This window comes from Medicago sativa, chromosome 7 (genome assembly GCF_051527215.1).
Source record: "Medicago sativa cultivar Bolivia chromosome 7, Bolivia_mono, whole genome shotgun sequence".
Lineage (NCBI taxonomy): Eukaryota > Viridiplantae > Streptophyta > Magnoliopsida > Fabales > Fabaceae > Medicago > Medicago sativa.
In genome coordinates, this window is record NC_140755.1 from 93,740,206 (window position 1) to 93,883,150 (window position 142,945).

The window sequence follows — 142,945 nt, forward strand, 5'->3', positions numbered from 1 at the left end:
GAGACTGGGGGACATAAAACCTAACCCAGGTAAAACCCAAAAAGGGGATACAACGTTATAAATCAGACCAAGCAAAACAGTCCTAAAATATCCTAACAAAAATTCACCGATCATGAGCATAACCCAGCGAACCCGTGTACGGGGACGAAACCTGATTACAAAAAAATATGAAGAGTGAACATTCGTCAAAAACAATTAGGATTTAAGTTTAGCAAATGGATTGACCGCCAACACGGTAACAAATCCAAGTGCCAACAACTCCCTGCACAAGCAGCAAGCATAAAACTCTTTCGAGCTCGACGAACCAGAGTGTAAGCGAACAAGTTGCCTTGAAACCTGCAGATCTCAACAGATCTGGAATCATCAGAGAGTCAAGCAAACATTCCACCAAACACAACAAGTTACGATTCGACGCGTTAGAACTCAGATCGAGGGATGAGTCCAATACGTTAGTAACCAAACAGACCCTTTTGGGTTTAACGGAACCGGACCCTTTCGGGTTATTGAAACCAAACCAAAAAAAGGCAAGATCTGATGCCACCACCCAATCTCGTACCAGAAGCACACAAAACCACAAAACAAACAACAACGTACAACAACACAAAACGAAAAACAATCAAACAACAACAAAGCAGCAAGAAAACGGCGAAAGCCGAGCCCGGACAGATCTGAAAGGCAAGATGCACCAAGAAACAGTGAACCAACCCATAAAGAATCTGAAGCGAGCAAGAACAGCCACCGGCCAACAAACCCCAAACCCACTACTCGGCTCTGAACCTTTAACCACCAACCAAAATCAGAAGCTTTCCAACAACAACCTTCAAACGACGGCGAAAAACGACGGCGGAGGAGCAAGCTGGATCGCCGGATCTTGAAGGAGGAGACATGGAACGGAGTAACGGATAGTAAAACCCGCTGTCCGAAAAGTAGATCTGGGGGAAAGATGGTGCGGAGGGTCGACCACCACTCCTCGCACCACCAAAAGAGAAAGGTTACATGGTAGGAGGCCGCAAGCGGCAGATTTGGAAAAAGGGAGAGAAAATGGCGGTTTGGGAAAAGTTAGTGAGAGGTCAGAGAAGTAGTATATATTGTATTGGGAATGATAAAAGTAGTATTATTTAGTGTTATATTGTATTGGGAATGATGAAAGTTGTATTGAAAATTGAAATGGGTCAGTTATTTTGGGACACTTTTTTTTAGAAAATGGGTCAGTTATTCCGGGACAGAGGGAGTAATTTTTTTCCCGAAAATTATATAATTCAAACCAAGTTAGATTTGTGTTTGGATTATATAATCCGACATGTTTTTTTCTTCTGAATTTTAGTTAATTGTGTATAAATGTCATTTTGCATGTTTCAAATATAGACCGTGTAGACCACATTAGAAGTGAAATAGCTAACGTGAGCGGATGTCATTGGCTATAACGAAAGGCATGGTAGGCCCAGGGCCAGGGGTCGTAGTACGATGGATCTGGACCATCTTTGGTGCACGAGACTGAGCCCGAGCCCCAACAATAACATGTTGAGGTTGAGGATAATTAGGACAATTTTGAAGAAGAGACGATTGTCAACGATGATGATCATATACGAAAGACTATGGGAGGGATGACTCTCGGGGTGGCCATGCTACCCAATATAATTATAGGAATGGTTTTTCTATCATGTGCAAATTTACACATGTTAAGAAATTTAAAATGACAAGTTAGTTTTGGAACGTGTGCGTTTTATATTAAATATATATAAAAAATTAAGAAATTAGATATATAATTTTTTAATAAATAATTGATGTCAGACGAATCTTTTTTATAAATATACATTCACACTGTTAGCCTGAAATTTCGACAGACTCATTTAATGCGGTCAATATTGGTTGACTTTTATCTATGCAGAAATCAAAGTCTTTTCTCTTCAAAGCGAGGATTTCAACAAGATTTGAACTTCGCGTATGAAAGGGGTTAAAAGCTCTGAAGTTCGACAGAACATAAGCGAAGAACGCAAGTTCGTCGAAGCCGAGCAATTACTGACAAGGCTGGAAAAATTTGAATCCTAATAGCAACGGTTTCCTCGATGGAAACGTGGGAGACAAGCGGTTCCTTAACGAAAGAAGTGCTGATCGTGGAGTTAGGCTTTTTTCCAGTTATTTTATTATGTATAAATAGTAGTTTTCCATAAGGAAAATGGGTCGCAACTCACTTATAGAAATTCTAAAACACTCAAAGTACCGGCACAAGATAAAAGAGCTATACATGATGTATGTAATACAATTTGTCGAACCACTTTTACTTTAATGCAATGCAATTTACCTTTTCTTTAAGTTTATGTGTTTTAAACTGTTAGTCTTTTACTTGCATTTACTGTGTTTCTTCTTGTTTTATACTTTTTTTTTTCTGTCGAAAAACACCACACAAATTCATCTCGTTCATAAAACAACCTATGAATTTGATGAACGCTCACTCTTTTTCTGAAAAAACTTTGCATAACATATCCTAGAATTTCTGGTTTGTTCCTGCTTGTAATAACCAAAACCAACCTTTCTTGTTTACCAAAAACAACGGTAAAATAAACTCACACAAATATTTAAGTTAAAGAAGTGAAAATGTATGACTTTTCTTCTTCTTGGTCCTTTTTGTTGTTAATTACTTTTTTCCTTTTTTTGTTTTTGGTTTGACCCCCTTTTATCTTATTTTTTATTTTTTTAATATTATATTATGAGTATGCGATTTACTTCTTCTTGGTCCCTTTTGTCGTTAATTACTTTTTTCCTTTTTTTTTTACCCCTCTTGTATCTTATTTTTTATTTTTTTTTAATATTATATTATGAGTATGCGATTTATGATGAAAATATTTGTCATTTAGACTCACCGAATAAATTTGTTTTCAATTAAGACTATAAGGGCAAAATTAATATAAACGACGATAAACTATTAAGACTTACTTCATCTGATCACATTTATAAACAAAAAACTACTCTTTAGATTCATTGAATACCTATTACATTTGATATGTATTAATACATAATGTATTTGGTATATAATACGTATCAAATACATTAGGTACCCAATAAATCTAAAAAATAATTTTTTTACTTATAAATATAATCGAAAGTACTTTTAAAAAAATACAATAAACTAATAAAAATAAATTATAAACTCGTAACAAAATGACTATTTCCAAATGAGTTTTTTGTAGTCAAATAATTTTTTTTTAGAGCTAGTCAAATAAATTTAAAAGATGGTTAATTTTTCACAACAAATTACAAAGACAGCTATAAACTCAAAAAACTCCTCTCAAAAAAAAAAAAAAACTATAAACTTAAAACTACGTCGTAATGAATAAATCTTTAGCATTTTCCAATGAGCACATGCAAGCGAATTATTACATACTACCATCTATTCGCCAAGTCACATTTTTTCTTTCCAATATATTTTTTCAAACTTTTAACGTACCTTTTGTTTGTCTTTGAAATCCCACTAGCCGCTACTCCTAAGTTCAAATTTCTGAAACAGAAAACGCTCTCCCTTCTTCACATCACTTTCGCCGGCGATGATTTCCGACTCCGACGCTTCTCCGATAAACAACGATGTCAAAGATCGACGTCTCAGCATCATCGACTTTCTCTCTGCCGATGATTCTCTTCTCGATCCCGTTTCTTCCAATTACCACCAAAATTCAGGTTCACATTTTTTCCTAATTTTTCATTTCTTTTTTTCAAATCGCATCCAATTGAATCTGAATGAAACTTTCATTTTCAGAAAACGAAGCTTGGTACACTCCGAATTCAAAAAAATTTGAAGATGCTGCTACAAAAATTGAACAGTGGGAAAACGAACCTCAGACATCTGAATCAAAGAAGAAAAACCCTACGTTCAATTTGCGAAAGAGTTTAGCTTGGGACACTGCTTTTTTCACTAATGCTGGTACTTTTATTTAATTTTAATTTTTTTTCTTAAAAATAGGACTTTGAGTTTTAATTTGTTTTTGATTTATTTATTTATTTTCTATTGGTGTTAATGTTTAGGGGTTTTGGATGCTGAGGAGTTAACTAGTATAATTGAAGGTGTTGAGAAGGAAACATTACCAAGGATTGAAGAGGATGTATACAAATCATGTGAATCCATTTCGACCTTAGGGAGCGATAGTTTAACCTTTGAAACTGAAAGTGTTGATTTGGAGGGTGATTTGTTTGAGGATGTTCGAGCTTCCATTCAGAAATCCAGCAACAAGTCCAAAATTGCTAATGCAGCTACCAGAATGTCGTCTAGCTCTGGGATTCAGGGGTTGCCAACTAGAGACTGTGAGTTTTTGTATTCATAATGCTTATTCAAAACTGAGGGTGTGTTGATTTATGCTTAATTAGTTCAATTGATGATTCCTTGACTCTCTTTTTTCAGCTGCTAGAAAGGTTGGCGTGGTTCCTCGCAACAAGGTAACTTACATTGATGATAGTGACTAGAATATTTTTGTTGCTCTCACATGATTGTGACTAGAATTTTTTTAGTTTTTTTTTTTTTTTTAAAAAGGCCAAAACTATAGTATTTTTGTTGCTCTCACATGTACATACATATCCTTTTTATTGCGACAACATGATTATTTCTTACCGAGTGAGATTGGTTACATAGATCAAATTGTGACGTAATACCTTATGATCCTACTGTTAAGTGTTAACCCTGTCTCTTCTCAAGATTACTTGAAGAAAAATGCTAGATGTGCCACCCCAATGGGCTGGTTCAACTGGGGATGGCTGTTTCCCCTTTCAAAACTTGGGATGTAATTCCACCTTTGGAACTTTGACCTGAATGTATATCAATGTCCACAAAGTAACCCCATCACAGAAGTGCAATATCAATTCTAGGATAGGTGCCATGTTGTCCTGTCTAAAGCTGAAATTGTGTAACTGTATCCTAATTGCTTTCCATTTTGATAAACGATAAAAATAATGTGTGCAATAACTTTCAATTGATTTTAGATGAAGGCATCACCTGCTTCAAGGAATCTACCAGCTGTTGCGAGAGTAATCGGGAAGACGACAAACAAGAATAATCCTACTTTTACACAAATACCACAGGTATGCAACTAATTTAAACTGCTGAAATGCCTTTCCTAGTTATACTAACTTACGATTAGCAGAAGACAGAAGCACTCATAAATCGTAAATGAAATTTTAAGTGGCTATGTCTAATTGTCTACACACACACTTGACTGATTTTCTTATTTTGAAAAAGCCCGTCGCTACAAGGAGGGAGTCATCTATTTCAAAGCCGTCGAAGGTGCCAACAAAGCCTAGTGCAAATTCCACAATTTCATCCAAAAGAGCATCGCTTAGTGTTCCACATATCATAAGCGAAAAGGACAAGGCAAAACACATAAATGGTGGTTAGTACTTGCATTGGCATGATTTACTTCTTTTTTTAATCCTCATTTTTGCATAAGGAATGCCTTTCTGAGTTGTAGTAAATTTTAATTCTTCAGATAGAGTCAGTTTAGTGTCAAGAGCATCTGTTATTGGAGGTTCAAGGGGTACGGAGCCTAAGTCCACAATATTATCCAAATTAACTCCTGGCCAGTCAATATCAACCAAGACAAAATCAGCAACTTCCAAATCTTCCGGTAGCAACTTATCTGATAATATTGGTAAATCTCCATTTAATTCCGCAAGAAGAAACGTTATTGCTGGAACTTCAAAGCCTCCCTCATCTCGCCCTCCCGCCAGAACACCATCGGGCTTCGCTTCAAGAAACAAAACTGAATCTGGGAATTCTAGTCTCTCAAGCTTGATTTCTGCTAACAAACTTTCTTCTAGTATTTCCCCCGCTAGTTCTGTTAGTGACTGGTCTTCAGAGGCATCTGTATCAACTTCTATGCCTAAACACATGTGTGATAGTTCAAGGTCCAGCATTGATAGTAACTCTAGCAGAAAGGTTTTATCAGACACTAATGCAGATCAAGGTATAAATTCTCAGATTTCTCGGAGTGATTTTAACTTAGAAGGGCAGGAGGCTCAGCAAAATGGAATTATCAGTCAAAGTGTAAGGACTGCTTCTGTGGCAGCAGTTAATCCCCCAGCTCCTGCAAAACCTTCAGGCCTGCGACTGCCTTCGCCAAAGATTGGTTTCTTTGATGGGGTGAGTTTTTCCGCCTTCTTTATGTTTGACATAGTCATAAAATAGTTTGAGAGTGCATTTTCTGAAGAAATTTGTATCATTATGACCTTGGTGACACACCTGAAAGCCATAGCCACGTATTGGTTTTTCCACGTGTAATATGTGATTCTATTAACTATGGCTTTTTCATTTTTCCAATTTAATCTTCATCTCTTTATGCAGGCGAAATCCTCAGTGCGCACTCCACGTGGTGGAGCGCAACCACACTCTTCTGTGTCTCACGGCTTGCTAAAACATGGAGCAGGAAGTTCAAGTGAAGGCCAAATCAAAGCAAAGCTGCAAGCAGTGAGATGTATCAAGCCAATTGCAAACAAAAAACTAGATAACCAGCAAAACCCACATCCAAATCATATTGATGAATCATTAGATGTTGCAAATAAGACATCTAGTGCAGAGCAGAACGTCAAAAGCTCTTCTGAAATGCTGAAGTGTGCTGTTAAAAATGTTGAATATACATCACTGTCGCATGAAATGGAGAGAACTAATTATGATTTGCGTCCACTGACCCGTGTCGATCACCAGGACAGTGTCTATCATGATAATCAAGTTGATTGTTTGATCGAACAAGTTGGACTTATGAACATAAATTCCAAGACTCAGGAAAAGATCAACGGTGATTCTCTTTCTTTTTGTAAGACTGATATCAGCTTCCAAGATAAATCCAATGGTATGGAGTTATCGAATCACAAGGAGCTTTTTGATTATCCTAAAAACCAAGAATTAAGCAAAGGTTTGTCTACCCCGTATCAATGTGTCACCCCTACCAGCATTGATATGGCAACTTCAGCAAGGATACCCTTTGCAGCAAAAGATTCATTTTGCAACATGGATTGTACTGTTTTGACAGAACCAGCAACTTCAGAGATAAAATCAACCAACTTACCTGTGCTGGAAAGCATTACAAAAGAAAACAACTGAGATGATATGATAAGTTGAACTGCTTTTTTTTTTAGCTTGCTGCTTTGTGCTAAAAGTGCAACTGTAGAAGTCTTGATCTTTCAGATTACGAATGCCAAGTCTTTAAGTACTTGTTCTACTGTTATTTATTTATTTGAGCAGTCTCTTTTTTCCTTGGGTTCATTGCCATGAATCCTTTTAGCATCGGATATTTTGAACAAGAAGAAAATGAACTTGGTGTTGTTGTAATCTTATTTCATTTTCTTAACAATTGAAGATTTAAATCCATGTAATGGTATTTATTTGCCGTTTTGTTTAATAATTTTTTATGTAGTGTATTTGAATGGTGCATCATATAAATGCTTTATAAATTTAAATTTTCAGTTTCTTTGTTTTTAAATAGGTTTCATTCCCCTCTTAAGGAAAAAAAGGGTTAATTCCATTTTTGGTTTTTATGGTTTGGAAAAGCTGTGTGGTTTTAGTTTTACATTTAAGTTTTCATAAGGAGCTATTTAAAATATTCCCACTTAGATCACAATTTTTGATATGATAGGTGTATCAGAAGACATGGGATTACAATTTTTTCATTTGGATTATAATTATTACAATTACAACAATTGGGGCAAATAATATCTGCTTCATTTGAGTACTGTTTTATCAAATAACATGTAATATTGACATTGGCACTAAATTTGCTTGGTTGAAAAAATCTGGGGACAATTAAACTTAATCAAATGAACATACAAGGACCAAAACCATGCCACTAAAAATGCAGAACCAAAATTTTAAATTTATAATAAACTCTTATTATGCGTTGAATGAAGTGTAATAAATATAAATTTTATTTTTAAATTTAAAAATTAAATAACTCAAGTTGAGAGAAACGAACCTCTTTAAAAGCTTTGTAATATGTTTGGGAATTTTTTTTTTTTAAGGTATTCAAAATGCGGTGTATATGAAATTTTTTTTTTAAAAATAACATGAAATAAATAAATGCTCCCTCAAAAAAAAAAAAATAAATAAATGTATATAGTAATAAGCCATAACTTATCCTAAAAAAAAAAGCCATAACTTGTAAATATCGTAAAGACTATTGAAACTCACACACACCGTAAGGTCTTGGATGAAGACGTCTAATCTAACAATTTTAACATTGTCAGTTGAGCTAGGCTTTACGTGTAAAATTTAATTTTTAAATATAATAACAAATAACTTAAGTTGAGATAAATAAAGCTCTTTAAAAGCTTTGTAGTATGTTTGAGTATATTTTAATCGTATTCCTTAAAATTTCACTGGAAGCTTCTAATTACCAATTTATTTTTACATAAACTAGTTCATACAAGTTAAATCTTAATTTACTCAATCAAATATTTTCTTTTAAAATGTTGTTCGTCATTATATATCGTGATTTAGGGGCGTCTCTGAGTGGGTGTAAACAACTCTATGATAAAGCATATTATATAAAAAAAGTTGACAACATGTTTGGCACCGTATAAAAATACATTATTCATTACTATTGATTGGATTCAAGGAAAGAAGGAAAAAAAAAATGTAGTATCTATACTGACAACAAAATATGTCCAAATAAAATTTCTCTTCTAGGATAGAACCATTCACAATCCTTGCGAGTGTCTACTAGGTTAAAGCCATTCTCGAGCCAAACCATTCACGATCCTTGCAAGTGTCTACTAGGTTAAAGCCATTCTCGAGCCAAGGATGACATGGCAGTGATCGCATGCTAGGAGTGTCCAAATATGTATCAAGGCCATATGGACGAGGTGCCTTACTTAGGGAATCTAGAATGATGCCTGCTTAAACTCATTTTTAATTTAGTGAACAGGATAAGCAAGATGTTGTTAACTAGATATTAGCTTAGATGATTGTTGAAGGCTAATTCATGAGCAAATCCAGACAGACAAGTCATGTATGTCCTTTACCCAGCATCCATCATACACCACCTTAAACCTCATATAGCACTGCCAGCTTAAACATGGTTTGCCCGTCAGTATCTGACAGCAGTATCGAGTTTATTTGATACGGGATCTAGTGTTGATATCAAATACAGCTCCAACCAAATGTAGCAGAAGGATAGATATTATCAAATGTGAATCAGATAGTCCGGAAAGATTACTATTCTGATACTAAATTGTCCATAGAATTCATCTGGTATTCGTAAGCAAAAATATAACAAATTTAAGGTGAAACTAAAGAATATCGAGTTTATTTGATACGGGATCTAGTGTTGATATCAAATACAGCTCCAACCAAATGTAGCAGAAGGATAGATATTATCAAATGTGAATCAGATAGTCCGGAAAGATTACTATTCTGATACTAAATTGTCCATAGAATTCATCTGGTATTCGTAAGCAAAAATATAACAAATTTAAGGTGAAACTAAAGAAAACAGGAGACCCATCCCTCAACTTTAAGACCCAGACTTCTCCCTCGTCTCTTCGAAAAAGCCAGGAGAGATACACCAGAAACCTTCACCACCTTATGCTTGCAAACATTTCTAGGCCGGTTCGGTGTTAGATTAAAACTAGAATAGAAAAATCACCAGACAAAATTGGGTGTAGATAAAAGAAATGATTGACGCAAATGGGTAACATGAAGTTGGAGGAAACAAAAACAGTGAAAAACAATTACGTAGATTTTTAGGAATAAAGCATGACTCAAGGGTAGTCCCATTCGATTCAGTTCTAGAATTCATTAGCGTCAAACTTAAATGCTACTTCCCACTTCAAACACCTCAACTAGCTCTTATCCAGATTTCTACCATTAAGGTGGGGAAAACACACTACCCTTGTCTATCATTTTCTCTATCATCATAAGATAGAGTAACTGTAAGACTAGATTGAATCTACTAAACCAGCTTAAGCTACGTTTTCTCTCATACCACATGCCAGCATTATTGGGACATTGCTTCTTCATATGACCATTAGCTGCATGCATAATCTTAAACCACCTCTAATAGGTTTTTTTACACACATAACAGCGGCACTTTGGTATCTAAGGAGGATAACAGACATCAGAATAGCTGATATCGTCACAAACAAAAGTACATATCTACAAACTCTAACCCTTGGCATGAATCTGCATTTGATTACTCAAACTAGAGACTGCTCTTGCAAGATAATTGAATAATCAAGTGGTACAGTTTATTCACCGGAAAGATTGAGGGGGGGCACAACAAAAGAGAAGATAGGATAATAATATAAAACATTTTATCATATTAATCAAACAAAATTCAGAAAGATTACTAGTACTAAAACGGATACAAAATTGTCCATAAAACTCATTAAGTTTGAGGATGCATAATTCATAACAACTTTTAAATTAAACTAAAGAAAAAAGAGGATAGCCATCCCACAACTTCAAGACCTGGGCTTCTCCTTCTTCTCCTTGAAAAGAGCAAGGAGAGAGACACCAGAAACCTTCACGACCTTGAACCTGACTCCAGGAATATCACCAACAGCATGACCTTTACGCCCAAATCCAGCGATCAAGACTTCATCCTACAAACCATCATCAACAACCATATTACTGGAGGATATACATTGTAGTTTACATAGTATTAAAGGTGCAATTAACATAACAGACTCAAAGGATGCAACACATAAAAACAGCAAATAACATGATCATCATCACTTACATTCTCCTCAATGTAATTCAAGCAACCATCATTTGGGACAAAGGCAGCAATCTTCTTCCCATTTTTGATTAATTGAACCCTAGCACACTTACGAATGGCAGAGTTGGGCTGCTTAGCCTCAATACCACTACACATAAAAGACCATACAAATCCTTAACATCATATGCGTAATAACTAAGACAATATTCAATTAAAAAGATATATTTAGTAGTAAGAGGTTAAATAAATCTTACATCTTTTCAAGAACAATTCCCTTAGCATGGGATGAACCAGAAAAGGGTTTCTTCCATTCATTCCCAAGATGAGATTTCTTAAATTGCTTATCAGCCCACCTTTGCTTGATACGGAGTCTCCTCAGCTTGCGAGCAGCTCCCATTCCTCTTGTCTTCCTGCAGACAAAAGATAAACAAAAAAATCTTTAACACTAATATTCTTAAGCATATAAGCAAAATCAAACAATACCATGCCTAAAATTAACTAAATTTTTTCATCTTAAGCAAAAAAAAAAAAAAAAAAAAAAAAAGTGTTACACTAATCTTAAAGTTGATAATAATTTTCAATCAAATTGCTGAACAAATTCAACAATAAAGTTCAACCATGATTTCAAATGAAGCGAATCACGAATCAGAAACCTAATACTAGAAATATACAAATTTCATACTCAACGAAGCAGTGAGAACATTCAGTACACAGATCCATACTAAGTAGCAAAAAATTCAATAAGAATATGACAAATCAATTACGCTAATGACCTATTTCATGTTTTTGTGTTCCCAATTCTCAGAAAGCAAACAGAATCAGATGAAACAATAAAAATCCAAATTCAGAGTCAAATTCAAATACGAAAATTAGAATGGCGTAACAACATTAACACAAGCAAATACGTATGAGAATAATGAAATTAAAGAATGTGAAGTTGTATTACCCCATGGTGATCGAGAATTAGTTCTGCTTGGAGGAAATCGGAGAAGAAGAGTATGCTAAAGCGGCAGTGTAGAATTGTAAACCCTAGTTTTCGATGGAGTTCTGTGGTTATATAAAGGAATCACTGTTGAACCAAAACCTCTATTTTGGGCTGGGCCTCAGCTGATTTGAGTTTTAAATCTAATAGCACCTATTAGCACCCATCTTTTTGCTATTAAACCTACATTTTTAGTATACCTAAAAATATACGAGTTCTTCTTTTTTTATTTACTAACTTTTATTTCCGATAAAATGTAAATTTATTAATTTCTGAATATTATTTATCCTTCGTTTCTTTTTTTAAATTGGCAATGTGAACAATCGGGATGAATCTAACAGTAACTTATATGCTACCATTTAATTTTATATATTAGTAGAAAAATATAGTTAAGTGTGTTAAGTGAATGACACAAATAGTCAAACTATGTCGCTTAATATGAGACGGATGAAGTATATCTTAACTTTTAGATGCGAATTTTATTTTTGAATGATTTTAGATGCTAACTGAACCTTTGTAAATATGTAGCATTGCTTTTGACACAAACAGTCGTGCCTTCCGTGCATATCCGCTGTGACTTTGGGTCCAAGTCGATGGTTCTATGTGACTTTGCATGAGTGTGCCCCCTAATCTAAATTATCTTCCTTCATAAAAAACATTTGTAAATGTTTTATTTCAAATTCCTCATGCCAAAGCTATTGACACAGTTGAGTTAAGAAATTTTCACCAAACAATATTAAAGGGTCATGAATTTTTCATGGATTTAAGCTAAAATAAAAAATCATCACGCTCCTTTCAATTTGTTCATTTTAAAATGTGTTTATTTATTTATATTTAAAAACTCACTATGTTTCGAGTCAAAAAATATGGATTTTCTTTTGGTCGATGTCTTTTAAAAAGTTGCAACTGGCAAACTCAAACCACTGTTATAGGACTTAGAGATTTGAATTAAAATAATGCTGACATTGGTCTCAGAACAATTTCCAAACACATTTTCATCCATAATTTTGATACTACTTGCTAAGGATTTGATGACAATAAAACAGGATCTACTTGTAGAAACAAAATACAGTAGGGTCCTATAACAGTTGAACAGCTTGATTCAAGAAAGTTGGTACCAGACACTAGTAATACCTAACAATAATAACAACATCCAGTAAGAATAAAAAGAGTACAATGAAACAACATACAATTAAAATCTACTTAATGATGATTCTTCCTCCACAACACTCCAATCTTCTTCAGCATGTTTTTGTTTTTCTTCTTTGGAGACTCATCATCTGTGTCTTCTAAATAAGGTGAATTCATTGTCTTGCTTGAAATAGAGTTGAAACTACTGTCAAGTGCGCCGTTTTTCCCTACACATTTTCCATTGTTTCCGGTGGTAGAAAGTATAGATGCAGCTGCCTCCGCTGCTTTTCTCCACTGATCAGACTGAACTTTCAATCTCCTTAATTCGGCTTCCAACTCTGAATTTGCAGCCTGAGCAGCATCTAGCTGTTCGGTTACACGAGCCACTCTTCTGTTACTTTTATCCGCTTCTTCCATTACATAGCTAAGTTTTGTCAAAGCTTCTTTCTCTGCAGCCCTTGCTGTTTCAACCGACTCAACAGCCTCTTCAGTGATTTTATTCTGCTCCAACTCCTTTATCTCCATCTTGAGGATACTGTTTTCTTCAGTTACTTTTTTCAACTCGGACTCTCTATCTAATAATTTTGCTTTCCACTCTGCAACATCAGTATCCATTTTTTTGAGTTCTGCAGCAAGTTCAGATTCCCTTTCAGTAGATCGCTTTTCATTGATACTGGAATTGCACCCCTCATTCTCCGCCGACAAACTCAGCAATTGAGATTCCTTTTCCATCAGGCTTGCTTTTAGCTCTTCAATACCAGCTATAGCTTTCCTCAATTCCTCGTATAATTCAGCCTCTCTCTCACTGGATTCTGATTTTGTACGTTCCAGTTGTTCGTAAGCACTTCTAATCTGCAATGTGCTCTGGATGTATTCCTCTTGGTATCTTATCTCGGCAACATCCAATGCAGATTTCAACTGCTCTACTTCAGATTTGGCAGAGATAAGCGCGGCTTTGAGCCCATTTATCTCCTCATTTTCCTGAGAAAGTCCCTTTCCATTGGTTGAATCAGTGTCAAGTTTCCTCACAAGTTCCTCCAAGGATTTTGCTTGAGATTTTGATTGTTCCAACTCAAAAGCTAAGGACTTGTAAGCTTCAGTTGCTTTTATACCATCCGATCGGAGTGTCTCCACTGTCTTATTTACTGTTTCCAATTGCATTTGCATTTTGCCAATTACTTCTAAAGCTCGTGATTCGGATTCTTTGCAATTACTTGCCTCATTTCTTAGTTTTTCCATAACAGAGATAGCTTCACTAAGATCCATCCTCAAGTCCTGAATCTGAGCATGATCAGACTCTGCGTTGTTAGTCTGAGAAAATTCGGACTCGCTTGCTCTTTCAAGCTGACTTTTCAATTTATGTATTTCATTCATGGCAGACACCAGAGCAGATGAATCCATTGAGTGCTGCTTTTGGACAGCCTCAAGTTCAGATTGCCATGCACGATCTCGATCCTGAGATATTTTACTGAGTTCTTGAAGTCGTGCTTCTTCGGAAGCGGAAAGGTCCGAAAACTGTTGACGGGATTCTTCCAGCTCTTTTGACAGGGACAGTATCTGCTTCTTTGCTTCTTCAGCCTCCTCTTGAACTTTTGTCTTCCATGACTCCGATGAGTTAAGTTGATCCTTAGCACTCTTCAGATCTTCTTGAAGCTTAGCAATCTGTGATTCCAATTCCTGAACCTTGCTAGTCCGCTTCTTCTAAAGCCAGAAAAAGAGACACATTATAAAGTGAATAATAAAATAAAATTATGATGAATATTAAAAATATTTTGGATTTTGTATATAGATATATAGATATAGAACACAGATATTAGATTAAGAACTTCCATAAAAAAAAATTTACGAACTTGAAAATTTGAATGCAAGAGCCACTAAACAATAAGTATCTATCAATATCATCAAGGAGATTGTCATTAGCCGCGATAGCTCCATAAGGCAAGTCTAACTAACCCATCCACATTATTAGCAAAAGAGTGCCTAAATTTGTTGGACTCAAATATCATTGTTGGACTCAAATATCAAATATAAGCAAATGTCAAGTAATCTTTTTTTTTTAAGAAACTAAATAGCCCACCCAAATTGGCACCGGAGAGAATCGAACCTGAGACCTTGCGGAGGAGCACACTCCCAAGACCCAAGCCAATACCACCAGGCCAACCCAAGTGGGTTAAATGTCAAGTAATCTATCCACATTTAATGTTATTATTCCAAAAATACTCATAAATTAATCAATTAAGTTGGGAAGAGATAATTATTATAACGAGGGGCATATTGGTAAATGTATTTCCGTTTTTACATGAATTCAAGATAATTAAATGTCATAATAAGTGAGAAATTATGCATTGTTACTTATAATAATTGAGTTCAGAGGGAGTAGTTTCAAATACCTCAGATATTGGACTGTGTGATAACCTGCGTTCGTTTACTTTCGGACTCATGTCTTTTGGTATCTTTCTTATGGGGTTTGGTGAGGAGGAGGCCGAGTTAGAACCAGAGTTTGGTGTCTTCAACTGGCGAGCAGTTCGAGGAGTTGTAGCAGGTGATTTCCTTTGGGACATTTCTGGAGCACTGGATCTGCCAGCCATAAGCCAATTAGCATAAATAAACAAATGTATAATAAATGTAAATCCAAACCATAACACACTGAAGTGATCGAGTTAGGAGAATCAATCATCCGGAGGAAGTTATGCAACGCTATTTTCAAACACCGTTTACAGCGCCATTCATATACATTATACAAGTTAAATAACATCACATTTTCCAACTTAAGTAAATTAAACAAAAACATTGGACCACACAAGCATACTTGATCTTGGAATGTAATAAACAGAGATAGTAGATTGCTTCAAGCCCAATAAGAACTAAGAGAAGTTTATTTAAAGGAATTCAATCTTCACTAAACAACATAGAAAAATCCCTTCACAAATTTGTTTTGACAAACATACACAATGCAATAGAATCAGAGTACTAATCAAATAATTTTGTCCACAGTTAACTTTTCAATTTCAAATATATTTTTCGAAATAAAACAATCTGAAAGAAGTACATCAAAATCAGATTCATAAAAGAGACTCATTCATGCTGATTTTAGTCATGAGATGGCACAAAGAGAATGGTATGCATAAAAAATGTTAAAATTAAAATACTACAATCTTTACCTTGCTTTTGGTGTCTGCATAATTTAATGTCTCAAGAGATAGAAATGCAATGGAAAATACTTCTTCAAATCCCCTGACCTACTATTCCTGCAATAAGAATCTAAGATTAAGTAAGAAATAAAAAGAAAAAGGAATTTGATTTATACTTTATATAGTACTAGAAAAAGCAATTGTTCGCAGCTTATGTGACCCCATTGAATCAGCATTCAACAAAAAAGGGCAACAAACAAAATGTATATAATCCCTTCAAGGAAACTCCAAGTAAACAAACTCCACTACCACCAACCAAAATCCAAAACACACATAAATAGCTAAAATAAATAAACACAACCCTCACACCAAAATCCTTAAATAACTATCATCATTAAATGAATTTAACAAAAAAAACAATCTTCAACTTTTCTAACTTTCGTTTTGACCTTCACTCTTTACCCATTTAGAGCTATGAAAATGGAAGAAAATACACAAGTTTGAAAGGTTCCATTATTTTGACTAACTTTGACCAGATCTACAAGTACTTTGAAAACAAAACAACTGAACAGAACGAATAATAAAAATGTATAAAGGAAAAAAACATAGATTCGGCTCCAACAACATTAAAAGCAAGCTACTATACTTCTAAGAAAGAAACCCAAAAAAATAGGAAAATTTGTCTGCATGTTGTGTTGACTAGAGAAAGCACCAAGCAACTTTAAACAAAAAAAAAAAAAACAACTAAAAAACAAAATAAATAAACTCAAAATTGTTGTCTTTAATCTTTAATAATAAAATAATAAATAGCAAAAACAAAATCCAGATTTTGAAACAAAGATAATGTATCATTGTTCATGTCATAACAACACAAACAAGGCTTATAAAAAGGTGATGGAAAAAAAAAAACATCACTATATACTAGTAAGAAAGAAAGCATTTAACAAACTGGTCAACCATAACAATAAATAACACAAGTGTACTAAGTACAGAAACTTGAATAATGCAGAACATTAAACTAAACTACCCAAAAGAAAAGGAAAATGTGAAGAGGGTAGACTTACAAGAGTGTTGAAATGTGAAGAGAGGAAACCCTAGCTGAAGAGAGAGTGTGGGTTGGTGAAGAAGTTGTAAGATGGGTTTTGGATTATTGTGATGTATGTGGTTGCTCACTTCCCGAGTTACTCTCACTGTGTCAGAAGAGCATAGCATAGCATAGCATGGCAACCAACACAGCAAAAACACTTTGGAACTCTGCTTTCGTTAATTACACGCTCCTTCTCTTCTTCACGCGCTTCCTCACGCTCCTCTTTTTATTATAGGACCAACAAACAAGGACTACACTCACAAACTTTGTTTACTTCCATTTGCGAGCCTCCGAACCTGGCTTCTCTCTTGGTTACGGGTCGGGATATTTTCTCTTACCAGCTATGTATTATGGGGTATCACTTAGGTGACATTGTATTTGATGATATTGATGACATTGTTTCTATCTCTTTTTTAATTAATCATTGTCTTTCATCGGAGCGGTTGCAAATCGAAATTGTTTACGATCCTGTGTTTTAATAAAACCAAAAGTTAGACAACAAGGTGCTTGAACCCTAAACCCTTATTTCCTGTGTGTGCCTCACTTTGCTATCACTTTAACTGGCTATCTCGTTCTTTTCTTTGGAACTACTCGATCGGTTCCTTAACTTGGGGTTTTGTGTTGTCGCAATTTTTGAGATATCGTAAGCACTGTTATTCAACAAATTATTAATTTTGACGGGATGATTGATCGTTGAGAAGACATACCCTATGCAAGTTTTATCGTCCTGTCACCATTGAAATTCATTCGCCCACCTCTATTAATATCAAGTAAGGATGCCCTCAACCTGCTTGATGAATTGCTTATGAAGAATGTTTTTTTGGTATTCCCTTTCAATAAGGAGTATTGTTTTTTCCCTTTTAATAAGGATTGTTTTTTCCCTTTTAATGAGTATTTTTTCCCTTTCAATAAGGGGTTTTTGCTTGTGTTTTATCCGAGACAATGAGTTGCATAGCTTGGAATTGTCGTGGACTTGGTAATCTACGAACGATTAGTGCGTTCAAAAAGCTCTTGCGAGATAAAAACCCCACATGTGTATTTCTCTCATAAACTAAGAAAAAAGATTTTGAGATGAACAAGTTTCGGAATGTTCAAGGTTTATCTGATGTTGTCGCCGTTAGTTGTTCAGGAGAAGGCAATAGACGTGTTGGCGGTCTTGCTATGTTTTGGAAGGAATGAGTTGAAGTGGAGGTATTATCTCTTTCCTCTAACCATATTGATGTCTTAATTTCTATTGAGAATGGAGATGAGAAATGGAGGCTTACTGGGGTATATGGTTTTCCGGAGTCTCAAATGAAGCATAAAACTTGTGAGTTAATTGACCAGTTATCGAGGGTGGAAAGTACTAATAAGTGGCTTCTCATGGGGGACTTTAATCTGATTCTTTCACAGGATGAGAAGGAAGGTGGGAATTTCTCTCATATGATTTCGATGTTTCGAGACACTCTTCAAAATCACAATCTCTCTGACTTAGGTTTTGATGGTGATAAATTTACATGGCAAAATAGACAAGATGGTGAGTCTAATATCAAGGCACGCCTTGACAGGATGGTAGCAACGCCAGCCTGGTCATCATTCTATCCTTCAGCTTCAGCGGTGCATTTAACGAGATATGCTTCAGATTATTTACCTCTTTGGTTGCGGCTTGCTTCTAGGAAGTCAAAGAAAAAACAAAATGTTCTTAAATTACAACGTTTTGAAGAATGTTGGTTGCATGATAGTGGAATTTTGGAAGCAGTGAAAGGTTCTTGGGAGCTAGCAGGGGATTCTATGTCTGACAAAATTCATCGATGTGTGAATGATCTTTCAAACTGGAGTAAGGATCGTTTTGGTGACGTTCCCAATCAGATAAAAAATGTTCAAAAGAAATTGGATGAGCTTAATAAGCAAACTCAACATGAAGGGGTAATGTCAGAAATTAGACGAGTTGAGGCTATATTGAATGACTTGGTGAAGAGTGAAGAAATTTGGTGGGCTCAGAGGTCTCGTGCTCTGTGGTTAAAACATGGAGATAAAAATACAAAAAAAAAAAAAATTCATCAAAAAGCTTCCCAGAGAAAATCTGGAAATTGGGTGGAATCTATATGTGACGATCATGGGAAAAAATTTGATGATGAGGAAGACATAGCCAGAGTTTTTAATAATTTCTTTCAAGATCTTTTCTCTACAAGTCACCCAGAAAGAATTACTGAAGTTGTGCAAGTGGTCAAAGATAGATTGTCGGATGCTATGCGTAACATATTGGAAGCTGAATTCACAGAAAACGAGGTTGTCTTTGCCGCTAAAAACTTAAAGCATCATGCTGCCCCGGGACCGGACGAAATGCCTGCTTTATTTTATCAACGATTTTGGAGTATAGTTGGCAAGGATGTGACTTCATTTGCTTTGAAGATTCTCAATGGTGGTGGAAATCCGAGCAACATTAATTATACATATATTTGTCTCATTCCAAAAAAGAAGAAGCCGAAAGTGCCAGGTGATTTTCGACCTATTTCTCTTTGCAATGTCATTTTTAAAATAATTACAAAAACAATTGCAAATAGGTTGAAATTGATTCTTCCGGATATCATTGGAAAATTTCAAAGTGCTTTTGTGTCGGGACGTTTAATTACTGATAATGCATTACTAGCTTTTGAATCTTTTCATTGTATGAGGAAAAAAAAGAAAAGGCAAGAAGGGGTGTGTGGCTTTAAAGTTAGATATGTCAAAAGCATATGATCGTATCGAGTGTAATTTTTTGATTGAGGTGCTTTAGTCTATGGGTTTTTCTCAGAAATGGCACAACTTGATTTTCAATTGTATTTCCACTGTTTCTTTCTCTGTTTTGTTGAATGGAAGTCCTTGTCAGAAGTTTTATCCTCAACGAGGCCTCCGTCAAGGGGACCCTTTATCTCCTTACCTATTTATCTTATGTGCTGAGGTTTTTTCTGGGCTTCTAAATAAGGCATAAGAAGAAAAGGGCCTCCATGGAATTCAAATTGCTAGAGGAACTCCAGAAATTAATCATTTATTTTTCGCAGATGATAACCTCCTTTTATGTAGAGATTCTTTTCAAGACTATCAAACCATTCAAGAAATTCTTAATACTTACCAATCTGCTTCTGGTCAACATATTAATTTGGATAAATCTGAAATCTCTTTTAGCCGAAATGTACTTGATGATCGTAAAATCTTGTTCCAAGGTTGGATGCAAATTAAGGCTGTTGAGTGTCATTCAAAGTATCTGGGGCTGCTTGCTTTTGTTAGTAGGTCTAAGAAACAAGTTTTCAATTTTGTCCAAGATAGGGTGTGGAAGAAGCTGAAAGGTTGGAAAGAAAAGTTTTTATCAACTGCTGGGAGAGAAGTTCTGATTAAATCAGTGGTTCAAGCTATTCCTACATATGTAATAGGTTGTTTTCTACTTCCGATGGGTTTATGTGAGCATATTGAAAGTATGATTAGTAAGTTCTGGTGGGGTAGCAAACAAGGTGAGCGTAAAATTCATTGGATTAAATGGGAGACATTATGTAAGGAAAAAAAGAAAGGTGGAATAGGATTTCGAACATTTCATGAGTTTAACCTTGCAGTGTTATCTAAACAAGGTTGGCGTATTATGCACAACGATGACTTATTGATCTCACAATGTTTGAAAGCAAGGTATTTTCCTAGAAGCAATTTCTTGAAAGCTTCAACTGGTTACTGCCCAAGTTATACATGGAGAAGTATTTTGCAAGCACGGGTGGATGTTATTGAGAAAGCTGGTATTTGGAGAGTAGGAGACGGTCGTCTAATTAATGTATGGGAGGATAATTGGCTTCCTTATCAAAATGGGCACAAGATTTGGTCTCCTAAACCCCCTAATTGTGATATTATGTTTGTCTCAGATCTCATTCATCATGATATTCGATGTTGGAATGCTCCTTTAATTAATGAAATTTTTTTCCCTTTTGAGGCTCAACAAATTCTTCAATTGCCGATTTCTTTCTCTCAATTGCAAGATGAATTTGTGTGGGGTGCTTCACGGTCAGCTATTTTTTCTGTAAAAAGTTCATACCATTTCTTAAAGGCAAGGCGTGAAGCAGATGGTTCACATAGCTCAACGCAGGACTATAATCACCACGTGTGGAAAAAATTATGGAAAATAAAAAGTATTCCAAAACACATCCACTTTTCTTGGAGGATTCTACATGAAAAACTACCAGTAAAAAATGATCTTTTTAAAAAAGGAACAAGTAGCGATCCATTATGTGTTCTTTGTGGGGAACATAATGAGACAATTTCACATCTCTTTATGGAGTGTCATTGGTCAAAGCAGATATGGTTTGCTTCCTCATTAGGCGTGGTATTTAATTCGCATGATCCCAGGTACATTCGTTTTAATAAGTGGTTGGAGGAAAATATTATTGATGTCGATGAGGATATTATAGTCCATGCTTTGGCCTTGTGTTATGAGATATGGTGTGCTAGAAATAAGAAATGTTTTGAGGGGATTGATGTTGATGTGGTTGCCACTATTCAAAAGGCACAAAGATCTATTGTGAATTTTAAGAGTGCTGGTACAATGTTGGTGGAGACTGATAAATATCTGGCAAGTGTACCAAAAATATATCGAAGTAATAAAATTTATAAGTTCGTATCCACAGGGACTGTTTCAATTTCTACTCGGCAAAGACGTTAAAATTTAGGATGTATTAAATTTATAAGGTTGCCCTAGGCAGTTGGATTGATTGCGTAAAAATAATAAATTGCAAGTAAATAAACTGGTTGGAAGATTATATGGAAAACAGATGATTAAGCTTTCGAGTCCTCTATTGGTCTCTGTGGTAGCTAAATTCTCTAAGTTCTCAATGTAAATTCAGCCTTCACGACAAATTAACTAAGTGGTTTTGATCAATCTCTTGACTCAAAACCCTTTCCTAAGTTATAACCCTATTAACCTCTTAACCAGATTGAATAACCGTGGAAGCAAAGTCAGAACGTCAATTTATATGTCATAACTCTCAATTTCCTATCTCTAGGTTCCTAGTGTTGAGTTAAAAAGAATTATTATTTCAGGATTAAAAGCTAGGGCTAGTAGTCATTCAATTCCTAAGATCAATTCATGTAATTGCAAGAAGCTAGGGTTAGTAGTCATACAAAACAATAACATGAAAGCAATAAACACAAGTAATTCTGAATAAAAACTGAATTATATTGATAACAATAGAGTCAAAAGCTACATGGGTTCACAGATACAATAGATTCATCTTGGCTTAATCAAAGGAAATTAGCTAGTCATGTTCATAGAAATAAACAACATAAAAAGAAAACAAAACCGAGAGTTTCGTAGTTGCCGACGTTGCTCTTGAATTTCTTCTTAATTGATGTTGTTGTTGTGCATACCGTAGCTGCTCCCTTCAATCGCACATACTGTTTGTGCGTGATGCCTTGTCCTCCAAACCGTGATCCACACCAAAACGTGAATAATATGTTGTGCGGCTCCTTTCTCTTATATAGCAAGCATAACCTAGTTCCTTTTCTTTCCTTCCAAGTTATGTCACGTTTTCTACTTTTCTTTTGCTGAAGCCCATTTACTTGCTAATCTTTGTTTCATACCTTCTATTCACACCACCCAAAAACACTTGTTCATGTGTCAATCATAATTAATTCATACGTGGCAGCAAATCCAATCAACAATCGTGGCACGTTTCGTGGTTCATCGTGCCACGAAACTTTCAGAACGTATCAGTGAATTCCACATCCTTTCAACGTGCCACGATTAGAGCAAACGTGGCACGATTCTTCACATTTTTTCCTCTTTTTCTCAATTTCTTCCTTTGGGTTCTTGTTCCTATTTTAATCTGATTTCACCATGAATTACAAGCAGTTGACTCTCTAAACATTACAAAAAGGACACAAATATGACTAAAAAACTAGTAATGACGTACTGTCATCAGAGACACTAAGTGGAGGTCCAATTTTGCCAGTATCTGACGTTCATTGGACACCTCCTTTTAGTGATTTCTATAAGTTAAATGTTGATGCAGCAGGTCCGATAGAGGGTGATAAGTCGGGTATTGGTGTTGTGGTGAGAGATAATGAAGGTGTTGTCGTTGGTGCTGGTTCCTGACAAATCTTTTCATTACCAGATTCAGAGGTTGCAGAAGCTTTAGCTATGCGAAAGGGTTTGAAATTTGCAAAAGACATGTGTTTTCTGAATCTTATAGCATAATCAGATGCTTCTAATGTGGTGGCCAAATTCAAGATTGTATTAGCATTAAGGGTAGCTTTCGTAGTTTAAATTTTTTGCATGTTAGGCGTGAAGCCAACCAAGCTGCTCATTATTTAGCTAAATATGCTCTTAAGAATTTAGATTGCATATGGATTGAAGAAACTCGGCCTTGTATTTCTACAGTCTTGGCATTTGATTTATTGTTAGACTATCGTTAATGAAATTGTCTTTAATGTCAAAAAAAAAATCATTGTCTTACATCTAGATAATTTATTTTATATCATTTATCTATCATTCTTTTTCATCTAAAATGCACTAATGTCACCAATGGCACCCAAAAACTATGTCACCCAAATGCTACCTGTACTATGGAACGGTAGATAATTATATTCTTTACTTTGGCCATCACAATGTATCTTCAAACATTCTCGAGCAATTTCAAACTCATCGATCATCTCTTTCAATCATATGGCTTCGTTGATCCCTTCAATAAGGGCAAAACACTCCTCTCAAGTGGTAGATTCACCACCACGAATTATTGTTTTGCCTGCCAATTAATCGTCGTGTCAAATAACGTATACACAAAACTTGACAGGGATTTACTAGTGTCCACGTAGCCTGCATACACATACCCCTTCAAAGCATCTTTCTCTCGAGCTGTTCTTGGGTGTTTTAAATCGCCTTTCAATTACCGTTCAAATACCTTAAAACACACTTCAAAGCTAACGGTCTTAGAATCACCCATCCTGAATTTATCCACCATTTTCTTCAAGGACATTTCACCTTTTATATAGTTTCTCACGATATTCATTCCAAGAATCAAGTTTCCACTCTAAGATCCTTCATCTCAGATACACTATTTAGTATCTCTTTGAGCTTTTTGATCCATTCCATGCCATAACTTGCCATCGAGATATCGTCCACATATAGAAGTGGGTAGAGAATGACTCTTTCACCCCTCTTTAATTATCAAGAAGAGTCGCCTTAAATAATTTATTTCTAACAATAATATTCAAGCCTCTATCAACCAAGGTAGGACTTAAAGAGTGAACTTAGTCAATTTTTCACCACGGATGGCTAGGTTTCATTGCCCTAGACTCATAAATTTAGAATAGTCAAGACAATGTATATTTCTTTATTTTTTTAATGTATAAAGACTTTATTTTATTTTTGAAAGTATAAATATGACCGCTTATGTGGTTTTTTCATATTCTACAAATATTCAACAATTTTATCATTTCAATTTAAACAAAAATGTCACCCTCTCTCTCTATATAAGTAAGGAATATGTGTTTTTTTTAAGGAAGTAAGAAAAATTTTAACAAGTGCATTTTTGACACTTGTCAAGGAAGCAAATATATTATAGTAGTTATATTTTGGAGTATGAAAACTTAAAAAAAAAATGCCCTTTTCAATACTAAATTTCCTTTTCTTACATTTTTAACAGGTGCCCTAAAAACATTTTTTTTTTAAAAAAAATCTCGGTATCCGGTCCAACAACCGACTAATCCAAGGGGACCAATCTCACCGTCCACTTGCGGGGGTCCCATTTAAAGTCAAAGCAAAGCTCTGTATGGACTTGTCCATCGAAATTGACACCAGAGGGAATCACATCTGAGACCTTGAGAGAAGCAAACTCCAAGATGCCTAAAAACATTTGTTACCTCTCAATTGATTTTGCATCGCATTCTTTGCAATACTAGAGATAACTTCAACGAAAAATATATCAATGTCTCGACTAATTTTACAAAAAGAACACTCACTTATAAGTTATAATTAAATAATTTTAGATGTTAAGAAAATATTAATCAATTAATCACAATATCTCCATCATATGGATTGTATATAGTATATAATGTATGTTACAAGTATATATAAAACAAAAAACAAAGTGAGGGCCAAGCCCACACACCTCTTAAGGTGGGGCTGTCCATACAATCATACATATGTTATTGAGTGTTGTTGTTCTCACATCTGTAATATCTTAAAAACACATATAAATGATCAAAAAACCCAGCGGTAGTCAATTACTGTCGGTTTTCTGCTTTGAAGACAGTAGTAGTTAACTATTCTGAGGATTTTTTGATCATTTCCATGTGGTTCTAAGAAACTATGATGTGAGAACAACAACTTTCTATGTTAATTTTTTTTTTGACAAAAACTTTCTATGTTATTTATCATTTTTTTCGTGTAAAATATAATATTTATTGAATGATAAATAAATAAACCTAAGGTGGATTCTAGGGTGAGGGTTCATTTAAGTCCCTCACCGGTGAACCATGTAAAATACACCGTTAGATTAAAACAATGATTCAGATTTAATGAAAATAAAAGGTGATCATATACTTATTTTTACACACAATATTCTCCCTCTCTCTTCTCCATCTGTCTTTCTTCTCCAAGGCTACGATGGTGGAATTTCGCAAGTTTCAGATTTTTCACTACCGTTCAATTGATTCAAATTTAATGGCAAACCTTTAATTTCAATGTAGCCATGGCAAAACAAAAGGGAAGAACAAACAATAAAATTCTCATTACTTCAACCAAACAAGTGACAGTTCTCAACTTGTTACTAATATTAAAATTAAAAAAACCTAAGTTATGAGGAGAAGTAAAGGTGCAGTAATTAGAAAGTAAAAGAGTGCAACTATGAATAGTTGAAAGAAAAAAAAAGTTTGAGATAGAGAGGATGAAGCGGTTACACACTGAGAAAGAGATAGTATTGTATGTGACGAAACATGATGTTCTTTAAAAAATTTCATCAAATCTGAAACATTGATTTAATCTAATGATATATTTTATATGTTCCACCGGTGAGGGACATAACTGATCCTTCACCCTAGAATCCACTTAAACCTAAAACAATTTAATTACAAGTCCTAATTTTGCAAGATTTGTGGGCTTGGAGAATTAGGTGTGGGGGTGTGATGTATTTTTTCTCGTTAACGGTAACAACTAAAAGTGTCACATGGGCAAACTAAGGCCCAAAGAGCAATCAAGCACAAGTTTTAGACCCAAAATGGGCCACTTTCAGAATCATGCTCTTCTCCTAACAAGTTTTGCTCATTTCCAACCATACTTTCAAAAATATCCCTGCGTGAGTTAACTCACGCTGAAAACACATACTGAAACCCAACGTGAGTTAACTCACACTGGTTTCTTTCACCCATATTCCAATTTTTTCTTTCCTCCATAATGATTTCTTCCACGTACATGCTTCCAATAATGGTTTCTTTCAACACATTCACACACATACGCATGCTTCCATTGCATCTTTCTTCCATGTATCAATCACACACATACGCATGCTTCCATTGCATCTTTCTTCCATGTATCAATCCATGCATTTTTCCTCTTTCCCATTTTCACTACCCATATATATATATATATATATATATATATATATATATATATATATATAATAACAAGAAATTAAACTCCTCAATAGAAATAGCAATGCAAGAACAAGAGGTTAAAGAAGAGGAAAGAAAAAAATTGGAATATGGGTGAAAGAAACCAGCGTGAGTTAACTCACACTGTATTTTTGAAAGTTTGGTTGGTAGCAAGCAAAACGTGTTGGGGAAGAGCAAAATTCTCACTTTCACGAACTTGAATTTAGGTGAAGTCCACGTGGTTTTGGCAAAATTGAATGAATCCACCATTGTTGTCACTAGGGCGAGTTCAGTCAGGTTCAAGTCCAAAATGGTTCACTCGAAAAAAATTGAAAGTGTAAATCTTTGGCCTATTTTCGATCTTTTCAATCTTCGGTTTCGTTGGGCTATGCTGTTCAGATGAGTCTAATCTAGTTAGCATGGGAGTAGAAAAAAGACATGGAGAAGGGGAAAAATCCTTCCAAGCACGTGTTTGGTTCTCCGACGAGGATACTCGATTTTGATAGAAATGATTATGTAAAATGAATTTTGGTTAAAAGTAATTATTATGAATAAAAGTAAATTGTCTTTGAAGTTTGAATGCATTTAGATAAAAACGAGTTTTAATATAAATTTGTGTGAATATACTTATGTTCGATAGGTTCAAATATTCTTCGTCACCTCTGGTTGTCACACATGCAGCAAGAGCAACCAATAAAATCGATTTATTATTTTAACTTGATAAAACAAGGAAATATCCCAAAGGAGTACTCCCTCCATCTCTAAATAATAGTCGTTTAAGGTTTATGTACGATTATTAAGGAAATGATTAATTGTGTTGATTTTGATGGTAAAATTAGTGTCATTTTCTAAAACACCCTTATTAATTGTAGGTAGTGGAGTAGTTAAGTTGGATGAAATTTAATAAATAAGGGTATAATAATGAAAAAAAATAATAAATGCTGCATTGGTAAGTGACAATTATTTTAATAAAAAGAAAAATGGGTAAAGAGACAATTATTGTGAGACGGGGGAGTATATACCGTCCCTCCCTCCCAACACAAGGTGTGAAGGCACATGCAATGCAGCCTCACCACTGACACTGCAACCGACAACGGCACGCAAACAATTCTTTACTCAATTGCCCAACCAGACACGCGCCGACTAAATCGTACGCCAGCCCCTTGCTTTGCTTTGTCATGGCATCTTCTCTCTCACGTGGCCATATTATCCACTACATATATTCATTCAAATTAAATTATAGTAACATATATGACGTTAGTTTTCACAAATTTCTTCTGTGAAAGAAATTCCACAAGTATGTATGCGAAATTTAATGCACATATAATAAGGTGTTACATTTTATACACAAAAGAGGGCAAAGCCCAATAAAAAAGAAACTAAATACATAAACATTTTGAGGCAACAAGCGTTAGAAATGTCATAAAAACAAAGAGATCTTGAAGCTTTATAAAAAGCGTCTCAATAATATGTAAATTAAAATAGTTCAAAGACTATAATTAGCTAGCCAACATGTCTATCCGTTTCCTTCATGTCATGTATGGTTGATATCAATTTGTAGACCACAAATGTGCCAAATCAATATATGAACATTCTCATTAATGTTACAATTCTCCGTTTAAATATTTACTAAAACTTTTGCGTCTTCTCCACTTGGAGCCGTAGGTGTGCGATTTCATGGCTCCAAGCCAGATCCATAACAATATACATACACTACATCTCCGCATGAAGCACATCAAAGTGGAATTTAACCCAACCCTCTCAAAGTCGCTTTCAACCAATGAAAATAGTGTCATTGTGACGAAATCATTCAGTTACGTGTGTAATTAGTTAATATTCATCACACTCGTAATTAGGTACGCTTGAACATGTAATGTTAACCATTGATTTATTTAACTTCTAAAAAACATTAATTTATTTTTTCAATAATTATTGTTCATTTTACACTTTAAAATGAGCTGATCCCTTTAGAAAAGGCAAAATCTCGTTGAAAACGGTTGGTATTTCATGAGTCTGCACAAACAAAATATGAAATTCTCCTTCCTATCCAGTATCCACACAATATGAAAAAAAAAATCAAGGAATCACACTAGAACGGTGCCGTGGTTGTTTGAGCTTTAAAACAAGACACGAGGACTTCGTTAGCGATATTATTTAAAAAATAATGGACGACCTAATTATTTTTTATAGAAAACTAATTGCGATATTGAGCAAGTGAATACTGTGGTGGGTGACATAACCTGATGCTTATTTACAATTTTCAATCACTGTCTCAAAACAAGCTACGAATTATATTGGCGGAACAGAAGAAACTATAATAGTTAAATTGCAATGCATAAAAAAAGTGTATCACCACCAATAAATACATAGATAGATCCAAAGTGAATCCCATGTTAAATGCCACCTAAAAAAGAAGTTAAATAAATACTCATATGGCAACAAGGATTCTTCTAAGACATGGTGTAAATGACAATGCAGTTAACAACTATCAATAAGAAAATACTAAATCAAAACTGATGACGAATAATAAGTGAAATTGATGACGAATAATTAAAATATAAAAACCAAAACCTTCTCTATCAAAACATATATTGGAGTACTCCAACAACGATAGACCATAAACAAATCAAAACTGATAGGCCAGAAATTGGTCACCTTTTAGGTTTACAAAAAGCATCATGCATCGCCACTTACCACAGTGGCAACAATAATAAGGCGAAGAAACAATGATATATGAATAATTCTAAAACAGGGAGTATGTATCCCTAATAACAAAAAAATTCTGATTGATGTTCTGCATCCAATTAAGAATGAAAAATGTATGATAAGACTCCTTTCCCACCATCAAAAATTGCTAAAAGCAGCTGAAGAACTCCTTTTAATGGGAGATCATTTCACAGTCAAGATTTTGATGACTGATGCGACACCCACGCGATGCAGAGCCACCACAGAATCCCCGTTATTGCAGAGACCCTTTGTTTTCGCATACTGAATGGCAAAGTCTAGTGCCTCTTCTGTTGTTTCTGTGTGAGAAGCTCTAGCAGAACCTGCGCTCAGCACTGGAATCAATCCTCGGAATATCAAGCTATGTCTGGCAGGGGCCTCATCACTGCAGGACCAATCAAAGGTGTCAGTCTTAATCTCAGGAACGACAACAGAAAGAATTGGCATGCCTGCCCTGTATTTAGCCACTAATTTTGCAGTACTCCCTCCTCTAGTTAAAACCAATATAAGTGCTGCTTTAGCTGAGTTGGCCATTTTAACTGCAGAAGAAGCTAGACTCTCCAATGGGCTCATGGGTACTGGTGAGTGCTCCATTATCCTTTTAAATACATCTCCATAGTTAATGGTACTCTCAGCTTCAACACAAATTTTAGCCATAGTTTGAACAGCAAGTTCTGGATAAGCTCCAGCAGCAGTTTCACCGCTAAGCATGACACAGTCTGTGCCATCCAGAACTGCATTGGCGACATCAGTAGCTTCAGCTCTGGTTGGCCTGGGAGATTTGATCATTGACTCCAACATCTGGGTTGCAGTAACAACAGGCTTTCCTTGGATATTGCACTTATAAATCATCACTTTCTGCGCTAGAAATATTTTCTCAATTGGAATTTCCATTCCAAGGTCACCACGTGCCACCATAAATGCATCTGAATTTGCAAGGATATCATCAAAGTTTGCAACCCCTTCTTGGTTTTCAACCTGTCACATACATTTGCAAGTTGCAGAGGAAAAGCAACTAGAAATAAGTAATTGAACATAACACATGCAAGCGATAGAAAAAAAGGAAAAAACTTAGTGCATTTCCTTAGGTGTTTTTTGTATAGTTCTTAACTAAACTATCTATGATTTCCTCGAATCCATAATTTTTCAAAGTTTGCCTACAAAAAACACCTAAAGAAATGTGCCTAAATTTTGTCCTAGAAAAAATCAGTAGCAACTCAACATATTTTCTTTGAAGAGCATCTCAAATTTTGTTAGATGATGTCCAATATAACACACATTAATAGGAATGCAGCAAACATCTCTATGATATCATGTCTGATTAGAACTCTTGACACATTGTTAAACAAGCTAAAAAATCACCTATTTTCCATGGAAAAAAAAAATCAGAAATTCATAATATAGCATACCTTTGACATGAGAAGAATGTTGTTAGCATGGTGTCCTAGCAGTTTCCGAACTTGCACCAGATCAGAACCTTTTCGAACAAAAGATAGCGCAATCATGTCAATTTTATTGGGAACACCCCAAACCATAATATCTTCCCTGTCTTTCTCAGTCAAAGTGGGAAGATCCACTACAACTCCAGGCAGGTTAACATTCTTTCTCTCGCCTAGAACAGCAGAATTCTCACAGCGGACTCGAACCAAACCCAATTCTTTGTCACATGATAAAACTGTAAATGATATGGTTCCATCTGCGCAAAGTATGACACTCCCGGGCTTCACATCCTCAGCCAACTTTTTGTAGCTCATGCAGATCGTATTCTCATCACCCTTTAGGCTATAGTCGGTTGAAATAGTTATTTCATTACCTTGTTTCAGTTGGATAGGTTTGCCATCCTTGAGAAATCCAGTACGAATCTCAGGCCCCTGCATCAATTTGCAATGTAAGTAGGTGCATAAAATGAAAGATATGAAATGAAGGAACTTGAAAATGCTGGTTTCACTTTATTAAGTTCATGAATAATAATGCCTTGAACTCGCATCTCGCACCAATTCAGCATGCAGTGAAAGATAGGAAATGTAATATGCCTAAATGATTAAGCCATTCATGTTCTTGACTTATGAAAACATTAAAAGAACTAAAGAAAGTCTGTTTGGATAAACAACTTAATTTGCAGTTTATAGCATAATCACCTATCATGACAAGCGCTCATTTATAAGTTATTTCTATAACAAAAGATAAAATAAAGTTTAACTAACTCATGAACATATCACAAATTATTTTCACAACTTCTCTCAAACAGTCTCAGAAGTGTTTATGGTAGTGAATAAGGTCAAATAAGTCGATCCAAACAGCCTTTACGACAAATAACAGATTCTTATGATCCATAGTAGACATAAGATTATATAAGGTCAAAATCAACCTGATACATCTCACACATCAATAACAAACACAAATTACATACATACACTATCAATTCAAATCAAAAGCATTAACAAAGAAAACTTAAGATGCATAATAAATAAATAAAGGGTTTTATACCTTAGTATCGAGCATGACGGCGCAAAGAATACCAGTATTCTCCATGGCAGCTCTAAGATTATCAAGAGTTTCCTGATGATACTCATGAGAACCATGAGAGAAGTTGAATCTGGCAACGTTCATACCTGCTCGTAAAAGCTTCTCGACCATGGGAATAGACCTAGATGCGGGTCCCAGGGTGCAAACGATCTTAGTTTTCGGTTTCTTCTCTGCTACCATCGTCGACATCTTTAGATTAGATCGATCAGTGGTGGTGGCCTTGGTCGTCGTCTTCTCCTTCTTCAGTCTCTGTATTCTCAAGCAGGCAAGTTTCACGCGGACCAAAGATATTCAACAAAATATTTAACGGAGTAATTTCTTGACCAATAATCAACCAAAAATATTATAATTATAAAAAAATATAAAATATCATATTATTAAGTGTATATATATGTATGCGTTATTATACATTTCTTATATTGTTTTTTATTTTTTTACAATAAAATAAGCTTCATTAAAATGCTAAAATAACGAGAATACAATCAAATTGGCTATGAGTTGAGACATGCTTAAAGTCGAGTCATGCACATAAAAATTTAATGAGCCAAAAGTGAACTAACAAACCAAACATGTTGACAAGTCATTAACAAGGTTGAGAGGATGTGAGGAAGCACAATAAACTTCTTACTCAAAATAAGTCTCTTACTCAATATAAGCAGGCGACAAATTGAGTCACTCTGATGTATTTCAACAGACACATAAAACACAAACTTGAGGCAACGTTAAAAACAACAATACAACATAGGCAAAACAAGAGAATCATAAAAATTTCAACACAAAGTTATCTGCATCCATCTTTACTTTTATATAAAACTATCTGCATCATTGTTAAGATATTCTTTATAAGTTTTTTTTAGGGGTTTATAAGTTACTCCCTCCGTTTCAAAATGAGTGTCGTTTTAGCCAAAAAAATTTGTTTCAAAATGAATGTCACTTTCAGTTTCCAATGCAATAATAACTTTTTCTTTTCAATTGTACCCTCCAATTAATACGTTGCAAACTACTTCCAAAGTATTACTTTTAAAACTAACCAATAGTTAATAAGGATAATTTGGTAAAATAATCATTCTCTTTCTTTTAATCATTGCATTTCTTAATATGTGTGTAAACACCTGAAACGACACTCATTTTAAAACGGATGGAGTATAACTTATAACACACCGATAATGATAGATTAGTAAAATTATTGGACTATGAAGCCATTTGTATTTTTATCAATTTTTAATCTTTCTAAAATATGAAAATTAGTGCTGTTGTAAAAATATTACAAGGTTGGTCATCTCTTGCAACTATTTTTTAATACACAAGGTTCAATGCTATAATAAAAATCGTGTTCGTAACAGATTTTGTGGGATGAATGCCACAAACCATCACTAATTCTAATAAAAAGGGTTTGGCGTGATCACTTTACTGATTATCCACTTGGTTACTTGTTTGTACACCATCCTCTCCATTTGGAGAAGGGGCTTATAAGAAAAGGAGCATATAAGAAGACAAAGCATGCTACCGATTGTAAAAGATCAAACTATCAATGTGAAGAATATGCCCTTGGTCTATTTTCTTCTTCTAGAATTTGTTTTCAATCAGTTGAGGGTCTTATCTATGTGTTCCTCTGATTCGTGGATTGTATTAATAAATGCCTAAACTCTAGCAAAATCACCAAGTATGTCTTTGGTTCAACTTTGGATAGAATTGATTATGACAAATTGTTTCTGATAGAACAAGTAATGCAGAAGATGAAGAATAAGTCACATGTAAAGAGAGAAAGCAAAGATAGACCAAAGAAGGGAAAAAGTGTCATATTTGAAAAGAATGCCTCTGGTACGTGGTTCCTCTCAATTGTCATATTTGAATGGGAAAAAAATGTCTATTTTAATTTTTAATAAAATATAAATTATTTTTTCTAATTGTACCATATAATTAATATTATGCAAATCACTCATAATTTAAACAACGTCTTTTACAATAAATTTATGGTAATAATAAAGCCGGTCCAATCCCCGTGAGCTTAGCTCAGCTGGTAGGGATATTGCTTTTTATATGCAGGGACCGGGATTCGAACCCCGAACACCCCACTTCTCCACAATTAAATTGTGTGAGCTCAGCGGCGAAGCTCGCGAAAAATTTAAGCATGGGCCAACTATAAAGAATAATTTTTTTGAAAACATACGTATTAAATTTAAGGATAAAATATATTTTTAGTCCCATGAATTATAATTTTTTAGGTTTAGTCCTTAAAAAAAATATTCAATTTTTTCTCAGTTTTTTAAAATTTTACAAAAAAAGTGTTTTTAGTCTTGAATTTAATCTCTAACAAAAAATTAAGGACTAAAATTAACAAATCTTAGAAACTTAACATAAAAATCGCTATTTTAAAACGTTGGACAAAATGCATTTGAAGAACCCAATTCCATCAACTGCCTGTTTAACAATAGATTAATAACGTCTTTTCAAATATAAATAAATAAGTTATTTGCAAGAAACTAATTGTCCATTTAATTTGTCTATGACTATTGTCTTGATAATTTTTATTGTTGAAAAGGGTTTCTCTATTGTTGTTATTGAGATCGAAAGTATCAAACCAATACAAATAAATCTATCAATTTTGTAGTAGTTTTTTTTACTTTATTATTTATGCTAACTTTTGCAACTAAACTTGTTTGGGGTAGCTCAATATTTATTATTTGGGGTAGCCGGATATAAATACATACTTAATTCAAGAATAATATTTTTTTTGGGGCAGCCAAGGCTACCCCTCCCATATGAAGAGCTACGCCCCTGTGTGAGCTCTAACCACTATGGTACTTGACTAAAAACAACAAAAACAAAGGCGGTCCAACTGACAAATGAGGCAGCCACCTTGGACCTCACATTTCTTTAGGCTTCAAATTTACAATTTTAATGCATATTAATTATTTATGTCGTAAAACATACTCCCTCCGTCTCACAATAATTGTCACTTTACCATTTTTTTCTTTTTCTCAAAATAATTGTCACTTTAGAATACGAATGCAGCATTTCTTATTTTTTCCATTAATATACCCTTATTTATTGAATTTCATCCAATTTAACTACTCCACTAACTACAATTAATAAGGGTGTTTTAGTAAATGACACTGATTTTTTTTTTGAAGAAGCTAAAATGAAATTTATTTAAAACACATAATCATAGCAAGCACAAGGAATGCTAAGCTATGAGACTTAAAGAGCAACATACAAAGGAAAAGTGTCTGTATATATGCGGAACACCCAAACAAACACCATGTATCAAATACAAACTTCTACAAGCAAACCAAAAACACCCTCCACAAAGGTCCTCGAAACCAATAAAAACCAAACACCAAACCAAGAAGTCATCTCCAAAAACTAAAAGTCTAAACGCATGCGCAATAGCATAAACAACCATCAAACCTCGCCAAACCTACCATCAAACCTCCCAAAAAACCCATGTAACCGCACCTTAAACAAGCCACACCACCTAACATGCGTGTGTTTGAAAACCCCATCAACAACAAACTCATAAGAAAACCCACAAAAAGCATAACCACCACAAGCATCACCACCACCACCAAAACTATCATTAACCATCAAAAAACCACCATTAACCATCAAAAAACCACCATTAATGCTCACCAAAAACCAGCACCAGCCACCACGAAAAACAATAAACCCCACTGACCCTCCCATCAGCCACCACCACACACCCCTAGCCACCACACAACCACCACGAAAACAACAACGAAAATTTCTGCGACGTTTTCGATGCTCTCTATCACCACTTCATCACCACCACCACACCGCAGATCCGTAACCACAAATCCTAGACCCCCCACCACAACACCACAAGGCAGACTCTTCTCTCCATCGATCCACCAAAATAGCATCGTCGCCACCACTGCAAAACCACCACGTCATCACCACCTTCACCTCATATCACTACCAAAACCGTGCCTTACTCCACCACAACACCAACAGAAAATAAAACATGCAACAATTCAAAACGAAAAAAGACATCGTCGTTCCGAAAAGAAACAAAAACAACCAAAACACCGTTGTTTCGAAAAGAAACAAAAACGACCAAAACACACAAGACCATCGGAGAACAGGAACCTTAACGCCGGCACCGACAGCTCTGGCGTTTAGAGGTGATGCGGAGGACTGGTGTCACTCGTCGCACCACCACCCTGACTGGCTACATCTTGTAAATTGAGGGTTTGGATTGGGGTGGAAGAAGGTGCTTGAGACTATAGATGGATGAGATTGGGAAGGAAAATATGACTAAATGACACTAATTTTACTATCAAAATCAACACAACTGATCATTTCCTTAATAGCCGTGCACAAACCTTAAACGACTATAATTTAGAGACGGAGGGAGTACATTTTACACATTAATTTTAGTTAGATATATTTGGTCTCTCTAAATTTGGCTCATTTTCACAGCCACCTAACGCCTTAAGTGGTTCTAGACATTTTTTTAAAAGACAAAAAATGTTGGAAGGATGTTTTTTAAAAAACAAAAATTGCAAAATCAATCAAAAACCAAAATGAGACCATATTTGCAAAAACCAAAAGTTTAATGGTGGTTGGTTGACGATCCAAAATAAATACTACCTCCGTTCCTAATTATAAGAGCCTTTTGAGATTTTTTTTTACCAACATACCCTTATTTATTTTGCATCTTTTTATTCAATCAACAATAAATATTATGTTGAAAACATAAATTAACTCTCTCTCTTAAGGATAAAATTGTAAAAACAATAGTAATTATATACAAATTTAATACTACAACAAACTTTCTTAATCTCCGTAATTTTATCAAAATGCTCCTATATTTAAGGAGACGGAGGTAGTATTTTAGTGTTTTTTTTTGAGGAGACGGAGGTAGTATTTAAGTGTTTTTTTTTTTGTCAGGTAGCCTAATAGCTAGATTCACACATTTTGAGGAGACGGAGGTAGTATTTAAGTGTTTTTTTTTTGTCAGGTAGCCTAATAGCTAGATTCACACACATTGAGGAGACGGAGGTAGTATTTAAGTGTTTTTTTTTTTGTCAGGTAGCCTAATAGCTAGATTCACACACATTATGTGTGGAGAAGTGGGAAATCCGGGGTTCGAACCCTGACCCCTGCACATAATATCTCTGATAACTATCAACTGAACTACACTTACGAGACAATCTTTTTTTATTAATATACATAATACATGCGGAAGAAACTTATTCTTCCAAAACTTATTTAATGGTCATTTTTATTTTTTCAAAACTTATTTAGGAAGAGAAACTCCAATTTTTCTCTAAACTTTTTTTTCTCTCTTCGTTCGTCAAGTATGTCATTTTTGACCTAAAATCACCCATCTACATCTTTTTTCTCTTTTCTTTCAATTTAAACAAATGCTTTTCACATATATAAGTTTTTCCTTTTGTGTTTTTGTGATTTCGTCATTTAATTGCGACGTTGTGTTGTTAGTCTTCTTGTGCGGCGTTTGATTCCGCGTTTTGTTTTGTAGTTCATATTGAAAGATCGACATAGTAAATTTACAAGTTCAATCAATGATTTGTGCATCAACATGGAATTCCAGTGTGACTTAGATTTTATCATATTATTTATAGGTATTTTGTCATTATATACTATTAACTTGGATGCTGTGAATTTGTTCGCAGATTCATGTTTATGTTTTTAGCGATGTTTGTATCTCATATGATATAATGTACTTTATCAATTTAAATGAAAGAATATTGTTTTGTTTTTTAAAAAAAATAAAAAAATATATGCGGAAGATTACGACGACAATGATGCAGAATCGGTGCTTAGTTGGAATCCATTTTCACTGTAACCGTCCTATTACCGTCTAGAGAGACACTTTTTGTTTCTTTTATTTTATTTTGTCTCCCTAAAAACCTTTTTCCAATGAATCATCATCATCTATCCATTTAAAAACATAGCTTCGCGATTACGCATATAAAAAAATAGAAAAAAAAGACAGTAGCAGTTGTGTTGATTCCACACATGCTTTGCAATGGCGGAAGCAAGAGGAACCACGTGGTGGAGCGAGGAACTAGCAAGTCTAATGGAAAATCCATTACCAGAATCTTCAACAGCGACGTCGTTTCAGGATGTCAGAAAATCAGCATCATCATCGGAGGAAGTAGAAGTAGGAGAGAGTTTGAAGGAACATGCGGTTGGGTTTTTGATGGCTTGGTGTGAGATACTTATGGAGTTAGGTAGAGGCTGTAGAGATATTCTTCAACAGAATTTCTTCAATGAAGATTCTTATCTTGTTCAAAAGTTACGAGGACCTTGTTCTAAGCTTTCTAAGAGATTAAGCTTTTTCAATGATTTTTTGCCTGAAGATCGTGATCCTCTTCTTTCTTGGTCTATCGTCTTTACCGTTTTTCTTCTTGCCTTCGCAGGTTTCTTAATTCAACTCCTTTTGTTTATTTATTTGGTACTAGTAGTTGTTTTAGTTTACTTTACTTGTTCCACAGTTGCAATCAATCTTAATTTTAATTCAATGAACTTGTTGTGTTGAATTCAACTATTTGTTGTTTTCTTGCTATTTTTGTGGATTGGTTTGACTGGGTCTTCAATTTGACAAAAACGCAGGATTGGTTTGGTTTGGTTTGATTTGATGTTGTTAATGTTAAGTTCCAATTTCAATTCTTATCATGTGAACCATATTAATTAATTTGGGTTATTATTGGCAAGTCTTTTAATGTTTCTATGTGTTTACAGAGGAGATTATTACAATATTAATGTATCACTCACTCTGTTTACAAATATAAGTAAACAAAAATCAAACAAAGTAGATGTATATGATTCAAATTGTGAACCGGATACATCTACTTTATTTGTTTGACTTTTTGCTCTTTTGCTTATATTTGAGATCGGATTCGAACGAACGGATAATTAACTACTTAATTTCTATAAATGCAAGTCAAATATTCTCAGTCCATTTCTTTATGGCATAAATGAACCTTCATATTTTCCTCCTTGTTGATTTTCTGTCTCTGTACTAACTCAGTCAAGTGGGATTTATATTCTTATGGATTTTGAGGGAAAAAAGCTATTTAGTTGCTTACAGATGATCTTTGCCATGGTTAAGCAATCTGGACCTGGCATAAGTTTTGCTGACTTTTAATGAATTATTTGCAGCTATAAGTGTAGACTCCAATCACCAAACCTTAACCAAGGCGGCAATGGTTCGCATGCATCCTCCTATTGCTAGCCGGATATTGCTTCCAGATGGTAGGTACATGGCTTATCATGATCAAGGTGTTCCGCCAGGAAGAGCTAGATTTTCACTTGTTGCTCCACATTCGTTTCTTTCATCCCGGCTGGCAGGTAAAATATAATTGAAGTTTTTGATAATAAAAACCAGATTTAATAAAAATTACATACTTATCTTTAATAAGGATTCAAAAACTTATCCCCTGCAAAATTTTAGTTCTTGTCTTCTGATATTTTCTACTTCCTTCTGTTATCCTTCTAATGCTAGGTATTCCTGGAGTGAAAGCATCGTTGCTCGAAGACTATGGTGTTCGCTTGGTCACTTATGATCTTCCTGGTTTTGGGGAGAGTGATCCACATCCCAGCCGAAATTTCAATTCATCGGCTATGGATATGTTGCATTTAGTTGATGCTGTCAATGTAACTGATAAGTTCTGGGTACTATGCCACTCAAGTGGATGCATTCATGCTTGGGCTTCGCTCAAATATATTCCAGATAGAATTGCAGGTTGCCCCCTATTCAAAATTCTAATGTCTCGATATCTTTGATCAATGTGTTGTTCATCTTAAACTCTTGACATATTAATAATGTTAACATTTTGTGAAACGTTCAAAATCTAAAATAACTCTTTCATTGTGATTTGTGACTCTGTCTCCATTCATGTAAATTTTTGGGAAAGAAACTGAAAAAAAAAATAATGTCAATTGTGGCTATGGTTATACCGATGTACTAATTTCTAGTCGCCTACCTCTGTCAAGCAAGTTTAACTCCCTTTTCTACCTGCTAAGCATAGAAAAGAGACACATGAATTCTGATATGTTGTAATATACTAATATTACCTGAAATTGCAGGTGCAGCAATGTTAGCCCCTATGGTTAGCCCATACGAGTCACACATGACTAAAGACGAGATGAAAAGAACTTGGGAGAAGTGGCTGCCAAGGAGAAAATATATGTATTCCTTGGCTTATAGATTTCCAAAACTTCTCTCGTTTTTCTATCGGAAAAGCTTCTTGCCTGAAAAGCATGAGCGGATTGACAAGCAATTTTCACTTTCTCTAGGAAAGAAGGTGAGTCGCGATAACCTTGAATTATGTTGAAAGGGATAAACCCTGTCTGAGTGTTTTTCTTTTTTACTTTTTTTATTTAATCAATAGATATGAAAACTTACTTTTCTTTATTGCCAATAGCTAAGTGAATTCATGGTAGCTGAAAAACTTACGGTGTTGTTCGGCATTCAGTTTGAACTTTGAATTGACTGTCCATTCACCAGTTGGTGGATATTGAGTTTGAACCTATAGACTCGTCCAATATACATGTCTGTTTTGAAATTTACTTTTTCTTAGACACTGAAGCTACTTTGAAATTTACTTTTTCTTAGACACTGAAGCTACTTCAGTTAAATGAAAGATACTAAAGCCACATAGCCATATCACTATTGATTTTAGTCTTGTGTATAGCTGTCTCATTAACATTTGACCGAAAAATATTTACTGTTATAATTTTAAACTTTGGTCTGTGTTAAAATGCTTTCCTCTCTTAACTGCCTCCTTTGGTGGAACTAACATTTGAATGTAAAAGCGAAGCTAAATTTTGAATATAAATTTAAATAAAACTACTAGGGGAAGTTACTTTTGTATACACTTCCTCAATTAAATAAAGTTTCTGTAGGTGTCCGTGACTGTGGAAGAACATTTAGGCCTGTTATAATCTGTTGACAAATCAAATTCACATATATTTAGGATGAAATTCTCATCGATGAACCAGCATTCGAAGAGTTTTGGCAGAGGGATCTGGAGGAGTCGGTTCGGCAGGGAAACCTGAAGCCGTTTATAGAGGAAGCTGTTCTGCAGGTATCGAGATGGGATTTCAACATAGAAGAACTTCATGTGCATAAGGAGTGTCGAACAGGAGGATTACTTCTTTGGTTGAAATCCATGTACGGTCAGGCAGAATGTGAATTAGCAGGATATCTTGGCCGTATACACATATGGCAGGTTTGAACAGATTCTTCTTTGAGTATTGCTTTTATGATTATTCAGTATTTTCTTTCATCATTTCTATTTTATTGTGCACTATGAAGTAAAACAGTGTTCAACTTATTCTTTGTTTTGGAGTTTAGCTTGTTATAATGTACTATGATTCTCTTACATTTCCCTTTTTTGATTCGCAAACAGGGATTAGACGATAGGGTGGTCCCACCATCAATGACAGAATACATAGAAAGGGTGTTGCCAGAGGCAGTAATCCATAAGCTTCCAAACGAGGGTCACTTCTCCTATTTCTTTTTCTGTGATGAATGCCATAAGAAAATATTTTCCACTCTTTTTGGAACTCCTCAAGGTCCCTTTGAACGACAAGAGGAAACTGTGCTCGAGAAAAACACGGAAGATGCTTTACAAGTATCTGTTTCTGATATTGAATGATCGGAAACAACTGGTACACACGAGTTAACTTTGGATGTAAATAACACAGGCGGCTCCTATGCACAGCAAAGCTTCAAAGGATACAACATTCCCAAGGATTCATAAATTTTGAACCACGAGAGCTTTTGGAGATATATAGGTCAAGTGTCACCTTACATTGTTTCTACTAACCTTCCACTGTTCCGAAGCAAACTGTATCTTAACTGCCTTCTCGGATTTAGAGTGTTTATTCGATTGACCGTTAACTCAGCGGCAAAATCATGGCTGTTACTTTTTTTTTTGAAAGAGATCATGCCTGTTACTTGGTTCCACTTTTTATTTTCATCTCTCTGTTTTTTTTTTTAATCATTTTCTCATGTCTTCAGTTTAGATTTTGCATTTGGGGTTTGATGGCTTATTCAAAATGGAGTTCATTGCTTCAGCTATCACCTCTTAATTGAAAAGAGAAGAAGGGAGTTTAGCGACATACAATTGAAAAAAAATGAAGAGTTTCATTACTGTAGTTTAGTGTGCATAAAGGTGAGCATCTCTAAAATTTAGTGACATAATTAAGTCTTCAACTTTATGCCAAAAATTATACTCCCTCCGTTCCTTTTTAAGTGTCACTTTTGGAGAATTTTTTTGTTCCTATTTAAGTGTCACTTTACATAGTTCAATGCAACATTAAATGTTATCTTACTAATATTACCCTTATTTATTATTGTGGAGAGAGAAATATATGTAATGAGATAATTAAATAAATAAGGTTATTATAGTAAAAATAGAAATTATTGTATCAAAAGCAGCAACATTTATTGATTGTCTTGGTTTATGTAAAATGTCAAAATGTGACAGTTAAAAAGGAACGGAGGTAGTAGTAATGAAGTTTTATATTTTTTTTAAGAATTGTAGAGAATCTCCACCTGTTTATGAGATCAAGTAGTCTTTGAGTGAGTTGTACCACAACTTGAATTATTTTGATGGTTTATTTTCTTTTAAAATAAATTGAAGTTACATGCAACCAAACAGGAAGCAAGTCAGCATTCAGCAACCAACAATTCTTGGAGATTTGAAAGGGTTTTTGGGAAATGTTAAGCTTAAGCATATTATAATTATAATTACAGGTTATTCGTATGAATTTCCAACTTTTTCTTCCTTCAACTGGAATCCTTGTGCTTTAAAAAAAAAGTAAAGTTCAGTGTTAGGTATGAAGTTTGCTTAAACGTCAAGCTAAGCAGTAAAAAGAAGCCTGAGGGAAAGCTAAATGTGAATGAATACATGTAAAGACTAAAGTAGAAACCAACATTAGTGGTTTGTTCGTGTCTTTTTCACTGTCTTTGACCAAGTGATTAGTGTCCTGACAAACATTGTTATGAGATTAACCCGACATGGTTGCAACTACTATGAGACTTTCTAAACTCTAAAATCTGAACTTTGATTTCTCTTTGATAGCATGTCCCACTTACCATCGAACAACTTAGTACTACTGTTACGGGTATTTTACTCCATCCGTTTCAAAATGAATGTCGTTTCAGGTGTTTACACACATAGTATTAAGAAGTTTCAGGTGTTTACACACATAGTATTAAGAAATGCAATGATTAAAAGAAAGAGAATGGTTATTTTACCAAATTATCCTTATTAACTATTGGTTAGTTTTAAAAGTAATACTTTGGAAGTGGTGTGCAGAGTATTAATTGGATGGTACAATTGAAGAAAAAAAGTTTTTATTGCATTGGAAAGTGACAGTGACATTCATTTTGAAACGGAGGGAGTAATTTTTTTTTAAACTCATTAAACAAAATTATTTTATAAATTTTCATTTATTAAAAAATAATTTATATAATAATCAAAGCATAAAATTCTCAAGTTTTCATTGAGGCAACAAACAAAATGTGCCAACTGTTTAAGCAGTCGCATACAATACAAAGTTACAAACATAAGGTACATTTGGTCCACTGTCAGAGAATGAGTAATGCAAGCTCATTTAGGGTGTGTTTGGGATCACGGCAAAAACACCTTTTGCGCGTTACGAGGCATTTTCCACCGTGATTCCAAGAAGCTCCAAAAGGTAGCTTCTTCTCAAACGTGGTTTTTTGCCGCTGAATTGATTTTCCCACCGCTTGCACAAACACATACTTAGTTCTATAGAGAATGAGTAATGCAAGCTCATTTAGTTCTGTTATTGTTAATATTAATTTAAGATGAAATTATGTAATCTAGCAATCAGACAAGGGATTTTATTTTTACCAACATGCATACTTTTAAGACAACTGAGATTTCTAATTTAGTTGATAAAAATGGGCCAATCACCTTGCAGAATGATAGAGAGGGATCACGCATAGTACCACTGTGTGCTGTAAGACCCCACTTCAACCACCAATTGTTGATAAATAATAAGTATGTATCCCCAAAATCCCCACCATCAAGAGAAAGAAACCGGGAAAAACCAGTAATAACAGATGGATAGATAAAATAAATGTGCATGTTAGCATTGGTCCCTTCTCTGAGGAGCTGCAGATGCATAAGTTAAATAATAAGCTCTAAAATGGCAGCAAATCACCTTGACAATTTCTTAATTCTTTAAACCTTGTTTTATACTATTTAACTAGCATATACACTCATGACTAAGCATAAGTTTTCTTATAGATGGATAAATAGATTGATAGATCCATTTAGGGCTGGGCATGGTTCGGTTATCCATATTAACCGAACTGACCCAATTGGTGAAATGGTTCGGAATAACCGAACCGAACCGAACCGTTTAAGTTTTGGAAGTAACCGAACCGAACCAAAGTTATGGTTCGGTTAACCGTTTTCTTGCCTATTAACCGAACCGAACCAAACCATTAAGCATATCTATTTAAAACCAGCTTATTTTAAAAAAACAACTTATTTTAAAATAACTTATTTTATGCAAAACAACTTACTTTAAAATCAACTTATTCAAAACAGCTTATTTATGCAAAACAGCTTATTAGGATCTCATTTTTCAAAATAACTTATTCGAAACAACTTATTTATGTAAAACAGTTTATTAGGATCTTTTTCCAAGAAACAACTTATTCAAAACAACTTGTTTATACGAAACAGCTTATTAGGATCTCTTTTTAAAAAACAACTTATTCAAAACAACTTATTTATACAAAACGGCTTATCAAGATCTCTTTTTTCAAAACTACTTATTCAAAACAACTTATTTATGCAAAACAGCTTATTTTGGTCTCTTTTTTCAAAATAACTTATTCAAAATAGCTTATTTATGTAAAACAGCTTATTAGGATCTATTTTTTCAAAACTACTTATTCAAAACAACTTATTTATGCAAAACAGCTTATTAGGATCTATTTTTTCAAAACTACTTATTCAAAACAGCATATTTATGCAAAATAGCTTATTAGGATCTATTTTTTCAAAATAACTTATTCAAAACAACTTATTTATGCAAAAAAATATTAAGATCTCTTTGTTTATATTCGAAACAACTTATTTATGCAAAACAACTTATTAGGATTTCGTTTTTCAAAATAACTTATTTGAAACAGCTTATTTATGCAAAACAGCTTATTAAGATCTCTTTTTTCAAAATAACGTATTCAAAACAACTTATTTGAATATAGTAGAAGATAAATTAAAATAATAATTAGCACTGGCATAGTGAAATATAATATTTGAATCCCTCCATGATTAAAATATCTTTTATAACCACTTGTCTGACCATGTCTGCTCTCACCTAATGCCAATTTCAATTCTACAAACCACCGCCAGTACATAACAACTCAAGGGCTTTAGTTATTTTTGAGAAATAATTCCCTTCAAGTTAAGAGAGATATAAAGAACTAAGATTCATACTTGTCAAGATTTCATGCACAATTGTCTCGGAAATGAGTGCAAACTGCAAAGTCTAAATGCCTTGAATAAATTGTTTCCGTGAGTTCCAAGGCAAAATAGGACAATATACGATGTGTAGCAGCATATGATATAAGAGATTCTAACAAGCTGTTTTACATAAATAAGTTGTTTAGCATAAATAACTTATTCGAAACAACTTGTTTTGAATAAGTTGTTTTTTAAAAAAGAGATCCTAATAAGCTGTTTTACATAAATAAGCTGTTTTGAATAAGTTATTTTGAAAAAACAGATCCTAATAAGCTGTTTTACATAAATAAATAAGTTATTTTGAAAAAAGAGATCCTAATAAGCTGTTTTACATAAATAAGCTATTTTAAATAAGTTATTTTGAAAAAAGAGATCCTAATAAGCTGTTTTGCATAAATAAGTTGTTTTGAATAAGTAGTTTTGAAAAAAGAGATCTTGATAAGCCGTTTTGTATAAATAAGCTGTTTTGAATAAGTTATTTTGAAAAAAGAGATCCTAATAAGCTGTTTGACATAAATAAGCTATTTTGAATAAGTTATTTTGAATAAGCTGTTTTGAATAAGTTGATTTTAAAATAAGTTGTTTTGCATAAAATAAGTTATTTTAAAATAAGTTGTTTTTTTTTAAATAAGTTGGTTTTAAATAGATATGCTTAATGGTTCGGTTCGGTTCGGTTTGGATAACTGTGGTTATTAATGGTTCGGTTCGGTTAATTAACTGTTATCAAAATAATGGTAAAGTTCATAAATTTGTGAAATGGTTCAGTTAATTTTAATATGGTTCGGTTCGGTTAACCGGTTCGGTTCGGTTAACCGTTAATTTTGCCCAGCCCTGGATCCATTGCATGGATGAGAACTGAGAAGTTACAAAGAAAATTATGCCAGTATAATAGCAATGTAAGCTATCTTTAGTTATAATAGTAATTTTTACAGCAAAACATAGTAGCATCAAAGAAATAAAACAAAGAAATCAAATTTGCACTTATATACCACATTTAGAATCAAGAGTTTCAAACTTCAGTTTATGAAAAAAAGAGAAAAAGGAGCTTCAAGCAGAATCATATTCCTCCTTGTTGATGAAACACAGAATGGATTCTGACAGCAGATTCATCCTCCCGTCACAAGATCAACATGAACCAAATTTCTTCCCCTCAAGGTCAATGGTAAAGAATGTAAATGAAAATACAAATTGATTAATATGGTAAGTAAAACAAATTTCACCCCAAATCAAAAGTATTAATGAAATGTTTGGATACACATAAAAATAGGACAAGTAAATAAATAAAAAAGAACACTCAATGTAAATGAACTTTTGTTTTTATTTCTTCAGTGATGTCTTCAATCCTACTTTAATGATTTCTGTCCTTTCACTCTGATTATTATATAATCAACTGGCCACACCATTGCTCACAGGTAACTCTGCATTTATGGCGGTTTCTACCTTCGGTGGACCTGAATGACGCCTTGGCCTCGCAGGCGAAGCCGGGTAAGAAAGGCGCTTTTTCGCAGTTCCAAAGGACCCCTTTTCTTGTTTGCCATTTTCTTTTGCTAATGGACTTTGACTTTGTGTTCTCAACCTAGCTTTCGCAGATTGAGTCGGCACCATATAACTTGGAACTGATGGAGAGCTAGCAAGACTCTCATCATCTCTAACTGATGACCCGGCAATAGAGTGCCTGCGGAACCGATCTGACTGTACACTTGCCATGCTTTTGGAGTCATCATCCATAACCCAACTTCCCTTTGGACTCGCCTTCTTCAGTTTCCTAGCAACTGAAGCAGAACCCGGCTTAGTAGGAGTTGAATTGGACTGAAAGCTGGGTGAGCCAGGATTTTGGCTCGCTACTGGAGAATGTATTTCAGAGTTGAGCTGGAAACGGGCAAATGATTTGCTGATTTCTCCACCTATAATGCTGCGGCTCGAACTTTTAACAGATGAATGATCATTCAGTTCTTTATCAACAACGCCACGGCTCTCCCAAGGTCGGGCAGCCATCCATCGTTCTATCCAGCTCCACCCCCAAGTAGGATTGGTGGGATCCACAAACATTGGATTCATAGATCTAGACGAGTTCTTCGAGTTTTGCTGTCACAATATTACACTTGCAGTATTAAGCAAAAAATCATAGCAAGACACTTCAATTCATTCAAATTATAATAGGACATCACATAATATGCGGTGTTATTCCACTATCCAAATATCTCTATTGGCAAAAATTGAAGAAGACATTATACTGCAACTGAATTAAGCATATTATTGGATTATTTTATTATGCAAAAAAATCAACGTGGCAGTGGGAAAGGAGGTTGCAGAGGTTTAAGCAGAGGAAATGGTTATGAAGATAGTGACTACATGAAAGGATTCTTGCATTTATCAAGCCTAAGTTATTTTCAGTTGTCATTTCATGATTTTAATTATAATTACAAAAGGACATTATTTTCATTAATTGCTTTTAAACATTTGTTATAGAAAGGGTGATTTCACCCCCTCTTGTTTTCATCCTCTTCTATATAGATCTTCAAAAATAGGAAACAAAAGTGAAGAAAGGTGACAATTTTGGTACTATTCGTAAAAAGCAATTTTAAAAATATTTTCAAACTAAATTGGTTATAAGTTTTAGGCAAAAAGAGCAACAACTTCAAGTAGGATAAGGAAATAACAAATAAAGTAAGTGATTTGACTCATCAACAAGCTTTCACTAGAAATAGTAGACATCTCAACTGCTGATGAGAAAATCACGGGCAAACATTTTAACATTTCTATGATTTGCTATTTGTTATGCATCTCTATGCAATATCAACAATTTTTATTTTCCGATCAATGGTCGTTGACATATCTTACATTATTCTCTAAAGTGAATTATTCACTTCAGAAAAGCTCCAGAACATAACATGAAAGCTTGGATTCTCATTTTTTTAATTCTTCAAATTATGTGAAAAAATTTCATGTGTCTTCCAATTCATCTAAAAAAAATTCAACTATTTTCCTCGCATATCTAAGTTAACAAGAGAAATAGAAAACCTGATGAGTGAATGCATAAGCCAGTGCTCTTTCTCTTCGCATAGTAGCCTCATACTTGCTCAGTAATTTGGCTTCAATTTGTTCTTTAGATTGTAGGCTATCGTCCCATTCCTCCCCAATCTATAATGAAAATTCGGGACAAGTAAAAAACCATTACAAACGAAGTCAAATAAGCGTTGGTCCAATGTTGAGAGATTAGCATTTTAAAAAAATGTTAAAGGAAAGAAACCCATACCCGCATGGTTTCAAGCTCCCTTGCGTGCTTCTGTAAGAGCTGTCTCTGTAAAGCCTGATTCTCCTCTAACATTCTGACCCTCCTAGAACGAATCTGAGATTGCACACGAGCTAACGTCTGCATTGAGCGGAGGGTACTCATGGCTTGGCGTTTTACAATCGGCCCTTCCATCAATGTTTTCAATCTCACCAGCCCTCTTAAAGCCCGCAATGCTCTTCTTGCCTAAATGATTTTAAAAGACAGTTTAGTCCGAAAGGTATTTCAAAATGATAAATTTTGTTTTGCAGCGATTATTGACTGCCTCTTAAAGCCTCATTATTCTGCATATATAGAATACATTCAATGAGTAAAAGTTTAACGATATACTGTTAAAGTAAACATTTGAAATCAAAAGAACTCATCGAATGTTGCAGCGAACAAATTTGAAAATGAGGGAGAGATTGCAACACATACCAAGTATCCCCGAAAAGCTGTTTGAATCTTGATTGCTGCCACTTCATCCTTTGGTTTACCAGCAAAATGAGAAACTGCAGCAGCTTGAGTCTTAACAACTGCTGTCTGAACAGAACGAACAGGTTCCTCGACATCCACCACAGTTGTAATTTCAGCAACATGATGGTGATTGTTTTGATTTTCAATATCAGTTAATTTAATATCTTCTGGCGGAGGAAGAGGCGGTGCTGTATCGATTTCTACAGAGGGGTCTGAAGTCTGCAATTTTTGCTTCCCAAACCATTTCTTTTTTGATTTACTTGATTTCTGAAACAACAAAAAATGTAAAATTATAAGAAATATCACATAAAATTGAGCTAAATTTAATATATTATTATTTTTTTATTTTCATACCTTTGAGTCAGGGCTGAGAGCTTTCTTCACTGTAGAAAACCAATTTCCCTTCTTCCCCATTATCTTCTTGGCATTCCTTAATTTGATCCTTTATATCACAAAAAGAAGGAAAAAAATTGAAGATCTGAAAAAATATCTTTATTAAAATTGAAAAAAGCAGTGAAATTAGCTTATAAATCATTAAAAGCCATTGATATTAGCATGTTTTAATCTGTGTGGAAAAATGCAAATATAATCAATTTTTTCAATGGAAAAGAATAGTCAAATACAAACTTTTATGCTAACAAGTAACAATCCATTCAAACTCCTAATCCTTCCCTATTAGTAGTAGTATGTATTAATTAATTCAATCTAAATCAAAGTTGGGAAAATCAATTAATTGACATTCTCTTTATAAAATTGAATCAAAAACAATAGAAATGCTAAATTTATCTCTCTTGAAGAAGGTGCAATGGGAATAATACCTGAATGAATGAAGTGAAAGATCTGAAATGAGCCAATTAAAACTTGAAGAAGATCAAAGTTGAACCAACCAAACCACACCTTTAATACATGTTCCTGTAAAGAGGGAAAAATCAGATCTTGACAAATGACAAAGAGAAGAAGAGAGTTTATTTAGTTTGAATTATAACAACAGCTGTTTCTTCTACTAATATTGGGACATTGTTCACTTGTGTTTGTTGGTCCCACTAGGCCCCACTACTTGTTCATGTATGATCTTGTGCTTAATTGCAATGTATTTGGATCTTATCAAATATAAAGTCAACAAATTAAGAGATGTTTACTTAAAAAAAATAAAATTAAGAGATGTTATTTTTAATGGATTATGGAGTAATATTTAATTTAGTTTTTGACTAGGTTACTATTTAATTTATTAATCAACAATTGATAATATTTATCTTGGTGAGCCTATCTAAATTGATAGAGATAATATTTTTTTTAGCCTGAGGTTAATTGGAAAAAAAATATCGATAATATTTGTTTTATGGGAAATTCTTATGCTTTCAACCTCAAGTGAGATGGGTTGCCATAAATGTGTTGGAGTGAGTGTTCAACTTCTTGTGATAGTATGTTACTAAGTTAGTTAATATGGTACGAACTTGGGTTTAAAGGGAAGTTATTTACTGCTACAGAGCTAGTACTAGCTAACTAGCGATGCCTATATTTGGATTGGCAATATAGGGAAATAGAAAATAGGAATGAGATAAAAAGTTGTTTAAATGATTTTGATAATGCAATGGACAAAAAAGTTGTTTTATTTAAAAATATTTACAGATTAAACTGAACTATTTGATGAAAAAAAAAATATTATCAAGTGTATTACTTTGCTTTTCCTTAAAAAAATAGGTCTTTAGAAGAATAGAAGATATTACCTTTAAAAGTCTTAAAAATAATAATAATATATATATATATATATATATATATATTGAATAATTTATAAAATGTGATATAAAAATAATAAAATAAATATAAATATATATTAAATTCATTTAACTTTAGATTGGAACGAATAACAAATAAAATTTTAAATAAATGTATGTTTGGTATTATGTTGATTTGATTTTTTTCTTAGCACCTTTGTATAAGTTCGTTTCTCTTGGTTAGAAATTCACAAGAGTAGCTAGGTTCCTCTTTGACCTTGAATTTGAACGCAAACGATTTAGATTTACAACTTTCGGTGCAAAGAAGTTTAGTTTTTCATCCATATAATCAATGTGCATGATGCTCGTACTCTTTAAGGATAGCTATTTCTTAGTGCCGCTCTTGGTTAGAAATTCATCAAGACAGATAGAATCGTTATGGATGGCATCTATGACTTGTTTGCATAAGATTCAAAGATAACTACCTTGGCGTCCCTCTTAGTTAGAAATTCACAAGGGTAGCTAAGTTTCTCTTTAACCTTGAATGTTTATGCACATGACACATGAGGTTGTTATCTTTGAATTTTACCATGAGCGAGTCATGGATGTCATATACAATGAAGCAACAGTTATATTTAAATTTAGAGGTACAATTTTCAGTGCGATTTTTTTTTTTGTTGGGTTTTTCATCTACATTATAGATTGGAATTTGTAAAGAGACTATAAATTTCAACTTCATGTCCACATCGTCAATGTGCATGATGCTCGTACCTTATCAAGGACATCTGTTTCTTGGTGTCGTTCTTGATTAGCAATTCATAAGGGAAGCTAGGTTCATCGTAGATGACATCTATGGTTCACTTATGATCAAATTCAAGTATAATAATCTTGGTGTCCCTCTTCATTATAAATTCACACGAGTGGTTAGGTTCCTCTTCGACCTTGAGTCTGGTCATCATATGATATACGAGGTTATTGTTGGGGAGCCTCGTGGAACTCTAGAAGTAACATGTCAATACTCTAAGACCGCAAAAGAGAAAGACGCTACATCTTCACATAAAATCTTAAGACATTATGTATCCAACATTTTACTCATTTACAGTCGTTGCAAAACTAACCACTCACACTTGAATTCAACAATCTCCCCACACAATACGAGTCTCCCACTTCCTATTCTTGGACCAAAACTTTGATAACTATTGTTGGGGAGTGCGGAAAACGACCAAAGTCGCAATGAGCCAATACTCAAGAACCACGTGAGAGGTAGACATTATATCTCCACCTAAAATTTTAAAGCATTATGTATATGTATCACCTCTAACGTATATTTGAATTTGAAGTTATAATTCTCATTGCAAAGAAGTTTAGTTTCTCATCCAAACTATAGAGTGAAATTTATGTGTTTACCTTTTTTATGAAATAAAAATCACACTAGTTCACTCAAAACAAAAAGTTAATGAATGAAGGTATATTAGTGGAAAAAATAATAAATATTGTATTAATATTTTAATTGTAGTTAATGGAGTAGTTAAGACGAGTTTATTTTAAGACAGAGAAAAAAAAAATGCAAAAGTGACAACTATTATAAAATAGAAGGAGTACAAGGAGTTACAAAATCGAGTGATTGATGACTAGCACAAGAAGTGGCCACTATTGCATGAGTATGTGCAATCATATTTGCCTACCTTTGAAAAAACCCTGTCGAGAAGTCTGAAAAGAATGAAAAAACCATGAATGATACAAAAATACTAAGATATGTCTTCCTTTTATGAAACACAGTATAAGTAATATTATTAAAAAAGCATTATTATTAAAAAAAATCAAGCAAAAAAATATTATCAAAAAATATTTGTTGTATACATCGTCATATACTAATTTGAAAGCATGTTTTAATTTGAAAAAACCATGAATGATACAAAAATACTAAGATATGTCTTCCTTTTATGAAACACAGTATAAGTAATATTATTAAAAAAGCATTATTATTAAAAAAAATCAAGCAAAAAAATATTATCAAAAAATATTTGTTGTATACATCGTCATATACTAATTTGAAAGCATGTTTTAATTTATCTGTTCAAATTTAAGAAAAATAAAAAATACATTTTAATGCAAACTTTTACTAACTGTACTTTTTACCTATAATCGGTGATATGGATTTTCCAAGAAACCCCCCCAATTAGTTGCTAAATAATTCATAAATAACGATCCTAAGCTGTACAAGAAATAATTCTGAATCAAATAATTTTGAACTTTTTTGAATTGCTCACGTCTTGAACACATGGATAGAACCATTTTTGTTTGATTTAAGTAGTATCATCTACAATGAAGATGACGTTACCGAACCTAGCTATATATAAACGTCAACATCCTTCTAAACATGCTAGCATTAGCAAGATGGTTACAAACCATTACAAGTTTATACTACTAATATTTTATTAAACAACATCATCAAATTATAATAGTTAATGATAAAATCATCTTTCAGCTTAATTAGTCAATGATTGTTAAGTTTTAAACTGTACCGTAAATACACACTTTGATAAAATAGCTAGAGAAAAGTTTGTCACTTTTACAGTCCTATTCATGTTTTTTTTAAAGAACAGAACTATTCAACTTGAAGATACCGGCCAAACGCAGGAGTTTGAATTCTCTCGACAGTTGTAAAATGATCACTAATACTATTTTAATTTTTAAATAATGATAATTTCCTTATTTTTCATCTTTTTCAAAATTATCGTGATAGATTTCTGACTATCTTATATAATTTGATCTCTTTTGGTAAAATTTCGAATTCATAGTTTCCCTTAACAAATAAATATCATTTTATTTTGGATAAGAAGTGACAACAACAACACTGTTAGTATGGATATCAATCAAATTTTACGGTTTTTTCCAAGCTAAAACATGTGAATCGCATTAAAGGTCGATATGGAGTCACATGAAGTCATGAATGGACACAAGAAAGGTGTGCTGATTTTGAATTCGTTTACATATATTTTTTCATTTTTTTTCTCAAATAGCTTAGTAGCTAGAATTCTACCTTTTAAGGTGAATAAATGAGAAATTTAGAATTTGAATTTTGACTTTTATATATATAATGGAATGTTTCTATCAACTGAGTTATACTCACATATGAAATCCATTTTTATCTATTTTTATCTATAAGCGTATGTATTACTTATAAACATAAAATTAAGAACATGTTTGATATTTCTGTTTTAAAAAAAACTAAGAACATGTTTGTTAATTTTTTTTTCGTAAAAATATATTTTATTAAATAAAATTATCAATCTTAAAATATATCATCTTTTTTAAAAAGAATGACAATCTAAAATAACTCTAAAAATTGCTTCAAATTAGAAGTTGTTTTGACTTTCGAGTAGATTTTCTTGAAAATTATTTTTGATAAATGATTTTTGACATTTTTTTAAAGAGTTTAATTTTCATACACTCTAAGTGTAAATATTCGATAACCTTAACACATTACGACCAATCATATATGCGAGTTTTAAATAAGCCACAATAATAAGCACTTAACTTGGTTGCTTCCTTAAACTAATAAGTGTTGCTTTCTCCGTGTTCTCTATTAAAATCCCCCATCTTTTTTCAGAAATGAGTATCTAGGCACAAATTATCCGCAAGCATACAAAATTTGATAAATTTTTCACATGCATACTTCCAAACTAATATTGGATGTGACAAAAGCAATCTCCTAACCAAATAGGTCTTATCATATGCTCGACCAAAAGTGAGAGGTCCAAGCATTATCCACTAGTTTGGTGAATGAATTCTAAACCAAAGAAAGAAAAACAAACAATAACAAATTTGCTTTAGAGTTGAGAACCTTTTTGTTAAAAAAATAATCAAACATGCTTCAAATGTTTTGCTTCATAGGACAAGATCCTTTTACGTAAGCTAACAAAATTTTTGAACACAAATAAAAAATATATACGGAAGACAATTACAAAGGTAAAAAATGAATAAATTTCATATATTTTGTAGTATGAAAGCAACTCTTGTACTGGCAATTTCTGACTTGCTTCAATATTCGTTATTTTCTCTATCATTCCCCTAACATATGATGTATAGTAGTTAGAAACTAGTGCTTGGAAATGGTGCGTGCATAAAAAAAGTTGAAACGCCATAGCAAGATTTTGGAGCAGTACGGTGGAATTCCCTTCAACTTAGCCTCATCTTCTAGAACTACTTGCTTCACAAACTTGATTGAGTTCTAGGATAACCACAAAAGAAGTAGCCTCAAATTAGGACAAAATAGCAACAAAGCTCTTAGGTAGAGTAGAGGTTATTCATTCATATTCATAGTTAAAATAAAAGTGACATTGTTGATGAGTATATTTTGTCACTTTGCATTTCATGTGGACTAAGATTTCTAATTGAGATATATCTAAAGTAGGTTCTATCTTGGAGTAAAAGGAAGCCAAATGCATTATCACATGTCATAGACATTATGCGGAGTAGAAAACACTACATAATTAATTTTTTTAATGTGATTAGTTCAAATTGTCAATCATGTTGTCATTATATATTACCTAGTTTTTTTATTCTTGCGTACGATTTTTCCTTTTTAAAGTAGTTGGATGAGGTTGGGTAAATGTTAGCTAAACGCAAATAAAATTTCAAGCAGTGAAGGCATGATCATGTTCATTTAAGAATGAGTTTTAACATAATTATCAACTAGTTAAACTTTTCCATTAAAAAAAAAAACTATTTGAGAGACCAAATAGATATATCCAACCAAACTATTTAACATTTTTATTCTTTCAGTTTTTAAAGATTAAGTTTGTCTTCCTTCAAAAAAAAAAAAAAATTAAGTTTGTCTATTTTAGAGACCAACAAGATATCCAACCTAACTTTATAAGTGTATTTGAAGCAATTTATTTGAGTTTAGGGCCGTCCCCGACAATTCGGAGGCCCCGTTATAAACTTGACAATTTTTCATTTAAAAATAATTGAAAAAAAATCTAACACAGTTAAATATATGAGTAATGGCTTAAATAGGGCCTTTACCCATAGACAAATAGGAATTTACCTATGGATAATGCATAATTGACAGCAAAATTGTCGTCTTTCAGACTTTTACCTACGAAAATAGATATTTAGTGACGGATTTCGGCCGTAGGTACAAGTTTTTTTTTCGCTTTTTTCAAATTTTGAGGCCCCGTGCCAAGGGCCTTGATGCACTTGCACAGGGCCTCCCCAGAGTTTTATTATTGAAGCAACTTTAAAAGTTCCTATCAGAGCGTAAATGATAGAGTAAATTTATTAAAAAAAAAAAAGTTGCTTCAAAGAAATATTATTAAAAAAGTTAAATATGTTTTTACTCTATAAAATTTCAACATCAAAGAAAATAGTCCGCATACAACTTTTCTTCAAATTTTAATCTTCACAATATTTTCGGTAACAATTTTAGTCTTTATAAAAATAAAAATAAGTCAAGGTCTTATCAGAATGCTATCAAACATGTCATAAACAACATATACCAATTGAAGTTTGGTTTTGATAAAAAAAATAATTTAGATAGTAATCCATGATGTGTAATTATAACATTTACCTGAGAAGTATCCTTAACTGATGAAGTTCGACCCCATCTCTCAGGGTCCCAGAGAATGGAGCTATTGAATGCAAAACTTGAAATATGAATGGGAGAAGTGATTGTCTCATTGTTCATACTTCTTAAATGCCATCCAATGACTTGAGAAGAGTCACAAACTGGTCCTTCAATTATCACTCTTTTTCTATTTGCAAGTAATAATGCCGTTGGCCATGTTCCAAAGACCCTGCTCAATTGTCAAATGAATACATAATTAAGATTGAAGCACATTAGTTTTCTTTTTTTCTTTTCAAATCACCTAGGAAGTGTGAAATAAAATCACCTAGGAAGTGTGAAATATCATGTTTGTAGATTACTGTCATTTTTATAGTATATCACCAATATAATTTTTTTTAAGTGTAGATATTTAACAATTTGGTATTTAAAATCAATCAACTAAATTCTCAAATGATCAGTGAAATTGAAAATCATCAATCACTTTAGTCTTTTTGAATGGACAGTTTTGTCCTGAGATGTTTTTAGAATGATTAATGCGATATCGAACTTCAAATTTTTTGACATTTTAAAATTTTTGTTAATATCAAAAACCAAATTTATTGGTGTCACTAAAATTCGAGGGACTAAATTTAAGCTCACTCTGATTATTATAATCATCATCACTAGTGTTAGGTATACCTAAAGATTTTCTTACTAGCCTTTTTTCCATCCAATTGAAAAAAGTTGTTTATTTTTAAAACTTCCACCTACTAGCTACATTTTTTTTAAGAACCTACTAGCTACATTAAAATTAGGAGAATGCACTATTCCATTAGACATAACAAATTAACATTGTAAATAAATAATGTAAATATAGAACTAAAATTAGTTTAGCAAATAGAAGGGGTAGAAAGGCATACTCAATATCTCTAAGCTGTTGGAAGAATTGAAGATCATAAACATTAGAAAGGCCAGCAAAGTGAACAATCCCACTTAGTCTATGATGCTCAATGTGTCTAAGAGCTAAATTTCTTTGATGATTCAATTCAGCTTCCAAGTCCATGAACTCTTCACTGAAAACAACATGCCTATACATGATACCAGTTTTCCTCAATATCTCTGGCAATTCAGTTGATTCGGTTTTCGCTTCGACAACAATCCAAAGCAATGGTTGATCAACAAGCTTTATAGTATTTGCCAATCTTCTCAAAAAAACATTTTGATAAGGTAGTTTTGTGCTTGTTGGTGTTACTATGATTAGAAGTCTTTTAGGCTTCAATTGAGGTAGTGGTTTTACATGCAATTTTGTTGTTGCTGCTGTTGTTTTTTGGCTATGGATTCTAGGTGCTGGAGCTGTCCAACTTTTGTTACCATTTTTTGTTGACATTTGAGAAGGTTGTGGTGCTACAACTTCTGTTATATTTGAGACTGAAATTTCAAATTTGCTAGAAAATATTAAAGATTTACCTGTTGGAGCTAAACCTGTGAAAAAACCCATCACAAAACATAAAGAAAAATGAAGCATTGCTTTCTTCCATAAATGGGTTTTTTTCTTTGACCTTTCTACTGAACCCATCTTCTAAAGAAGCAAAAAATTTACCAAAAAATTCAGGTTGGAATGGAATAAAATTGAGTAATTGTTGGAACAGAATGAAGAGAAGGGTTTTATAATAATAAAGTATATAGTTTAGGTGCATTTGTGGCAGCACATATTTGTTAATGGAAACGTTTGAAATGTTGAGGTTATGATTGGTACTACCAAACTAAATATTAGCTTTTGTTTGGAGGTATTTCATATGTAAGGAATTGCTTCACTTGGTTGTGACTTGAAGTAAAAGTAATATATATACATAGAAATATAAAAAAGAAATTATTAGTGTGAGAGCATGAGTTGCTATCTTATACCAAATAGCAGTTGGGATGGTACCAATCCATCTATTCAATAATATGTAGCACCTGTCCATTTAACTATTATTATTACTGATTAGTGATTATCCTATGGTGGCGTTTGGGAGGTTTAATTTATAATTTGGGGTTGACTAGTCTAATAAGAGGAATGTCCATTGAAATATTAATTAAACATTGACTGTGGAATGTCTTTGCAGAATAACTGGCACAGCGATTTTGCAGTTGGTTATTTTTATAGATTATTGCAAATAGGTGGGGGGTGAGAATTAAGGTAACACAAGTGCTACGCCTAATAGGTGGGGGGTGAGAATTAAGGTAATACTCCATATTATGCTGGATTTATTTTTTGCTCCACACATATTATGTTGATTTGAATTGTTCCTTTTTACGCTACCATGTTTTACTAAAGACACCACCAAACGTTGCTAATATGTTCCCCAAAATAGTTTGCTCAAATAAAAAAAAAAACTCACTGCACTATCACTATTTTCAGAATTTAAATTTCTATAACACTTAGATCTTAAAATGGAGCTCCTTCATTTTGGTTTTAATCACTCAATCCCTCTGTTCTAACATCTCAAAAACTTATTTAAGAAATTCCACTAATAATTAACAATAATTACATTGTCAAAAGAATAAATAAAAAACAATAATTTATTTTTTAAGTGATTGTGTGGAATCCATAGGGAGTACATTTTATTATTTTTGATAGAATAGTTTATCTATTTTCTGTAATAGCCTTAATCATTTAATATCTTATTTTATATATTTCTCTCTATGCAATACATAGCTAGGGGAAATATAGCTAAAATATCATTTAATATTTTATTGAACTTTGAAAGTAACAATTAATTAGAAACAAATTTTTCTCAACAAAAGTGCCCAATATTTTGTCATAAACCAAAAATCGGGTATTGGGCTAAATTACAATAACTACACATTATAGATCATTTTTAATTTAGTCCCATTACAAGAAATAAAAGACGAAGAAAAAGGAAAAAAATAGAAAAAGACAAAATTGTTGGGTACTTTTGTAACTCTCTAATAACACAAGTAACACAACACTAATATTCTCTGTTTCTTACGTTTGAGTGAACTCAAAGTAGTTTATCAGTGTCTGTCTATGAATACTGAACAGAAACTTTCAGGTGCGTTATTTTCAGTTATCACTTTTTGCAGTTCAAATTTTAGAATGCAATTTTGTTGCATAGTAGCTGCTTGAAAAAATGCCACTAAGAGCTTGTAGGAAGAGTGATTTTAGCATTCTATAGCAGTGTTAGTGACATGGCTCGTTCGTGTTAATCTTTCACACATTAACATTTGAAACACTCATTTCTGACCACTTCATTGCCCTGAAACTCAAACCATCTATGACCATTCATAGCGTAATTCGACGTATGCATAGTTATGTAAGACCTAGTCTACAACCTGCAATTTTCTCCAATCTCAGTAAAGAGCTACCAACCAATAGTTACATAATCTTCCTGTGTAAGCAACAGCATTACAAGGAAGCGCTTGAAGCGTTTGATTTTCATCTGAAGAATTCAAATAGCCATTTTGAACCAAGCACCTATACGAGTCTAGTTTTGGCTTGCACCAACTTTAGATCTCTTGATTACGCGAAGAAAATCCATGATCACTTTTTAAAGTCCAACTACCAACCAAGCATAATTCTCCAAAATCATATGATTAATATGTATGGAAAATGTGGTTCTATGAAGGATGCTAGAAAAGTTTTTGACACAATGCAGCTGCCAAATGTGGTCTCTTGGACTTTGATGATCTCTGGATACTCACAGAACGGTCAAGAGAACGATGCCATCATCATGTATATTCAAATGACGCGGTCGGGTCAGTTTCCAGACCAATTAACCTTTGGAAGCGTAATTAAGGCTTGCTACATTGCAGGCGATATAGATTTAGGAAGGCAACTGCATGCCCATGTCATTAAATCATGGTTTGGTCATCACTTGACTTCCCAAAATGCTCTTATTTCAATGTATACAAATTTTGGACAAATTGATCATGCCTCCAATGTATTTACAATGATTCCTACAAAGGATTTAATTTCTTGGGGTTCCATGATTACGGGGTATACTCAACTTGGTTATAGGATAGAAGCTTTATATCTTCTCAGAGATATGCTCAGGCGAGGCATGTATCAGCCAAATGAGTTTATATTTGGAAGTGTTTTCAGTGCTTGCAGCAGTCTTCTTGAACTAGAGTATGGAAAGCAAGTCCATGGAATGTGTGTTAAATTCGGTTTACGCAGGAACGTTTTTGCTGGATGCTCTCTCTGTGACATGTATGCGAAATTCGGATTCTTACCTTCGGCAAAGATGGCATTCTGTCAGATTAAAAACCCTGATATAGTGTCCTGGAATGCAATTATTGCAGCATTTGCTGACAATGGTGATGCAAATGAAGCTATAGATTTTTTCCGTCAGATGATGCAGATTGGGTTGATCCCAGACAGCATTACTTTTATTTCTTTACTTTGCGCATGTGGGAGCCCTGTGAGACTCAACCAAGGCAGGCAGATTCATTCTTACATTGTGAAAATAGGTTTTGATAAGGAAATAACCGTATGCAACTCATTGCTAACCATGTACACGAAGTGCTCACATCTTCACGATGCATTGAATGTTTTCAGAGATATAAGTGGAAATGCCAACTTAGTTTCTTGGAATGCTATTCTTTCAGCATGCTTGCAGAAAAAGCAAGAAGGAGAGATTTTCAGATTATATAAGGAAATGCATTTTTCTGGAAATAAACCTGACAGTATCACCATAACTACTTTATTAGGAACTTGTGCTGAACTGACATCTTTAGGAGTGGGGAATCAAGTCCATTGCTATAGTATTAAAAGTGGGCTAATACTTGATGTTTCTGTGTGCAATGGATTGATCGACATGTATGCGAAATGTGGATCACTTACACACGCCCGGGATGTTTTTGATTCAACACAGAACCCAGATATAGTCTCATGGAGTAGTTTAATTGTTGGTTATGCTCAGTGTGGACTTGGACATGAAGCTCTCAATCTCTTTAGAATTATGATGAATCTAGGCGTTCAGCCTAACGAGGTCACATATCTTGGCGCTCTCAGCGCGTGCAGTCACATTGGATTGGTGGAGGAAGGTTGGCGCTTATATAAATCCATGGAAACAGAACACGGGATTCCACCAACAAGAGAGCACTTCTCTTGCATAGTTGATTTGCTTGCTCGCGCTGGATGCTTGCATGAAGCAGAAACCTTTATTCAGAAATCAGGACTTGACGCTGACATTACTGCATGGAAAACTCTACTTGCTGCTTGTAAAACTCATAATAATGTTGACATTGCAGAGCGAGGCGCAGGAAATATACTAAAGCTTGACCCTTCCAATTCTGCTGCAATGGTGATGCTTTGTAACATACATGCTTCTGCTGGCAATTGGGAAGAAGTTGCCAAACTAAGGAAGTTAATGAAACAAATGGGTGTACAAAAGGTTCCTGGTCAAAGCTGGATAGAAGTAAAGGATAAGTTCCATATATTCTTCTCAGAAGATAGTTCACATCCACAAAGGAACCTCATATATACAATGCTTGAAGAGTTATGGTTGCAGGTGTTGGATGATGGTTATGATCCTTGCGAGAGGTTAGATGTTAGCATTTGGTAGGAAAATAGTTGGAAATTTGTAGTTGAGCTATACTTTTGTGTAACAAAAAGGTTGATCCAGGATCCAGTTAAATTAAGGATTATCCGCTGTATGTTTTTCTTCCGAGTTATATTCTGTTAATTCCATCTGTCACCTATTGTACAGTTGTTAGATTCAAAATATGTATTTGACACATGAGGCTTTAACACAGTGAAAAAGAAAAACTATATTGAATATGAGCCCAAGATAGTTTTGATGCTGCTGCACTTCAAGAAGTTGGTGATGATTGGCCAGAAGGGTTTAGCAAAATACTAATAATAGTAATGGTGTTTTTCCTTTTGTGCGTGCTTTGATTATTAGGCATCTAGGTTTAGCTGAACAGTTCATTGACGGCTTGATTATTTCTGTCTGTAATATGTTAACTTTCCACAAGCAATTTGCTGCTTTAGAGTTTAGATGAGCTTGACTGCCTGAATTTTCTGTTTCAATTTTCATGCTTCTTTTAAACTGATTGCTTATGACACATATTTTCCCAAACAGTTTCTAGATTTGGCATCAAATATGCTGATTTATCACATCTTACATTTAGAAAGTTGTAGAATCCATCAGTCACACAATGCATTAAGAAAAGTTTTCCATTTGAAGGGCAGATTTCAGCCAATAACTAGAAACAGATTTCAGTCAATGACCAGAAGCAAAACTCGTGCAAAAGCAAAAGAATGGAAGAAAATAAAAAGTGATAGGAAAATCAAGCATTCAAAATCCAACATGTAATAATCGTGTCTACAACATAATAAAATATAGCTCAAGGAACAGTTCAAATTCTTGATACTTCTACAACGTAAAATGTAAGAGAAATAATTGGCATACACTACATAAATCATAATGGGTATACGTTCTAATTAATGTAACGACTGCCACCATACCGCGATGAAAGCTATATCACAATGAAAATAAAAATCTATTAAATGAGATGGAGTTTTGAAGTTTATAAATCAGACATTTAAGGGTAAAACAAATTACATGTTCACTACAACGAGAGGCACAAAAATTCCCGTTTAATAAGAGACCACTTGGGTTGTCTACAATGAGGGTGGCAACTGGCATGAAGGTACTGGATATGATTATATCATGGTTTAAGCTTCTGGAAGTATTAGGCAACATTGCCTGGACACTTGCCACTCAGTCTTTTTTTTTCATCATCATTTTTTGGAGATGGGGAATTATAAATTTTAACATTGTTGTATGGTCTATCAAAAAATAAACACAGTTAAACATTTCACTGTCAAAAACATGGTCCCATTCTCTGTTGTCACAGGCTTATAGATCCGGTTTGTTTAGATAGAATCTCTTTTGGGTAGATCCGGTTTGGTTACGATAGAATCTTTTTTGGGTCGGTGCTTCTTCAACTTCTTCTGCAACTTCGGTTTGGTTGAGATCGAATCACTTTTGGGTAGATCCGGTTTGGTTACGATAGAATCTTTTTTGGGTTGGTGCTTCTTCAACTTCTTCTGCAACTTCGGTTTGGTTGAGATTGAATCACTTTTGGGTAGATCCGGTTTGGTTGAGATAGAATCTCTCTCAGGTCGGTGCTTCTTCCACTTCTTCTTCTGCAACTGCAACTCCGTCAACCAAGATGGAACTTCACAGCCTGAGGATGCCATTAGATTAGATACATTCCGCAGGAATGGAATGTCCTCCTCTGTGTAAAATGTAATCGCTTCGCCACTCCTCCCTGCTCTGCCAGAACGACCTATTGAAAAATCAACGTTTATATTTAGCAAAAAATAGAATCATATAATATTATGTATTAAAGAATGTATAATAAAGAAATGGCTCCATGAGTGAATAGAATAATACGAATCACAACCCCTATGAATACTTCTTCTCAAATCTAAAACAATGTTAATGCCATGGCACTAACCAATTCTGTGGATATATGCTGATGCAGAATCTGGGAAATCATAATTGATCACGCAGTTTATGCCTTTGAAATCCATTCCCCGAGCAACCACGTCAGTGGCAATCAAAACCCATGTTTTACCAGCTCTGAAGTTGTCAACTGCATTTTCTCGCTGTATAGAATTCAAGATATTAGAAAAATTACATCATATATGGTTTTTGACAGAACACTATGGCGTCATTTGATCCATGTAGCCGACCCCACTTAGTGGGATTAAGGCTTGGTTGTTGTTGTTGTTAGAAAAATTACATCATAGTTACGGCTATGTTAACAAATATGTTTTCGCAATGGAATAACTATTGCTGATGATCAGCGATTAAAAGTTAAAACAGATTTGTATATTAAAACAGGTTTGCCATGTTCAGTAATGATGAACAGAATAATCAAGTACAAAAACAATTACACAGACAAGGAATATTATAATTTGACCTCTTCACCATACAAATAGTATGGACAAGAACTTGGTCATATGCTTCATCGGTTTTCTCTTTTATTTTTGTGTTTATTGGCTGAAGGGAAAATGTTCTATACTTGCTTCTTATGTTCCAACAAGTAACTTATTTTGCTCAAAGGGATTGAGAACTACCTCTTCTTGAGACAAATCAGAATGGATGACATCAACTCTAATATTGTCGAATGCAAGTTCCCCATACAGCTCCTTGGCGCGCTCCTTGCTTTGGAGAAAGACCAATACTGGAGGATTTAGACTCTTCAAGATATTGAAGGTAAAAAAAAATTAGGTCAGCAAATGCAAGAAACTAAATAATAACATCAGGAATGAGCGAATAAGAGTGCTGCAATAAGATGAGTGAATGTTACAATAATAACAAGTGTTCCAAGTCATTACATATTACATTCACAATACATTATTTAACACCAAACTGGAATAAGGGAATGTTAATAATATGCAATCAACAGCAAACAAGATAAATTGATAATAGAAAATACATATTAATGATAAATTGCAATGAGACAAACAGCCTCCTATTGAAAATAGAAGAAAAACAAACTGACCAATAATGCCTGTTATCTAAAGCATTCATCTTAGTATCATACCTCTGCAAAACTTTGCCGAATTGCGAGAAGTTTTCCTTCTTCACTTCCGGTAAAAACTAACTTTTGCTTAATTGTATCAGAAGCCATATTCCTGAAGTGATTCCCATAAAAATTAGATGTCATCTTTTACAATAATGTGAAGAACAGTCTTAAAGTAATGGTCATGAGCATAATGTTCTATAAATTTTTGTATTGAACTTACTTCCTGCCAACGATTACGCGAACAGCATCATGCATGAGTTCTCGAGCTCGATCTTCAACAAAATCAGGTAAAGTAGCACTAAAAAGAGAGCGTATTATTGAGGGGTTTGTGCATGCTTTGATAATAGAATCAATCTGCTTGAACAATTGTGGCTCAAATAGCTTATCAGATTCATCAAGGACAAGATACTCAACTCTGCAGCAACCAAAAAGTTGAAAGAAAAAATATCAACACAGCTATTTAGTAAATCACATTGCATGTCTACTACTGCTGATTTTGCAGAAACAATGTAGAATACTGCTAAAAACAGCATGCAAAGTTTTAAACTGCACGAATCATTTAAGTAGTTCACAATACAATCAACACCAACTGTAGTTGGACTCTACTATTATTTGTAGTACCCAATCAAATTTAACATGAAATTACATAACACCTAATTGAAAGGCAAACATGCACTTTTTTTTATGAATACTCAACAAATACTGGGTCATCCCATCATATATGAAAGTATAATCTTTCAGTCCTCGTGAGCTTAGCTCAGTTGGTATGGACAATGCATAAAATATGCAAGGTCCGCGGTTCAAATCCCGGCCACCACCAAAAAAAAAAGTATAATCTTTCAGAAATAATTTTGTGCTACTGAACTAGTGTGTGTTTTCCTGTTCAGTGGGCTCCAACTGGTTAGTCATATGGAAGCAGCAATTGCTTGCTTCTCAATAACACTGTTTTGGAATGTGTTCAGACTTGGTACAAGATCAGATCCTAAAATTTAGTGTTTGCTGTCTGGGTTTACGGTTTGTGAGTCAGCTGAACGATCAACTAGTTATTTGCAATTGGTTGACAATGGACAGAGCAAAGTATAGGACAATATGTGATATTTAAGCTACAGCATAAATGACAAAGTGGGAGCAGTTATAGACCATCTCCACAGGCATTAAATGTAATCCTTAAGGACCAAATACATGTAATGATTACTTGATTAGTTTTTTAAGAATTTAAAGTTTAAATCAATAAGACTAATGTTTTTATTATTACACACCTGCTGAGATCAACCTTTTTCCTCTTGATAGCCAAACATAATCGAAGTGGCGTGGATATAAGTATGTCACAAGAAAATTTTGAAAAATCAGCATTTCTTAAAAGATTTTTTGTCATTAACTTGATGCGAAACTTTTCTCCTTTGGCCAGCTTTTTGCACTCTCTGTATGTTTGACCAGATAATTCACGGCTATGACAAATGATAACGGCTCGAACGCCGCCTTTTGCATGAGCCTATAAAAACAACTGATTATTGGAACTCATGACACGGGACGTTGGAAGCAAAAGACAGCTGGTCAAAATATAAGCAATACCTTGAGCTTCATGAGCATGGGACACACAAATGCAAGGGTTTTTCCAGAGCCAGTTGGGGCACAAGCAAAACATTCACGGTCCTATCCCATATCAGTAAAAACAATATTATGATAATATCTATCTTGGAGACAATATCAAGTTTGCATAAATAAATAAAAAAGATCAAACTACAGCAACAACTTTCTGAAGAATGTAATATCCAATGCAATCCATACCTGTAAGAGTACCGGAATAGCCTGCTGTTGGATTGGTGTTGGTTCTCTGAATCCAAGTTCTGCCAGATTCCGCAATAAATAGGACGGACATTTATATCTATAATAAACGATTCAATAAGATTCTGAACCGTCAATTCATGAAAATATACAATAATATGCAGAATAAGTAACAACCATATTCCAGAATAATAATGTTATCAGAAAACCTAACCTTGTTTTCAACTCATCAAAGCTTTGAAGTGGGGATGGCACATTGTAACCGGAGACATGAATGTTATGATTTTTTCTGAAGATAGCATCGCGCTAAAAACAGATAAAAAAAAGCGAAAGTGAATGGTGGGAAAATTATTGCAGAGTCACAAACTTAAGAACATAGAGTTTTTTATTTAGCACGAAACATTAAGGACCTATACCTCGAGTTGCTTATTTTGTTCTTTCTTCAGCCTAATGGACTCATCATTATCATCGGCTTGGCCTTCTTCGTTTGACTTGGATGTGGAACTTCGGAATACACTGAATCCGTCAACAGCTTCTTTTATTCACTCATAGAAATGAAACAAAAGTGAGATAAAAACGATTGGTACAAATGATGATGGTATAGAATAATAAAATGTTTTGAGAATGTGAATACCAGAAGAGGTTTTCTTGCGCTTCCTCTTCTTTCCAGTCACAGCTTCTGTTGTTTCCTTGCTTTCTTCATCTTCTGTCACGGTCTGAATCTTCGCCAAACTGTTATCGGTATCTTTTTTCTTTTTCAGAAAATAAAAAAATTATCAGTTGAGGAGAACAAATAAGTGCTTCTACATAAGCACTTACATGATAACAGCTTGTAGTTAATTGAAAACAGTTTGACTTAATGTTTTGTTATAGAGAGATTGAAATGATGATATACCTGGAAGCGTGCAATATCGGCGCCGAATTTCTTTCTATCGAAATGAATACCGGCGAACAAAAACGACGAGTCGCTCGCCATATTGATAGTACGGTTGCAGTTACCGTCGTTCACTTGTTGCGGCTGACCTGAGCACTTTCCCTTCGACGCTTCTCACTTCTACTCTTCTTCTTTCTGTTGACAGTAAACCCGTTCGGGTCACAATAACCCAGATTTGTTAGGCCTAACACCCACTAAAAACTGGACTTCTTTTCAATATTCACCCAGCTTCTTTTTTACACCTCCTTTTGCCCTTGGAGCCTCTGCGGCTAATTTCCTAAAAAAAAAATTAAAAATATTGCCTTTTCTATTAGTAAAAAAATTGTATTTTTTAAGGGTATAAATGTCAATTTAAACTCTTTATTTTGTTGTGCTCTTGCTAAGTAACAATCGATATATTCTTCATTTGTCAAAAAAAAAAAAAAAATCGATACATTCTTCTTACTACTTTTAGTACATTTTTATTATATTCTTCTCGGTTTAGGTTAGACAACACAAATAAGTATGATGACATCTTTAACTTTGTTTTTTTTTTCTTTCTATTTTTTAATATTTATGTTTACTTTGAACACTAATTTTAAATATTTTCAATAGTGGCTATCTTGATATACACTATAACACTTTAGAGGGTCGGTGCTACGCAACGCTGTCTAGGATTAACAACAAAGTATGTGGTATGTTGTGAAGTGCATGTATGTGATGGTGGAGAGAGTTTAGACGAGAGAATGGAGAAAGTATGGCGAAAGAGTAAGGTTAACTATAGCTGGAGCGGTCAATTTTGCTCATACACATTCTATCTATGTTCGTTTTAACTCACTTTGGCAGTGGGTGACCGCACAAACAAACATACACTTAATACGTTTTTGCAATTTAATCCAGTTAGGCTAGACAACACAATTCGACACATCTACCCTATAGCTAATTTTATGTAGCAATTGTCTTGGGGGCCATGAGGCCATTGCTGTTTGATATTACGTACAGGTACAGCTATGTTCACGAGTGCTAGTTTGAAGTAATAATACTAATAGAGAGGGTACCTCAAACTGAAAAGCTTCTGACTTTATGTTCTGTTGTTAGGGGGTTACTCCTCCCGCAAGGCAAGGGATATACACTCCAAAATTGCTATATTGCATTCAGATTTTGGGAGGTTCTTACAAGAAGATGGGGTTGGAAAAAATGCTGTTAACGAATCTTGAACATAGTGTTGGTTGACACTTGACACATTGTATTGTAAGATGGATGGTACGTACGGAAAGTCATAATAAGAACATAGTGGTGGGGTCGTAACTTTTTACGTTAGATTCATGTTTTCTCATTCTATATCATATGAAACAATAATTCATGACAGCCCATAACATATCGCAGCTGTTTGTTCAAATTTTCGCAAGCTATTCAATACCCTTTGGTCTCCACACCTTAAATTACAATGATTTTTTTTTCTTTCTTTTTTGACAATCAAATAACAATGATAGTGTATAATAATAGTTGGCAAAAATGTATGCAATCTATCTAATTTATCCTTGATGTGCTTTTTTCAGTGAAAAGGAAATGTATATCGATGGTGTCTGACAGTATAAGGCAATAGCTTGCAATTCTAGAAGCATTATTTAATTTTGGGAGACCAACCGTGGTATATATATTAAGTTGAGAGAATGACCCGTATCTGATGAGTGGCTCTTCTTAAGCAATATATTTTTTTTCCTTTAAAAAAAGAAAGCAAAAAAAAAAAATTCCCCTTAAGTAAAGCAATATATTTTTTAATCAACTAAGCAATCTTTTATGCTCTCGTAACTGATTTGTTAAATACTTATTATCTTATCCTTTTTTAAAGCCTATTATCTTATCCTTTATTGATGATTTCTTGCACTATGTAGAGTTTATTTCTTCGTGAGGGTATATGTAAGAAAAATGCTATATACAGCGAAAAGATTCTTGCTAGTACATGGCGAACCGTATTACTAGGAACTGTATGTAAATTCCATTATGAAAGCTGCAGGGTGTAATAAATCACAGACTATTCTAAAACTAGCCCATATTCATATTCATCAGATAGGGATAGACGAAAACATATGTCAGGAGAACGTAAGATGATACGTTAGATAATTTTGCGAGACTGTTTGTTTGAATCTGATTTTTAGTTTAATTGAACTTTCTAGTCGGTCAATAATGCTTCATCAAAGAAAAAGAAGGCAAAAGCAACAATCCAATCACAAACATTTCCATTTAATCGAATGAGTGGACTTGATTGTCCGAAACACTTGTTTGGTTTATTTTTCTTTCTTTCTTTCTTCTATTACCTTCGTTTCCCTTCGTTACAAAATAATCCAATATCCATCAATCCACATCTATATAGAAGCAAATGGGGTTAAGTCAATAATAACTACTGCATTATTGATGTATTAAGAGCATCTTGATCTCACGTAGCTCAACCGTATTATAAAGTTTTTTATTTTTCATTTGAGAAGTAATATGTGTCCATCCCAAGTTCTATAAAATTATGTCTTCAATTCTTCAATTTGTTTACATATAGAATTATATGGTTTTAAAATCTCTAAATTTTTTTACTCAACGATAATGATGCAATCACTTTATATAGAATTATAAAGTTAAGTAAAATCGACAAATAAAATTTAAGAGTTAATTATTGGGAAAATTGAACATTAAAATCAAGCAATAATAGAAAATTGGAATTAATTTAAGAGTTTTTTATTGGGAAAAATTAATTTAAGACTTTAAGGAAGTACTCTAACATCCAATGAGAGTTTACTATTCTGCCACATCATATAAAAAAAATTAATTTAAGACTTTAAGGAAGTACTCTAACATCCAATGAGAGTTTACTATTCTGCCACATCATATAACTAGTTTATGTTTATCTTTGAAATAGTTTATATCTAAATTAAGTAGCAAAATGATGAGTTCTTTTAGTAAAACAAATTTACAATGACTTTGCACACATATTAAACTTTTAACTTAAATATAATATTTAATCTAAAATAAAATCCTAGTATAAATTTGAGGCTTTTTCTAATACACATGTAAAATATTGGTTTTTTTTTTTATTTTTTTTTATCAATAGGTAAAGAAGATAAGGCAAAGAAGAAAACTGGTATATTGAAAGATACCTCATAGTATCAACAAAGCAGATATCAGTAGATAAAGGGGACAAAAATAAAAAAACTCCAATCTCATTATCAAGAACAACTCTAAATTTGGTCTATTAGTCGGCGCAAGAGTTTCCTTCCCGTAATCTATAAAAAGAACAATGTTTTGGTCCCTAGTCAGCAAGTATCTAATATAATAAACAATCGCAACATACATATGAGTAGATATGTGGAACTCATTCTTTGATGAATTTTAGCGCGGAGAGAGAATCTAATTTACAAATTATATTTTTGGAATCATGAGTCCAAACTAGATCGAGACCATGAGATATCGCCTGAAGTTTAACATTAACATTAAACGTAAAACCACAACTTTTAAAAAAACCCAAAAATCCAACCCCTTAGCGAATTTTTAAGAAGACCACCATAACTAAAACGACCAATGTTATCATAGAGCTCTCATCCACATTGAATTTGAATTTGAATTACATTTTCAAATGAGTGTTTACAAGAAACCAGTCGGAGATTGAGAACCTTGTCAATACTAGAGTCACAAAACACTTTGGATGCAAGCTTGACCAATGATTTAATTTGATCAAGAATTTAATATATTTTTCATTATTAAATTAATAAAACATATTATATTATATTTGATTTAATGATGAAAACTAATTTGTGTTTGATGCATGATGGATCACAGAATTATCTTAAATTTGAATTACCAATTCTTGTAAAGTTAAAAACACCTGAGTTATTATGCTACTTAATACTGCATCGAACCCCACTGGTAGGTTCGTTGTGCTGGAACAGCAGGGCATATGGGTTACTTGGTTTGGAAGAAGATCGATAAAAACATGGAGACAAGACCGTCATGAGGGAGTTCAAATCCAACAACTTAACTTTAAGATTGTGTCTAGTTCGCCGAAGATGCATCTGTCTCATCGCCTTATATACTACGATTCACATTAATTTTTTTTTTTTTTTACAGTATATGTAGGAATTTATTGTTGTTTTATATTTTACAGCACAAAATAATGATAGCAACCTTTAAATAGTAATATACATAAATGTTGTAAGTAATAGAGAAAAATATATAATAATTGAGAGTGAAGTGCATTCACCCCACCCATCCGTGCAATGCAAAAATGAAAATAAAATAAAAAAAGTCCACAGCAAAAAAACAAAATTTAGAAAAAGCATTTTGCAGAAAGCAAGCAAGCTCTCGAAACCAGACACACCATATCTCTCTCTCCCACACAACACAACACAACACACCAAACCTAACACACTTCATTTTATACAACAAAGTTAGTTCAGAAACCAAAAAAAGAAGCAAAAAAGATGAAGCTATCAACGCCAAAGAGCATTTCAAGTCCAGCACGTACAGACAAGTTTCCACCACCATTAATGAGATTCTTAAGAACCAATGCAGGAAGTAGAAGTAGTAGAAGGTCAAGGTCAAGCCCCATGTTCGTTCTTCGCAACAAAAAAACCATTGAAACTACACAAGAACCTTCTTCTCCTAAAGTCACTTGCATGGGTCAAGTTAGAGCCAAACGTAGCTCATCCAAATCAAAATCAAAATCAAAATCCAAACAAAAACAATCCTCCACCACTCCCACTCACCACTGGTGGATTAAAAAGCCCAACCCATGCCGTTGTCGACCCGTTTGGCCCAAATGGGCTTTCTTCCGTAGAAAAAAATCAACTAAACCTCAACAAGATTCGGTTAAATCAGAGTCTAACAGAAATAGTAATGGTAATTTCACCCTAGAAGATGAACATAGAGTTAGTGTTAGTGTTGAATCTGTTGATAATGCTATTGCTTCAAATTCAAATTATTCCACTCCTCCCAAAAACGCTTTGTTATTAACAAGGTGTAGATCCGCTCCATACAGATCTTCATCTCTTGCAAGCAGGTTTTGGAGTTCACCTTTGAGAAATGAAGAAGAAACAGAGTCTACTTCCATTGACGATAACGAGGAATCAAGTTCGCAATCGCAGAAGAGAGAATCGGTTTCTGATAAAGAGGATTCGATAGGTGAAAGAATTGGTTCGGTTAGGGATTTGGAAAATATTGAAGAGTTGTTGTTGAAGGGAAGGGTAAAAAAGGAAGAAGAAGAAGAAGAAGAAGATTCTGCGGTGGCGCGTCCTGTTGTACTGACTCGTTGTAAATCGGAACCGGCGAGAGTAAGTTACAGAATTGACCCTGAGGTAAATAGTAAATTGTGGAAAAAGACTAGGTTGGGTTTTGCTGTTACTTCTTCTCCTCTCCACATACTTTCTGATTAATTCATTAACTAGTTGATTAATTTCCATTATTACATTACTTTATCTGCTTTATTCTTTGTTTAGTTTCTGTTAATGGTAACCGGGTTAAATTGAATATAGTTCTGAAAATCAGTTGAGTGTAATAATAGTAAACTTTTTTTTTTTTTTTTGGCTCCGTGCTGTGTTGATATAATAGCTTGCTTTATACACCTGAAGCTGTGCAATTTCATTTAGTACTCTGTATGTCTTCTGGTAACGTAAAAAGGTTGTGTGGTACGTTTAAAAAAAGTAGGAGCAGACAATTATTCACAGCTTTACATTTAACATTTTAGATATTTTAAGAAGAAGAAAAAATAGACATATTAAATTGAAATAAACAAATAATAAATTCTTATATTACAGAATTGACATTTGACGTCTTGGGGTGGGAAAATACTTATATGACATTGAGTCTATTTTTTTGTTTTGAAGAAATAACATTGAGTTCCATTTTAGTGTATTTAATTTATAAATGAATGATTAAAATAAATTTATTTTAATAAGAGAATTATTGGTTAAGAGAGATAGAGACAAAGTTATTAAACCTAAAGTCATCCGGGTGAAGCTCGTTTGCTAGTAGTAATTTTAAGATATTTCTTATATAGGAGTTTATCTCGGTCGGCAGAGACATTGAATTATATGTGTAGGAGTTGGTGTTTGAATTATGGATTCTCCCTTAAACTTATTTTCCCAAGCAATTTATTCTTACAAAGAGAAGTTGTATTTAGGAATACTTAAATAACAAAGTTGTATTTAGTAACCAAAAAAAAATAACAAAGTTTATGTTGAAATTATAAAATATTTTTGTTGTGTAGCAATTGGAGAAGTGCTCTGTCTTCTCTCTAGAATCTCATCCCTGCCACCGCCTAACCTAGCTTTCTCGCCGTTTTCTTTCCTCTTCTCCCTCAAATCCAAACCGGCCAGTTCGATGTAGCGGCTGTTTAGGTGGGGCGCTGGCTTCCTTTGGCGTCACCACCTCCACCCTTTAGGGGTTTCAAGCGGCTGTCAGCGTGTCTCTTGCTAGCCGCTGCAGACCACTTTGTGTTCTTAGTAGAGTTGAGAACTTTCTGTTTTCTTCTCCAGTTTTGAAAGCGTGTTCATGGTCTGGTTTCAACGGCAGTACAGATCCGGTGCCGCTGTTTTCAGATTGCGATGCGGTGACGTGCGTGTTGTTGTTGCTGTCCTATTCACGTTGATGGATCTACAAACAACGATGTAATCGTTGTACAGGTTTGGTTGGTTTTCAAAAACCACTGCGGCCTTGGTGCTTGCGGTGGTCTGTTCTGCAAAAAGATGGAGTTCTTGTGTGGGTTTCGAAAGGTGGTTCCAACGTGAGTTTTAACTAGGATCCGGGTATCGGATTTGATTGGTTGGCTCACGGTCGGGGCTGCGAGATCTTTGCTTCCGGCTCGTGGACGTCGACCCCCTACGCGTCCTTCTACTGTGTCTGGTTGCTGGATCTGTTGTTTTGATACCGGAAATCAGTAAGCGCAGCTTTTGGGTTAAAGGTCATCTTAACACAACTTTCGTGTTGCTCCAGATTAGAATCGGATTGATTGACCAAAAATGGTTGTTGAAACTTGCTGTTGTTGGGTTGACGCAGTGAGTGGTGGGTGGACCCGTATCCGTGTTGGCGGTCTCGTTCACTCACTGTTATCATAATCTGTATTCGTTGCATTTCAGCATGCACATCGTCTTTTTTGCAATTTGGTTTTGGATCCGTAATCGGGTCTGCTAGATTGCACGTTGTGTAGTTGTTTGTTATGAATTTAGATTTGGATTTGAGCTTTACGGTGTTTATTTACCCTTTGGGGTTGTTTTTTGTCTGGGTCAGGTTTTATGTCCCCCCAGTTATTTGTATTTCTTATTTTTATTTTATTCTACTTAGGGTGTTGCATTTGATTTGCACCCCTTTTGCTTAAAAAAAAAAAAGTTAAATGTTTCACGTTGATTAGAAAAGCAGATATTATTGATTAGAAGAGCGGAGATTGAACATTTTAGAATTGATAAGACCAATAAATTCAATATCTTATGGGTTTGGGGTTAAAGGTGTAGTATTCAACTCATTTATATGGCTGCTTTGGATCTAATATTGGTGATCTTCCCGACCAACAATGGTATAAGAGTTGTGGTTCAACCGATTCTTTGTGTAAAAAGTCTACATGACAATATATTGAACATTTTGTAAGTGAGATAACTCAAAAATGTGGCGTCTTAAAGTTTTAGGTTAAAATGTAACGTCTTAAAGTTTTGGGTTAAATGTGACGTTCAACTCACTTGTATAATTGTTGTTGGTCTAACGTAGATGGTCACCGAACTCCCTCATAACCAACAATTTTTAATAATTTTACTTTCTGCAAAAATAATTTTTTTAATAAATTAATTGTTATTTTAATAAAATAATTTTACTCCCTCATAACCCTCGGTGGAACAAGAATTGATTTTTTGAGAATGGAATGAGTTTTCTTTTTTGCAGAAGCAATGGAATCCCTCAGTGTTAAATGGGAATGGGCAGCTATAGTTTTTTTTTTTTTTTTGAGAGAATGGGCAGCTATAGTTAACGCTGCTTACTTTATCTCCTTTTAACAATCGTTAATAACATGCACTTACTAAGATCTGCTGCAATTAGCTTTCATGTGCTGGTTTTTTGTTTGTTTCCATAAAAATCAAACTAATAATTTCATTTGTTTTGATCTTATTCATACTTCACTTTTGATTAAATTAATACAGGAACCCTGTTCAGACTAAGATTTGGAAACTTTCTTTTTTAGAATAATGATTCTCTAACTAGATGTGATAAATAATTCAATGACAAAGAAAAAAGATATATAAAAAGGGAAAAGGAAGTGTAAATATAAGAAAGAAAATAAGATTGTCCTTTGAAGGCATTCGAGACAGCATAACACTCGTCCGAATGTACCTTGGATGCTCTGACCAACTTTCCTACTGAGTGCAAAGTTAATACATCCAATCCAAAAATATAGATTAAATTACACGAGGCTCCTTTAAGTTTGAGGTTTGTAATAGATTGGTCCTTTAAGTTATTTTTGTCACATATAAGTCCTTTAAGTTTGAGGTTTGTAACAAATTGATCCTTTAAGTTATTTTGGTCACACATAAGTCCTTTAAGTTTATAAACGTTTTCGATATAGTCCTTCTGCCACATCATCTTAAAGGACCAATCTATTACAAATCTCAAACTTTAAACTATGAGGTCTCATCTCCTTTTTTAATACTTGTGTTTCTTTCTTTTGTTCTGATGCAAATATTTTATTTTTTTGCTATAAAACAAATAATTTTTGTTATGCATTGAGAGAGACACAGAAACTACAACATTATAAAGTAAATAATAGGGGGCTTCTACGCTACTTCACTAATTAGAGTGTAATTTTTAATATTTGTTAGTAAAGCATTTTTTTAGATCTATGTGTATATCATATTAAGTTTTCTAATAAAAATGTATTACGGTATAATTGCATAAATACCATAATACTAGAATGTGAACATGCCCGGTTTACAATTTTTTGTTGTATGACCTTCTGTCATTCCAAATTGGCTGGAAGTTTTACAAAATACTCCTACAACTTGCTACTTGGTTTCATTTTTTGTTTTTTATGTTTTCCGAACAAAATCGATGGATTTAACTTGAAGTTATAATTTATAGTTTTTAACTTTTACGATTAATTTTAGTCTTGAATTTTATGTTCAATCAATTTTTATGTGAATATAACAAAATAATATAAACATTTTCCGTTCACTTCAGGGCCGAGGACCACTTATCTTCTACTGCCTTGTGAAACGAAGCTAAAATGTAGTACACATCAAAAAAATTTGCTGGATGTGATTTCCAGGACCATATTCATAGCACAAATAGTAATCAGTATGGATGTGCAAGAGAATTTAGAACCTAGGATTGACCCCCTGAACTTTAGGCACAAACTTAAATATTATCTTCTCCTCGAGTGATATATATTCCACCCAATTCATGTAAGTAAAATCCATGCATGTGCGTCAGTAATCAGTTGCATTCATGAGTCGTTGAATTTTCCGTTTGTTAGTGGCATGTGATAATGTTGAATTGCATTTATAATTAGATGAAGTGACAGCAAAGTTGATAATTACTACTAGTAGTACTTGTTGATAATAGGTGGTCCATTTCTGTCCATGCATTGGTAATTAAGTTACTACATTAAGTTTCATTCATTTGATGGACCACTGAACGGAATATTTTAATTACCTTTTTTATTTATATGAACGGGATATTTAAACCTGACGAAGCTATTTTGAAAATTGCTACTCTATCCCATTGATTGAGGTATTACACCAAACGGGAAAAATGAATGTTATGAGGAGGAAGAAATGAATATTCCCCGTACAAATTAGCAACAACGATTTTGTTTACGAATTGTGGAGGTAATTTACTTTGTAACAAATGTGGTTTTAAGAGTTAAAAAAGACATATAATAGTCTCTCGTGATAAAATTAACCACAAAGTTTCGATGAAATTTGATCATTTACTCATTTAAAGGAATAATACCGCGCCACAAGATTGTTTCTTCAAGCAATTCTATTATGAAAGAGTTTTCACTAAAAAAACAATTGATTTTGCAAAATTCGGATTTGAATCCTTTCTTTCTTCTCATTCTCTTATTCTTCCTCGTTGATCAAGAGAGAGAAAAACTAAAAAAATAAGATTAAGAGAGAAGACCGAGAGAGAGATAAACACAACTTGGTAAATGAGGAAAATGAGAGCATTCAATTTGACATTTGTCTCTAGCAAGCCTCAATTTGTCCTTGTGAGAAGGTTAAATGATGTTTTATTTGGATTTGATTTGTTAAGATTTACTTAAGGGTTATATCATATTTGTATTAAATTTTTAATTTTATACTCCCTTCGTATATAAATACAGATAATCATAAAAACTAGACATAATTTTTTGTAAGTTCTCGTGTACGAACATATTAGAGTTTGTTTGATTGTCAGGATAACAAAGACATGATAAAATATGATACATTTTATGTTCTAATTCGGTGTTTGAATATTGATGTGATATGATAACTTGATCTTAAACCTAATTATACCAAGTGTGCAATAAACATTTATCATATCACATTCGTTTTGTACTCTATGTCGATTGTTCTCGACAAACACTTGATTCTCATGTTAACAGTTTCAATATTTCAGTCAAAAAACAAAATCAACATACAAGTTTAATGATTTGGAGGTGATGGATGGAGAATTATTTTTCAACGAATGGGTATGTTTGGAACTGCGATATTGAAGTTTCATTTATGCGTCTGGAGACATTGTTGATGTGAAAATACCTCATGACGCAAAAGTTAGAATCTCTCTCCTCCTCAATATTGTTTTCTACGGCAGTTTTTTCAAAACACATCGAGTGCAAAACCAATGCAAAATGCTTTCTTGCTCAAAATGAGAATTTCTAACTGTATGATCTACTTTGACTTTTTAATTAACTTTGCCATTGGAGCCATTGTTTGGTTGGGAAATAACAGAGGAGAGGGGAGTAGTGAAATTTTTAAATCGTATTTGGTTGGTTCAATTTTTGAAAGGGTTGATATAAGGGGAAGAGCAAATATGAAATATTTTGTCTTTTGTTTTGTCCATATGACAGTGGCACACACTCATGAGATGAGAAAGAATAACATGAAACCAATAACAATAACATATACCAAAGTAAGAAGTTAAAAAAAATAGATGCAATAAACAAGTAAATGGTGCAAAGGCACTGCACTCTCTTAGAGAGTGACAAGTCAAGTGACGATTCAATACGAATATAAGACTACCTTTGATAATAAATAAATCAATGAGTTAACCCAATAATCCAAAAGAGCAACAAACTCTAAATTCTCACAAGTAGTGTAATTTCTTCAATCAATCAAAAGTTTAAAATCACCCCTTGTGTAATGGGATCAAACCCAATAAGGATATGCAACCACAAACTAAGTTCTTCTATTCATAGCACTTGCAAAATCATCTCCAAAGAGCAATTAAGAATATAAATGTTCAAATACACATTAAAAAAAAGTTATAATCAACCTCCTCATTGGGATCTTTATTTCATTTGTGACTTCACTTGGATTATTTAAGTGTTGCTTCTTTTATATTAGACTTGGGTGAAAGTAAAGCCTCCAAAATTTTGAGCCTTGTCTTTATCATGGACTTCTGCAAATATTTAAGAGGTGTGGCATCTTCAGACATTGAATTCATTGAGCTTCACTTGGGCTTCGTTGGTCTCCGTCAAAACCCTAATAGAGCTTAAAGTCGCCATTTGCTTCTTACTATAACTTTTGTATTTTTTAGTTTCTTAAAAAAAAAAAAAAACTTTTGTAGATTTTAGTATTGGCCTTGAATATATGATAAATATAAATTAAAAAACAAATGAGGTGTATTTTAATCTAAATTCACTATCATAATTAGACGTATCAATTAACAAAAGAAGGAATTAAATATTATTTAAAAAGCTAAAAATGTACTATTTACTTTTGAATTTTTTGTTTTTGTTTTTTTGGTTTACTATTAATAACAAAACAGTTACCTTTCTTTCAAAAGAAAAAAAATTACCTTATTTTCAAATTTTAAAATGTATATAATATACTAAAAAAAAGGAGTAAATATTAGTATTTTTTGCAATTTTTTTTAAAGAATAACATAAATAAATAAAGATGACAGTTTTATAATTTTTTAAAGAATAACATAAATAAATAAAGATGACAGTTTTATAATGAATGGTAAAGAAAAAAAAAATTATCGTAGAAAACAAATTGGCCCTTGGTTGTTTTCAATTAGTACTTCAAAACTGTTCTTCAAGACTAAGCTAAAAAGTTAAAAATGAGACGTATATGGGCATATAGTTATGGAAGCATTAATGTCACAAACCAACACATCCACGTCGATGCCTCACAACTTATTGCTGTGTCGATGGTGACGGTTTCAATATCAACAACAAGCTCTTTATTTTTCCTTCAAAAGAAAAACTTCATACACTCATTTTTCTATCTCATTTTTTTTAAATTGGTATTCTTTGTATGTGTAACTGCAGATACTAGTCCATCGAGCCTTGTAGCACCTTAATAGACGACAAATTCTTCCTAAAAGTTTTAACGTTACTGCATGCTCAAGACTGGATTCGATCTCAAAACTTGGTTAATCTATCTCATTTTCTATCACATGACCAAACTATCACATCAATCACATTATGGGTGTGCACAAGAATTTCCTTTCAATATTGCCAAAAAATATGAAAATATAAAATAATGAAATTTATACTCAACGGTATTTTGCCTCTTGGTTCTGCCTTGACCATGTTATGTTTCTTCCGTGAACTTGCATACATTAGTCCCCACTCCTTAAAACCCCTTCTTCTTTTTTCATTTCCTTTCTTTCCACCCTATAAATCACACAATGATCTTAGTATTTTCTTCTTATACTTCTAGCAGTTTTTAATTTTTATTTAAAAACCCTCAAGAAATTTGTGCATGTCATACATGGATCTAAGACCCTCCATCTTCATCGCCAATTGTTTCTTTCTCTTTCTTATACTCACTCTCCCATATTTCTCTAGAGGTTTGTCACCGAATTTTACAAACCCTCTTTCCAATTTCCACCACTCTCATAAATTTTATAATATGTGTGTATGCTAATTTATATTATATTATTTGATTTATATAGTACACTATCATTATTACCTTTTTTTCTACAATATTACTCCCTCCGGTCCTATTTACAATAGACAATTAATTTTTTAGATACATTAAATAATTTATGTATTTAGTTAGATTCTTGACTAGATACATAAATTATTCAATGTATCTAAAAAGTCAACTTTCTCTTGTAAATAGGATCGGAGGGAGTATTAATTTGTTTCTTGGTGTTATGTTTTTAAATTTTAGGTGGATCGGAAGCATTGGATTCAGAAATTTATGAGATCGATTATAGAGGTCCTGAGACTCACTCGTTTGTGCCTCCACCTGATCATTCCCATGGTAAGCCTCATTCAGCTCATGACAAGTGCTCTACTGCAGCTGCAACCAAAGCTACGGGTGTTGATGCTACCATGAAACAAAAGGCAAGTTTTGAATTAAATCAACTACTCATTATCATCACAGGATCTAGGAAATTTTATTTCGTATAAAAGATCAAGGGATCGATATTAAAAATTGTGATGTGCAATTTTACTGAGTGCTTGGTGTGGTTAGATGTATTGTTCATTAACACACACACGTATAAAACATGTCACATAGTTATATATTTGTAACTCTTACTTTAATGAAGTTAAAAAAAATAAAATTCGTTAGTTAAAAACGAATCATTCAACATCCGAGATTTAACAATTGAAGGGTTAAAGAAGAATAAAAAACTGTCACTATTGCAACAACAAAAAAGGTAATAATTTTTTTTTTTTTTGAAAGGTGATAAAATTCTCAATTTCTTTCTACCAAAAAAAAAAATCTCAATTTCTGTCGTGCGGTGGAGAAAATTCTTACTACATACCGGTAGAAATTTAGGAATTGAAATCAATTTTAAATAAAACATTAGAGCTTCTACTATTTATGGACAAATCGAAAAGTGTTGGTACAATATTTGTTTTCTTAACTTATGAGTTAGTGATTATTTTTGTAAATCAAATCATTATTTGTAAACTCCTATATACTTTAAGAAAAATCATTTCTTATCAAAAACCATCATCCATTGTCTATACATTAAACTAATTTTCTATATCTTTTGTTAAAAAATTTCAATATACAATATTATTGGCAGTAACAAACTCTTTAAAAAAATTCTTCAAAAATAAAAACTCTAAAAATTTTAAATGTTAATCTTGCGGAGATTTTAAATGCTCCATAGTGATAGTTCCAGATCCAAACTTGGGAGGGATATAGGGAAAAAGAGTGTATTTCTTTATTTTGTTTGAAAGAGTATTTTTGTTGGCAGGAAGAGTTTTTTTTTAATAGATGTAGGCGGAAGGATAATACTAACCTACCCATTAGTAGTTTATTTTTGACATTTTTTTTTGAAAAAGCTAAAATGGAATTTATTAAGATAGCAATGAATCTTAACCAGCACAAGGAGTGCTAGGTTAGGAGTCTTACAGTAGAAACAAACAAAAGATGATGGAAAGCCCCCAATGGAAAACCCATACACCCGTGAAAATAAAGAAAAATCCAAAAACCTATAGGAAACGCCTCCTAACAAAGGGTTATCTCCGAAATCAATAAATAGAAACACCAAAACAAAGCTAACATCACGATCAACGAAACAACATAAACAAAATCCTCAAGCATTGTCACAACTGCCCACAAAAACAACTTCTACCACCCACATTCCGCTGCTCGCACACAACCGCTGAACACCAACTTAAAAACCTACACCACAACCAACAACCTTTGAAAAACAGCTGGGAAAAAAAAACTCCAAACACCACGATTAGCTCTCCTAAGCACCTTCATCCAAAACACACCTCATAAACAACCGCAAAAGCCAACCAAAAATCCTTGTACCATCACCAAAAACCACCACAAAAATCAACACCATTACCACCACCGTCACCAAAACTACCATTGACCACCACAAGAATCACCATTAACCCTCACCTAAAAGCAACACCAGCCACCACGCGCAGCACCACCCAAAACCACCACAAGCATCACCACCAAAAACCACCACGAGCCCCGCCACAAAAGACCCAAAATCAGCACCACCAAGAAAACCACCATGAAGTACCACAAACCAACACAACCAAAGATCCATCGAAACCATATAAGTTCATAAGCGAACCTAGATATGATCCATCACCACCATCGTGACCGATCCATCACCACCTATGTTGCGAGCAAACATAACCTCCACCACAACCAAGAGAGAAAACAAATCAAATAGTCTAAGACCCACGAAAACTAAACAACCACCGGGAAGCATCCAACGACACACCACAAAACCCACCAACGTCTCAGCCAAACGAAACAAATAAAAACACCAAAAACACAAACCAACATTTGCGACGACAGAGAGCAACCGCACGTCAGAAAGGTACGGTAGTGCGGAGGACAGAGACCCTCTTCGCACCAACATCCATTTGATCTACATGATGACGGCGGTGGATTTGGAATTTGTGTGAGGAAGAAAGGAGTACGGCGATTCTAGGTTTAGAAAGAAAGGAGTACACGGCTTAAAAACTTATTATTCAAAACTTATTTTTGACATTGTTTATAAATAGAGGGAAATTGTGGAAATTTATTCAAAACTCTACTAAGTTTCCCTCTAATAGTCTAATGTATTTTTCCAGTTCTCTATACTTTAATGTGCAACAAAAAAACCAAATAATCATGCAAGGTGTGAGACCACTCATTCTTCCCCTTCATTTTCCTCTTCCAATTATCTTCAAAGTTTTCATTTTCATTTCCTTTCAAACTCTCAAACAAAGCTTCAGTTGTCAATGGATTCACACTCTTAAACTTGGACGGTGTAATATTATATATAAGAAAATTGGCACAAGCATAATCAATAAAATATGAGGAGTTCTTAGTTACTCAAAGTTTGATCTGATTACCAATAGAAGTTGGGACAAATGATTGAATATTTTGTTTCGCATCGCATTAGATGTGATTTGAGTTCAAATTCAAAATTCTTCTTAATGAATTATACGTAAATTTCATCATGTATATCTTTGTCAATATTAATGGTCATCTCTAGCCTTACATAGTTTCTCTGGGTGGGTAAATAATTCTATGAATTTAAATTATTTTCAGTTGAAGACATTGGAAGCATTAGTGTAGTGGTGTCATGGAGTCTTAAATTAAGCTTTCTCAAATTATTTGTTTGGTCTTTGAATTTTAAACCAAATGATTATAGGTAAACAACGATCCAATGTTGGGGCTCATTTGCTTGGTCTTTTTTAAAATTGAACTCTTTGAGCTAGAAAGTTTAATTTAACAAGATGCACTATTTTGGCGAGTTTGCTAAAAGTCGACGTAATATTTTATTGTTTTTTACTCAAATGTATTTTATTGTTAACGTTAATTGGTAATGCTTATGTGTTGCAGGTTAAGAAATTCCATGGATGAAAAGCTTTACAAGTGACCTAAGATTTTGTGTTGGTTTATGTATAATCTTTATGATCATACGATATATGAGATTTGGTGTATATTTACGTGTAAAACTATTTTTTTTTCCTCTCGATATAGCTTAATGGAGTAATTGTAACCTTTTATCATGATCCCTTTTTCTTTTTGTGGCAATCTTTTATCATGATATTCTCTCGTAGCTGATAGCTAGGTTTAATTTTTATTCTATAATATTCCTTTTATTTTTTTCTTTTGAATTTTAGTCCTCGTAGGATTTTATTTGTTTTTCGTCTTCAAGCATAGAGAAAATTGTTTTTTTTTTTTTTATCATAGAAAATTGTTTTTAGCCCTTGTGATTTTTGTTTGACACATTGCAACATTATAGTTTATGTTGGAATTAGTCCATACAGTATATATTCCGTATAAAATAAAATCAATATTCTTCACACAATATATGTACCAATTAAAATAAACTTACGTATAATTCGTTAAAAAGAATTTTGAATTTGATCTCAAATCACATCTAATGCAAAAGAGCATATGATCATATCAAGTTAGAGCATGTGTTTTTATTGTGAGATGTGAGATGATTTATTTTTTAGTGTTGGATCCAACTAAACATTTTTTCATCAAATATAGTTTAAAAATTGATACTTGATGCTCTTGTATTACATATCCGGACTTCATAGTTGATTATAGGCTAAAGTGCATTTTTCCCCTCCTAACTTTCAAAAACTTGTAATTTTGACCCCTTAAGTATGAAAACTACAATTATAGCCTCCTAAGATTTAGCCCCTTTGCATCTTTGGTCCTTTTGGCCAATTTTAACTTGGTCAAGGGTGATATGTCATGCCACGTGTGTATATACTCAATTAAAAAAATAAAAAATGCCACATAATCATTTTATAAATTAAATAAATTAAAAAAATATTAAAAATTTAAAAAATTAGAAAAAATTAAAAATAAAACCCAAAACAATACAATTCATCGTTCTTCATCTCTTCCAATCCAAACCCAGGAAAAAAAAACCTTCAATCTTCAATTTTCATGTCTTCGTAACAATCTTCAAAAAAATTCTCTTCTTCTCTCTCCATTAACAACAACAACAACGACTCCTTCGTTCTTTCCTCTTTTCTTCTCCTTCACCAATCACCAACAACATTTCTTCTTATTCTTCTTTCACTTTCAAAACATTCACCACTCTCTCTAAACCACACCACAATCACAATCTCACTCTTTTCTTCTTAAATAACGAGAACATGTTTCTTCCTTCATCACGTGCGGTTTTCATTTCACCTCATCCATTAAACTCTGCGTTTTCAATTCAATCAGCGTCTGAGTTAAACTTAGGAATTTTCCAAATTCAGCAATTGCCCCCAAAATACGATCCAATGAACCCCTATAAAAACAACAACACAAAATCAGAGTTGAAATACCAGAAAAAATGTGAAAGGAAAAAGAACCCTAATCCCAATTTTGATGAAAAGAAAAAACGCAAAGAATCAAAACGGGTTGAAAAGCAATAATCAGAATCCGAAAAGGGGAAATTAGAGTGATGAAAAAGAGTTCAAGGTGAAATTGTTGGTTGCAAGAGATTTTCCCATGATTGAAGGTGGACATGAAGAATGGATTGGAGGTGGAAATAGTTTTTTCTGCTCACGGTTCTTCCTTCAATTTTCTTTTACAGATCTGAGTTTCATTATAAAAAAAAATTGAATCATGAAAGGAGTTGTTGGTCAGGTGGGATTCCTTCCTTATCTTGGATCTTGGCTTATACTCTTTGATGGGAGAGCTATGAGAATCCGGCGAGATTTTGGTGAAGGAGAAGGAGAAGAAGACCACTATGGAATTCATCACGTCTCTCCTTTTTCCTTTCCTTTTAATTTTAATTTTTTTTTGATTTTTTTAATTCTTTTTTTAATTTATTTAATTTAAAAATTGATTTTTTGGTTTTTTAAATTTTTTAATTAATTAATTACACACGTGGCTGCCACGTAGGCGTTGAATAAGTCAAAATTGATCAAAAGGACCAAAGTTGCAAAGGGGCTAAATCTTAAGGGGCCAAAATTGTAGTTTTCATACTTAGGGGGCCAAAATTGCAAGTTTTTGAAAGTTAGAAGGGGAAAAGTGCACTTTAGCGTTGATTATAAAAGTTTCTTCTCTATCTCTAAACTAAAAAAAATTAATAAAATATTATTTAATATTATTTATGGTCTATATTATCACCATAAATATTAAATATATTGAATTTATTATAAACTAGTTTAGAGACCCGGCGTTGCCCGGGTTAGATATTAAATAAGTTTTATAAGTTTGTGTACACGAATACACGTGTCAGTATATTAGATTGAATTTATTTAAATTTAAAATTATAATAATATCATAAAAATAAATATAAATGATGAGATGAATGTCCAATGCAAGAATTAAACGTGTAACAAAATCAATAATGAATTAGTCCAAGTGGTAAGAGTTTTGGGTCCCTTTAAACATGTGGTCATGGGTTTGTTTTGTGGCTCATGCGTATGAGAGAGAAAAATTAATTGAAAGGGAAGAAAGTGATTGAAATATATATATATCAAAGTAATAACATATAATAACATATATCACATCATGAATAAAACACAAAAAAGTGTGAGAATAATATAATCGATTAGTTTCCATGGAAAAAATATAAGCGGTTGGATATTTATAGAGAAATTATAGGTGGTTGTTCCATTGAAATATAAGAATTTAACGAAATAAATGATGTTAAAATAAAATTAGAAAATAAAAAAACAAATAAAATATTAGGACGATAAAATCAAAGTAGATGTGAATTATTTGTTGAGTACTTGAGGTGTCTATGCTAGATAGAGAAATGAGTTTAGTAAACAAAAATATAAAAGTTAATATGAAAGTAAACGTGCACATGAACAACTGTCAAAAACTCATAGGAAGATATTTCTATTGCATCAAATAGACCCAGTGTGAGATAATAGTATATGAAACAAAGAAGGTTTGAGTTTCGGTTTCTGCTCAAAATATATGATTTTGGTGATTAACAAAATCTCAATTATTTATAGTTTAAAAAAAAATCCGATGCCTTTTTCTCCTCAATGAAAAAACTAATTGAATAATATGGTGCTAAAAGATTATATAATAACTAATTGAAACTTCTTTTCCTAAAAAAAAATAAGAAAAAAAGGAAAGATTTAATGGATAATATTGAAAGTATTATATATAGTTTGTTAAGATATTTTGGCTACATAAAATATTAGAAATTAAATATAAAATTAAATAAAATATTTAGCGGATAAGATCAAAAGTTTGTTGAGATATTTATGTCAAATAAAATATAAAAAATATTGAGAATAAACGTGGAAGTGACACGTGGCATAAAAAACCTTACTTTATATATATATATATACTATTGATTGATATTGATAATTATTTAGAAATACAAACGACTGTGATTGGTTTGTTATTTAGAAACGACTGTGTGTTCCTATACACTATTGGGTTCACGGTGTCCGCTATATTGGCATGCACCAATTATGAATGGATGCCAATACCTATTGCTACAACGGCACGCATCAATTATGAATGTCCGCTATACTTCGTTCACGCACAAAACAACATAAAAGATCAACATAAGCAAAAATACATATTGCTAAACCGCGGAACTGGTGAAATAATAATAAAATAATAATAATAATACTAATAATAATAATGATAATAATAATAATAATAATAATAATAATAATAATAATAATAATAATAATAATAATAATAATACAAAATAAGAATGTATGCCAGAAACTCAATTATGAATTATGAATAAGAATGGAAAGAAGAGTGGTACTGTTGAATCGGAAAAAGAAAAAAAATAATAGTATAGATGTAGTTCAAGGACCTGAAACAGAAACAATAGTATATGTGTTAGTTCAAGGACCTGAAACTCGTAGGTGTTTGTAATGGATACCAGAAACAATAGTTCAAGGACCTGAAAGAAAAAAAAACAATCAGTAAACTCACTCGTAGATGTTAGTTCCATCTTATATTATATATATAAAAATAAAAATCTAAGCATAAGTAGAAGAAACGATAGTATAGGTGTTTGTCAAACATGAAGAAAAAAAAAGCTTAGATCAAAAGAATGTTTGAGTTTCGGTTTCTGCTCAAAATATGTGATTTTGGTGATTAACAAAATCTCATTTATTTATAGTTAAAAAAAAAAAAAACAAACTGAAGCCTTTTTTTCGTCAATGAAAAAACTAATTGAATAATATGGTGTTAAAAGATTATATAATAACTAATTGAAACTTCTTGACACTTTCTAGTTTCACCCCATATAATCCAAGTTACACCAAAATTTATTAAAATTTTAACAATAATACCAAAATTGCCCTCTTCATCTAAATTTCTAAAAACCCTTCTTTTATTATCATTCTGAACCCTCACCCTTTTTCACCCACAAACCACCATGGATATGCAATCGATACATACTAATATTGCCAATTGAATCAACATCTCTTCCATTGATACGTACTCGATTAATACAAGTAAGTGAATTTCATAAATTTCTTCGAATTTCTATTTATCGTTTGCTCTATAATTTATTCGATGTTGTTAATTTTACCATGGATGTTTATATTTGTTGTTAATTTCACGATTTGTTTGATTTAAGTTTACGTAATTTAAGTTTACGCATAGGTGTCACAGTTTACGTGGTGTATGTAAACTGAGTTTACATAAACTACGTAAACTCAGTTTACATGAACTTAAACTCAGATTACTTAACTTTATGTAAATTCAGTTTACAGTTTACATAGTATAGTGTATGTAAACTCAGTTTACGTAGTGTATGTAAACTCAATTTACTTAACTCATGTAAACTGAGTTTACATAAACTACGTAAACTGAATTTACGTATACATAATTAATGTGCAGTGAACATGAATACATGTACATGTAAACTCAGTTTTGAAGAGAATATGTAGCCTGTGTTTTGTGGGTTTTGAATAGAATTGAAATTTTTATTTTACTTAAATATATATTAGTAATTTTGGGGTGTAACTTAGATTATTTGGGGGTGTGGGTAGCATCTGTCAAACTTCTTTTCCTAAAAAAAAGAAGAAGAAAAAAGGAAGATTTAATGGATAATATTGAAAGTATTATATATAGTTTGTTGAGATATTTTGGCTACATAAAATATTATAAATTAAATATAAAATTAAATAAAATATTTAGTGGATAAGATCAAAAGTTTGTTGAGATATTTATGTCAAATAAAGTATAAAAAATAATAAAAATATTGAGAATAAACGTGGAAGTGACACGTGGCATAAAAAACCTTACTTTATATATATACTATACTATACTATTGATTGTAAAAGAAATATTTAAAAAAACAAACTTCAGTGAATTAATACATTATTTTATATCAAAAAAAATTGGAAAATAAAAATAAAATAGAAAAATATTATTTTTGGAAAAATAAAATATTCTAAAAATGAGCAACGATATCTTAAGGAGGAAGGTAGAGTTTTGATATGTTGACGCGCTCGAAATAGAAATAAAATAAAATAAAAGATAGTAATAATTAATTTTCGACACACCGACATCTATTTTCTCCGAAATTTCTCATATCTCTCTCTTCTCCAATATTATATTTTGTTGGTGAAAGTTCATTCATTCTTTGAATCAATTCATCAATCATCATCAATGGCTGAAGAGAAAAAACTCAATCACCAAGAAGAAGAGGCAAGTCCTCTTCTCAAACAACAACAACAACAACAACCTCCCAAAGCTGAACAAACAACCGAGCAGCAGGATCATTATCTTGGATGGACCGCCGATGGGCTTCCGATGGGCCATGGAAGCGTCATGGGTCAGCCCATTCCTCGTTCTCCTTGGAACTCCTCCGTCTGCGCTTGTCTTGGCCAAAACGATCACTTTTGCAGCAGCGATCTTGAAGTTTGTATGTCCCTTTCTTTTATTTCTCTTCTAATTTTCTTAATCGCTCTATTTTATTTTGTTTATATTGATTTGTGAGTTGATAAAATTGGGGGTTTTTTTGAGGAGAATTTTAGGGTTCAATTTTCCATGTACAAGAATATGTCCCTTTGTTAGGAAAAATAATTCAAAAGATTATGTCTTTATCTGAATTCAGCTGCAAAGATATTAGCTATCATAAGAATTTTGACTTTGGATTCTATGTTTATTATGTGCAGGTTAACCTTATTATGTTGTGGATTTTGACTACCATAACCCTAAACCAAACGATTTTATAATGTTCATTATATCAAAAGTGAATTCTATTGTGGACCTCCTTCGTACGTGGTCCACCATGGACAATACGTAAAATTATCAGAAATTCCAACGACACGATACTATTCAAAAATAAAAATCACGACTTTTCTCATATTTACGGCTAAGACGGTGACTTGATTGATGTCGTACATATTTATTTTCCGATGTTTTGAACAAACTGATATCAATTAGGTTATTATTTCAATCGTAAAAATGAGAAAAACCATTAACATCTACTAGTCTACTACCAAGAGACTGATGTCGTTCATCATTGGAGTTTCAATCAATTTTTAAGTACTAGTCCACGTTGGACTGCTTATTAAGGTGTTCCATATTAGAATTTTTATATATCAAAATAACATTGGTTGTTTTTTTGTATTTTATTGGGGAAATAGACGAAAGAAAATGGGTGTTATTAGTATGAAGCGAAAGTGCTTTGGATATTGAACCTCTTGCTCTATTTGATATGTTTTCGATATGGATCCCTAAAACATTATCCGCTTTTACTTATGGTTGAACTGGATACGTGCTAGGTCTTCTTGGGAGTGTGGCTCCTTGTGTGCTGTATGGAAGCAATATGGAGAGACTTCATTCTAATCCTGGGACATTTGGCAGTCACTGTTTGCATTATTCTGGACTGTATGTGATTGGGAATTCATGCTTTGGTTGGAATTGTCTTGCACCCTGGCTTTCATATCATAGCCGTACTGAAATCCGTCGCAGGTTCAATTTAGAGGTTAGTTACTGTTTTATTATTTGCCTCTTATTATGTAGTGATGATATGTCATGAAACCTATTGTGATTTGTGATGTGGCTGCGAGGAAGAATTGTAGGTGACCAGAAGCCCTGAGAGGCAGGGGTGGTCAAAATTTGGTTCAAGTAAGATAACCAAGCCGAATGAACCAAAGTGTAAACTCGTTCGCTCGAACCGAATCCAACTAGTTTCATTACAACATTAACCGAACCAAACCAGTTGTTCAGTTTGGTGCACTGATTTTTAAATCTCATGATCTGAACTATTTTTCAAACTGTTTTTCTGAACATGATCCTGAACTATTTTTCTGAACAGTCTGTTTTTCAAATTGTTTCTCAGCTGTATAGTTATAATTTTCAAATTGTATTTACACTGTTCACTGAATTGTATTATAATAAAGTTTAGGCTCGCAAACTGATTTCAAACTAATAGCTCGGTTCCCAAACCGTGTTCAAAAGTTTGATTATTTTATAATGCAGTGCGGTTCAGTTCAAAATGATTTTTTGAACGCCCGTATTGAGTGGGCAAGGTATTTCCATGACCATCAATAGCTAACTGTCATAAAAATACCACGGTGATAAATTGGGGAAAATTCTCTGGTAACATGTACGCTACAAGGAAATGCGAAATAAAATAGCTGTATAGAGGGCAGGCAAGTAAGTGGTGTCTAAGAACTAGCATATAGAGCGTAGGTAAGTAAGTGGTGTCTAAGGAGTAGAGTACAGAGGTCAAGGCCTTTAGAATGCCCTATGCTACTATACATTTCTCCCTTCAGTTCAGTGTTCTAATTGATTGCAATCCATCTATATGGCTGCTGTTGTCACACATTCATTTTTATAGGGAAATATTACAGCACATGTACTTTTGTCTTTTGGTATTTGATCTGGTCCAGATCCTCTCAAAATATTTAAAATGTGATAATATGAATACCTTGCCTTGTTGTTTTCTTGACTTTGTTTAAATTGATCAACCCTTGTACTTTAAACCTCTTCATATATAATTTAACAATAAATCATTGACACTAGCAGCAGACATGCTGTATATTACAACTAGACACTCCCCAACATGCAAATTAGGTCTTCTACTATGTTAAGCTGGAACATTTGAATTCCTCGCATTTTTTATTCTCTATCTTCTTAAAATACCATAATCCAAATTTTTTCATATGCATAACTGTTTATAAAATGATTTCGTACTTGAAATATTTTTATGTGGTAATTTGTTCAGAAGTATGTTGTTAACCTTGTCCAAGTAGTTCCGTTACAATGGATATCATATATCAACTGTGGTGAACCTGTACTGAGTCGTTTTAGTTTGTGTTCTGTATCGAGAGTAATCTTAATCTGTAGTCTTCTCCATGAAGATAATTTTGTCTGTATTTTTTATGGATTACCATGAAAATAGTCCTATCATTGGGATATTTTTTTATCTAAATTTTGTTCAGGTTAAATTCAGTGTATTCACCATCAACTTTGTATTTGCTTAAATATTTAGTTATAGTGTGTCCCAAAGTAATTCATAGATGAAAAGGTATACAATTGAATTCCAGATTAGTGGAGCAATGAGATTTGCCTTTCTGCCCTATGCTACTATACATTTCTCCCTTCAGTTCAGTGTTCTAATTGATTGCAATCCATCTATATGGCTGCTGTTGTCACACATTCATTTTTATAGGGAAATATTACAGCACATGTACTTTTGTCTTTTGGTATTTGATCTGGTCCAGATCCTCTCAAAATATTTAAAATGTGATAATATGAATACCTTGCCTTGTTGTTTTCTTGACTTTGTTTAAATTGATCAACCCTTGTACTTTAAACCTCTTCATATATAATTTAACAATAAATCATTGACACTAGCAGCAGACATGCTGTATATTACAACTAGACACTCCCCAACATGCAAATTAGGTCTTCTACTATGTTAAGCTGGAACATTTGAATTCCTCGCATTTTTTATTCTCTATCTTCTTAAAATACCATAATCCAAATTTTTTCATATGCATAACTGTTTATAAAATGATTTCGGACTTGAAATATTTTTATGTGGTAATTTGTTCAGAAGTATGTTGTTAACCTTGTCCAAGTAGTTCCGTTACAATGGATATCATATATCAACTGTGGTGAACCTGTACTGAGTCGTTTTAGTTTGTGTTCTGTATCGAGAGTAATCTTAATCTGTAGTCTTCTCCATGAAGATAATTTTGTCTGTATTTTTTATGGATTACCATGAAAATAGTCCTATCATTGGGATATTTTTTTATCTAAATTTTGTTCAGGTTAAATTCAGTGTATTCACCATCAACTTTGTATTTGCTTAAATATTTAGTTATAGTGTGTCCCAAAGTAATTCATAGATGAAAAGGTATACAATTGAATTCCAGATTAGTGGAGCAATGAGATTTGCCTTTCTGCCCCCCCCCCCCCCCCCAATAATCTTTCTATGGTCCACGTTATACTCTTTAAATATGAGAAGGATAATCAATTATTGTATTAACTATTGGTGATCCTTGAAAATCAGGGAAGTTGTGAGGCATTTAATAGGTCATGTGGGTGCTGCGGAAGCTATTTGGAAAATGAGGAGCAGCGTGAACATTATGAGTTGGCATGTGACTTTGCAACTCATGTCTTCTGTCATGTCTGTGCTCTTTGTCAAGAAGGTCGTGAGCTCCGCCGTAGAGTGCCTCATCCTGGCTTCAATGCACAACCAGTATTGGTTATGATTCCCCCAGGAGAGCAAACCATGGGTCGTGGGGCTTGAAGAAAATTCTTCCTCGTCTTGGAGGTGCTATTCTTGTGTATGTTACTGTTGCCTCTATATGATTTGACGTTGAACCGTCATTTGCTCCCTTTTCTCTCTCCTGATTTTGCTGAAAAGTGCATCTTGGTTCTTTGGATTTGGTATAAATAAGAACATATAAAACATCATTATATTTTCATTTTGTTTCCCTGCTGTTCTGTATTATATGTATTTGTTTATTGTGGTCTATGCGTAATCATTTGAATAAACTGAATGAAGCAAAATTTGTTATTAAGGGCATATGGTTATGTACTTGTGCTTAGTGTTTTCAGAATTAATATTAACAGCTGCTTAAACAGTAAGAATGATATTTGCATTGCAAACGCATTTAGCACCTGTTTTATTATAGAACAAGTTGTCTCCGGCCCCTTGTTTTATGACTAGTTTTTTAATTGGAATTCAGTTCACTACTAGAGATTTGCTTCATTTGATCATTCAGTTGACATTTGTTTGAAAGGTTAATTTGGCTAAGTCAGCACTTCTCCATATCTTGGGATATTAGGTTGACTCATAGTTAGGCCGTTAGGGTGCTGGAGTAGAGATAAGAAGATTTTGGATTCGATCTCTAGTCTAACATAAGAGTATCCAGGACACAATTTAACCCTCCTTTGGGAATGCGGTTTTATAAATTTTTATATTAGGATTTAATCCCTCAATTTTTTCACTAAATAAATTACACCAATAAATTTATATTATTATATTTCAATAATACTTGTCCATTAAAAGTAATAATAAGCTAGACCCGTAAAATGTAAAAATATATGATGATCCTTTAATAGGCACCCTTCTATACATGTGTCATAATTTATTTATTTTTGGTAGAAGTGTCATAATTTTTGTCACCACGACGAAAGTATCTACTTTTTTTTTTAGGGGAACGAAAGTGTCTATTTAGCTTGGTATTAAATATGGAAATGATCTACCACTAATATTCTCCATTAAAAAGTTTTCTTCCATCTTCTCATGTTTTTTATGGGGCAATTTTGTCTTACAGTTATTTTTTAAGTCGATCAACTTTCTCTATCTTTGGTATTTAAATAATGTAATTAAGTCCAAATTTGTTGTTCTTAGCTAAAATGGTTAAAATCCAGCCATCATGTTTGTCATTGTCATTCATGTAATTCTTTACCCGACAGTTTATCAGTCATTTTTTTAAGGCAGGGTTTATCAGTCACCGAAACAAATAAAACGTATGAGTTATCATGGTAATTAGTAAATTGAAAGATATGGGATCTGCTATCTGCAGAGATGAAAAATCGTAAGTGCAGATATACTCCTCTGATTTCGAAAATGAGAAAAATAAATAGTTTACATCGTTCAGTATCTTTTTTTTTTTTTTTTTTGAGAGGACGTTCAGTATCTTTTATGTTTTTAAAAAATATATATTGAATAAACTATCTTTCATTAGAACGTGTTTTAAGAGGACAAAAAGTAGTTCTTGGAATCTTATATTCTAAATTTAGTTGAATCAACTTGAATGGTATTACAGGAATTACGTTAATTTGGAGAATATAACAAAACTTTCTCTGTCCCTAAAGATCGGATGATCAAGTGTATGTTTGAATCCACTTTTTCATGACTCAAAATTGATTCTAAAAGCGTAAAATTAATTTTAACTAAGAAAAGTGGCTTAATTATGATAAAATATTTCAATTTTTTTTTCTTTCTGGCATTTGTTGCTGCTGTTACAAAACTTGCACATGAGGGCACGATGATATTAAAATTTCAAAGAGATTGCATTTCACATAGTTTAAACAGTTTAAGAGTTTAATTAGAATACTCTGATAGTGTAAAACCATTTTACACTATCAACCAATTAAAATTAGTCAATCTTACACATAAGTGTTTGTGTTAAAAATTGAAAAAATCAAATAAAATCTTCTCTAATAAATTCCTCTCATGTTTCCTATTATATGTATCTGTTTTTTTTTGCTGCATTATGATACTTCCTGCTATCATCCTTGCAAATCTAGTTTTCATCTCCCACACACTTGAGAATGATTTGTCAGTAGATTTATGTAAAGGCTGCAATTTTTTATATGAAAAATTAATTCATTTTTGCGTTATTTTTGATATGGCTCCAATTTATGAACCCTATGAGATCAATTGTTTGTCAAATAATGTGCTTTAATTGTGTACATGGTTGAAACATTCCTAAATCCTAAATAAATAACAATTGTGGTTTTAACAAACAATGGCAGGCAAATAAAATCAGTTTGGATATGTATTGCATCTTTATAGTTTTTTTTTTTTAAAGAATCTCTATAGGATGTGAATAGCGGTAGTTGATTTTTTGGCTTTATTTGTGCAAAATCCTTTGTTCCTAGCTTTACTAGTGCAACCTCAGTTTTACTAGCATGATAAATAGTGTTAGCAGGAAAAGAGAAAAAAAAAAATAGAAGGAAGAGGTAGAGAAGAAGAAAAAAAAATTGTGTCTTGCAAAAGGATGAGAGAGATAGGATCAATAAGTGTCAAATTAGGAAGGTTGAAATAGGGAATTTATTAAAAAAGATTTGATGTAATTTTTTCTAATTTTAACACATAAGCTGATGTGTCTAATTGAATCATTTTAATTGATTGATAGTGTAAAATGATATTACACTTTCAGAGTATTCTAATTAAACTCTTAGTTTAATTCGCTAACATTATGTAAGTATAATCAATTAGGAAGCAAAATGATGATTTAAACCACGAAATATATTGCTAAAGTACTAATTAATATAGCTAAACTTTCTGTCAATAACACACAGGACGAAAACATGATAGTTAACTTAAACAGAACATAGAATTGTTTAAAAAGTACAAGGTAATCCACATTCCATAGAACATTTGAGTCCATTGCCCCTACTCTCCAGGTGCAGAGACTCCTTGCTTCAGTCTCTCCTTTTTCATCTTCTTTTTTGAGACTGGCTTCTTTTTTCTAGGAGGGAGGGTCTTCTGTGCATAAACGTAGAGTGCATAATTTCCTATGAGGAATGTCAACAGCAACCCACCAATAACCAGGAGAACTATTAAGCCTGGGTTGAACCCTAGAGATCCAGCTTTCTAAACATTTCCCCAAGAGCAACAACAAAAGATAAAAAACTTGATTAAGGTCATATCAGATAACACAGAGCAATTAAATCGGACATGTTAGCAAAACACGAATACATACACATACATCAGATACCACACCGAGCTAGCATAATAATTTGAAAAGATCACATAGTTAAGTTTAACTATATGTGTTGGTGTCGGACGGTGTCACGTGTCCTACACCAAGACACGTCTAATCTAAAGAGTGTCTGCGTGTGAGATGGATGCTATAAAGAATGAAATGATACAAATAATGAGATGTAAGAAAAGAAAAGGAAGAGTACCATGCGATCAAAGGAAGGAGGAACTTTATCACCGAATTCAAAGTCATCGGCCATGGTTGAAGATGTGAGTGATTGTACAAAATCTACAAATAAAAACGAATCCAAAGTTTGCACCACGGTTTGTTTTAAATAGATTGATTGTTACAGATGGTCACCAGTCAATATCCACTAACACGTACAATTCTAATGCTATTGGTTGTTTTCATTTTCGTGACGCCAAAATCAATTACACGTCAGCTCTCGAAAATCAAATATAATATACACATCACTTTTTTCTTATTTTTGCTTCTCATCGAATAAAGGCCAACTAAAAGTGTTAATATCTTTGTCCTAGCTCAACTGACAAATATTGAAGTTGCAAGGTTGGACGTCGTGATTCAATTCGAACACAGGACCTTACAGTTGTGTGTGAATTTAATCTCAGTGGATTACCACTTCATCTCTTCATCTAAGACAAAAAAAAAGTGTTAATGTTTTTTTTTTCTTTCACGGTGTACCAATATGACTTTAAAATAGTTTTTTTTTTAGGAAAATAGCTTAAAATAGTTATTAATCAGTAATTTTAAGATGAACGCTAACATATTCATCTTTTCAATATCTATACTATATTTAAAGAGAATAAAAGATTTTGTGCTGACTTTTTTTGTTATTTCAATTATATTTTAAACAAATTTTTTCTATAATAATGGTATAACTTTTTTTTAAGGATATAATAATGTTATATTGTTGGTGTTATTAAAAAGATAATTTTTTATTATATTTGTTATATTATTGTTGTCATTGAAAAATAAATATAGTTTATTGAGTTTGTTACATTTGAAAGTCACAAATATCTATATATACTTACAATGTTTCTCTATATGATTTTTTTTTATATAAAATATCGTTTGTAATTTACATGCAAAATTTCTATAAATTATCGATGATAATCTACATGCATTGACGCAATAAAAGAGCAAAAAGACGGACACGCGAGTTCCCGTCTTTCTGCTAGTTATTAATAAAGATGATATAAGTTATATAATACTATCTAATTATTTAAAAAAAACTATTTAATTGATAAAGAAGAATAAAATAGTTTAAGTGAAAGATTTTTTTTTTTTTTTAGGGGAAAGTGTAAGTGAAAGATAAGATGGAAAGAAAAAAATGTTCCATCAAAATTTAGTATTTCTAACTCAATTGTTTTCACCGACTAACTTAAAATGTTATCATAAAAGGTACATATATATCCAGAGCACTACAATTAAGCTCATAATATCTTAGTTTCCTTAAGTTTATTTGAGGGTATTGTGACAAAAAAGAAATGTCATGCCAAAAAATGTATTCTCTTTGTATTGTATGAGATTTGTATCAGTGTACAAATATATAAGCATCGACAATGATAGTCAAATAGTCTTTCAAAAGGACAATGATAGTCAAATATTTTTAATTACTTTGTGTAGAAATTCTTTGTATAATAGCGCATTAAATCAACCAATGAATGTTAGCTCAGTCGATAAGAAGTTGATTCATCCCTAAAGTTGTGGATTCAATCACATTGTTTGGATGCGAACCTCTTTAGTATATAATATGTAATTGTTCGTTGAGTCATGAAGTCTCTGACTTTTGTGATCTTAAAAAGCTCAACTCATCTAAACTTTTCTTAAAAAGAAAAGAAAATTAGTACAATAAATCCTCATATTGGAAAGTGTGTTATCAAACGGGTGGTGGCGCAGTTTGGTAGCGTGTAGGTCTCATAGCTTCTTAGGTATACCAAACTCTCCTCGTATATGGCTGATAGCATTCAAAACTGTGATGAAGATACCAATTGTATTTATCAAAGATATGACATAGCTTTTGTTGGGTAAAAGAAAGAAAAAAGGATGGGATGATTGTAGTAGGGGTGTGCATATCAACCAGTTTTACGCCCAAACCCATAACCATATCCAGTCCACTTTAAAATATCTGGATTTTTTGTAAATGGGTTACCAACCAACCCATTTTAAACGGGTTGGATATCCGAACCGGCTAAAATCCGGATCCAGATTTTAACCATTTCAGATTTCATTTTCTTTCTCTTTTCCAATTCCCAAATCTCAAAATTCTAAACCTAATTCCCAAATTCAATTCCATTCTTCCATTTCCGCAGAGCAGAGCAGAGCGACGCCAACTTGAGAGTTGGTGAATGGAACTCAATTGGCACTGAGAATTGGTGAATGGAACTCGATTGGAACTGGAATTCGAACTTGTGACTGGAAATCGTGGAAGTTACAAACTTGTTCGATTCTGAAAAACCACTTAATTAGTATGTTGTTCGATTCTGGATTTCTTGTTTGTTAATATTCTTGTTCGATTCCCTAAAAAATATGATAAAATTGTGAGTTTCTTCTTTTGATTTCCATGGCTTTCTATATAATGTCTATATATATACTAGTGTAAGCTTCAGGACCAAAGATCCATGCAAATGCAATTTGAGGAATGAGTCCAACTATTGCAAAACAAATTCCAGAATTTGACACTGCCAATGATGTTAAGAGTCTTGGTTTAGGATAGATGATTGCATTTCTATTTGTTGTTAGCTTTCTTGGTGGATGATTGCATCTCAATTCACAAGATTTATTTAGTTTTTTGGATGATTGTAACTGCTATTGGTGTACAATGATTGAGTTAGCTGTGTTTTTTGGATGACTGTAACTATTATTGGTGTACAATGATTGGATTGATTTTGTCGTGACTTACAAAACTTATGGAAAACTAGTTTTAAAACCGGTTTGATTCTTTTTGAAGTAGATATATGTTATTGAATGAAATTTAGAATTTGCAAAAAAAAATGGAAAACTAGTTTTTTTTGGAAACTGGATTAAAACCAGATTTTGAATAAAAAACTGGTTTAAAACCGGTTTGAATAAAAAAAACTGGTTTAGTTCAAAAAACTGGTTTTTTCTGATAAACCGGTTTCAAACCGGTTCTGAACCATATCCAAACTGGTTGTACTTAAAAACCGGTTTTTAGTGAAGTGGTTTCAGGAACAAAACCAAAACCAATATTTGGTTTTGGTTTTGATTTGGTTTTAACTTTGCACACCCCTAGATTGTAGAGATGAAATTGTTGAATTAATTAGAGTACTTCGTTGAGATTGGGTTCGTATACAATAGCAATGTGGCAATAGTAAAGCAGTTGACTTCCTCAAGGGTAAAGGGTCGGGCTGGGACAATTTGCAATAGCAAAGAGACACTGATTGAAACAAGTCACGTTGTGGGATATGTTAAGCCAGAGAAGAGAAATGTATGCAATTCACGGGACTGGGCCTGAGAATCATGCATATATATGCCAACTATTGGTTTTGGACTTTTGGTTGATACAAGAGCCAATAGTTTATGAAAGAGTGTAGGATGGTGTGAGGTATTGTTTTATGCATAAAGTTGTACCTATGAAGCCCGGATACGTAGTGCGATACGGGTACGATACGATACGGGTACGCGAATACGCGAAATTTTTAAAATTTAAGATACGATACTGCTAAGATACGTTAACAAAATATTTATATTAAAATTTATATGCGTGTAAAATACTTAAAAAAAAACATTGATTACTCATACTATATAATCATAAAAGTTACAATTTACAAAAAAAAAAATACATATGATCAAAATAAAAAATGTAAATGTAAATGTATAAATCATATTCTATTTTCATTCATATGTTAGGATATCAACAAATGTATCAATAAAAGAACTCAAAACAAAGTTTGTTTAATGTTGATTGATTAAATCTCCCCTTTCTAGTTACTTTCATCCACCAAAATCATAATATTTAATTTGTTAATTGAAAAGTAATTATAGTGATTCGTATCTTAAATTTTCACAACACAATCTCATTTTTATACACTTCATTTTTTTTGGATACGTCTGTGTGAAGTATCTTATAAGTATCTGTGTGTATCCGTCGAGTATCTTTTAAGTATCCGATAAAATATATATTTTAAATTAAAATAATTAATTCCGATACTTCTGGGATACGGTATCCGGAGTATCCGCGGAGTATCAGTATCCGATACGTATCCGACACGAGTACGTCACCATTTTGGAGTATCCGGGCTTCATTGAGTAGTACTAGTAGGCTATGGATATGCTATGAACATAATATCATCATTCGATTATAACAGTAGTTTGGTGTAAGGGTCGATTTAGGATCACAATATTTGCTAATGAATGTTGCAGAGTATAAAATTTGGTTTGTGTGTTGCTGATGGTGCCAATTTTTGTGAGTTCATTGGTATGGCAGATTATGCGCATTGGAGGAGTGGATCCTGAGATTAGGGGTGTTCGTGGGTGGGTTTGGGTTGGGTTCGGCCAAACCCAAAACCAAACCAAACCAAATAGGATATTCCAGTTTGGGTGAGGTAAAATAACTACCCGTTATACTATTGGGTGGGTTTGGGCAAACCTACTCATTTTTGGGTTGGGTTGGATTGGGTAATGGGTTGTCCAACTTATTTTTTTATTTTTTAATATTAAATTACTAAATGACAAGTCCTCGTAATTTTGTTTTAAAATAGTGCTCTACTTTTAAATTTTTTTAAAAGAAATGTTTAACTTATTTTACTATAATTTTATGCATCATAGAATATCAAATAATAAACTTCATCATAAAATACTTGCAACAAACTAAAGTTGCATGACATAAAATTGCATTAGTATCAAAAATACTTGCAACAAACTAAAGTTGCATGACATAAAATTGCATTAGTATCAAAATAACAAAAAAGTGCAACATATTAATTTGTAACTCTGGTATGTTTTGATTTTCAATATATATGGTACAATGTGTATGTTTTGGAAATATAAATTTCTTCCACCCTATTAAAATAAAGATAACGAATATTAACATTATTAGGTAAGTGGATTTTTTGGGTTTGGGTCTGGTTTTTCCCGAAACCCATTTATTTTTATGGGTTTTCCATTTTTAGATCCATACCCACCCAATTACCCAACCCAACCCATTTTTTTTGTTGGGTTTTTTGGGTGGGTTTGACCGGGTTTTCTGGGTTGACCCAACCCATGAACACCCTTACCTGAGATGGTGTTGTGGAAGGATAAACTTCAGAACAAGTACAAGCTGAAACCATAAGCCAATCTGTTTTATTCAGAATCTGCAAGCTTCCGGATTACCAAAGTTCATTTTTCTTAGGAAGCAAAGGTTAACACCTAAAAAAAGGGTGATATTAACACTTTTTTCTTTCTTTTAAAACAATCTCATTAAACATGTTTGTTCACTATTTGAAATGAAATATCTTAAATCTAAAATTCAATGTGATTATATATGAGCCTTAATAACTAAAATATGGGCTAGCCTAATACAAATGAATATATTGGACAAAAAATCTATCTAATTTGACTTACCAAAATTATTTTTTTAAAAATGGTGCATTAGAGATAAAAGAACACTTGAAAGATAACACATTAGTTCCATTCAACAACCTCTTCCTCTTCTGTCTCCTCCATAGTTTATTCTCACGTGTTTATGGATAAGAAGATTGAGTTTTCTAGTTGGGTTGGAAAGAGATGCCTGTAGATTTTTTTTGACAATAACAAAGTTATATTATTTCATTCCTCAAAATATGAGAGATACAAGATGGAATACAATCAAAGATATGGTGACTAGCATATAATTTTGATGCTCGTGCTAAATGATGAGCAACATAATTAGCTTGTCTCCTGACTAAACTTATCTTAAAGTTTGGATAGTTGGAAAGGAGCATTCTACAATCGCTTACAATTTGGCCGAACTCCGATTGGTTTGTGGATTTATCTAAAATGCCTTCGGTCACTAGTTTGCAATCTAGTTCAATTGACAAAATATGAGAGATGCCTGTAGATTTAATCCAGATAAAAAAAGCTCAATTCAACTTAAGATTTTCTTTTATGTAAATTTAAGATTTTCCAATGATATTATGGAGAAAAAACTTCAAAAGTCCTAGAACATTATTTAAAAAATTATAGCTTCAATCGATAGACCCTAAAAATTTCTTTGTAAAGTTAAGCCATCATGAAAATTGTTGCAATCATCGAAAAACGCAGCTGCAAAGCTATTTTTTCGGTTAAATATATGCAGTATATTTTCAATGTAATAATTATCCAAAGCCATAAATAATATTGATTTAAAAATTTATTGGCAAACAATTTTAATGATCGATTTTCTGAACAAAATAATTTTTGCGAGATATAACTACATAAGAAATTCAGTTTCCATTAATTTTTTATAACATTTCTTATAAGGTTATAGATGTCGCGTTTGCAAGAATTTGACCATGTGTAGTAGATTGGACTTGGAATAATATTAATTTTCATGGTTTATCATAGAGGTTGGAATAACTTAGCGAGTGGTTCAAAGTGGAACAAAGTGTAATCTAATTATGAGTTCGGGTATGCTCCATTTAGTCTAAGCTCCATTTACTCAATTTAGGGTTTGAATGTAAGAAATGTGGCAAAAAAATATCTAACGGTTGAGATTTTAAATTAAAAAACAAATATTTGTTTAATAAAAACACATAATAATAACAAACAAATCATGTTCCCTTCTTCTCTCATATCACAACAACCTTTTATTGTTTTTTAATTTAAAATCTCAACCGTTAGATATTTTTTTGTCACGTGTCTTGCATCCAAACCCTAAATGGAGTAAATGAAGCTTAGCCTAAATGGAGCATACCCAAACTCTCTAATTATAGGGTTAAAACTGGAGCAGTAAATGGAGTTTTAAAACTGGAGCAGATCTGAACTCAAGGTGAAGGGTAAGTTATTTAGTAGATGTCTCTTGTATCCATTTCTAAAATTTCGATAATACGTTTTGTTAAAAAAAAATGATATCACGTTAGTCTATAATTTGGATCGAGCATTTATTATCTAGCACATTCCTCCTTCCATTATCTTACAATCTTATGGACTGACATTTGACTTTGAATATAAAAAGGGTTAAATATATTTTTAGTCCCTACAAAATCATGAGTTTTTAAGTTTAATCTCTATAAAATATTAATAGTAATTTTTAGTCCTCCATAATACTGTAGTTTATAAGAATGTCCCTATTTTGAAATCTTCTTACAAAAAATAAATATTTATAATCCTCTAAAATAGTTGTTTTTTTTAGGAATCCAAAATAGTCGTTGTGAAATAAAAATAGGGACTAAAATTGAATAAAAGATTTTAATGACTAAAATTAAAAGTTTATAATTTTGTCGGGACTAAAAACATATGAAACAGATGAATACCAGTCATGCAATGCTACAAAAACAATGTCTCCATATTACGATTAGTCATTACAGAAATGAGAGATGAACAACAAATGACAGAGGGTTGACAAATGAGATACACCAAAAGCAGAGATATGAATTTATAGAATAAAGACGGATTCAAATTCGTATGTTTGGGAGGGAAAACATTATTTTTGAATTCAAATTTCATATCTCATTAATTCTCTTGTTATAAAAGCCTGTTAAATTTCATTTATGTCACAACTAATTATGACACGTTGTTAAATGTCACTTAATAGAAAGTTGTGGCAAAATGCAAATTCGTCGTAATTGAAAGCAATGGGCCTCAATGTATTTAATTATTATTATTATTATTATTATTATTATTATTATTATTATTATTATTATTATTATTATTATTATTATTATTATTATTAGCACTAACAGAAAGACGAGCACTCATGTGCCTGTCTTTCCGTTCTTTTTAGATCATCCACAATGCAGCACCCCATTTGAGTGCTTAAACGGGTCCCGACTGTACACGTCATTCGTTTTATAATTAATACTGAATAAGCACTCAATCTCTCCAACCCAGCACCTCAAAATAATTATGAATTGGGTTCCAGCAATAACTCTATATCATTCAATTTTAACACTAATTTATATACTCATTCATAATTATATAATTTTAAAATAATGAAGTAATTTAATTATATAATACTCATTCATAATTATATAATTTTAAAATATTGAAGTAATTTAATTATAAATTATAAAAAAAGCGAACATTTTTTATTTTTATTAATAATTCAAGAAAATATTATGTGAAATTATTATATAATTTAACTCTTATTTGCAACTATTAGATAATTTATTTTTTAATATTAAAATAATACAATATTTGAATATAGAGAGAAAAAATAGAATTAATTGCACATGTGAGATCCATGAGTAATAGGAGAGATCGAGAGAGGGTGCCTATAAAAGCACTCATCTTTATAAGCATCATATTTATTGATGTCACAATGGGGATGCCTATTTAACATGGTGCTAAATAGGGGAAGAGCCCCCCATTGTAGATGGTCTTATTACCCTAAGACATGTAGATTATCAACAATATTTTACAAATTACAAACAAAAGTTTATATATTTTTTTTTAAATAGATTAAAATTATATTTTTTTTTTGAAGGAAGGAGAATAAATTAAAATTATAAATATAAATATTTGTGACTTTTAAATGTAACAAACTCAACAAACCATATTTATCTTTTTCAACGGCAACACATATATAACAAAAATTCATATATTTTTTAACAACAACAACAATATAACATTATTATAAAAAAATATTTAAATGTATAATTGAAATAACAAAAAGACAGCTCAAAATATCCCTAAATTATCCTATTATCTTTGTATATTGTATAGATTATTATTTTGCAATTTATTTAGTTTCACTTTATAATCGCGAAATTTTGAAAGGGTAAAATAGGAAATCTGGTGAGCCTCCTAAAACCCCTAAATCAAGTAATCGCGAACCCTAAAAAGAAATCTCTGATTGCTGCTTCTCCCGCTCGTCCCAAGAAGATGAGAGGAAGAGGATTGCTGAGAGGAGAGCCAATGGAAGTATTCAAAGAAGGGATTTGGTTGGTTCTGAATTCTTGGTGGGAGATTCGATGCTTTGATAAACGAGAGATTGAGATTGGTGGTAATCCTGACCCGAAAGTTGTACAACTTCGTTACTACCTATTTCACTGGTTCATTCAATCCACAGGTAATAATAATAATGTATGTATACATACATACATACATACATCAAATTAAATCACTTAATAATAATACTAATTCCTTATGTTATGTTATTCATTGTTTCTGAAAACAGTTCCGCCTTCTGTTCCTTCTACAACGATCAAACTCAAGGAACTACTTTCTTCATTCGAAATAGATCTCTTCACATATTTTGATAACAGCCTTGAAGAGGTATGTATTTATTTTCTATTGTTTTAGTAATTTGTTTGTTTGTTTCCAATCTTCACTTTTATTTATTTATTTAGGTTTCTGAACAACTAGTGGTTATGTACCGTGAATGTTTAAAAGGTGATTTTAGCTCTGTTGAAATCATCCAAGAAGCCAATCTTTCGCTAGCTCGTCGTGTAATAGGGACCGAGCCTGTCCCTGATGTGCCCATGGGAGTGTTTAGACAAGGGATACATTTTCTTATGGACAATTTGTTGCTGTATCCTCTCTTCATTCATCACTTGTGTCAAGAAGAGAACATGTTTCAACAGCCCGCCGACTACATTTTCTTTTGGTTCACTCAAACTATTAAACCGCTTTCTTTTCCTTACTTAGAAAGGATTATCAGGAATGAATTGTATTCTCTCCCTATTCATCATCATTTTGCTATTGATAACAGCATAACTCAACTGGTATGCATCATTTTTCTCTTCTCTTCTCTTCTATAACTTATACTCCTTAATTTATCATTTATGTTAACTAGTTGTTCTTCGTCTCATTCTGTAGGTAGCTTCCCAACTCATGCTTATGCATGAAGAATGCTTACAAGGCAATTTTAGCTCTGTCGAGATACTCAGGGAGAATAGTCTCTACCAGGATGATAAAGGAATATTGTCAGAGATAATTGGTGTTGCTCCTCCTCCTGTCCCCCCTGTTGAAAGGGAAAGTAACTCTTCCAAGAAGATTAGGGAAGAAGAAGAGGAGATACGTGTGTGGAGGCAAAAGGATAGGGAGAAACATAGATTGTTAGACGATAAGGATGTTGCCATGGGAAAGAAGATCAAGATTACTAGTTTTATTGATCGTGATATAAGTGAGGAACTTGCTCTTGTTTTGCCTTCTACCAACCAAGGGTCAGAGGTCATGTATACTGAAAGGCTCTTCAACCAGGATAAAGGAATGTCAAAGAAGGATGTTTACAAAGGAGGATTTACAGAGGCTTCTGAAAGGGCACCTCTGCGGGATAGGCCGGTCCAGTTTGAGAGTGAAGAAGCTGATTCATCTGGTCTTGATCGGTTCTTGGCCGAGGGCAAGAAAGGTAAGAAGGCCTTGGAAAATGTAGGTGGGGGAGGAACTATGAGAGCTGTTGCCGGATCTTCAATGCGGGACAGTTCTGATGGAGGTCGTGGCAGGAATCGCATTGGATTTGAAACTGGGTGTTCAGCAGATCAGTGTTAAAGGCTGATTGTTTCGTGCTAAGGTTGGTATGCCTTGAAGTGGATTCTAAGGATAATGTGGTTGAGTTAAGTATCTTACTTTTTATCGCCCTCGCCCACGGTCAAATGTACTTCTTGTATTTTGTTTTGAAACTTGCCATATACAATGTTTAAACCATAAAGTAGATCTCCTCTATTTGAATGAAACGTAATTGGTTGTTCAAATGTGCTCCATGAGATATCTAGTTTTTTAATGCCTAATACATTTGCTCTCTGCTATTGCTGTTTGATTTATGCCATTTGATGGGCTGTTATGGCTGTTAATAAGGATACTGATTATGGGTAGTTTGCTGACTACGGTACTAGTAAGTAATCGATGATGGTTCTGCTATTACAGGTGTAGAAACTAGAGTGAAACTGCTGTTTAGTCTTTCTTTTTCATGCTATGCTAATTTATGGTTCTCTATTAGAATGAAATGTAATTGATAGCTTCAAATGTATTTAACGAGTTATCAAGTATTTCAATACCGGATAATACATTTGCTTGCTTGTTATTGCTGTTTGAATTATGTTATCGAAGGTGAAATTATCAATTGAGCTTTAAAATAGTGTTTAATTATTTGATTTTGATAAAACTTTGTATTAGTAGTTTCCTCCACAGGACAACATTTGAAGCCCACATATGAGGATGGGGAACGATATTATTTTTAGTAGTTTTCTTCACAGCTGTGTTGAGGTTCTTTAGATTTGTGCACATGAAGGCTCAACCCATCTGCTGTATATTCGCGGTTTCACTACTTTATAGTCTTGGGAAAATTATATTAGACCGTCATTATTGCGTGTAGTGTAGCCTGAACCAGAGTCGAAAATTATATTTAGTATAAATAGACTATTTTTTAGTAATATTCAATGGAGTGTTTTTTTTTTACCTATGATAAAAGTAGTAGTATTTTTCACTTATGGTAAGTAGTATTAAAAATGGAGTATGTTTGAGCGTAATGTTAGATACAAATGGAGTGTTTACATGACTACTAGATCATGTCGAAGACCATAAAACTATGAATAATGCTAAAGTGCCGACTGAGTTTATCGTGCAAACCCCACGAATGAATTGGCATAGTAACGAGCATGAACTCTCTTCTTTCATTGCTTGAACAGCTATGCTATATGTAGTTAAGAGTTTCCACACGAATTTTCACGAAATGGTCTTTCCAATATATAACTCGGTAATGATAAATATAGTGACTGGGTTTTCACGATTGATTTCAGGAATGATGTGGCATGTTAGTGTCGCTTCATTAATAAAAAATATATAAGAACACCATACCCATGATTTCCGGCCAAGCAAAACTGTGATTGACCAATATGCCTTTCGGGATCATGTGAATCAGTGAAGCTATTCACCACCAGTTTGATCAACCCATATACTATGATGAGCGATGCTATATGTCGCGAGACATATGCTCGCGAATGCTTCACGAAAAGCAATTTGTCAATTGCCATATGCCTTTTTATTTACGTTCATGTGCCTTTCTTTAAGTTTAGATAATAATAAATCATCCTTTCCTAAAGATATCATAAAATAATAGAATTGAAGCACCACCCCCTCACAAATATCATCTGAGGCTCTTGCTAGTTAATTCCAAAAATGGACAGGTGTTAAAACACACAATAGTGAATGTTAGTGAAGAGGTGGGTATTTGGCATGAAGGGTCGTGTAAGAAGATAGCAATAGGTGGAAAAAAAAACACATATAAAACGCAAATGACCGTCAAATATTGTATATCGCGATGCTTTCGTGAGACTAATGTTCGCTATATATAGTATTTTTCTTGCTTGAAACTCTATTAAACTAATTTATCAACTATTCGATATTTTTTACTAAACAGAGTCTTAGTCATTTTTATTTAACTCAATGCATTTCATTATTATTATTTGTCAACTTACCTTCACTTTTAGATAAATTCTTCGTTGCTTGTTTAAATTGTGTTGGTTAGTGCACAATTAGGCTTATGATGTCGTCTTTTATTGAGATTTTGTTATTGTTTTTCTGAACAACAGGCAACAAGGCATCGTCATGCTTCAGTTTGCTGAGTATGTCTACATCAGAACATACGTGTTTAAATTTGATACTAGTATTTGGATATACTTTTTTTTTTTTGGTGTGAACCGCATATTATTTTCGGTTAATTGTAAAGACTAATTTTTCGAGCTTGATGACATCACATCACAATGAACGACAAAACTCTCAAGAGAATTTGGATATACTTTTAGAATTGGTTTTAATGTCTCTTTGCCTAAATCGTTTTTCCAGCTCAATACTAAACTCTTAGAGCAATGTGTTCACCGATGGTGCTTCTATTTTTCCACCTAAAAGTCTAAAACACTTCGTCTTAAACTTGCCAGTTGCAACACTAGCAAAGTATACAAAAGCACGGGTCTTCTAAGTTTATATGAAAGAAAGGTGAAGTAATTTCCTTCATATGTTCTCCCACTTCATATTTCCCTACTTATCTGTTCGTCATCCAAACATAATGTAATTACAATCAATTAGGAAGCAAAATGATGATTTAAACAACGAAATATTGCTAAAGTACTACTAATTATTGTAGCTAAACTTTCAGTCAATAACAAACAGGATGAAAACATGAAAGTTAATTTAAGACACTACAGAACATAGAATTCTTCAAATATTTTTGTATTAATAGTATGTTAAATCAACAAATGAATGTTAGTTTAGTTGATAAGAAGTTGACTCATTCGTAAGATTATGAGTTCAATCTCACTGTTAGTGTGCAAACTTTTTGATGGCTTATTTGTAAATGTTCGTTGAGTTTTGATGTTTGCTCTGATCTTAGGAGCCTAATTCACCCAAACTTTTCTTTAAAAAAAAATAGTACACTAAATCCTACAAGTTTACTAAAACTATATAGGAATGTGTTGTTATCAATCGGGTGGTGGTGCAGTTGAATTAATTAGAGTACTTCGTTGAGATTGGGTTCGTATACAATAGCACAATAGTAAAGTAATTGAATGCCTCAAGGGTGAAGGGTCGGGCTGGGCCAATTTGCAATAGCAAAGAGACACTGTGTGACTGAAACAAGTCACGTTGTTGGGGTAAATGAAGGCAGGGTATTCAGCATTAGCATGATATCGGGACTGGGTCTGAGAATCTTGCATGTATATGCCAGCTTTGGTTTTTGGTTGATACAAAGGTTAATAGTTTATGAAAGGGTGGAGGATGGTACGAGTTGTAGTTTGATGCAGGAAGAAGAAAGTAGTACTAGTAGTATATGGATCTGCTATGAACATAATGATCTTCATTTGATTATAAGAGTAGTTAGGTTTAAGGGTTGATTTTGGATCACAATATTTGCTGATGAATGTTGCAGAATGGTTTGCCTAAGTATAAATTTTGGGGTGTGTGTTGATGATGGAGGAGTGGGTCCTGGAAGGGTGTTGTACAAGCTGAAAGCATAAGCCAGTCTGTTTTGTGCAGAATCTGCAAGTGTGGTTGAACCAAATTCATTCATATTTTTGCATAACAATCACAGAATATATCCTTGCTCATTTTGCAGCAAGGTATATGAAAATATGGATTTTATTTAAAGTTGAAAATGAGCTACTGTAAGAAAAGAAAGAGGTCTAAGAAAAATGATTAACTAAACCACTAAATAACCTGTCCCAAATATATTGCTAAAATACTAATTAATATAGCTAAATATTCTTTCAATAAAACACAGGATGGAAACATAAAAGTTAACTTAAGACATCAGAGAACCAGAATTCTTTAAAAAGTACAAGGTAATCCACATTCGACAGAACATTTGAGTGCCGTGCCTCTCTACTCTCCAGGTGCAGAGACTCCTTGCTTCAGCCTCTCCTTTTTCATCTTCTTTTTTGAGACTGGGCCTTCTGTGCATAAACGTAGAGCGCATAATTTCCAATGAGAAATGTCAACAGCAACCCACCAATAACCAGGAGAACAATCAAGCCTGGGTTGAACCCTTGAGTCTTAAACGTTGTTCATGTTGTTTAAATCGGTCAAATAGATGATGCATTTTAACGGAGATGAAAATTTTGACACCCAATTTGTGTGCAAGATGCCAAGCTTCAGAGGTGACCATGACAGGAAACGCAAACACAACAGCATACTCTGGTTTGTTTTCAAGCATTGCACTGACCTTCTCCACATCCTTCTTATGTACAGGACCTATGTTTACAGCACTAACAGGAATATTGACTTGTGGATGTTTCATAGTCTTGAGTAATGCTTCCAGTGAGTAAAAGTTACATGCATTGACACAAACCCCCTCAGGAGTCGTGTCAATCCTGCTCAAGATTGACTTGGAGTCCAAATCATCATTAGGCTTGACCACAGGTGGACGAATAAATCTCTGCACAGCTTGTTGACTGTAGGTAAAATTGTGAATAATGGTGTATTGGATCCACTTAAACAAAAGAAATAACATATCCGGGATTCCTTCACCACTTATTGCACTTGTGGGCACAATGCTGAATGTTTGTCCAACTCCAATAGTTTTGTTGTTTTTATAATACAAATCAGTATTTAGCCCGTGTGTCTTGAACTGAGAAACAACCTTAGAGACCCTGGTATGAAAGTCATCTTGAACACCCTTAGACTGCTGCATCAATGCTTTACGAAATGGAGCATTGGGACATGTTTTCCAGTCATGAATCATGTCGACCTTATTCAAGGCAACTATGAATTGTTTGTTGGTGGTTTTTAATAGATTGAGTGAGTCTGGGTGTAAGCCATCATCATGATCATGCATAATGTCAACAACCAAAATAGCAATATCACATAGATATGAACCCCTAATTGGTGCGTTATCAACAACCAGCATACGTCTTTCAGCATCACCAGCAGGAAAATGTGTTGTTGATGATGGAATATGGGGAAGATTGTCTTTACCTCGAATACAACCTAGAAGCATGGTTTTGCCAGTGTACGCATCACCTATGATGCAGGAAACAGGTTTCCGGTAACTAGGCGGCGGCGGCTTAACCGTATCACCTGGAAAGAAACATTCAAAGCATCAATCAAAATTCAACCATAATAATAATAATAATAATCAATCAATCAATCAATCGATTTTAGTTATCATTACCTTCTTCATTCATCTTCTTCTTCGATGCGATGTGATGCGATTAGGGTTTCTTTTGATCGGACCCTTCTTGTGTTTGGTGATAATTGAATGTTATGGCATATCCTTGTGGCTAGATATCAAATATTTATATGCTCAATATGTAACAAAAGAAGGGTTCAATATATACATAGGGCTGCTACACATGAAAGAGTAAGTTAGCAGGTCTACTCCCACTTGTCTTTTACCAAAAAACCAACTTCTACCACATATACCAATTTTAAATGTAAGGGTGGTATTGTAACTTTCTTTTGATTAATTAAAAAAAGAAAATACTTAATATTACGAGAAAAAGAGAGATAATATTTACGAAATTCAATAATATTTACTTAATAATAAAACTGTTTCCATCAAATAATGGTTTCATAATTTTCCTTATTAAAAAAAAACGTAACAAAGACCACACAGTATACTGTGTCTTCGTGGTTTTTTTTTTTAGTATTGGTGGGAAAGTGGATTTTTTTCATGAAAGGCTAGTTGCTTCTATTCTCTTGTTATGTGACATGTTGATTTCTTCAGTGATGTTCATTAATACTGGTTTATTAAGTTGTGCGATTTCTTCACAATTATTGATATTGATTATACAACTTGGGGGATGTCATAATTTTTTGGGGAACGATGTTATGTTACGACAATGGTTTTATTATGTTTCTTTGGGTGGTGTAATAATGTTTTTGGGGGTATAATAGTGTTTTTGATGAGGGTGACGATATTGTTACAGGAAACAGGTATTTATTTAAAGGGTTTTTCTAACCTGTGCAACATTGCACAGCTTAAGGAATAATAAAAGGTGAGAACTATGTTACCCTCTCTTGTTTAGGGGTAATTACCCCCTCATGATATTAACCAATCAAAATGTAATATGCATGGACAACATTAAATGTTAAATAAATGAATCAATTTTTTCTAAAAATAAAAAAGTTAATCTTAATCATAAGGTAACTTTTAATACTTTTAATTTTTATTTAGAGTAAATTACACTCCCCTCCCCTCTTATGTTAAAATATACACTTCCCTCCTTTTAAAAATAAAATCTACACTGCTCTCCCTTGAATTACAACCATCTCCCTTAATAATTAAATATGTACTACACTTTAATCTATTTTAACATAAATAAATATTTTTATGATATATATTAATTTTGAACCACCATTTAAGAAAAATAAATTCATTTCTTTATAATTTAAATATCAATGGTAATTAAACTTAAATATTTTGCTATTAACTTTATAATTTATAGTATAAAACTAATTTTTAAATAACCATATTTTACTGTATTTAGTAATTATTGTAATTTTATTTTTTGGTTGTTTCATATTTTATAATAGGGTTTAAAACTATATGTTAATGTAATTGTGAATAAAAAATAGCGAAAAATATGTATTCAAATTTTGATTATGTTAAAATAGACTCGCAGTACTTTTTTTTAAGTGTGTTAGATTATTTTATTTTTTTTGCTAGATTATTAAAAAAATATTGAGGAAGTAAAATGTAGATTTTAACATAAGAAAAGAGAGGAATGTAATTCAAGCTTCTTTTAAGGGATGGGAATGAAATGTTTTCTAATATGTTTGGAATAAGGGGGGAGAGGAGTGTATATTTTAACATAAGAGGGGAGGGGAGTGTAATTCGAGAATCTTTGAGGGGAGAAGAGTGTAATTTAATCTTTTATTTAATTATATTAAGGTGTTCAATCTTAATTAATTTACACTACAAGACTTATAACAAATAAAAATTTTACATCAAATTTCTTTCATCTGGATGTCCTTAAATTCATCACTTACATTCATAAAATTTCTTCCATTCCACAACCCCGAACGTGAGAACAAAAACTTCTCCTTCATTCAAATTTCTTCCTTATTCTTCCCTATTGATCAATTCTTGTTTCTTTTTCGTTTTCTTCCCATTTTAATTGTTCAATTTTGTCGTTCCAAACTGCTACAGTTTCAAATTATAGTGAGAATTGTCGTTGTTTCTAGAACCGCGTCACGTATCGTGACTTTTTTTTTTTATTTAAGCAGTCAACCTAATAAAATCTACTAACACGCATAGACATGCCTCACTATCAGCCAAAGCCTTTAAGTCCAAACAAAAGAACAAAAGCCTCATGACATAACCATTTCAGCAGCAACCGAAAAAAATGCTAGCAAACTCCCAAAACATCACAGCGGCAACACATGCTAGCAATCCTTAAAGTATAACGGATGACTTACTCAATTGTTATAATTAACTACCTCACAACCAAGAAAAATCAAATCAAAAAGATAAATCAACTCACCATACCTGACGTGGTTCTGGAAATAACGGTAATTCTCACGATATTTGGAATCAAACGAACGACAACGATTCTCACAAAAAATTGAAAAATGCGGCAGTTTAGAACGACAAAATTGAACAATCAAAATGGGAAGACGAAATTTTATGAATGTAACCGATAAATTTAAGGACATTCAGATGAAAGAAATTTGATGTGAAATTTTAATTGTTCTAATCCAGTCTTGTAGTGTAAATTAATTAAGATTTAACACCTAAATATAATTAAGGCAAGATTACATTAGGGGTCCTTTATCTTATTTTTTTGTAACTATTTGGTCATTTATCTTTATTTTTTCCCGTTTAGGTCCTTTATCTCTCTTAAAAGCACATATACATCTTTTTTCTCATTTTTTATTAAAAAATACATAATTTTATTTTTAAAAATATATTTTTAATAAAAATGAAAAAAAAATCCAGAAATATGATGAAGATGTTCATCATCTTCATCTTCTTCCTTTGAATCTTCATCATCTTCTTTAAAAAAAATTCTACTAAAATATGTCTCCAAATATCGTAAATTAATGTTATATTCACCTCAAATCTTCTTTTAAACACAAAAATCAAAACCTTAATTTCACAAATGTTGCAAGGCGGATGGTGGAGGCTTAGTCACTGACGGAAGGGTTAGGCTTTACAAAAGTTAAGATTGTTCTGGAAACAACAAAATTGATGTGCAAAGCTGCTCTCAATTTTGAGGTTATTTTTATGCCGGGTTTGAATATTGAGTTAGAAAATAATAATAATATACGGTGTGACAATTTATATAACTATTTTTTTTTGTGATGAAACTAAATCTCTTTTCTATAGGGTTTTGATTTTTGTGTTTAAAAGAAAATTTGAGGTGAACATAAAATTAATTCATGATATTTGGAGATATATTTGTGTAGAATTTTTTCTGATTCAATGAAGATGATGAAGATTCAAAGAAAGAAGATGGAGATGATGAACATTTTCATCATATTTCTGAATTTTTTTTTCATTTTTAATAAAAATATATTTTAACAAATAAAATTATGTATTTTTTAATAAAAAAATGAGAAAAAAGGATGTGCTTTTATGAGAGATAAAAGACTTAAACGGAAAAAAATAAAGATAAAGGACCAAAGTGTTACAAATAAATAAGATAAAGGACCTATAATGTAATCTTGTCTATAATTAAATAAAAATTAAAAGTATTAAAAGTTACCTAAAATTGATTTTTTTTTATAGAAAAAATTTACTCATTTATTTGACATTTAATGTTGTCAATGTATATTACATTTTGATTGGTTGATATCATGAGGGGGTAAATACCCTCTAAACAAGAGAGGGTAATCTAGAAAAAACCATAATAAAAGCATCAGTTTTTGGGTTTTTCAAGTGTTATTAATGACTATTCCTAAAAAAAAAAGTGTTATTAATGACTCAATTAATTAGTTTTTTTTTTTTTTAAGGAATCAACCTATTTTTTAAAACCCGTTTCTTCTCTCTCTCTCCTGGTTTTTTCTTGAAAGACTCTCTCGTATTAACCATGGCCAAAGAAATGGAGCCCAGATCACAACAACCTTACCATACATACAACTCGGTGAAATTTCAATTTTGGTGAGTGATTCATGCAGGTTCCCATCAATCTATTTATTACCCTACAATATTGTATACAAAGGAAATAAAATATTGTAAATTAGAGAAGGAAAGAATCATAATCCTTGACATGGATTTTTGTTTGGTGGAAAAAAGGAAAACTGACGAGGATTAAGGTCTCTTAGAGGAAGATTGAATCATAATTATTTGAAACTGACGAAAATTGAATTGAGGAAGGTTTCTTAGAGCACATTTCAGAAGAACTAGTATAGTGACCTGTGCCAAGCACGGGAAATAAAAATTTTTTTTGATCAAATGTATAGATTTTATATTATGTTATCTTAAAGTTATGTGTGTGGTTATAATTTAAATTTGATATAGAAAAAAAAATATCATCTTAATTTTGTTAATTTTGTATATATTTTGAAATATCTAAACATTGCACATAATGATTAAAGTATTTGGATTTATACTTATATTAATTATTTGTAGTATAAGATGTACTCATTGTTAAACTTAGCATATGTAATATTTTAGCAAAAATATGCCAACGTACGGTATATTATTATTTGTTGACATAATGTATTTTATTAATCATAAAAACTAAAAAAATTATATTTTTTTTATATAATAGTCAGTGTCAGATGTATACATCTAGTCTGTGAATGCAAACGTTAAATTTTTTACGGGTGTGTATAATTATAGTTTGGGCTACAGAAACGCCGATTGTTATTTGTTTTTATTTTTTACAAAATCAATGGTCTAATGTAAATATTGTATTTTAGGGTAACAACGATGTAAAAAAAAAGTTCCGCGAATTGTTATACATGAAAAGTGCATCAATTAAAAGTCAATGGCAGGATGATCTGCTTATATAGAAATTGCACGTCCTGTAATGACCAGTAAGCTTACAAAGAAATTAAAAAAAACGACTTCCAAACAATACACAACTTCAGTTTTCTAAATTATAGCAACAACAATTCTAAAACATAACCAATGATCATACTTTTTGAAAAACTTCACGATACACAACATTTGTGTTCTCCTTGCAAACATTATCATCTTCATCCAAGATGAGCAGCTTCAAACCTTTTCTAGAAGTAACTCGAGAGACAACAACATATAGTTGTCCATGAGTGAACACGGGCTTATGAAGATAAACTCCCACTTGAGATAAAGATTGACCCTGACTTTTATTTATTGTCATTGCAAAACAAAGCGTCAATGGAAATTACCTGCGCATGAATTTGAAGGGTAGTCCTGGATCACTCGGAATAAGATTCATCATGGGAAAGAATACACTGGTACCTGCCCTATTTCCTGTAATTACGGTAGCAGCTATCGTGCTCTTCCCTAGATGTGTAACTATAACCCTCGTACCATTACACAATCCATTGGCCTGATCGATGTTTCTCATCAGCATAACTGGACATCCCACCCTTGGTTTCAACCGGTGATTTGGAATTCCATGACTCTTAATACCATTGAGAAATTCTGTTGTGAACCACTCATTTTGGACATCAGAATTTTCACCTGATCGACAAACAGAATCAGAGCTTAAATACTTTTTCTCTTCATCAGATAAATCTCATTGTTGTTGTTCGTTTTTGTGTCGGTGATTCCTTAAGATCTGGTTTTTGTTGCATAGATCGGCGACGACCACCTTGTTGGTCGTCGTCATCGGTTCTGTTGTAAAACATGTTCTCGTGTTCTGTGTTGTTTGTTTTGAAACCCAAAAGGATATGTTGTTTGTTACTCATTCCATATCTGATGTGATTGGTTTTCTTTTGCGCAGTTCTAATTTGTTTTGAGCTCTAATCACGTTGTCATTTTAGATTAATCTCACAATTTGGGTTCATCGCCTGTTCTAGAGCTTTTTGAACCATTTGGCTAAAAATTGTTATGAGTTTGCTATTATTTGTATTAGTGATCTATGGGTTCGTGGATTTGTTTATTGTTGCCGCCCAGATTCTTTTTTTGTAATCAAAATATTAGACCGGTGCTAGTGAGCTCACACACCTCTTCTTTTTTGTAATTTTCTTTCTAGCATGTACGCCTGTTTGTTGAATTGTGTGATTGGTGTGTGCTTGATTTTTCTTGTTTAAGATTTTTGTGGCTATTTTACCCATTATAGTTATTATATATTTACTCACTTGGGTTCTTTGCTTAACACTTTGTTCCATGCAACATTTTCGATCTGACAAATGTCCGATAGAAATTTTCCATATACTTTGTCTTTCTTCTACTCACGTGAAAGTCATATGCTTCTAAGACTTCTAATGACACATACTGACGATATATATTTTTTAAACTAATTACAATTACCATTCACTCAAATATGTAACTTTTGAACATTAATTTAGAGTCATATTAAGATAATCTACGTAACTTTTTTTGTGATAATAATCTAAGCAATTTGATTGTAATTATTCATTGTTATTGTTAATGTATACAAAAAAAAAAATTAAAATGATCATGCAAATAAAATAACCTAAAATTTTATTTGTTTTTTTGTAAGATGCCAAAAAAATATATGAACAAACCTCCCTCTGAACCACAAGATGTACCAAAAAAAGATTAAAAAGTGTTAAAAATACAAAATCAAGGAAAACACAAAAGCTGAGAAAAAAAATACAAAATGAACAATACGAAAATTGTTGTTCCGCTTTTCTTAATATCACGTGATTTTTTATTTGATATTACCTTACTAAATTTTGAATTCAAATGAGGAAAGAACTAATACATCAACAAAATAAAATTATTTGAAGGTCCGCCAAGTATAATGTATTTATGCTATGATTCTTTGAAGAATTCCAAAATTAGATGGTTGTTTCTGAGAAAGAAAAAAATGTATCTATATTTGGACTTCATAAAAAGTGAAATGGAAACTATTATAAATAAATCAATGTTAAAATTGTATATAAAAATCACTTAACCATCAGTGGTGAAGTTGTATTATATCTTGTAAGAGCATCTTCAAAGATACGATAACATGATATTTGCGCGTTCATATTATGACATGGGAAAATAGGTTGGAGTGATTGCTCGACTAAAAAGTTACTTTCACCCATGTACTGGAAACAAACTTTCTTATCACCGAGTAATTGATAAAAATCTATTAATATACCCCAACCATATGTTAGAAATCATTGATTAAGCTACCAATTAATCTACTAAAATTTCTTATATCGTAGCTCAAACCAATTAAGCTACCCTCCATAGACATATTAAACTTAACACAATGAGTATTCCCATCACGATCTTGCCGTTAAATAGGCTTGGATCTCATCCCAAAAGTTAGCTCAAAGGATGAGGGTACTCAAGCATATTTATACACTTAATAGTCCAGGAACATGAGCAATGTGAGACTAATAACAAACTCCAAACAACTTCAAAACCAACTTCGACACCCACCCTCACTAAAAATGCGAGCATATGGGTTCAATTCCCACATTGCAATCCTTAACCCGACTCTGATACCATGTTAAATTGGCTTGAATCTCATCCTGATTTGGGATGAGATTTAAGCCCAATTAACATGGTATCAGAACCGGATTAAGGATTGCGATGTGAGAATTAGACCCAGGCTCACGCTAGGCGTGAGGGTGGGTATAAATATGCTTGAGTACCCTCATCTTTTGAGCTGACTTTTGGGATGAGATCCAAACCCATTTAACACTTGCAAGTTTCATTGCTATAGAATCTCGCAAAAAAAATTCATCAAGAAACGTAGCGATGTAATTCATAAAAAAGTAAAAATATTCATTATATGAATTTAATGCATTCGAATTGTGATGTGTGTCTCATGTTGAAAATAAATAAGACATGAAAATAGTTTACAAAAAGAGTAAGCCCTCGTTTTTTTAATAAATCTCAAGTTAGAAAGTCTCAAATTTGAAACCCTAGTCATCAACTATGCGTCATTAGAGGTCGACGGGTCGTCATGAGCCTAATCAATTTTTTAGGCGCGCTTGCATTTTCAAGTGTCGACATAAAGCAATTAATTGGCTTGAATTTTTTTTTACAACGAAGGGCTTGAATGAATCTATTTCATATGTTAGTGGTCAATTATTGTTGATTGATCTTATTCCCTTCATCAATAAAACTCTCTGGTTCATTAAAAAAACAATGACAGCTCCAACTTTTATTGAAAAAATAGGTTTTTTTTTTTTAGAAAAAAAGGGATGGTTTGCTTCATATAATATGGGTTAGAGTACTCGCCGTACTCTCTTATTATGTATCATTTTGCTTATTAAAATTCAAATATTCAAATATTCAACTGTCATTACTTTTTTATTTTGATAAAATATCTTTTTTTTTTAAAATTTGGATTTAATGCACATGATGTATATAGAAATCAATTAATTTTTTTAATAATTTCCTTAATATAAAAAATCCATAATAAAAACACTAAAAATGGAAATTCCTGTAATTAAAAAAAGAATCATTTATATGTATAACTAAAAAATTTACAACTAATTAATTAGCATATCTTTAACTTCCATTTAAAATTTAAGGTTGACCATAATTTTTTTTCGTTGAATTTTAAATACATAATATCAAATAAGTTATTTGTCCCAAATTTTTTATTATGAAGTCCATACTTTGATTGACTCTCTTGATTACCAAGAACTTGTTTGGTTTGATGTTTCTTTTTGAAGGATAGTTTGATGACATATTGTTTACTAAGAATAGTAGAAACGTGAATTAAAGAATGAGACGAACATATGTAGCGAGTCATTGAAGAAACATGAAACAATGCGGCAAATGATGTGACCTAACTAAACATAAATCATTGTTTTTCCTTCAATCATAAACAACAAATAAGAGAAACATAACTATGAGCGATTTAAAATATTCCATAAATTTGATTTTTGCGATTGCCTTGATTGAAGCATTTCAAACTTTATACAATTTATTTACCTTTAATGCAATTAATTCATGGATTTTATTTTTGAAAATAAAGGTTTTTTTATGATGGTTTAAAGGTTATTCAAAGATGATTGACTATAGAAATCGAAAAACTTGCTATATATTATTAAATGATTTAAAGCTTACCTTGAGTTTATTTTTTAAGTTGGCCTTGATTAACGTATGTGATTTATTCTTAAATGATTTATACAATTCGTTTACCTTTAAAGCAATTAACGTATGTGTTTTATTTTTTAAAAAATAAAATAAGATTTTTTTATGCCGATTTAAGGGTGATTGACTACAGAAAAGGATAAATATTTGAATTATTACACATCCCGTACATTAATACATATACAACTCCGCAAATGTAAACCTTCATTAAAATATACAACTTTGAGTAAAAAAAATACAACTTTAATTTTTTTTGTAATATATACAATCATTTTTTTTTTTTAGAGGAACTCTACAAATCTTTTTAGTATTCAACTTCAATTCTTGTAGTCTCGAGCTTCGATCTCTGAATCAATCTACGTAACTGAAAATATATAACAAATCAATAAATTTAGTCAAAATCAAAGAATAGTTAGTCGAAGAATAACTCACATGTATCACTTGTTGCTAAAGAAGAAGAAAAAATGTAATAAAAGAGAGGCAAAGAGAGTCTAAAAATAGAGGGAGATAGAAAGAAAACATACCACCAATAATAAGCCTCAAATCAATAAAAATAAACAATAATTGACAAAATAAGTTGGAATGTATCTCTCACAATAAGGAAGATTGTCTTTGTTTATAACTTTCACAAACCACATGTGAACAATTCGTAATTGGGTGTCATGTGGTTGTAAAGAACTACGAAGAACAAATATTAAAAAAATTAAACAAAATAGAAAGAAGGGTGATTGAAGTTCTGACAGAAAATTATGCTAACCCATATGAATAATTTATAGACATATTTCAAAAGGTAATTCGGTATAAAAGCCTAATTACAACGACATTATATTGTTTTGAATCACATAAATTATGCTCTATAGTATTATACACATCTTGTATGTATAATTTTCCAAAATGTTTGACATTAACGTAAACAATCTTTGACATTAATTTTGTTAATTTTTTAACTAAAATTTTAAATTTATTTTTTTAATGGAATAAAGCAACTTTAATGCCAAATGTCGGTTACTATTTTTTTATACCATTTATATTTACCGTTTACATTATTAGTTTAGAAAGAATTTTCTTTAGCCATAAAGTAAGTTCGATACGGCAATAAAAAAAAAGTTCGACACAAAATGTTGAAAATTCATGAATAACAAAAAAAATGCTCAAATTCATGAATGACTATTATACATTTAAATTTTTCAACAACGAAACAACAATTTTAAAAATACTAAAAATTTTCAATAACAAAAAAATTATTCTAAAAATTGATTCTCTGTTACTAAATTTTTTATTTGCTTAGTAACAATTAGGACACAATATTTTTTGTCAAAAAAAATAAGGATACAATATTTATTAAAAAAAAAATATGACACAGTTCATTGCCTTTTAGTTACCAAAATTCTAGTTTCAATCACGTTTACCTTTCTGTTGCGAAAATTTCAGTTACCAAAATTCATTACATTTTGTTATGTAATTAAAAAGACCATTAAATGCACCTTAAAAATGTTTGTTAAATAAAAAGACCATTAAATGCACCTTAAAAATGTTTGTTAAAAAAATCAATTGAAATAATGGTTTTGATATGTTTAGGACCAAAATTCTGTTTTTTTTCCTATCCAAAAAAGAAAAGTTTGTTAAATACAAATCAATTGAAATAATGGTTTTGATATGTTTATGATTTTCTTTGACTAATACAATCAGCTTCAATTCCGCTTTTTTTTTTCCTGTCCTAAAATAAAAATTGAACAGTGATAGGGCCAAACCGCAAGTGCACGGCCTATCGAAGTAATAGTAGTAAGAAGAGTATCGTTCCGCTAGGGAGTTGTGGATTCAATTAACTTTTAGAGAATGATTAGAAGAGAGAAAAGTTTATAAAAAGGGGGTTTAATTGCTGAAAGTAAATAACAATAATATAAAAGAGCCTTGGGATTATTGGTTTGTCATAACAACAAACCCTTCACTAGACAAGACCTAAACATCTAATTTCATGGTTTACACACTAATTTCTAAAGACCGGTTTCCCTTAGCCTCTCACCTTTCCGATGAAAGTCCGGTGAGAGTTTACTTCTAGCAACCAAGCCTATTTCGCTGACATGATTACTAGAAGATGCATAGAGGATTGAAACTACTCTTTGTCTCAATAATTGCAAAGACTATTTCACTGTTTTGCAATTATTGTCTAGATTCACTTGTTCCAACATCAAGACTCCGCTCTCGCTTTATGAATTGATGTTTGGGATGATGGATTAACGATTATCAAACCCTCCGCTTTCGCTTCCACAGTTTGATAATTGTTAATCCACGTTAAGACGGTGAATCTAGATTAGAAATTAGGGTTACATAGAAATTAGGGTTTAGGCTTGTTTTGTTTAGGATTGAGTCATTAGACTCCCCAATAATCCTAAGACGAAGAAGTCTACTCACTAACGTTCATTGTAGACATGGGGGAAGAAGAGAGAAAACAGTAATAAAAGAGCAATAATATAAAAGTGAACTTTTATTCCAAGAACAAAAGATGAATGTTTATGATGGAGTGCTACTCTATTTATAGCTTTACAATTGACTTAAAATCTAAGCAACTAAAAGGGTAAAACAGTAAAGCTGCAACAGGGTAACTTGGGCCCGAAGAAAAAGCAGTAAAAGAGGGTTCTGGATCGGGCACGGCCGTGCCAAGCTTTTGGTAAGGGGGGAATGTATTTTTGCCCCGTATCTTCGTATTCTTGCGCTGTATTTGCTCCAGTCCTCTTTCTTTCGCTCCAAGGCACCTTCCACCATATATTCATTCCTAAAATAAAATAAAAGACAATTTAAAGTAAAATATTCTAAAAGAAAATAAAATGCAATAAAATAAAAATAAATCTTAAATAATATTAAACTAAATAAGGCAATAAATTAGACTATCTATGACTCATCAAACTCCCCCACACTTGAATCTTTGCTTGTCCTCAAGCAAAAGGCAATGGACATAGCAGCAACAAAAGATTTGGTTATGGCAATATTAAGAACAAATGTCTCAAAAGAAAGGCTTTGCTTCAAGTACACTAATTACAACTTCAAACACTTCTCATGAACCTATTCTACCCAACATCAAGTCTCAAGTGAGTGTGTGTGTGCAGTCCAACCCTTTTCTTGCTCCTGTATAAGACAGATATTATGAGGAACAGGTTCTATCCTTAGTGCTAAAGTAACCGAGAAAAGTCCTTTCTTGATTTCATATAAGAGTGATGGGAGTTAAAGTTAGGATTGAATTAATTTAACAATTAAGCACAAGGGGCTGCAGATGCTTAGGGGCTATCTATCCTCGTAGGAAGTCTTCTCGGATGTAATTGTCCTTTTCCCCTAGATTCAAAATCACCCTAAGCAGTGCTGCAGAATTATTATTTGTTTCATCTCCGCGTAGGAAGTCTTTTTGGATGTAATTGTCCTTTCCCCCTAGCATTGATGAATTTGTTTTACTTTAAGTTCAAATTAAGGAGTCACCACCACAATTAGGAAGTTAGGATGTAATTGTCCTTTCCCCCACATGTTGGTGCCATTCTCCCGCCCCATTTAACATTAACAAATTAAAAAGAATATAACAATTAAGAACAATTTGATTAATTTTCCCACACAAACTTATACTACTTTTACTCTTAAGACTTTAAAGGGTCTAAGTTAACACTAAAGATAGAACGTGTTCCTTAAAATACCTATTCATACATTTGCTCAAGGATTGCAACCGGGTGCTTTTCTCATTGGAGAATTTTCACATTAAAACAAGATATGGGTATAGCAAGAACATAAGAAACACAAGAAACTACTTTTATGTACAAGAAGCAACCTAAGGAAGAGACAAAACAAAAAAATTTCATGCCATTTCTACATTAAAAACAAGCTACTAGTCATGCCTCTTGCTATAAAAACAAAACAAAAGAATAAAGTTCAAGGGAGTTTGGACACTACGACTCTAGACACTTTATTAGCCCCCCCCCCCCCCCCCCCCCACTTAGGGGAAGCATTGTCCTCAATGATTCAAAGAAAAAGAAATTAAAAAGAAGAAGAAGAAGTAGAAGGAGAAGAAAAAGAAGAAGAAGGAGTAGAAGTTGAAGAAGAGGAGGAAGAAGAAAGAGTAAAGGAAGAGGAAAGCTCACAATTTTATTGAAGTTCATAAAGTAGACCTTTGGAGGTGAAGGTGTTGTATCATATTGTGGAGCATTTGATTGTTTTCTTCATTTATTCGATTGCTCCTTTGGACATTGTTCCTTTCAACACCTTATCTTTGTTGCTCGGTGCTTATTCTTTGAACTTTGGTTTGCATCCATGCCCGCCGTTCATCATTATAGCTTCCACCGGTTTCTTGTTCATGGTGCAAGTTTGCACCTACCTCCTCTTCATTACCATCATCATCACCATCATTATGTACCTGTGGGTTAGTACCAACATAAAGCAAATTTTCCACCACCTCCGGATTAGTTATGTCCGAATTAGATAGAATAATCAAACAAATTCTCCATTCATATTGGTAATTGTGAGTAGGGTCATGGGTTCTAAGGAAGGACAAAATAGTATATAAGTCTAGATAATAATTCCCCTCTATCCTCTTGATCCCTTGATTCACACTCACCCCAAACTTTCTAACAAGCAAAGTGATGATTCCACCTACCATTATATCACCCTTATCATTTGGTTTCTTTTTAACAATTGAAACAAGATAATCAAGCAAATAATAGTAAATGTTAATATGATGGTTAAAAAGCATATTCCACAATATAAACAACTCATTAATCCTCATCATTCCTACCTCTTTCCTACTCTATTATGCATCCATGCCCATCTTTGATTTTCATCGAGCTTACCGGTTTCATAGTCATGGTGCTCTTCCTCTTGGTGCAATTAGCACCTTCTCCTACATCATGGTGCAAGTTAGCATCGTCTCCCTCATCATCATCTTGCTCACTAAGAACCTGCACATCATCAACATACAACAAATTTGCTTCCACCTCGGTGCTAGTCCGAGATGGGTTAGGAAGTAAAAACATAATAGGCACATTAAGCTTTGAGTTGGTGATGGAGTGAGGTTTGATGAAATTTATAGCAATGAGGGTGTCCATGTTAAGTCTACTGTTTCCCTCAATTTTTTTGATCCCCTCATCCTCACCAATGCCAAAATGCCTAGCTATGTATGTAATGATGCCACCCACTACTATATCTCCTTTACCGGCCGATCTAGTACCGACAAAGTCTAGGTAATTAATCAAATAAAAGCAAGTGTTAACCGGGTGGTTGTAGAGCATTGCCTATAACATGAACAGCTCATCGGTTCTAGTGTTTCCAAGCTCGGTTCTACCCCAAATAGTGCAAGTCATTACCCTTTGAAGGTACCTAAGTACGGGGTTGTGAATGTTGCTAGTTTTGTTGGCTCTAGAGACAAATTGGGTTAGACTGGTGATACGTTCCCAAAGGAAAGTGGGTTGATAGTCAACCGACTTAAGGCTAGGATCCCAAGAATCATGGATATACCCCTCGTTTGCAAAACCTAAGGCATCACAAAAGTGCTGAAGAGACATATCATAATTAATATTCATTAGCCTGAAGGTGATTCTATGGTTGGGGTTATCAAAATTCAACTTATCTTTTGTAAAAATAATTGAGCTTAAAAATTCATAAGTAAAATTTTCATAACCCCGCATAGGTGTCAACAAATCAGTCCAACCTAACCGTCCTAGTAGCCTATAAACATCATCTTTAAGTCCTAGCACATTCAAATCATAAGAATCAGGATATCTAGAAGGATGCAAGGGTTTGGAGATAAGAATTTTATACCTGTCCCTGTGTGAGTTGTCCTTAAACTTGATCCCATGATTCTTGACTTGTGCTTGCTTCTTTGAGGTAGGATCGGAAGAGCTTGCTGGTTCCTTACCACTTCTTCTTGAAGCCATTTGACCATTGTTTGAATTGGTTTGAAGGTTTAGGGTTTGGGAAGATTTTTGGTGGAAAGGATTGGTTTAGGGTTGGGTTTTATGTTTGAATAAGGTTTTGGTGAATTATTGGTTTGGGTGGATGAAAGTTGTTTTTGATTGGTGGTTTGTGTTTGGAATAGAATTTGTGGTTGATTTGTGGAAGAATTGAATTGGTTTGATGAAGTTTTGATGAAGATATGAAGGTTTGAGTTTTGATGGTTATGGAGGTTTTAGAGAGAAGTTTGAAGTTAGAGAGAGGTTTGTGTTTGAGAAGGAATGGAGAAGAAGAGAAAAATTGAAGTTATTGATGTGTAGGAGTCGGGCACGGCCGTGCCAACCTTGGCACGGGCCGTGCCAACCTTGGCACGGGCCGTGCCAACATTCTGTGGCTTTGGCATTGTTTTGGCTTCAAACACTAGCACGGCCGTGCCAACCTTAGCACGGGCCGTGCCACCTTTCTGGTCACAGGACTTCAAAAATTTTCATTTTCTTGAATCGTACTTGGACAATTACCTACAAAACAACTTAAAACAAAGAAAAACAAAACAAAAGCAATTAAATGCGTGGGTTGCCTCCCACGAAGCGCTCTTTTAGTGTCATTAGCTTGACGGTCAATAGGTTTCTCTATCCTATACCCAATCTTTCACGAAGGGACAATGGCAGCAAACTGACACTATCTCCTAAGTCACACATGGCTCTTTCTATTTTCTCTGATCCTATGACACATGGTATGGAATAACGCTCTGGATCCTTAAGTTTAGATGGCAACTTATTTTGAATTATTTCAATTAGTTTCCTAAACTGCTCATCTAACTTAGACTCATCAAACCCTTGTGGTAGAGGAGTGTTTGGATTATATGGTGGTGGAATGTTAAGCTTTTCACTCTCTACTACAACTTTCTCACTGTTTGGTTTTTCACTCTCTACCCCAACCTCAATTGTCTTGGTTTCTACAACAGGGTCCTCTAATTTCTTATCATCCCTAAGTGTAATAGAATTTATCGGGCCTTTGTGGTTGGTTTCAGTTTGGCTCGGGAAGACTCCGGAGGGTTGTGGGGAAGAGGTTACTTGTTGGGCTACTTGAGGGATTTGAGCCTCAAGCACTTTGTTGTGAGTAAAAAGAGAATCCACTCTATTGAGAGAGTCATTCAAAATTCCAGCTTTGACTTTAAACTCTTGGTTATGCCTGATGTTATCTAATTCAAAATTTTTTATCAAAAGTTCCAAGTCGGATTTTTGAGGGACTCCTCGGTTGTTTGTAAAACAGGGTGGTGTTGTTTGTTGTCCAAAAATTTTTTGAGGGTCTTGAAAAAAAAATTGACTATTCCTAAACCCTTGGTTAAATTGAGCAACTTGCTCAGGATTTCTAACAACACTACCTAGTTGACATTCAACTCCGGTATGACCAAATATTCCATAAACTCTTGAAGGAGGTAAAATAGGGGTAGAAGTCCATTGATAGTAGTTTTGAGCCATGCCTGAAATCAAAACCGTTAAAAGATAGAAAAAAAGAAATAAATAAATTAAGAGAGAGAGAGAGAGATATATATATATATATATATATATTTTTTTTTATTTAGGAAAGAAATATAAACAAAATATAGAATAAAATAAAATAAAGCAAAAGATTTTTTTTTTATATATATAAAATCAAATAAAATAAGGAAAAAGATTTTTTTTTTCTTCAGTCTAATCACTATTAAAAAGTTAATCAAATTACAACAACTCCCCGGCAACGGCGCCAAAAACTTGATAGGGCCAAACCGCAAGTGCACGGCCTATCGAAGTAATAGTAGTAAGAAGAGTATCGTTCCGCTAGGGAGTTGTGAATTCAATTAACTTTTAGAGAATGATTAGAAGAGAGAAAAGTTTATAAAAAGGGGGTTTAATTGCTGAAAGTAAATAACAATAATATAAAAGAGCCTTGGGATTATTGGTTTGTCATAACAACAAACCCTTCACTAGACAAGACCTAAACATCTAATTTCATGGTTTACACACTAATTTCTAAAGACCGGTTTCCCTTAGCCTCTCACCTTTCCGATGAAAGTCCGGTGAGAGTTTACTTCTAGCAACCAAGCCTATTTCGCTGACATGATTACTAGAAGATGCATAGAGGATTGAAACTACTCTTTGTCTCAATAATTGCAAAGACTATTTCACTGTTTTGCAATTATTGTCTAGATTCACTTGTTCCAACATCAAGACTCCGCTCTCGCTTTATGAATTGATGTTTGGGATGATGGATTAACGATTATCAAACCCTCCGCTTTCGCTTCCACAGTTTGATAATTGTTAATCCACGTTAAGACGGTGAATCTAGATTAGAAATTAGGGTTACATAGAAATTAGGGTTTAGGCTTGTTTTGTTTAGGATTGAGTCATTAGACTCCCCAATAATCCTAAGACGAAGAAGTCTACTCACTAACGTTCATTGTAGACATGGGGGAAGAAGAGAGAAAACAGTAATATAAGAGCAATAATATAAAAGTGAACTTTTATTCCAAGAACAAAAGATGAATGTTTATGATGGAGTGCTACTCTATTTATAGCTTTACAATTGACTTAAAATCTAAGCAACTAAAAGGGTAAAACAATAAAGCTGCAACAGGGTAACTTGGGCCCGAAGAAAAAGCAGCAAAAGAGGGTTCTGGATCGGGCACGGCCGTGCCACATGTTGGCACGGGCCGTGCCAAGCTTTTGGTAAGGGGGGAATGTATTTTTGCCCCGTATCTTCGTATTCTTGCGCTGTATTTGCTCCAGTCCTCTTTCTTTCGCTCCAAGGCACCTTCCACCATATATTCATTCCTAAAATAAAATAAAAGACAATTTAAAGTAAAATATTCTAAAAGAAAATAAAATGCAATAAAATAAAACTAAATCTTAAATAAAACTAAACTAAATAAGGCAATAAATTAGACTATCTATGACTCATCAAACAGCTTAATGATATTTCTTAAAAAAAATAGAACAGTTTAATGAAATAATATTTGTTTTATTACTATTAGTTTTTTAGATTTTATACTTTTCGATAAATTATAAATTTGATAACCTTTTTAATGGGTTAAAGAATATATGCAATTTTTTCTGCATATTCAAATACATAAGCAATTGAAATATGATATTATATAAAAAAATCTTGTTAAAATTTCATTCTTTAATATCAATTATAAAATATATTATAATAAAATTGTCTCACAATATTATTATTATTATATTATCATCATGAAAATAAAAATAAAAGTTAATTCATTTCATAAATTTAAAAAAATGTGAATTGGCTAAAAAGAATCATGAATTGGCCAAAAAAAAAATATAATTGATATATATGTTTCAAAAAAATAATTGATATATATATATGGTTACAAATATTAATATGGAAGAGTATTGAAAACCAAATGCATAAGGATGTTTTGTTTGTTGAGAGTGCCACATGTCATAAGAATAGGATGAGAAAATTTGTTCATTGAGAGTGCCACATGTCATGAGAATAGGATGAGAAAAACACTTCCATATATAGACTTGAGGAAGGTCTCAAATTTATATAATATAGATTAGGGGTGAGAGGAAAAAAAAAAGTTTTTAAGAAAGGGGAATGTTAACTTGTGCCCTTAAGGCACAAGTTTAAAAGCCAAATGTAGAAACTTATTTTTGAAGATTGTGCATTCAATGTCTTGGAAAGTTAAAAACTTATTTTTTCAATACAACACACATGTTTTAATTCTTTTTTTAGAACCTTAACTTGTGCCCTTAGGGCACAAGTTAACATGACCCTTTAAGAAAATGCTAATTAATTTACTCATTAATAACCCTTAGAAAACCCATAAAATAATGCATTTATTATTCCTTAAGCTATGCAATTTTGCACAGGTTAGAAAAACTCTTATTTAAAAAGTAAAATAAAATCCAATTTACACATTTGCCCCTCACTTAAAATTGGTTTTAAATAGATAGAAGTTGGTCTTTTGGTAATAAACAAGTGGGAGTAGGGTTGCTAACTTACTCCTTCATGTTTTTGGGTGGGAGTAAGTTAGCAACCCCATATATATATATATATATATATATATATATATATATATATATATATATATATATAGGGTTTTGCTAGAAGCCACCCATGAAGGTGTCTTTTAGCAACCCACACCTTAAGGTGTGATTTCCACTTTTTAGTTATAACTAGTATAGTGACCCGTGCCAAGCACGGGAAATAAAAAACTTTTTTGATCAAATGTATAGATTTAATATTATGTTATCTTAAAATTATAAGTGTGGTTATAATTTAAATTTGATATGGAAAAAAATATCATATTAATTTTGTATATATTTTGAAATATCTAAACATTGCACATAACGATTAAAGTATTTGAATTTATACTTATACTAATTATTTGTAGTATAAGATGTACTCGTTGTTAAACTTAGCATATGTAATATTTTTGCAAAAATACGCCGACGTACTGTATATTATTATTTGTTGACATAATGTATATTAATCATAAAAACTAAAAAATTTGTATTTTTTTATATAATAGTCAGTGTCAGATATATACACCTAGTCTGTGAATGCAAACGTTAAATTTTTTACGGGTGTGTATAAATATAGTTTGGGCTACAGAAACGCCGATTGTTATTTGTTTTTATATTTTACAAAACCAATGGTCCAATGTAAATATTGTATTTTACGGTAACAACGATGTAAAAAAAAAGTTTCGCGTATTGTTATACCTGAAAAGTGCATCAATTAAAAGTCAAAGGCAGGAGGATCTGCTGATATAGAAATTGCATGTCCTGTAATGACCAGTACGTCTTACAAAGAAATTAAAAAAAACGACTTCCAATCAATATGCAACTTTAGTTTTCTAAATTATAGCAACAACAATTCTAAAACATAACCAATGATCATACTTCTTGAAAAACTTCACGATACACAAAATTTGTGGTCTCCTTGCAAACATTATTATCTTCATCCAAGATGAGCAGCTTCAAACCTTTTCTAGAAGTAACTCGAGGGACAAAGACATAGAGTTGCCCATGCGCGAACACAGGCTTAGGAAGATAAACCCCCACTCGAGATAAAGATTGACCCTGACTTTTATTTATTGTCAATGGAAATTGCTTGTGCATGAATTTGAAAGGTAGTCCTGGATCACTCGGAATAAGATTCATCATGGGAATGAATACCCTGGTACTTGCCCTTTTCCTGTAATTACGGTAGCATCTATCGTGCTCTTCCCTAGATGTGTAACTGTCAGCCTCGTACCATTACAGAGTCCATTGACATGATCGATGTTTCTCATCAGCACAACTGGACATCCCACCCTTAGTTTCAACCGGTGATTTGGAATTCCAGAGCTCTTAATACCATTAAGAAATTCCATTGTGAACCACTCGCTTTGGACATCAGAATTTTCACTCGATCGATAAACAGAATCAGTGACATCATATATTCGTTAACATGTTCAACTGAATCAAGCATTGGTGCGAGTATTCCCCTTTCTTGGAAAAATAGCGGGTCACCAAGATTATCATTCAAATCGGGATACACAAAGTCTATAAGTGACATCAACGGATTTGTTGTGTCTGATATGAGCAAATCTTCAGGAATTTCTACCTTCATTTCACCATTCTCATCCGAAGCGTAATTGCCGTCTTCAATTGAGAGTATCCACTTGCCAAAATTAGCAATTTCTTCATGCTCTACAGGCACCGAAGATGCACCCAATCTCATATTAACAGTAAGCCTCAACACATTACAATAAGCCCGTATCTTTGATGAATTGATTGAGGCATCAACAATATCCTATCTCGTTCCTTTTCGGACAACACACAATATATGCCTTAAATCACCACCTAAAACTACTGTCATTCCACCAAAAGGTCTAAACTTGTTTAGGGGATAATCTTTGACATGATATCACGCATTGATCGGTCAACTGCCTCAAAACACCATCAGTGCATCATTGGAGCCTCACCCCAAATTATCAACTTTGCATCACGCACCAGGTCTGCCCTAGGGCTATCCTTTTCCATCGTAAGCGATGATGCCTCGTTAATCTCAATAGGGACTGTCAGCGTCGAGTGTGCGGTTCTTCCACCTGGTAATAGAAGAGCCGCTATACCGCTGGATGCAGCATTCAATACAATTAACCCCTTTGATCTAACAGCAGCCGAAAATGTTTTTCATATAAAGGTTTTTCCAGTACCACCATAACAATATAAGAAAAAGAAACCATCGTCGTCAGAACCAACGGACTCCATGATCTTGTCATTCACACATCTTTGTTCATCAATCAACATCAGTAACATATCAGCGTGTGCCTTTTCCAGTTCATCTTTGTTGTAATTTAGCTCATCAACGTTGAGCTTGTTTGTGAAAGTTGGCATGTCTGCTGCATCTGGCCTGGGCATAGATTCGAAGTCAGTAAGCGACTGTCTGTTTTCCTGAAGCAGCATTTCAATTTCAATCAAACAAAGGTTCTTCAAGTCATCATCACTGATACGTAGATATGCATATTAAATGTAAAGTCACGAAAGTAATATTAACACCTTTGCATACATATGTGTGCACGTTGAAGAGAAAGAAAAAGTATTAGCTTTATATGAGAATCCTTTATATTTAAACATATCAGCCTAAAAAATGTAGAAAATGTTGAATGGTATCGTAGAGTTCGTAACTCTTAGTTTTTTCTTTACTATATCCTGAAAAAAGTACCTCTTAACTACTTAAACTACTCTAATCAGCCTTTACTATATCCTAAAAAACACACCCCTCGAAAACAACCTTGTCATCATGGTTGGACTAAAAATTTTTAATGTGTAATAGTCTTCAAATGTATCACCATTATCCCTATTTTTTATCAGTGAAGTACTGTTTTGATTCTCACTTTAATCTGAACTCTTTGGTTCCACCAAGATTCTTTACTCCTAGCTAGGTCCAAAGCCTATTAAGTCTTCTAGTGTCTCTTTTGCTACTTTTCTAATCTCATATGTCATCTTGTTCCACGTATCATTTTCGCTTCTATGTAGCTTCACACAACCTTCCTTCAAAATCTTTTGTAGGAAAACACTTTGATTTTGATCCTTTAAATGTCACCACTTGATCCTTGTATCCCAATCATGGCCTCTCATCTCCGCTCTTATCTTAACCCTTACATCCATAACCAATACTATATGTTGGATAGTCAAACTCTCTCTATGTAAAACTTTAAATTCAAACAAATATTTCTGTCATAATTCCTAATAAGAAATAAATCTATTTGAGAACATGAAATCCCACTCTTGGATGTAATAAATTTCCTTTTTATTTTCCTAAAGTAAGATTAAAAGACAACAAAAAATCTAGGATGGATTTACCCTATGCATTTATGTCCCCGAGGCTATACCCTCATTCACGCCTTTAAAACTTATCAAACACTCCTTACATGCCCATTTAGACCCCCTCCTGGAAAAATATTTTCTCCTTGTGGTATATCTTGAATTAAACCTTTCAAATCCTTCCAAAATTTAACTTTAGAATATTCTTCCAAACCTACCTAAGGTTAGTAAACACTCATAACATTAAAGATGTCTTATTTCCCTTAAAAAAATAAAAAATAAAGATGTCTTATTAAACTAAAAATTTGTGGGATACAATCAAATCTTACATCCTCTTTACATCCACAATATCCTTTTTCAATTCCTTATCCACAATAATGCCTACACCTTTTCTCGATCTAACTTTTTCAGTTTATCAATGCTTAAATCTTGAACTATCTAATTCTTTCGTCTTTTCATCTATCCACATAGTTTTTTGTTGGCACATAAAATTAATCTTCATTTTAGTCATTGCGTCAACTATTTCCATATATGTTCCAGTAAGGGTACCTTTATTCCATGTTGTAAAACGGATCATACTCTCATTAACTAACTTCTTTACTCACACTCGTTCACAAAGATGTGGATACTCTTGCTTATTTTTTACTGCATTCAGGCGGCGATGTATCCATCCTTGCTCATTTAACATTGTATTTGAGCTATACAACGCGTTTCTTCTACGCATTGATCAAACCTAATGAAACTTGATTGCATCAGGTAATTATTTATTATAGAATGTCATTTAATTATATATATTTTTAAGATTTTTTTTAAATAGTTACGTGTAATTATTTATTGATCAAACCTAATGAAACTTGATTGCATCGGGTAATAGATTACAATGAAAACCGACTCATCCCGTGAACACCTGTAGGCGTGGATGCTGAAGCATGTTTGCTTAATTTCTTTTTAAATAGGTATCATCATCCATAATTAACTTTTTATACCCATGACGATCATAAACTTATGTTTGCTTAAATTTAATTTTTTTTATTGAATGATTTTTTTTACAAACGACGAAGGAATTAAATGATTGTATTTCCTATGTTAGTCGTCATTTACTATTGATTGATTTTATTTCCCTCATCAATGAAACTCTCTTCAATTCATTAAAAACAATGACATGTTGAAAGTGTTCATCCCACTTTTACTTAAAAAAGTTATTTTTTAGGACAAAAAACAGGTATATTTTTATTTTATTTTTCAGGTATATTTTTTGTGTCTATATTTCTCCAAATGAATGAAATGGAGAGAATACCAAATGGAGAGGATCTTAGAATACCCGTTGTACGGGTCAAGATCCTCTCCATTTATAACTTTTTCCATTTGTTGCAATTTGAAGAGAGATAGACACATAAAAAATAATGATGGTGGGATCCACTTAGTGATAGGACCCACCACTTATTTTTTTGTGTCTATCTCTCTCCAAATTGCAACAAATGGAAAAAGTTATAAATGGAGAGGATCTTTACCCCCGTTGTACTCTCTTTTATTATGTATTATTTTCCTTATTAAAACTCAAACATTTAAATATCCAATTGTCATTCTTTATCTTTTGATAAAATATCCTTTTTAATTCTGATTTAATGCATATTAGGATTATAGAAATCAATACTTTTTTAATAATTTCTATAATAAAAAATCTATAATAAAAACAATAAAAATCGAAATTCCTGTAAATAAAAAACTATAATAATCATTTATATATATAGTAGAAATTCCACAACTAATGAGTTACCTTATTTTTAACTTTCATTTAAAATATACGGTTGACCATAATTTTTTCCGTTGAATTTTAAATTAGCAACCACATAATTTCAAATAAGTTATTTGTCCCAAATTTTTTATTTCATACTTTGATTGATTCTCTAGATTCCGAGAACTTGCTTGGTTTGATTTTTTTTTTAATGATGGTTCAATGATCTATTGTTTACCAAGAATAGTAGAAACATGAATTGAAAAACAGGATGAGGGTTAAGATTAAATAGAAATAAGAAAATGAGACATTCATTTTTTTTGAAGAAGACATACATATTCATTATTGAGTGATTTAAAATATTCTTTGAATTTTTTTTTGTGATTGCCTTGATTGAAGCATTTCAAATTTTCTACAATTTGTTTACCTTTAATGCAATTAATTCTTAATTCATGAGTTTTATTTTTTAAATAAAAGAGGATTTTTTTTATGATGGTTTAAAAGTTATTCAATGGTGATTGACTATGGAAAACGGAAAACTTGCTATATATTCTTAAATGAGATAAAAAATACCGTGAATTTTTAAGATATCCTTGATTGCAGCATGTCAAAGTTTCAACAATTCATTAATACTTCATCCGTTTCAAAATACATTTCACTATTTTACAATATGCATTATTCACATAACTTACTTTGACCACATTTTTTAAATAATATATAAATACAAATGTTTTTTTTTTGAAGAAGCATATTTTTTTTTTTTGATAAGGCAAGAGTCCATCTACATAAAAAGGAATAGAAGACGGTCTAACAAAGTTAGAATATCTTGCTGATTCCAATCTATGTCAGGTGCTCATATATATTGTTAAGAAGCATATAGATACAAATGTTAGCATGTAAGATGTTGTTTGATTTGTCTCAATGAATATTTTCAAATAGGATTATCAAAGTATGTGTTTATTTTTGAAAAAAGAAAATAAGATTTTTTTATGCTTATTTAAAGATTATTGACCGTGAAAAAGGATAAATATTAGAATTAATGAATATATATCTTGCACATTAATACATATACAATTCTACAAATGTACTTGTTGGATCCAATTAAGCACCCAAATTTGGGAGCTCCGTTGTTGACCGTCTTAGTCTATATTTTGACATCACAATGTTAGGTTTGTTTGAAGTCTAATTCGAAATGTTTTTGAGCCAAAATATCATATGATCCAAATATAAAATCAAACACGGTTAACTTTGACTTGGATGAATCTTTTGAAGAAAAAAAAATCCAATCAAATTTAATGCAATATAATTTGGATCAATATTTACATATCCAAAATAAAGTTTTGGAAAACTCTTTTAATGTTAATAATATAAAGGAACAATAGATTAATAGGTTTGATACAAAAATAGATTAAACTAATAAGTATTATTAAAAAAATTGGAAACCCTTTTCATTTCATTTTATCACAAGTTGATAAAATTTGACACACACACACACACTCACTCATAAGAGTAGGATGAAGTATCATAAAAAAAATTAAAATTAGTAAATAATAATAAATTTGTAAAAGTTTAGTCTGGTGGTAAAAAGACATATCTTAGATATTAAAGACATATCACCAAATTAAATCAACTTGTGATAAATTTTTTTTTACCGATTTTCCAAAAAAGGTTAATAGAATTATTTTAAAAATGTCTTTAGGTTTAATTTTTTTTTAAAAAGATCAAAGTATTTTTATTCATAAATATTTCGTCTTTTATGTAAAAAAAGTTAGTTAACAAATTAATCAATTTATTCATAAAAAATCAAATACATTATACATAACAATTATTATTAAAATTTGTCATTAAGGATAATCTTCTCATTAAAGCTAATTATTATTTGAAATATCACATTAATATATTTTATTAAATAATTTTATTTTTATTTTTACTTTATTACTTGTATTTCTTTGATTGGCTGTATATAACTTTTTTTTAAAAGAAATATTGGTTGTATATAACTATTAATTATTATGTGAGAGTTCAGCTTAGAATTTCTTACGTGAAAAGTGATACCGAGGGTGAGAAGTTGTTAAAATAGTTTAAGAAAAAAGACATGTTAATGATGTTGATAAAAACTCGTGAAACAAAAATCTAAATTCATACACATGTATTAATATATTTGTATTATTCATGTACATGTGATATACAATAAATTAATAATTATAAATCATGAAGAAAAAGGGGCATTCACGACACGCGGCTAAAATTTCCAATATAATAAATACAATCTTCAGTTTCTTTGTCATTCTTGTATTTGAAAAAAAAACAATTAAAGAAATAATGCGCTATTTCTTATACACTAAATTGAAACGCCTCATTATCAATGTCTTTTGCAATGCTCCATCATATGACTCTTCTTCCTCATAAACGAAATTTTGTGTGTCACAATTTCTAATCACTTTGTCTCCCTGTCTAAACTAAAAAACAATAAAAGATATAAAAATAAAAGCTTTATGTAATCTAAATTAAAAATGAAAACGGCAATATATGTTAAGGAGAATGAGAGATTAACATTTTTCAATCACATATAAACCAAAGTCTACCAACAGAAACAATGAAAATTGAAATGATTATTCAAACAGGAGTCACAGAAAATAATATGAAAATAAGAAAACAAAGAATAATTCAACAAAAAATTTGAGTTTATAGAAGACTTTCAGAAAATTTGTGTTGCATTTTCCAAGTGATGTAAAACTTGTGAGTATCATAAACAATATTTATAGGAAAAATCATCAAGTAGTAACAATAATCACTCCCTTGATTTCTTCAAAAAAAATCACTCCCTTGATTTACAGAAAAAATAAATGTGAAAAATATCCATTAATTTTCAAAAAGTCACACATTTGAAATTAGAAACAAAATCATATTAAGTTAAGTTGTATAAAAAAAATTAATGGTTCTGAATAAATATAATTAAATTATTTTAATTTGAATTACTTTAATCAAAACGTATTTTTATTACTTACATATATCAATAATTTGATCTCTTTGAAATTAAAATATTTAAATATAAATTATTCAATTAGTATTTTATTTGAATCTTTGAATTTAATTTTAATAATATATTTAAATATAAATTTGTCTTATTTAATATTTAATTAATACTAATTGAAATAAAATACTAATTGTAATAATATTCCACAAATAAATTTATTATTAAATTAATATTAATTAATCTGGAATATCAATGCATCAATTGAGAATTGTTTTTAAAAAAAAAATAACATCATTAGTGCCAAATGCATTAGAATGTTGAATTAAGTCCATGATGCCACATGTCATAAGGATGCTTTGGCAGGGTTTCGTTTTCATATATACGTTTGAGGAATAAGCCTAAAATGTACAATTTATAGATAGATATGGATATAGATTCGAGGGTAATTTGGTAATATGATCATTACTGAAAATATTAAAAAATGATAATTATCTCAATATTGTTTAAAAGAATCGTAAGTTTTAACACCTATAAGAAACATATGAATTTCATGCATTCTTAATGTACAAATTTCATGTTAACGCCTCAAAGAAATGGAGGAATCAAAATAAATGCATTTATTTACTTTTATATTCCTATTTTTAGTGCATTTTTAATGGTTTTTTATTATTTCTTTATTTGTTTCATAGTCAACAAAGTTAATTATGGTATATTTTTGTGCTTCCAAAGATCTGAATATTTTTAATTTAATAATTTTTTGTGGTAATTTTCTTTGGCTAATGAGGAATTACATGAATATATATTTTTCGTAATATTAATAATAAATATATGCTATTACTATTTGTTTTTAAGGAATAATATATGCTAGTAACAAATTAAAAAACAATTTATTAATATTCTCGTTAATAATATATTAATTAGTACTATTTTCTTTCTTTGCAAAATTCTAATATATTAGTATTATTTTATGAAATCCAATAATTTATAGACGTCATTCATAATGAAAACAACAATATATTACTACTATTATCTCGATAGTTAATTATTATATTATTAAAAAAATTATGCACAATATTAGGCCTATTCTTTTTTTTTTTTTGAAGAGATATTAGGCCTATTCTAAAAAGTAGTATATAGAATCATGCATATTGGTGCACAAATTTAATTTGAAACTATAATGCCTATTCTGGTTACTATCATAATAATGTTTTTCTCTAAAAAAATAATAATCATAATAATGCTATTTTAGGAATATTAATATTGCAATTTATTTATAATATCAAAATCAAAAATATAAACGGTTATAAAAATTAATTTGGGATAGCATTAAATATGAAATGCATGAGAGAAGAGTGCCACATGTTGAGACTTGGAGCAAATGCAAATGCTTGAGGAAGAGTGCCACATGTCAACACCAAAAGAAGAGAAAATGAAATAGGTCCCAAATTTATATAATATAGATTTTGCTAAAAGACACCTTCATAAAAATTAGTTGGTGTCTTTTAACAAATGCTCATAGAATAACTTGCTAAAAGACACCTTCATAAAAGGTGTCTTCTAGCAAAACCTATATATATATATATATATATATATATATATATATATATATATATATATATATATATATGGGTTTGTTAGGATACACTCACTAGTTTTTATTAAGGTGTGTTTTAGCAAAGATATAACTAAAAAGTTGTTAAATACACCTTAACGTGAATGTTGCTAAAACACTCCTTCTAAAAAATAAGTGGGTGTACGTTAGCAACTCCTATAGGCATTTGCTATAATACACCCACTTATTTTTTAGAAGGTGTGTTTTAGCAAGTTATAACTAAAAAGTAGTTAAATACACCCTAAGGTGTAGCTTGCTAAAACACTCCCACATAATAATAATCCGTTCATTACTTTTTATTTTTTATTTTTGGGAAAATTATATTAATCTCCCTTAAGTTTTGATTAAATGTCACAAACATCCCCTCTAGTTTTTAAATGATCATTAACATCCCATAAGATTTGATTAATTGTCACACACCTCCCTTAACCACTAACGCCGTTCCTCAATGATGATGTTATCTTCTTCTTCTACTTGAATTATTGGTTGCAATTCAACTGTGTTTATTTGAGTGCAGGCAAAATGTGCTGCTTCTATGCAGGACAAGTGGTTATTGGTCAACATACAATCTACTAAGGAATTCAAGTCACTTATGCTTAATAGGGATACATGGGCAAATGATGCTGTTTCTCAGATCATTACTACAAACTTCATAACCTCAAACTCTATTAGAAGTATGTATCTATCAAACATTCATTATTCACATATAAATCTCTGTTGGCCTCTCTTGTTTTTTATTAATATTTTTTACTGCTAAACTTTCTTTAGGGTCTGCTAACATTCCTTGATGCTGCTCCTATGGATCACCACAAAACTAAAGGTTTGTTCAACATTACTTATATCTTCTTTGCCCACCTACCTTAATCCGCCTATAATAATTTTCACTGCAAATCTCTTTTATCAGAAGAACCTTATGCCCAATATTGATGGTAGAATTGTATTTCACATGTTTTCGTCACCGTCATAATCTTTGGTTCATCATGTTACAGCTATTGTACATTCAGATTCAAATGAAGCAGAGGAGGATGATCCCATATTTCAAACACCACTGGCACTGCCTGCTTATCCAACCTTTTCCAAAGAACCCAGGTTATGCAGACTTAGTGTACGACTTCCGGATGGACGCCTATGTGGTGTCAATGTTAATGATAATGATTCAAGTGGTGTTTATGAACATGATAATAGGTTATTGGGACTAGAGTGGGTGATAACTCGTATAGGAGGAAGGCGATTAAATAGCTAGAGCCAATGAAAGAAAGTTCATTATTTATGTTACTCAATTGCCTATTTGTTCATCTGAATCAGCTAGAACAAAATTGCTTATAATGCGGTGTAGTCAATTTTAAATATTAATCTACCAGAAGCTAATCCCAAATTAAAGTAGAACCAACACACAAAAAGTACTACAAAATTAGACAAGTCTTCAATTCACGATGCACGTCCTTGGATAGCTTAACTTATGCACTAGGATACTATACTAAATTGCTAATGAT

The 142,945-nt window shown here is 32.7% G+C and overlaps 16 protein-coding genes and 1 long non-coding RNA gene across 20 annotated transcripts; 9 read left to right on the forward strand and 8 right to left on the reverse strand.

Annotated features, from left to right (window-relative positions):
- Window positions 1–3,451: 3,451 nt before the first annotated feature.
- On the forward strand, window positions 3,452–7,376 carry LOC146910467 (uncharacterized). Its single transcript, XM_085727777.1, has 8 exons — window positions 3,452–3,672; window positions 3,752–3,916; window positions 4,018–4,293; window positions 4,391–4,425; window positions 4,966–5,064; window positions 5,222–5,372; window positions 5,469–6,121; window positions 6,323–7,376. The coding sequence occupies exons 1-8, from the start codon at window positions 3,543–3,545 to the stop codon at window positions 7,076–7,078; spliced, it is 2,265 nt and encodes a 754-aa protein (XP_085583903.1). The 5' UTR covers window positions 3,452–3,542; the 3' UTR covers window positions 7,079–7,376.
- Window positions 7,377–10,262: 2,886 nt separating this feature from the next.
- On the reverse strand, window positions 10,263–11,722 carry LOC146910468 (small ribosomal subunit protein uS12y). The gene is made up of 4 exons (XM_085727778.1): window positions 11,638–11,722; window positions 10,946–11,101; window positions 10,713–10,839; window positions 10,263–10,575 (listed from the first exon to the last, which is right to left on the reverse strand). The coding sequence occupies exons 1-4, from the start codon at window positions 11,640–11,642 to the stop codon at window positions 10,435–10,437; spliced, it is 429 nt and encodes a 142-aa protein (XP_085583904.1). The 5' UTR covers window positions 11,643–11,722; the 3' UTR covers window positions 10,263–10,434.
- Window positions 11,723–12,700: 978 nt separating this feature from the next.
- Window positions 12,701–17,267, reverse strand: RIP2 (ROP interactive partner 3). 2 transcript variants are annotated; one of them, XM_085727780.1, is made up of 4 exons: window positions 17,000–17,267; window positions 15,966–16,052; window positions 15,195–15,381; window positions 12,701–14,502 (listed from the first exon to the last, which is right to left on the reverse strand). In XM_085727780.1, the coding sequence occupies exons 2-4, from the start codon at window positions 15,983–15,985 to the stop codon at window positions 12,877–12,879; spliced, it is 1,833 nt and encodes a 610-aa protein (XP_085583906.1). In that variant the 5' UTR covers window positions 15,986–16,052; window positions 17,000–17,267; the 3' UTR covers window positions 12,701–12,876. The 2 variants fall into 2 exon arrangements, with proteins under 2 accessions (XP_085583906.1, XP_085583905.1); XM_085727779.1 differs by having other exon boundaries at window positions 12,701–14,505.
- An 826-nt stretch (window positions 17,268–18,093) lies between these two features.
- On the forward strand, window positions 18,094–23,110 carry LOC146910470 (uncharacterized). Its single transcript, XM_085729439.1, has 5 exons — window positions 18,094–18,175; window positions 18,269–19,498; window positions 20,043–20,874; window positions 21,367–21,557; window positions 22,938–23,110. The coding sequence occupies exons 1-5, from the start codon at window positions 18,094–18,096 to the stop codon at window positions 23,108–23,110; spliced, it is 2,508 nt and encodes an 835-aa protein (XP_085585565.1).
- Window positions 23,111–29,195: 6,085 nt separating this feature from the next.
- On the reverse strand, window positions 29,196–32,130 carry LOC146910471 (pyruvate kinase, cytosolic isozyme). The gene is made up of 3 exons (XM_085727781.1): window positions 31,816–32,130; window positions 30,738–31,199; window positions 29,196–30,306 (listed from the first exon to the last, which is right to left on the reverse strand). Exons 1-3 carry the CDS (start codon window positions 32,041–32,043, stop codon window positions 29,494–29,496), a joined length of 1,503 nt encoding a protein of 500 aa, XP_085583907.1. The 5' UTR covers window positions 32,044–32,130; the 3' UTR covers window positions 29,196–29,493.
- A 5,682-nt stretch (window positions 32,131–37,812) lies between these two features.
- Window positions 37,813–41,818, forward strand: LOC146910472 (alpha/beta-Hydrolases superfamily protein). Its single transcript, XM_085731130.1, has 6 exons — window positions 37,813–38,264; window positions 39,007–39,195; window positions 39,350–39,589; window positions 39,934–40,151; window positions 40,824–41,078; window positions 41,259–41,818. The coding sequence occupies exons 1-6, from the start codon at window positions 37,871–37,873 to the stop codon at window positions 41,505–41,507; spliced, it is 1,545 nt and encodes a 514-aa protein (XP_085587256.1). The 5' UTR covers window positions 37,813–37,870; the 3' UTR covers window positions 41,508–41,818.
- A 79-nt stretch (window positions 41,819–41,897) lies between these two features.
- Window positions 41,898–42,647, forward strand: LOC146910473 (uncharacterized). The gene is made up of 2 exons (XR_015020713.1): window positions 41,898–42,026; window positions 42,498–42,647. It is a non-coding gene; the product is annotated as an uncharacterized LOC146910473 (long non-coding RNA).
- Window positions 42,648–46,537: 3,890 nt separating this feature from the next.
- IQD1 (IQ-domain 1) lies at window positions 46,538–50,089 on the reverse strand. 2 transcript variants are annotated; one of them, XM_085727784.1, is made up of 6 exons: window positions 49,937–50,089; window positions 49,468–49,556; window positions 49,075–49,380; window positions 48,622–48,843; window positions 48,387–48,506; window positions 46,538–47,450 (listed from the first exon to the last, which is right to left on the reverse strand). In XM_085727784.1, the coding sequence occupies exons 2-6, from the start codon at window positions 49,525–49,527 to the stop codon at window positions 46,752–46,754; spliced, it is 1,407 nt and encodes a 468-aa protein (XP_085583910.1). In that variant the 5' UTR covers window positions 49,528–49,556; window positions 49,937–50,089; the 3' UTR covers window positions 46,538–46,751. The 2 variants fall into 2 exon arrangements, with proteins under 2 accessions (XP_085583910.1, XP_085583908.1); XM_085727782.1 differs by having other exon boundaries at window positions 49,468–49,555; window positions 49,932–50,089.
- Window positions 50,090–54,676: 4,587 nt separating this feature from the next.
- Window positions 54,677–58,018, reverse strand: IRX9 (Nucleotide-diphospho-sugar transferases superfamily protein). Its single transcript, XM_085727785.1, has 3 exons — window positions 57,300–58,018; window positions 56,404–56,629; window positions 54,677–55,062 (listed from the first exon to the last, which is right to left on the reverse strand). The coding sequence occupies exons 1-3, from the start codon at window positions 57,953–57,955 to the stop codon at window positions 54,931–54,933; spliced, it is 1,014 nt and encodes a 337-aa protein (XP_085583911.1). The 5' UTR covers window positions 57,956–58,018; the 3' UTR covers window positions 54,677–54,930.
- A 1,225-nt stretch (window positions 58,019–59,243) lies between these two features.
- Window positions 59,244–62,474, forward strand: LOC146910476 (Tetratricopeptide repeat (TPR)-like superfamily protein). Its single transcript, XM_085730260.1, has one exon. It carries the CDS (start codon window positions 59,658–59,660, stop codon window positions 61,947–61,949), a length of 2,292 nt encoding a protein of 763 aa, XP_085586386.1. The 5' UTR covers window positions 59,244–59,657; the 3' UTR covers window positions 61,950–62,474.
- Window positions 62,475–62,861: 387 nt separating this feature from the next.
- LOC146910477 (P-loop containing nucleoside triphosphate hydrolases superfamily protein) lies at window positions 62,862–67,754 on the reverse strand. 2 transcript variants are annotated; one of them, XM_085730262.1, is made up of 12 exons: window positions 67,610–67,754; window positions 67,349–67,466; window positions 67,131–67,246; window positions 66,929–67,020; window positions 66,718–66,814; window positions 66,502–66,582; window positions 66,189–66,421; window positions 65,150–65,344; window positions 64,948–65,038; window positions 64,478–64,600; window positions 63,853–64,003; window positions 62,862–63,681 (listed from the first exon to the last, which is right to left on the reverse strand). In XM_085730262.1, the coding sequence occupies exons 1-12, from the start codon at window positions 67,688–67,690 to the stop codon at window positions 63,266–63,268; spliced, it is 1,794 nt and encodes a 597-aa protein (XP_085586388.1). In that variant the 5' UTR covers window positions 67,691–67,754; the 3' UTR covers window positions 62,862–63,265. The 2 variants fall into 2 exon arrangements, with proteins under 2 accessions (XP_085586388.1, XP_085586387.1); XM_085730261.1 differs by having other exon boundaries at window positions 67,131–67,249.
- Window positions 67,755–71,715: 3,961 nt separating this feature from the next.
- LOC146910478 (protamine P1 family protein) lies at window positions 71,716–73,253 on the forward strand. Its single transcript, XM_085727786.1, has one exon. It carries the CDS (start codon window positions 72,094–72,096, stop codon window positions 73,042–73,044), a length of 951 nt encoding a protein of 316 aa, XP_085583912.1. The 5' UTR covers window positions 71,716–72,093; the 3' UTR covers window positions 73,045–73,253.
- Window positions 73,254–80,417: 7,164 nt separating this feature from the next.
- Window positions 80,418–84,299, forward strand: LOC146910479 (uncharacterized). The gene is made up of 3 exons (XM_085727787.1): window positions 80,418–80,650; window positions 80,977–81,152; window positions 84,127–84,299. The coding sequence occupies exons 1-3, from the start codon at window positions 80,563–80,565 to the stop codon at window positions 84,145–84,147; spliced, it is 285 nt and encodes a 94-aa protein (XP_085583913.1). The 5' UTR covers window positions 80,418–80,562; the 3' UTR covers window positions 84,148–84,299.
- A 5,505-nt stretch (window positions 84,300–89,804) lies between these two features.
- LOC146910480 (PLAC8 family protein) lies at window positions 89,805–94,229 on the forward strand. The gene is made up of 3 exons (XM_085727788.1): window positions 89,805–90,109; window positions 90,975–91,177; window positions 93,716–94,229. Exons 1-3 carry the CDS (start codon window positions 89,854–89,856, stop codon window positions 93,953–93,955), a joined length of 699 nt encoding a protein of 232 aa, XP_085583914.1. The 5' UTR covers window positions 89,805–89,853; the 3' UTR covers window positions 93,956–94,229.
- A 2,444-nt stretch (window positions 94,230–96,673) lies between these two features.
- LOC146910481 (DNA-binding protein S1FA-like) lies at window positions 96,674–97,513 on the reverse strand. Its single transcript, XM_085727789.1, has 2 exons — window positions 97,354–97,513; window positions 96,674–97,039 (listed from the first exon to the last, which is right to left on the reverse strand). The coding sequence occupies exons 1-2, from the start codon at window positions 97,405–97,407 to the stop codon at window positions 96,839–96,841; spliced, it is 255 nt and encodes an 84-aa protein (XP_085583915.1). The 5' UTR covers window positions 97,408–97,513; the 3' UTR covers window positions 96,674–96,838.
- An 8,533-nt stretch (window positions 97,514–106,046) lies between these two features.
- LOC146910482 (uncharacterized) lies at window positions 106,047–108,037 on the forward strand. Its single transcript, XM_085725409.1, has 4 exons — window positions 106,047–106,359; window positions 106,468–106,565; window positions 106,640–107,014; window positions 107,109–108,037. The coding sequence occupies exons 1-4, from the start codon at window positions 106,173–106,175 to the stop codon at window positions 107,778–107,780; spliced, it is 1,332 nt and encodes a 443-aa protein (XP_085581535.1). The 5' UTR covers window positions 106,047–106,172; the 3' UTR covers window positions 107,781–108,037.
- Window positions 108,038–111,402: 3,365 nt separating this feature from the next.
- Window positions 111,403–112,990, reverse strand: LOC146910483 (eukaryotic translation initiation factor 5B-like). The gene is made up of 2 exons (XM_085727790.1): window positions 112,891–112,990; window positions 111,403–112,796 (listed from the first exon to the last, which is right to left on the reverse strand). The coding sequence occupies exons 1-2, from the start codon at window positions 112,901–112,903 to the stop codon at window positions 111,748–111,750; spliced, it is 1,062 nt and encodes a 353-aa protein (XP_085583916.1). The 5' UTR covers window positions 112,904–112,990; the 3' UTR covers window positions 111,403–111,747.
- Window positions 112,991–142,945: the final 29,955 nt, after the last annotated feature.

Coding starts and splice junctions, on each gene's coding strand:
- LOC146910467 (XM_085727777.1), top strand. CDS start 3,543: ATGATTTCCGACTCCGACGCTTCTCCGATAAACAACGATGTCAAAGAT. Junction 3,917..4,017: donor TGCTTTTTTCACTAATGCTG/GTACTTTTATTT, acceptor GTTAATGTTTAG/GGGTTTTGGATGCTGAGGAG. Junction 5,373..5,468: donor GGCAAAACACATAAATGGTG/GTTAGTACTTGC, acceptor TTAATTCTTCAG/ATAGAGTCAGTTTAGTGTCA.
- LOC146910478 (XM_085727786.1), top strand. CDS start 72,094: ATGAAGCTATCAACGCCAAAGAGCATTTCAAGTCCAGCACGTACAGAC.
- RIP2 (XM_085727779.1), bottom strand. CDS start 15,985: ATGCAGACACCAAAAGCAAG. Junction 15,382..15,965: donor ATGCAGACACCAAAAGCAAG/GTAAAGATTGTA, acceptor TATGGCTGGCAG/ATCCAGTGCTCCAGAAATGT. Junction 14,506..15,194: donor CACACAGTCCAATATCTGAG/GTATTTGAAACT, acceptor TTCTGGCTTTAG/AAGAAGCGGACTAGCAAGGT.
- LOC146910477 (XM_085730261.1), bottom strand. CDS start 67,690: ATGGCGAGCGACTCGTCGTTTTTGTTCGCCGGTATTCATTTCGATAGA. Junction 66,422..66,501: donor CCATGCTCATGAAGCTCAAG/GTATTGCTTATA, acceptor TTGTTTTTATAG/GCTCATGCAAAAGGCGGCGT. Junction 63,682..63,852: donor AGCATATATCCACAGAATTG/GTTAGTGCCATG, acceptor ATTTTTCAATAG/GTCGTTCTGGCAGAGCAGGG.
- LOC146910471 (XM_085727781.1), bottom strand. CDS start 32,043: ATGTCGACGATGGTAGCAGAGAAGAAACCGAAAACTAAGATCGTTTGC. Junction 31,200..31,815: donor CCGTCATGCTCGATACTAAG/GTATAAAACCCT, acceptor AAATTGATGCAG/GGGCCTGAGATTCGTACTGG. Junction 30,307..30,737: donor ACATTCTTCTCATGTCAAAG/GTATGCTATATT, acceptor TGTATGTGACAG/GTTGAAAACCAAGAAGGGGT.
- LOC146910472 (XM_085731130.1), top strand. CDS start 37,871: ATGGCGGAAGCAAGAGGAACCACGTGGTGGAGCGAGGAACTAGCAAGT. Junction 40,152..40,823: donor CACTTTCTCTAGGAAAGAAG/GTGAGTCGCGAT, acceptor ACATATATTTAG/GATGAAATTCTCATCGATGA. Junction 41,079..41,258: donor GCCGTATACACATATGGCAG/GTTTGAACAGAT, acceptor ATTCGCAAACAG/GGATTAGACGATAGGGTGGT.
- LOC146910479 (XM_085727787.1), top strand. CDS start 80,563: ATGTCATACATGGATCTAAGACCCTCCATCTTCATCGCCAATTGTTTC. Junction 80,651..80,976: donor TCTCCCATATTTCTCTAGAG/GTTTGTCACCGA, acceptor TTTAAATTTTAG/GTGGATCGGAAGCATTGGAT. Junction 81,153..84,126: donor ATGCTACCATGAAACAAAAG/GCAAGTTTTGAA, acceptor TATGTGTTGCAG/GTTAAGAAATTCCATGGATG.
- LOC146910482 (XM_085725409.1), top strand. CDS start 106,173: ATGAGAGGAAGAGGATTGCTGAGAGGAGAGCCAATGGAAGTATTCAAA. Junction 106,360..106,467: donor CTGGTTCATTCAATCCACAG/GTAATAATAATA, acceptor TTCTGAAAACAG/TTCCGCCTTCTGTTCCTTCT. Junction 107,015..107,108: donor ATAACAGCATAACTCAACTG/GTATGCATCATT, acceptor CTCATTCTGTAG/GTAGCTTCCCAACTCATGCT.
- IRX9 (XM_085727785.1), bottom strand. CDS start 57,955: ATGGGTTCAGTAGAAAGGTCAAAGAAAAAAACCCATTTATGGAAGAAA. Junction 56,630..57,299: donor CAACAGCTTAGAGATATTGA/GTATGCCTTTCT, acceptor ACAATTGAGCAG/GGTCTTTGGAACATGGCCAA. Junction 55,063..56,403: donor CAGTTAAGGATACTTCTCAG/GTAAATGTTATA, acceptor TGGTTATCCTAG/AACTCAATCAAGTTTGTGAA.
- LOC146910476 (XM_085730260.1), top strand. CDS start 59,658: ATGACCATTCATAGCGTAATTCGACGTATGCATAGTTATGTAAGACCT.
- LOC146910480 (XM_085727788.1), top strand. CDS start 89,854: ATGGCTGAAGAGAAAAAACTCAATCACCAAGAAGAAGAGGCAAGTCCT. Junction 90,110..90,974: donor CAGCAGCGATCTTGAAGTTT/GTATGTCCCTTT, acceptor GATACGTGCTAG/GTCTTCTTGGGAGTGTGGCT. Junction 91,178..93,715: donor GTCGCAGGTTCAATTTAGAG/GTTAGTTACTGT, acceptor CTTGAAAATCAG/GGAAGTTGTGAGGCATTTAA.
- LOC146910481 (XM_085727789.1), bottom strand. CDS start 97,407: ATGGCCGATGACTTTGAATTCGGTGATAAAGTTCCTCCTTCCTTTGAT. Junction 97,040..97,353: donor CTCCTTCCTTTGATCGCATG/GTACTCTTCCTT, acceptor GGAAATGTTTAG/AAAGCTGGATCTCTAGGGTT.
- LOC146910468 (XM_085727778.1), bottom strand. Junction 10,840..10,945: donor GGAATTGTTCTTGAAAAGAT/GTAAGATTTATT, acceptor TTTTATGTGTAG/TGGTATTGAGGCTAAGCAGC. Junction 10,576..10,712: donor TGAATTACATTGAGGAGAAT/GTAAGTGATGAT, acceptor GATGGTTTGTAG/GATGAAGTCTTGATCGCTGG.
- LOC146910470 (XM_085729439.1), top strand. CDS start 18,094: ATGAACAAGTTTCGGAATGTTCAAGGTTTATCTGATGTTGTCGCCGTT. Junction 18,176..18,268: donor AGGCAATAGACGTGTTGGCG/GTCTTGCTATGT, acceptor TTGAGAATGGAG/ATGAGAAATGGAGGCTTACT. Junction 20,875..21,366: donor CCCCCTAATTGTGATATTAT/GTTTGTCTCAGA, acceptor GCATGATCCCAG/GTACATTCGTTTTAATAAGT.
- IQD1 (XM_085727784.1), bottom strand. CDS start 49,527: ATGGGGAAGAAGGGAAATTGGTTTTCTACAGTGAAGAAAGCTCTCAGC. Junction 49,381..49,467: donor CTCTCAGCCCTGACTCAAAG/GTATGAAAATAA, acceptor TTGTTGTTTCAG/AAATCAAGTAAATCAAAAAA. Junction 48,844..49,074: donor CAGCTTTTCGGGGATACTTG/GTATGTGTTGCA, acceptor AAAATCATTTAG/GCAAGAAGAGCATTGCGGGC.